The 126,326-nt window shown below is 40.6% G+C and overlaps 5 protein-coding genes across 13 annotated transcripts; 1 reads left to right on the top strand and 4 right to left on the bottom strand.

Moving 5' to 3' along the window:
- The first annotated feature begins 11,563 nt into the window (after positions 1–11,563).
- LOC147627972 (uncharacterized) lies at positions 11,564–12,488 on the top strand. Its single transcript, XM_086814935.1, has 3 exons — positions 11,564–11,723; positions 11,873–11,977; positions 12,085–12,488. Exons 2-3 carry the CDS (start codon positions 11,879–11,881, stop codon positions 12,328–12,330), a joined length of 345 nt encoding a protein of 114 aa, XP_086671061.1. The 5' UTR covers positions 11,564–11,723; positions 11,873–11,878; the 3' UTR covers positions 12,331–12,488.
- A 1,177-nt stretch (positions 12,489–13,665) lies between these two features.
- LOC147627971 (uncharacterized) lies at positions 13,666–16,426 on the bottom strand. Of its 2 annotated transcripts, XM_086814934.1 has the most exons (4): positions 16,307–16,426; positions 14,796–16,225; positions 14,380–14,692; positions 13,666–14,266 (listed from the first exon to the last, which is right to left on the bottom strand). In XM_086814934.1, exons 1-4 carry the CDS (start codon positions 16,373–16,375, stop codon positions 13,790–13,792), a joined length of 2,289 nt encoding a protein of 762 aa, XP_086671060.1. In that variant the 5' UTR covers positions 16,376–16,426; the 3' UTR covers positions 13,666–13,789. The 2 variants fall into 2 exon arrangements, with proteins under 2 accessions (XP_086671060.1, XP_086671059.1); XM_086814933.1 differs by having other exon boundaries at positions 14,796–16,410.
- Positions 16,427–16,595: 169 nt separating this feature from the next.
- MSH4 (MUTS-like protein 4) lies at positions 16,596–65,163 on the bottom strand. Of its 8 annotated transcripts, XR_015268355.1 has the most exons (25): positions 65,015–65,135; positions 64,620–64,856; positions 64,447–64,482; positions 64,258–64,370; positions 63,928–63,973; positions 63,711–63,757; positions 63,509–63,616; positions 50,220–50,295; positions 50,038–50,110; positions 49,766–49,911; positions 49,600–49,685; positions 49,146–49,285; positions 48,897–49,039; positions 48,276–48,326; positions 48,117–48,180; positions 47,885–48,028; positions 47,668–47,738; positions 47,429–47,487; positions 47,179–47,335; positions 18,269–18,321; positions 18,066–18,164; positions 17,768–17,882; positions 17,514–17,636; positions 16,888–16,999; positions 16,596–16,694 (listed from the first exon to the last, which is right to left on the bottom strand). XR_015268355.1 is itself a non-coding variant. In XM_086814927.1 (24 exons), exons 1-24 carry the CDS (start codon positions 65,093–65,095, stop codon positions 17,104–17,106), a joined length of 2,406 nt encoding a protein of 801 aa, XP_086671053.1. In that variant the 5' UTR covers positions 65,096–65,163; the 3' UTR covers positions 16,723–17,103. The 8 variants fall into 8 exon arrangements, 6 of the variants coding, with proteins under 6 accessions (XP_086671053.1, XP_086671052.1, XP_086671056.1 ...); XR_015268356.1 differs by lacking the exon at positions 16,596–16,694 and having other exon boundaries at positions 16,723–17,280; positions 18,091–18,164; positions 65,015–65,134; XM_086814927.1 differs by lacking the exon at positions 16,596–16,694 and having other exon boundaries at positions 16,723–17,280; positions 64,620–64,817; positions 65,015–65,163.
- A 52,535-nt stretch (positions 65,164–117,698) lies between these two features.
- Positions 117,699–120,441, bottom strand: LOC147627969 (uncharacterized). Its single transcript, XM_086814291.1, has 4 exons — positions 120,267–120,441; positions 120,034–120,167; positions 119,767–119,944; positions 117,699–117,761 (listed from the first exon to the last, which is right to left on the bottom strand). The coding sequence occupies exons 1-4, from the start codon at positions 120,387–120,389 to the stop codon at positions 117,699–117,701; spliced, it is 498 nt and encodes a 165-aa protein (XP_086670417.1). The 5' UTR covers positions 120,390–120,441.
- A 2,629-nt stretch (positions 120,442–123,070) lies between these two features.
- LOC147627968 (uncharacterized) lies at positions 123,071–123,589 on the bottom strand. Its single transcript, XM_086814290.1, has 2 exons — positions 123,461–123,589; positions 123,071–123,372 (listed from the first exon to the last, which is right to left on the bottom strand). Exons 1-2 carry the CDS (start codon positions 123,558–123,560, stop codon positions 123,071–123,073), a joined length of 402 nt encoding a protein of 133 aa, XP_086670416.1. The 5' UTR covers positions 123,561–123,589.
- Positions 123,590–126,326: the final 2,737 nt, after the last annotated feature.

The raw sequence follows: 126,326 nt of genomic DNA, 5'->3' as shown, positions 1-126,326 counted from the left end.
CATCCTTCTAGGGCTAACTTATCTTTTGTACATTGACACAATCTAATACACTTTGTGTTGTGTGCATTCTTGCTTCTTCTTCTCCAAGCTTTGTGTGCTTTCCTGCAACCCTAATTCCAACAATTGGTATCAGAGCAGGCATCGGCTCTCCCAGGGCTATGCCGTCAGGACCCTCCGACTCACATTCTCCGATTGAGGTGAGCTTTCACGAGCGCTTGCAGGTCCCTATACTCTGCAAATATGCCCATAGGACTTCGCGTTCTCAGAATTTGCATCTGAGGTTGTTTCGGGCTCCGTTTTTGCATTTCAAGTTCTGCACAGGTGTTTTCGTCATTTTCTGCAAAAATTTCGACAGTGCAATTTTCTGCAAAACAGGCATACGTATTCTATTGTGGACCATGCTACATAGCACGAGTTGTTTTCTGTTCAGTGTTTGCTTCATTACAGGTAGCTTTTGCATCAGTTTTAGTCAGTGGTGGCCATGGCTGATAACAGCAATGATGTATTTCGCATGTTATCTGCTGATGACAAATTGGATGGAGACAGCAACTACCCACTTTGGGTATACATAATGCAGCATGTTTTGGTTGCAAAAGGAGTGTGGAACATTGTGCAGGGTATGGATGTACGTCCAGGTTCTGTGGTGGATGTAGGATCTGTTGAGGATGTTGCAGGTTCTAGCAGCTCTACTGTTGCTGCTGTTTTACCCATTGCTGAACAAGCTCGTTGGGATGGTAAAGATGCGCAGGCTCATGCCTTGATTGCACTTTCTGTCAAACGTAACATGATCCCACATATTCATTCAGCTAAAACAGCAAAACAGGCTTGGGATATTCTAGCTGGTTTGTATGCAGGTCGTAACGAGGCAAAAATCGCTTACCTGCGTAAAGAGCTAGAATTGAAGATTATGCAAGAAGATGATGACATGAATGTTTTTCTTGCTGAGATTAAAGATCTCAAAGAACAGTTGATTTTTGCAGGTGAGATTATTCCTGATCATTCTCTTGTGCAGACTGTTCTTGATGCTTTACCTGCTGAGACATATCAGACTTTTGCTTCCACGTGGAGACTTCTTAATGAGGACAGACCTGATGCTGTCAAGTATGATACTTTAGTCAACAAGCTCTTGCAAGAAGGGCAGTCTAGGAAAAACAGGGCCAGGCAGCGTGCAGTTGATCAAGCATTTATTGTTGCCCAGCAGCAGCAGAGAAGAAGTGGTAAGGCAACCCCTTCCACTATTTCTTCTCCTATTAGTAGGTTTGCAACTTCTTCTCCTTCCACAGGTAGCAACAATAAGTCTGAGAAGGCTCTTGATAAAGGCAAGAAAAAGACCAAGTGCAACTATTGTAAGGCAAATGATCATGTCATTAAGAATTGCCCTAAGCTAAAGGCTAAAGAGGCAAAGAAGAAAGAGTCAAATGCAGCCACAATAGCGGATGCTTCTACAAATGTAGTTGTGCAGGATACAGAATGGGCGTTTAGCGTGTATTGCCAGTATGACCCATCTGTACATGATGCATGTTTGGCAGTTTCTGTTGACTCTAATGTATGGTATTTTGACAGTGGTGCTACAAAGCACATTACCTCGCATCGTGATATATTCACTTGTCTTGAGGCTGTCCCTAATGGGAATACTGTCACATGTGCCAATAATGCTTCTTACCCAGTGAAGGGCATTGGTAAAATTATGCTTACTGCTGCAAATGGCAGCGCTTTCACACTTTCAGATGCTTTGTATGTGCCAGGGATAAAGAAGAATCTATTGTCTGTCTCTGCGCTTGCTAGACTTGGACTTGTAGTCAAATTTGTGGATGACAGATGTACTGTTGACTTCTGGTGATACGATTATTGTATCTGGCACCTTGTTTCGTGGGGTGTATAGGCTCAATTCTTATGACAAGTATGTGGAAGATTCAGCAAATGCAGTTTCTGATGAAAAGGCAGTTTCAGATGCAAAACTATGGCATGCTCGTTTTGGTCATCTGAATTTTGCTAGTTTGCTGCGTTTGCAGAAATTTGATATGGTTGCTTCATTGCCCCCTCTTGAGGCACCATTGAAACATGTTTGTGAAGGCTGTATTTTGGGCAAAATGCAGCGTTCTGCATTTCCAAAGGATGGTTCTGTGTGGGCCAATCGCAAATTGCAACTTGTACATAGTGATGTATGTGGGCCTATGCAAACTCCGTCATTTAGTAAACACTTGTACTTCGTGACTTTCATTGATGATTACTCAAGGCATGCATGGGTATATCCACTGAAGGCAAAGTTCGAAGTGTTTTTGTGCTTCAAATAGTTTTTGCTTATGGTTGAAAATGTATCCAATTGTAATGTGGGCACCCTCCGTTCTGATCGAGGGGGGAGTACATGTCTAAAGAGTTTGATGCATTTCTGGCTAGTCGTGGGATAAAACACCAATGTACAGTGCCGTATACCCCTCAGCAAAATGGTGTTACTGAGAGAAAAAACAGGTCACTTATGGAGATGGCACGATGTATGGTCAAGAGCCAAGCTTTGCCACATGCATTTTGGCTTGAGGCTGTCAAGTGTGCTACATATGTACTCAACAGGTGTCCTACTAAGGCCTTGCAGTCTATTACTCCATACGAAGCTTGGCATGGCAGGAAGCCTTCTATTGGTCACTTACGTGTCTTTGGTTGCTTGGCCTATGCTTTAGTGCCTGTGCAACAACACAGAAAATTGGATGATAAGGCTGTCAAATGCATTTTTGTTGGTTACAGTGCTGAGAGCAAGGGTTACAGATTGTATCATCTGCAGTCAAAGCATATCTTGATTAGTCGAGATGTTGTTTTTGTGGAAGATGCTGTGCAGCCTTTGTTATCATGTACCAAAGAGACAGGTGTAAGCTCACGGGATGTATTTGATACGTTGTTGCCTCTCTTTACAGGTGGGAATTCAAATGTAAGTCCTAATGAGGTAAATTTTCAGCCTATGCAGATTTCAAACGACATCATAGATCAGCCTATTTCTGATGCAGATTTACAGGATGTAATTCATGAGGATAGGGCTGAAAATGAGCAGGCTAGAGGTATGCCTAAATGGCTGGTGCAAACCTTGCGTGATAGTAAGATTGATGCACCTATGACTAGTCGTACTCGTTCAGGTTTTCAGCATGCCTCTTATGCATCAGATTGTTATGCTTTGGCTGTGTCTAGTATGTGTGAAGAGGAAGAACCTCTTTCATTTGATGAGGCACAAAATTCAGAAAATTGGTTGGCTACAATGCAAAGTGAATATGATGCTATAATGAAGAATGGTACATGGTCTTTGTGTGATTTACCTATTGGTAAAAAGGCCATTGGATGTAAGTGGGTTTTTAAATTGAAACGAAAGCCAGATGGCAGTGTTGATCGCTATAAGGCTAGACTTGTTGCAAAGGGTTATGCTCAAGAAAAGGGCATTCATTTTGATGAGACCTTTGCTCCCACTTGTCGTATGACTACCATTCGTAGCATTTGTGCATTGGCAGCTCATAATGGTTGGAATGTACATCAGTTGGACATAAAGACTGCGTTCTTGAATGGAGATTTGCATGAGGAGGTGTATGTATCACAGCCTCGTGGTTTTGTTCAAAAAGGGAAGGAAAACAAAGTGTGCAGGTTGAAAAAGGCTTTATATGGTTTAAAGCAAGCTCCACGAGCTTGGTATGAAAAGATACATGCATATTTGACTGCACATGGTTTTCAGAATAGTCCAACAGAAAGCACTTTATATGTTAAATGTGTGGATGATGTACATCTAATCATTGCTCTCTATGTCGATGACATGCTGATCACAGGACCAAATGAAAGTCATATTGCTGATTTTAAGGCTGATTTGAATGCCTCTTGAGATGTCAGATTTGAGGCATTTGCATCATTATTTGGGGATACAATTTAAGCAGTGTGACAGAGGTATTGCTTTGTGTCAGACAAAGTATATTGAGACATTGTTGCGGAGATTTGGCCTTGAAGACTGCAAGCCTATTGCTACTCCATTGGAGACAGGTTTGAAGTTGAGTCTTCATGATGCTGGAGATCACCTTGATGTCACACTCTATCAGACAGCTGTTGGTTGCCTCATTTATGTATGCATTACGAGGCCGGACATTTAGTTTGCAGTCTCACAGGTGAGCAGGTTTATGCATAGCCTAGGGTCTCAGCATTGGTGGAAGGCAGTTAAACGCATCTTTCGGCACCATACATCTTGGGTTGTTTTATCCCAAGGGGGGATCACTGCCGCCAGATTTACATGCTTTTTCGGATTCAGATTGGGGGCTGGTTGCTATGACACAAGAGTGTCCACAAGTGGTTTTTGTTTCATGCTCGGTAGCTCATGCATATCTTGGTTGAGCAAGAAGCAACCTACTGTGGCCACTTCTAGTTGTGAAGCTGAGTACAAGGCAGCTTTCACAGCTACGGTTGAGTGTGTGGCTCAGACGGCTTATGGGGGCTGACTTGGGTGTTGGACAGGAGTTCTTCACTTACAGTCAGAGCGCATTGGCAGTTGCGAGAAACCCAGTTTTTCATGCTCGCACAAAGCACATTGAGGTGCATTATCACTATGTCAGGGAGAGACTCTCAGCAGGAGAGATCAGCTTGGCCTATGTGCCAACACAGGACAACCTCGTCGATCTTTTCACAAAGTTGCTTCCTCGTGAGAAGTTTGAAGCTTTCCGCAAAGCTTTGGGCTTGCTCCCCTTTGTGGACTGATCTACTTTGGGCATGACACTCCCCTATACATGAGTGCCAGTTCTCGTTCACACCATCACTCCTCCCAGGGGGGATTTGTTGCCATATATATATAGGCAGTGATGTGTGTGAACACACTCCCCTATACATGAGTGCCAGTTCTCGTTCACACCATCACTCCCAGTGGAGTGTGTGAACACACTCCCCTATACATGAGTGCCAGTTCTCGTTCTCACACCATCACTCCCAGGGGGGATTTGTTGCCATATATATAGGCAGTGATGTGTGTGAACACACTTAGGACCGCCGAGGTACTTTTTCCCTCTTTAGGAGGTTTTTTCCCCCGGCTTTTATATACGCCTATCCTTCTAGGACTAACTTATCTTTTTGTACATTGACACAATCTAATACACTTTGTGTTGTGTGCATTCTTGCTTCTTCTTCTCCAAGCTTTGTGTGCTTTCTTGCAACCCTAATTCCAACAGTTAAATGGACTAAGGTTCCAAAACTACGATATAATGAAAAACCAAGGGTGGAATTGTTAGGTGGTAAAAATCAAGAGTAGTAAGTGGTAATTTGTTTCTCAAAAGTTGGATATCGCATGCATATCTCTTATAGTCAACTTTAGTGTATGCAGGACCATGTAAATTGATAAGGTGTAGTCTAGCACACCCTAACATACACACTAATATAACTAATGCAACCACCACTTCAACTAGTTGAGAATCACCCAAACTCAACCATGAGAATCTAGTACACCATTATCTAGTTCAGCTCACAAATTAACTAGCTGAGCCCACAATGGGATGGAGACTAACTAGCCCCTTGGCACAGAGGACTAGTTGGGCATGAATAGGGGATAGTTGGCCTATACCCCCGCCCCCTCTCCCCACCCTGCAAGAAAAATTCATGGATTTTTTTAAAACTAAGAAATGATAATTATCATTACACAGCTCTAATTTAAGCTTTACACAGCTCTAATTTAAGCTTTACACAGCTCTAATTTAAGCTTTACACATGCTTAGTTCATAGTTTACCTTGAAAAAAGCAATTAGTTATCACTTTTAATAGGATTAGGGTGTTATAAAAAGTGCAGCTAGGTGCTAGATCTCTATCATTGCTACGGTACTTGATTGGTACAAGGGTACAATCATAGTTTATATGGTGTAACAATGACCAGTGGTCCATAGCAAGTCCACTATGGCCCTTCATCAACCCAAACTTGATCCAATGGATAAAAGGGAGTAGAGAAGAGTCAAAGAAGGGCATCAATCCCTAGAGAAACACTCGCCTACTTCTAGAGCTCCCAACCATCAAAGAATTCATCAAATTATATATATAAGGTAAGCCTTGAACTCATATTTCATATATTTATGTTTTAACTTGTTCAAAAATACATAGTTTGGCCATAAATTATGATTATCAAACCTATTCTTTGAATTGAATAAATTTCCTAGAGAGAGTAGTCCTTTTTCCTTAACTATTTAGTTCTCAGAGAATTAAAAAAATGAGTCATTTGTACATGCGAGCATTCAATGGACCATGGACTAAGAAACGGCCGCTGCATGAAAAGACTATGTCTGAGAGACCACCCCAGTTCTTTTCCCTTTTCGGACTGAAAAAAAGACGAGGCGATCACAAATAAATTATCCGGCTAACAAGACCGGTTTGCTCTTTCTAACCCGCTCGTCACACCGGGAGGATACGCGAGCCTGCTTATCCTCACCGTTTGATCTCCTTCAGACCAACCTGCGGCCCTGTTCGAAAAGCTATGCATCCAAAGATTCACAGTTAGGTTCACTGGTCGATTCCTCAGCCAGCATCTCATTCCCCTTGCTTATTAGTGCGGATACGAAGATGAATCTGGCTCTACACTCTTCATATACTTGATTCATATTCTAAATTAGAAGTTAGTTGGAACACAACCTTTTTCTTTATGCTAGTGAAATTGACCTTGGGGTAGAATTTCAAAATTTATCCTAAGCTAAAACCTTAATATAAAAGTATTTTATTGATAGGGTGTGCATATTATTGTGTAAACAATGTACTCCCTTAACCCTCCAAGCTAAAGGTTATTACCCTCAAAGTGCCCATAGCTAGATGAGTAGCCTAACCCTTGAATTAGAGAAGATATTGGTGAGTCATTTAATTTATTTGCATAGGATAGCTAACTTAGCATAGCTAGAGAGAGAAGATAGGAGAGTACCAATTAATTCTCAAACAAAAATACAATTAATCTAAGATATTTAGGAGTAGGAGGTATGTGTAAAAACAAATGCAAGTTAAGTTTAAATTGATATCTAAAGAAGATGAGCAATGTGCCGTGTATAATAAGGCTTATGACCTAACAAATAAAAGTGCACCTATAACACACTCAAAATAGGAATCCACGAGTAGAAAAAGGGCTACAATAGTAGTAAAGGTAGTAGTGGTGGTGGTGGTGGTAGTCCAAATAGCAATAGTATCACATCACAACAACCATCACTATAGAAGAGGTTAAGGTGGTAGAATTGGTCAAAGAGGAGTAGGATGGGCCTACTAAATACACTTGGTCATAGAATAACTAATTTTCCCTTGTATATCAAAGGCATCAGTAGTGAAAACTATAGGATACAAGATAATCCCAAGACCAACTTAGGTTGTAAACATGGTAAAAATAGATGTCTTACCCTAGAGATTATTTTAGGAGAAGCCCCAAGAGCTAATGGTGATGGTAAAGCAGATTGTGAGGGCCTATGGTTGAGAAGACAGATGAGAGAGTGCTGATTCAAAGACTAAGCTGAAGCTGATTCAAAGACTAAGCTGAAGCTGATTCAAAGACTAAGCTGAAGCTGAAAGAATGGGTGAAACAACAAAGGGTCCAAGAGCAAGTCACTAAGCTTGTGAAAGAAGAACAAGGAGTGATTTTGACAATGCAAAAAAGTCCATACCATCGTTGGAAAAAGAAAAATGGTTATCTCCTATAGTCACAGTTTTGAAGAAATAATGGGAAGCTCAAAATCTATATAGATATTATAGAAAACTCAATGCAACTACATCCATGCCCACTGCCATTTATAGATTCATTGTTGGATGTAGTAGCTGATACATGAAATGTACTCCTTTTAAGATGGATGCAATGGATATGATAAGGCATGGATGACTCCAAAACATCAAGAGAAAACAGTGTTGGTGATTGGCATTTATCTGAATATAATGACTTTTAGACTAAAGATTGGATTGAAAAATATGCCTGCAACATTTCAAAGGAGAATGGTTTAGGAACCTGATAAACATCACCTAAGACATGCCATGTGAGCATCTACCACATGACCCTTGCTGCTTAGGTACAACACGCCCCGTTCTAGGTAATGGGAGCACCCATTGTATTAAGGGTAGTATTCCAAACAAGAGGAGGAGAAGAGAATGCAAGCTACTTCCAAATCTTACCCAAGCTAAGGAAGCACACCTTCCTTATCTAGGCTCTGCTGATGCCACATTATACCATTTTAGTCAACTAATGACTGACACAACCTAGGCTACACCATTTTGGCTATCTAAGGAAGGACAATCAAGTAGCTTGATCAAATCCACATAATACCATTTTAGTTAACTAATGACTAACACTTAACCTAGGCTACACCATTTTGGTTATCTAAGGACAATCAAACAGCTTGATTAAATCCACGATGATATACACAATCAAAGTAGGTTTGTGATAAACAAAAGTTACATCAAGTTGACAAATCAAATACATTAGATTCACTATCTTAAACCGTGAGTGAGTATAGAGTGCAACGTTATATAATATAATAGCCAAAGAGAGACTACAAGACAACTCAAAAGTTTAGTGTGAACTCAAGGAGACTTTTCCATGCATAGTCCCTCATAGACTTTTTCTATGTTGTCTTCTATTGCACCACTGGAAAAACAATCTTATTGCCACCTCCATCTAATACTTTTTCTATGTCGTCTACTATGGCACCACTGAAAAACACTTTCATTGCCACCTCCCATCTAATATTTGCATGCACACCTTAGTTTAATTATTATTGAACATACCCACCGGATAAACTTGCCAATAGCATTATTCTAAATAAAACACATGAGTATGATGATGCATCCAAAAGAGAGAGCACCTTTCCCATAGATGGTTCATTATCCCACCTTTTATGTGATTACCCAATCACTAACTAACTAGTATAGCAGCTAATCCACACGTTGCCAAGTACATTTGACATTGAACACATTTGTAGAGTTGCTTCTGATTTCATGTTTTCTAAAAAGAAATGAAACACATTTAGTTTTGAGTCTACACCATAGACATACAAGATAGTTTATTGTCCATGACCTGTGCGCATGTTGATTTACAATCCTTGGTTGTTGCAAAAGAAACTATTTGAAAGTTGTGCTTTTATGTGCAAATCGTAGAGAAAATAGGACCTCCCGTCTCTTTATTATTACATGTAAGCCTAGTTTATTATTCAAATGTGCAATCGAGTAGTACTCTATGATTTTTTAGCTTGCAAGTTTGTGAAACATTCATTTTCCTAGGACCATTCTCTCGTCCTACCTTGTCTTTCTAGACTAAAATGTTTTTGTTACTCCTCAATTGTATTATATTTTGGGTTATAGCTAGTTCTTAGTTTTGGCCAATTTTGTAAATTTGTTACTCCTCGATTGTATTATATTTTGAGTTATATCTAGTTCTTAGATTTGGCCAATTTTGAGTTATACCTAGTTCTTAGTTTTGGCCAATTTTGTAAATTTGTCTCCATGCATCCTAGATAGTTTTAGCCCTTTTCTTTTTATTCTAGTAATCCGAAAACTCCTCCATGTAAATATGCACAAGTAGAAAACTAGATGGAATCATGTTTTTCACCACTTCACAATAACCGTGTAAGTGAAATATAAAAGGATTCAAACAAAAAGATGGCTCAAAGTTGATTTATATTTTTTAAAGAAACAAAAAATAAATGGGCTCAAGAAGCTACAATGCTTAAAATATGAAGCTACAATGCTTAAAATATGAGGTCAAAATTTGGTTTTACTGAAGTAAACATTTTCTTCAAATTTTGGAATACTTCATGGCATCCACTCGACTAGACATACTCCACATCCTTCTATGCTAAATATCTCATGAATCTACTATGCGATTTAATTTACCCTAGGAATATTGATAATTCCTTGATATTCCTTGGTACTTATAGCATTATCATCACTTCTACCTTGGCTAGATCGATTGTCGAGTCTTCTACTAACATTATGTGTCCTAGTAGGGATCCACTTTTGTTATGCGAATGCACACTTAGCTTGATTCAAACAAAGCCTTGCTTTCCTGCATTTCTCTAACAAACATAGCATTAGTAGCTAGTGTATGTGTTCTTATCTTCTTCTGAACATGCTAAAGTCATCCACAAACACTCTCATGAAAGTGGTGAATAAGGACTTGCGGCACTGGTCTCGCAGGCTACCAAGTAAGAGGGAAACTTGGTATAGGATCCAGATGTGCTAGAATTATTCACTTGAGGGGAGGTGTTGAAATATGCAAGTGAATGGGTGTGTGCGGGAACAAGCTCTTAGCTAGAGACTGTAAAAAGGGAGTCTGTAATAACTGAGTGGGTAGCAATGCAAAGGTGAGAAGAATCCATTGAATGAGAGAATTAAGGGTAGCAATGCAAAGGTGAGAAGAATCCATTGAATCAGAGAATTAAGGGTAGCATGAGTGAATATAGAGGTATGAAAAGATTCTAGGAAAAGGTGCCCCCAGATGTAAGGGAGGTGACACAAATCAAGGAGAAATCAGTGGGAGTAGATGCTTGGCACCTTGTGGATGTAAAAGCTATAAATCGAGGCATTAACCTAATGAAAAATTGCTGGTTTTTGAGTATTCATGCCTCATTAAGCTATTAGATTAATTGTACACTAATCTCATCTTAATCATCTTCTAATTACTTACTAATCATGTTGATCCTTGCATTTGATCCACCATAACTCATCACATTGCTACAAAATTAACAGGTTTTGAGTCAGTTGCCTAATCGTCTTAAGATTACTAAAATAGTATTTGAGCTTAGGTTAGGTGTTAGTCCTTTTATAACTAAAATGGTATCAAAGCCTAGATTAGGTGTGACTCCTTCGCTTTTGAGGGGTAGATGGAAGGTGGGAGGTGGCAATGGAAATGTTTCAATGGTGCAATAGAAGACAACATAGAAAAAGCGTATGGAGGGACTCTTCATAGAGAAGATTTTTTGAGTTCACACTTGGCTTTTGAGTTGTCTTATATTTTCCATTTGGCTACATTCTATTTATATTGTGCTTTATATGACATTGAACCTAATGCAATCGGTTTGGTAGCTTGAATTCATTTTGGTTTGTCAAGAGTACTTGGTGGCCGTAGGCAACTAGGTCTCCCCGGGCTATGTCTTAAGGGAGTAATGCAACCGCCTAGCAAAGTTAATGACAAAAGCGTTTTTGTGTTCGAGTCCAAAGACTACTTTGGCCTCCCCTAACCCCAACTCGAAGAACAAAAAAATAGTGTTTATCACCATGGATTTGAATAAGTTGTCTCACTCTCTTTAGATTAATAAAATGGTATCTGAGCCTAGGTTAGGTGTTAGTCCTTGGATAACTAAAAGCCTAGGTTTGGTGTTAGTTCTTGGATAACTAAAACTGTATAAAAGCCTAGGTTAGGTGTGACTCTTTCGCTTTTTAGGGGTGGAGGTGCATAACTATTAGGCTTATGGTTGGATTGGTGAGTTTGTCAAATGCTTCCCTTTCTAAGTGTACGTTTTCCATTTTGAGTGCGCACACACACACATGCATGATGGTTTGCGTGGTGTAAATAAATAATACTAAGGTTGACACGTGGTTCTTCTTCTTCTTCTTCTTTTTTCCATGTTGCGTTGATTTTTGTCTTCCTTTTTGGTCGCCAGCTTGTGGATGCTCTGGATGGTTTGTTGCAGAACGATTCTTCCTGGAAGGAGGTTTTGCATGGATACGTTTGTGTTTTTGCATGTGGGGGTCGTCGTGGTGTTCCTTTCTGGAAGCAGCATGTATGGAGACGTGTCTGGTTTTTCTTGTCATCCTGCTGATTTTCGTAGGTTTGCTGTGTCTTTTTCTTTCCTATTTTTCCTCAGGGACGAGAACTCTGCAACATGGATGCCTAAATTCTCGATGTAATTTTCTTGATTTTTTTTTTCAGGCACCGATGGTTTTGGAGTTTCCATTTCTGGTTTTTTGGCATTTTTTCGCCTTCTTCTTGACAAAGACTACCGCTGGAACACGCATGTGTGGATTTGTGGGCGAGGTCTCTTCTCTTTGCTCTGATGTTGTATGTTTTCATTTCTTGTGTAGATGTTTGTTCTCTTCGTTGGCCATGAAATGTAAAGAATTACAGTTGTGCAATTGATCCAGCATGCGCTGTCGGTATATGCTCCTTCTGTTTCTCCTGCACGCCATGCCTTGCTGGTGTTCCACGTTTTGGCCTCACCTATAAATATGATGCTGGTGGCTCCTAAACCATCAGCCCCGCGCGATATATCACCAATTCAGCACCTCCTCGTGTGCAAGCGTCCTTTTTCTGCAACCAAGAAGACCATACAGCCACTACTCTTCCTAGACAAGAGGCAGCAAATTATAATTCACTCCCTGGACGTATAGTGACTCCCAGTTCGTCGGCGGTGAAGAGGCATGCAAGATCTTAATAATATAATATTATTAATTGGGTCCCAAACGCTTTTTTACAATAATTAATTAGTGGACTGGGGCATTTGAAGGTAAACCTTCGTAATTGTAGCGTTAGGTTTCATAAGGTTAACTTTGTTCTGGATCGACTCCCATTGCGTTTACAAAAGCATATAGTGGAAGTTTTGGGTGGCTGAGGCCATTTGGCTTCGTGCGACTGAGAGAGAACAACAATCTACACGTGAGGAAGACGAATCACGAGAGGAAGACGAATCACGATCAGTATTTGAACAACCTAATTAAAAAACATTGCGAGAGAACACCCTTTGAACCTGACGATTCATGCGCAAGAGACGGAGAGTGATAGAGAGGAAGACAAATAGTGATCAATGCGCGAGAGACAGAGAGGGAGCTGAATCGTTAAAAAATTTGCTATTACATTGCTAAGGCTTGAACCTTAGTCTATTTCATTATATCCTCAATCTGGGAGCAGATTTACTAGATACCATCCGACACAAGATGGCAATACTCACTAGAGCTTAAGTAGGTTATATTAAGAGACATTCTTGGTGAATGATTAATGGTGATTCACTTTTTTAATTAACTTTTTTGGCCACTATGATCTTTGCACCCTGTTGAGCCAGCTGAACCAGGCCAAAAATTGGGCATTTCAGCAGTTTCACAAAACTGTAGACAAATCCTGCAATGGGAAGGGAATGGCAGAGCATGGGCAGGGGGTTCTCCTCGTCCATCTCTACCACTCCCCACCATAGTAGCGACACGTTTCAAAAAACGCGTTTCAAAAACGCGTAAAACGTTTTGGAAACGTTTCAAACCTTTCCCAGAAGTTTGAAACGCGTTTCAAGCTTTCCCATCTTGGCATGTGAAAAATCAATACCATATATGATATTTATATGCCAGAATATATGGGATCATTGATAGCGTTGATAAAATGATAATATGTTGAATATATGCATGCTTGTATGATGTATCAGGATTTAGTAATAAGTATGTACTATCATCTATGCATAATGGGCCCATGGCCCATGGGATAGCAAATGCCAAATATGCCAAGGCAGTCATCCATGTTCAAACTTCAAACTCAAAGTTTCAAACTTCAATCCTAGATAAAAACAATGCAAGAAAGAAATGAGCCATGGTGTATGCTGAATATGTACAAACTACAAAGTTCAAATGCCAAACTTTAACTTCAAAGGTTGCAGGCTGTAGGCTGCAGGTTTCAATCATGATTCATGAATCAACAATCATAGATAATACTAAATAGATAAATCACATGACACAGAGTCTCAATGGTAAATGCTCATCATAAGTAAGCTCAAGAGTCAATAGTAAATAGTCAAACACAATCCGTGTCACATGTGACACACAGTACATAGTACAAAATAAAGTAGAAAATAGAATCAGGAGTCAGGACTCAGGAGTCATCCTCCTCAGACGGAGACGACGACTCCTCCTCATGGTCATCTCCATCCTCTGATGTCTCTGACTCTGTGCCGGAAGAAGACTCTGCCTCAGCTCCATAAATCTCAGGTTCTGTAGCCGTAGCACTCGTAGAAGCTCCATCTCTAGATGCATGCACTCGTGTGATACGAGCTGGTGCCATCAACTCCTCGTAAAGCATAGCATAGATGTCACGCTCCTCCTGAGGAATATCCGGTACATCCTTCACCAACTCTATGTCAATCTTGTCGACATGCACTTGGCGCGGCTCGATTGGATTGCCTTGTTGCTCAATTAGACGGAGGTTGCAATGACAATAAACCAACCGTTCTAATTGAGCACTGCTCAATTTGTTCCTCTTCTTTGTGTGGAAGAGAGCCCATGTGCTCCAGTTCCTCTCACAAGGCCCAGAGCTGCAATCTTGTGAGAGGACTCGCAATGCAAGGCGTTTCTGTCATAGAAAGGACATAAAACTTTGTAAGTAGTCATGATAAAGCACTAACCTTCCATTGCATCATGATTCATGGCTATTATTGATGTAACATTTGAATACTAAACACTTGCCAGCAATGGAGTACCAATCCCATATTTCTCCCACCATGAGACTGGCTGTAGATGTGTCTCTCTTAGTAGTGCGGTGGGTACAAACACACGGCTCCCATTGCGATATTCCAAGAGCTCATCCTCCAATTTTCTCAAGAGATTAATATCACCTCCTGTCCACCTCTGGATGTACTGTTGCCACCCTTCTTCCAACTCCTCGTTGTTGAACTGCTCCGCATTACGCCATAGAGGATGCAGTATATGGGCAACCGAATGGATTGGTCTATGAAACCAATTCCATCTACGGTTCCAAACCTCCCTGATGTCCTGGACCCTATTCATAGACCAAGTCACGAATAACGATTCACCAACAACCAAAGCCAAATAAACCCGACAAGTACAAAACTGGAAAGACATGCATATTGCATATTACATACCTCTCTGCTGATAGAACGGTGCACCGATTCAGGGCTTCTCCAATACGGTCCATGAACTCGTAAAGGAGACCAAGAGTGCTGCCCTCCATGTCTGTGATGCGAAGGACACTGTAAAGAGGCTGAGTGGCCTTCACAAGTGCTTTGACATTATCCCACCAACTCTCTCGCATCACAGCACGCACAAATGCCACTGCCTTGGGCTGCTCTCGATCCTCCCATGCCATCCACTCTCGTGACACAACTGTGCGGAGTAGCCCTTGCTGGACTCTCACTAGCCTCTCAATCACAATGAACATGTACGCAAACCTGGTCTTTGAGGGCTTGAGCAACTCTAGATCACTATGGGCACGGTACATGTAGAGGACTTTTAGCCTCTTGGTAACAAACCTCACCATGCTCCGAGCTATAGCAAAGATCTCAGAAATCCAAGGGATTTTAGCAACATCCTCTATCATGAGGTCAAGACTATGTGCTGCACAAGGAGTCCACACTATCTCTGGGAACTCATCCTCTAGCATTCTGCCCATGGACACACAATTAGAGCCATTGTCAGTAATCACCTGCACCACATGCTGAGCACCAATCTCTAACATTGTCTGGCGTATGTGTTGCCATATAAAGGCTCCTGTTACCACCGTCCCTGGAACTGAAGCATCAATGGCACGCATAAACATTACGCCCTTGCAGGAGGACACCAAAATGTTATAAACATTCCTTTTCCGCATATCTGTCCAACCATCACATAATATGGTGCATCCATATTTATGCCATGTTGCCTTCAAAGGCTCCATCTCAAGCTGTACAAGATCTTTCTCATCTCTCAAGTGCTTCTTACGTAAGGAGTCATATTTGGGACCCTCCCACTCATACCCAATGCGGCTAATGGCTCTCATGGTCTTCTTCCATCTTGGAGTGCGCACAATGTGAAATGACAAAGCACACTGAATAAACAACCTTGTCAATTCACGGGTGGCCTCAGCAACTGCTGCTTTCTGAAAACGAGCTTTAATGCTTGCACTCTTCAAAGAAGGCCTAATGGGCAAGGAAGACCTGTGGGCACAAGGAGCAGAGGTAGAACCTACAGCCGTTTGACTCTGCATCTCTTGTTCATCACCCACTCTAGCTCTTTTGGTGACATCTTCCTCCTCTTCCTGCATGTCATCATGGCTGCTTCCAAATCCTTTCATGGCTGCTTCTTGCTCCCTCCTCCATTGTAGAAGAGAGGCTTTGATATCCTGGGGCACTTTATCACAAGCACCAATGCCTTTGCCTTTTAGACCTAAAAAATGAGCCTTTATCCTGTTTGCAGATCCACCTGAGACCTTATCACAATACTTGCACTTCCATTTTTCAGTGCCTGAACCCCCATACTTGCCCATGGGAATGACATGAGTCCACATTGAATCTCTAGCACGAGGCATTTCGGAAGCCTGGAAGGATGTTGCCCAAATTTCAAGTTTTGAAATTGGTGCAAAAATCAAGCAAAAATATGAAAACAGACAAGTACCAACCTTGCTAGCACGGTGCACAGGTCCCGAGGGGGCGGGTGGCGGAGAAATCACACGAACGAAGGCAAGCATGGGGAAGGACAGTCAACTTTCTCCTCTGTACTATGCACGGCGTGTTTTTTTTCTCTCTAGAAAGCGACTGAATCGACTGATATGACCCGTCTTAAATAACATTAAAAAATAAAAAGCCAAGTTTGAAACGCATTTCAAACTCCCAGACGTTTGAAACGTTTCAAACGGGTCTGCTAAAGTTTGAAACGCGTTTCATAGCAACTATGCTCCCCACCCATCGCAGGGAATCTGTAAAAGGGCCCAAGAGTCCAAGCGTTTTCCAAGTACCTGCATTGGGCACAACAATGAAGTGGATGGATCCCATCTCTCCTACAGCTACCTGGAAGCAGCTAAAAGGTGAGTCTTGCTTGAGCAAAACAAAAATTCCTTGAATAAATGGAGTACATTACAAGCACATCTACAGAGCACTGCTTAATGTAAAGTCACTTTACATGAATTTCAGGTTGCAAAACAAGATCTGTATGGAATCTAGTCATACAACCTTCTCAATCAATTCAAAGGAGCACAATTACCCCATAATCACATGCTCTCATGGGTTGCGTGCAGTGACCAGAAAAGCTACCCTTATCATCAAAACAATTGAGAAACCCAAAGAACCTTGAATCAGAGCAGTCAAAGCAAGACCTGTACAGGAATTATGTCATCTATGTTAGATCCTGTGGTATTCATTTCTTACTTGTGAAGTTGAATCCCAAATATTCAAAAATGACAGAGCAGCATCAACCAGTTTAGGTTGACTCTGGTAAAACTCCATCTGTATAACCATCCTTAAGGTTCTGCAGATAACTGCGAAGGTTCTCTTGACTTAGATTTGCATACTTCAAGCACAAAAGCCTCTGAGCAACATGGTACTCTTTGCGAAGTGGAAAGCTTGAAGAGTAGCCCTGATTTATTCTTGCAGCCTCCTGGTATAAAGACCGAAGGTGGTGCGAGACTTCCATAAGCAAACTTACTCTTGAAAGCACCAAGTCCAAAAACATACCCGAATCTATGCCCAGTATACATAACACACTTCCACTTCAACATAGTTAGTGTCAAGCAGGAGTTGAGCCCCTCTTACTTCACAGAATAACACATTGAAACACACCTTCAAAGAGGCTTTGCTTGATCCTTAAGATTTGTTCTCATGAAGGATTACCTTCTCTGTCAGCTTCTCTGTGATTCTTTTAGCTTGCTCAACAACTTCTGAAGGAAACCCAGCAACTTCCGAAAGCAGCAGCCCATAATGTGGAATGTTTGCATGGCCTTCCTTGAGGAAAAACTAGATTTCACACGTTGCCAGCTTTAGGAGGCATAACAAGATCTTAATGAACTAAGTGCCTGAACCCTGTGTTGAAGTTGAGTATTTGAGAAAAAAAAAATACTATTGAGTATTCAACTCTTGTATTTAACCTTGAAATCAAGCCGGTTATTTGTGATTTCGACATGAAAGTGGCAGACTTTCACATTGGGATAAAGACTGGGCAGTTCCACCAGCCTTTGCATGTGGGTTGCAAATATGGTGTAGCTGTACCAAAATCAAAATGATAAGATGTTTCCACACAGGAGGCTACACACAACCACACTGTTAAGAGTAGCTTCAGAAGAAAGCAGCATGTAAGCTGCTTGCACATGGAGGAGGTGAGGGAGCACTGTCTGAAGCCAACCTTAGATAAAACTTGAAAATTTAGATTGCAGAATTGCTACTTACGCCTTGAGAGACAACAAGTACTCACTGCAGCTCCAGGCAATCGCCAACCCATCCACTGATGATGTTGCTCGTCCAAGCTCATCAAGCAAAACTAAGCTTCTGCAAATATTATCAATTAAGACAACAAATGCTTGTTAGGGTCTGCCAAGTTATAAAGAAGGTTTTCAGGAACTTTCTACATGTCTGAATATAAAGCCTCTTACCTTGGTGTTACATTCTGCAGTAGAAAAGCTGTCTCTCTCATCTCCGTCATAAACTACAACCAGAAAAAACTCTTCATGCATTTTGAGGTTGGAAACTTTTCAAGTTTAAATTAGAATAATACTAAATGACACCTTAGAAAACTATGCACATCAACAGATCCTTGTCACGAATTTATAACAAAGGGAGCCTATTATACCCACATTGGCAGGTTTATCAAAGTGTAATGAGGGTATCCTACAAAAGAGTTAGCTAATTAGCAAAAAGCCCATGCATGTACTTGATACTACTTGTACTCATCTGGACTCATCCACTTGTGTCAATCTTCATTTGGTGATTGGGCATGGCAGTTGGCTCCCCACTCTAAGGACCCCATGGCAGCCACTCCACCTTAACAAAAGAGGCCACCCTCAACAGTTATTAATGCATTGTTATGAGCACACAAATATATATCCCAAGGTTCATGGTCACTAGCCACATAGGCGACCATGTCGTGGTGTGCTAGACAAAGCCTAAGGGGACCCATGGGATTTGACCGTTTCTCCCTCTTCTATCTATCACCTTGGATTAACATGGTGTGCGGTTAGGGTGTATAAATGGAGTGCGGGGGTGTGGAGCACTCAAGAAGCTTGTGCCATGCCTCACTATCTATGCTGAGAAAAGTAGGTGAATTGGTAAGTATTTGAACTCTTGAGCGGGGGGGTCTTGAGGTCAAATCCTACTTCGCCTTAGTTGATGGACACTGATGTCCTTCATTGCCTACGCGCGAACCATGGCCTCTCCTTGCTGTCAATGGGTGGAGCTTGGGGAGGAGCAACATCGTCGATTGATTGGCAGGATCTCTACCTAGGAAAACAAAGTTGGTATAATTTCAATTTTGGCTAAAAAGGCCTGCTTCTTATGTTAAGGTGTTGGAAAATCGGTTGTCCGGCACCTTTGCCATCACCTAGCACCATCGCCATTGCTTCACCACCGTTGACCCGCCTTAAAGAGAATGTGAAAGAGTGGACTTTCTTGCAAGAAAACACGCATGCGCGTGCACACACACACACACACACACACACACACGCGCGCGCGAGAGCGCAAAACACAAGAGAGAGGGATGGCTGAATTTTCTTCTCCTACTATTACATACAATGGTCGGTCCATAGTGTGAACCAGCTACATGAGTTGGCACTATAACTATACTGTATCTCTAGTACTCCAGAGTGGCTGTCACACAGCCTTTCATCCACTGGCGGCTTATCAACTATAATCTCACCAACCGTGCCAGTGGCATGACTGTGGATGTTGGGCGGGTCATTAGTGTCTGTAGCACTAGTTAAGTTCGACATCTCAACACTCCTCCTTGAGCTCAACTCCACAAACTGTACTCCAAAGAAACACACCCTATGCCATTAGTATGTGTTACCTTATGATGTCATTGTACTTTCAATTTTGCTACACCCAATATCATTTTGTTACGTGCTCTCTCTCTTACAAGCTAACACGACTCTGTACTTGCTTCTCTGTATGTGTGTGTGTGTGTGTGTGTGTGTGTGTGTGTGTTACGCTGCTCCCCTCTCTATGTCTACCTTGGTAGTCTTCAATACTTCCCGCCCCTTCATATCCAGATTGAGCTTCACATACAGAGGGGATCCTGGGGAGATTATCTCATCCTATGTCTACCTTGGTGTCACTTTCAGTGGCCCACGCTTCACCATGTTTCCCGTAGCACATGCCATAGTGACACGGGGATATACAGCCCTGGGCTTACTTTAGCGGCAGTGCTTCCAAGCACATTTCCAGGAGCCCAGTGTTGCCTAGGGCTCTTCTTGCTTGAGCTCTGCAGACACATGGACACTTCTTGAGAGAGCTTCCGTCCCAACCACCCCGACCCCTCCCTCGCCAGCCAATCATCACCAGTTTCTTCCGGACCCAGGAGGTGGACGACACCCATCTAGTGGATCCTATGGACCCACCTCGAGCTGCTCTGGACCCACTCACCCGAGAGGAGTTACCTCAGACCGGGTCTCTGCATTCTAGCATGCCCCGGCCCACCAGACGTCGACCATGATCCCCTCATCAACTCTAGATCTAGGACATGCTCCACCACCATCGAGCTACCTTTCCACCTGACGTAGCTGAGGGAGACTTCTCGGCCATACTCATTAGCCCCATGCTTGATATTTTGGAGAGTGGTATACCATCTATTGGGGACTACTACTCCTCTCATGTTCCATGTTCCTAGTATTCCATGATGAGTTTCCATGGACAGATTTGTATCACCACAGTAAGATAGCTATGTTTCCATTCCATGATGAGATATGCCATGGACATTATCATATCACTTTGGTCTCATAAGCCCATTGGGTCTTTAGTAGACGCTTAATATATCTTTCTTTCTTTCTACCCAACATTTGGTATCAGAGCTGAGGCTACAGCTATTGGAGTTCAAGGTACCCTTTAAGATATATTAGGCGTCTTTAGTAGACACTTAATACATCTTTCTTTCTTTCTACCCAACATTTGGTATCACAGCTAAGACTGTAGCTATTGGCGTTCAAGGTACCCTTCAACAATTCGTGGACAAACATCAAAACTGTGAACAACTCATTCCGTTGCAGATAGAGCTTCTCTTTGGGAAGCTCCACTAGAAGGACCCAACAGAGCTTTGTTAGGGCCCCACTAAGGGAGCCTAGCTCCATCTAGGAGCTTTCCCTAGTTAGGGCAGCCGCCGCCGTTGCCTCCGCCCACAGCTCCCATTTTTTGCCTACAAGAGAAGACTAGCTTTGTTCTCAATTAGAGAAGCCCAAATCAATTTTTTGATTCGGGCAACTCCACCTCTACCCTAGCCGCGCCCATCAGCCAGCTGAGCCGCCAGCTCCGCCCGCCTTCATCACCAGCGAGGACGGCAAGTGTTACCGTTGTAGAGGCCATTTTTAGAAGTCAAAATTTTTGACTATTTTTGCACGGGTGTATTCCTCGTTGTTTTCCGAGTCTCCCAACCAAAGAAATCCACAATGGGAGCCCATTTAGGTCATCAAAACCCTTCTACAAATTTCCAGCTTTTCCAAAAACAGAGCTGAATCGAGCCCTAGGTTGAATCCGGAATTCCTCGTGCTCTCTTTTTGTACAATCGGCATCGAGATTCGACATCATACGACATTCTAACTCATCAGAAGACAGAGCAAACTTCACGACTCACTGGCCAGTTGGCAGGCGTCCCTGCTCAATAAGTGACACGTCAAGCAGGCAAACACAAAAATACAAGTCATGCGAAAACAGTTTCAAACATGCAAAACATGAGTGCATGTGCAAATAGTATCATGGACACATCTCCCGTTCATGGAACAAGTACAAAATATCTGTCGGCACAAAAATGGCACGACGTAAAATATAAACCTAGTCTTCCTATGGAGTGACAGTCCCATAGGTAAGACAGTTCCAAGCGCGAGCCTCCCTATGGAGTGACAGTCCCATAGGTAAGACACGGAACGAATACTGGTTCTTCCATGGCGTGACAATCCCATGGGTCGAACACAGTCCAGGTCATACATGGGTGGCACAAGTCTGGCTCCCGTCCATGTCAGCAAAATACTGGCCTCTTCACATGAGACACCGGCCTGGCCTCAAGTGAACGAGACGCAAAAATTGGAGATGGACCAAATGGTCGGCCAATTGGTGACATCCCCCCGGGCTTCTAAAGAGTTGTCCTCAACTGAAAAGCCTCAAGATATGCCTGCAACAACTGTGGGTAATCAACAAAATAGTCCTCATTTACCCACTTGGCATCAATAGTAGGCAAATAATTTTTAAACTTCACAAGGTATCTCCTGGAAAGCTTCCCCACAAGTAGCTTTCGCTCCTTGTGAAAAACAATTTGTTCTGGCTGGAGGATCTCCTCAAGCTCATCAATCTCTGGCGGATCTTCTGTGAGACAGGCTCATCAGGATCTGGCCCCACATATTTCCGAAATAGACTCACATGAAAAGCATTGTGAATCTTCCAATGACTAGGTAAAGCAAGCCTGTAGGACATGTCACCAGCCTTGACATTTCCCAGTCTGAAAGGGGTCTGGTGGACTCCAGGATGTTTAAATATTTGGAAAGTACAAGCTTTGGGAATGGGGGATTATCCTAGAATACAAAGGACCACACTCCTAAAATTTAGGAGAGTTGCTATTTTTGGCCCGACTCCGATGGAAATTCTGTTCGCGTCATTACATCTGGAATTGAGCAGATACCAAGAGTTGGCAAAGTGCCTATGACAGAATGTCTACCAGTTGGGATATTTTTAGAGAGAAAGTTTATGGAAGGACACATCTCTTAGATTGGGACATGTGGCAAGGAGGTGGACCAAAGTGAGACAAGTGGCCTGACACTTGTTAGAAAGTGGATCAAAGTGAGACAAGTGGCCTCACACTTGTCACTTTAGCTATTGTGTGGCTCTCCACTTGTCATTGTAGCCTTCTCTTGCCATTTTAGCTCATGGGAGGCCCAAATCTATAAATTGGAGCCCTCTCTCTTCATTAATGGAGGCTCTCTTGCTGCACACTAGCCTCTACCACTGTTGAAGGTTTCTCTAATGATGGCTACTCTCTTTCTCTCTCTCTTGAAGGCTGCCCATGAAGAATACCGGCTGTTGGGGACTGTTTTGGAGGCTTCCATCGCGAAGAAATACTGAAGGCAAGGGTATTCAATCATTTATTATGATTTCTAGCCATTGTATGTGTTGTACCAGCATTTGTACTTACTGTACCTGCTGTACCAGCCACCGTACCGGCTATACCAGCCACTATACTTGCTGTACCAGCTTCTGTACTTGCTGTACCGGCTGTACCAACCACCGTACCGGCTGTACCAGCCATTGTACTTGCTGTACCAACCATTGTACCTGCTGTACCGGCTGAATGGAGAGTTGTACTTGCTGTACTAGCTCTATTGCATGAAGACCCGTGGTTTTTGGGAAAGAATCAGTACCCACACGGAGGTATATGGATTACATTGATGGCTCGGCATTTCTACAGCCTATGTTCCGGCTTGGTAGCCTTGTGTTGGGCTGTGTTATGGCTTTTGTATAGGGATAATCCGGCATCTCCCGTGGGGAGAGTAAGGCCCTCAAAGCTTGTACATGATATTATTCTCCTTGGGTAATAAAATACTCCAAGGGGGGGGTCGGCCCATTCCGGCCTCTATGCGGTGTCACACGTGCAAGCTCCATTTTCAGCATTTGTGGATGTTTTGTCCAGCTTTATGTTTTATGCAAAGTGATGATGGATATGTGTTAAGGCTGTGGCCATGTTTAAATGTTTTAATATGCATTGATGGTATCAACAAGTGTGTCAAAGGCCCTAGTCCCCCGGGCACCCCCGCCGCGAGTTTCATTGGTATCAGAGCATAGGCTTTCTTGGAAGCGAAGGCTTCCTTCTATCAATAAGGAAGAGAAAAGATCTCAAGTGGGGACCACACTTACCATCATTGCTGTTAAGCATGGCCAGCCGCTTCATAGCTTATGAAGCAAGAGCATGAGCAGTAGACAGCTTGTTGATCTAAGGATTTATGAATTCACAAAATTTATCTTGGAAGTATGGAGTTGGCCTTATGTGCACACGTTTAGCACTCTTTCCATATGGATATTGTGGATTATATTATCAAGCTTAGAGGCAAGCTATATGGAGATATATATCAGGATATCTTATGGATATGGTGACGAGATATTTCTTTTGGCTTCATGACCAACCTGACAAAGAAAAGCTAAGTATACTTTGAGTTTGCAAAGTTAGTGCTTTTGCTATGAAGTGTTTTTGATGTTCACTAACCCTTGTATAGCTATGCAAGGAGAAAGGTGTTGTTGTTTGCCTTGAGATGGTTTCAGGGAAACATTGTTTATGGCTCCCTTTAATGGGATGAATTCTTTTCATTGCTCCCTTTATTGGGATGGATTATATCCATGGAGATTTCTTTCTTGGACGAGATTTATATACATATTGGGCTTCACAAGCAATTTCTATGGACGAATCTGTCCGAGTTTATAGAGAAGAAATCTTTGGATATCTCATGGATATGATGCTTTTATGGATAAAGTCCACCTCTACTCCAAGGTGTGTGGTTAACACAGAGTATGTGGTAAGAGTTATGGTATACAAGGATTATGGTATACAGGTCTATGGATTCTTGGACTTTTTTTCTAGGGATTTGGATCCATCCTCAGGTTTATGGATTATTCCTTTTGGCTCCCTTTATTTGGACTTATGAAACTCATGATTCACATACCCTTTGTGGTGTTCTCTTGTCCTACGTGCTCTCTTGAAGATCGTTTCTACCATGTGAGGGTGGAACAATAGAGAGCAGATGGAAGGAAACATGGGCACTTCAAAGGGTAGTGACAAGCACAACATACCCTGTGTAGTGTTCTCTTGTCCTACGTGCCCTCTTGAAGATTGTTTCTACCATGTGAGGGTGGAACAATAGAGAGCAGATGGAAGGGAACATGGGCACTTCAAAGGGTAGTGACAAGCACAACATACCCTGTGTAGTGTTCTCTTGTCCTACGTGCTCTCTTGAAGATTGTTTCTACCATGTGTGGGTGGAACAATAGAGAGTAGATGGAAGGGAACATGGGCACTTGAGAGGGTAGTGTGAGTTGGTGGCCGAAATGCCTACAAACTATTGGTGGCCGAAATGCCTATAAACTATGTGTAGCAGAAATGCTTATGGAACACCAGGTTATCTATGCCTGCGGAGTGATTGTTTTATCTTGTTACTTGAGCCCACCTCTCATCCAAGGTGTGTGGTTTGAGTACCAACACGGAGTGCAAGTGGTAAAGTGGACATGACGGGACTTATGTCTATGCCAAGGGTCATGTGGACCGATGTCTTGTTGGCAGGAGACTTATTTTGTCTCGCCTATTTACTTGGGACATGGATTATGATATCTGGACTTATGGGACTGTTTTGTCTCGCCCATTTACTTGGGACATGGATTATGATATCTGGACTTATGGGACTGTTTTGTCTCGCCCATTTACTTGGGACATGATTATGATATCTGGACTTATGGGACTGTTTTTGTCTCGCCCATTTATCTTGGAACATGATTTTGATATTGGTATTATGGAGACTTATTAAGTCTCGCCCATTTCTTTGGGACATGGATTCTTCAGTTATATTGGATTTTTTGAGACTGTCTCGTCTCGCCCAATCGATGGGACATGATTATATCTTGAATATATGGCTTGAAGCTTAAAGTTGCGGACAACTTTTAAGAAGTTGGGGAGGATGTCACCAGCCTTGACATTTCCCAGTCTGAAAGGGGTCTAGTGGACTCCAGGATGTTTAAATATTTGGAAAGTACAAGCTTTGGGAATGGGAGATTATCCTAGAATACAAAGGACCACACTCCTAAAATTTAGGAGAGTTGCTATTTTTGGCCCGACTCCGATGGAAATTCTGTTCGCGTCATTACATCTGGAATTGAGCAGATACCAAGAGTTGGCAAAGTGCCTATGACAGAATGTCTACCAGTTGGGATATTTTTAGAGAGAAAGTTTATGGAAGGACCCATCTCTTAGATTGGGACATGTGGCAAGGAGGTGGACCAAAGTGAGACAAGTGGCCTGACACTTGTTAGAAAGTGGATCAAAGTGAGACAAGTGGCCTCACACTTGTCACTTTAGCTATTGTGTGGCTCTCCACTTGTCATTGTAGCCTTCTCTTGCCATTTTAGCTCATGGGAGGCCCAAATCTATAAATTGGAGCCCTCTCTCTTCATTAATGGAGGCTCTCTTGTTGCACACTAGCCTCTACCACCGTTGAAGGTTTCTCTAATGATGGCTACTCTCTTTCTCTCTCTCTTGAAGGCTGCCCATGAAGAATACCGACTGTTGGGGACTGTTTTGGAGGCTTCCATCGCGAAGAAATACTGAAGGCAAGGGTATTCAATCATTTATTATGATTTCTAGCCATTGTATGTGTTGTACCAGCATTTGTACTTGCTGTACCTGCTTTACCAGCCACCGTACCGGCTGTACCAACCACTGTACTTGCTGTACCAGCTTCTGTACTTGCTGTACCGGCTGTACCAGCCACCGTACCGGCTGCACCAGCCACCGTACCTGCTGTACCAGCCATTGTACTTGCTGTACCAGCCATTGTACCTGCTGTACCGACTGAATGGAGAGTTGTACTTGCTGTACTAGCTCTATTGCATGAAGACCCGTGGTTTTTGGGGAAGAATCAGTACCCACACGGAGGTATATGGATTACATTGATGGCTCGGCATTTCTACAGCCTATGTTCCGGCTTGGTAGCCTTGTGTTGGGCTGTGTTATGGCTTTTGTATAGGGATAATCCGGCATCTCCCGTGGGGAGAGTAAGGCCCTCAAAGCTTGTACATGATATTATTCTCCTTGGGTAATAAAATACTCCAAGGGGGGGGTCGGCCCATTCCGGCCTCTATGCGGTGTCACACGTGCAAGCTCCATTTTCAGCATTTGTGGATGTTTTGTCCAGCTTTATGTTTTATGCAAAGTGATGATGGATATGTGTTAAGGCTGTGGCCATGTTTAAATGTTTTAATATGCATTGATGGTATCAACAAGTGTGTCAAAGGCCCTAGTCCCCCGGGCACCCCCGCCGCGAGTTTCAGGATACTTCATTGATCTTCTGAATCACCTTGAAGGGTCCATAATAGCGAGGAGAAAGCTTAGGATATGATCCTTCTCGTCCTGGCCTCTTCTGAAGCCTGGCTTTCTCAAATTTTAGCAAAACCCAATCACCTTCTTTGACTTCCATGTCCCTTCTATGCTTGTCAGCAGCCATTTTATGCTTATCCTGAGATCTTGCAATGGCTGTCCGCACCTGACCAAAGGCTACATCCAAGTCACAAACATATTCATCAGCTGCAAAAATCTCATCCTTTGTACGAAGGATGGGTGGCAATACCACTCTGCCATAAATAATCTCAAACGGAGCCTTTCCTGTGGAAGCATGGATCGTATTGTTGTAGGCAAACTCAACAAGTGGAAGATACTTCTCCCATGCAGTCTTTTGATCTACCACGTAACATTTCAACAAATCCAACACGGCTGAATTTGCAGCTTCACTTTGGCCATCCGTTTGGGGATGATAAGTTGATGAAACTCACATACATTCTATCCCTCTCGATTTTCCCACTAACACTCTCACCCCCAAGATGAGATGCCGTCAAATAAAGCCCTCCAAAAGAGGCTTGTAGTCCTGGGATCTCTATCCCCAACAATGGATTTAGGCATACCATGATGCTTAAAAATATTAGCAAGAAAAAGCTTTACCATATGATCAGCTTTAATGGTTTTCTTGATGGGCAAGAAATGAGCTTGCTTGCTAAACCTGTCCACAATGGTCCAAATAGCATCATTCCCATGCTGGGATCTAGGCAAGTCCAAATACTTTCCCAAGGTTGCGAGGGAATAGGCAATGGCTGAAGCAAACTTGGAGGTTTTTGCCTATCAAATTTCACCTTTTGGCAAGTAATACATGCACGTACATAAGCCTCAATGTCTTTACGCATGCTTGGCCAAAAGAAATATCTCTGAATCATGCGAGTAGTAGGCATGATACCTCTATGACCAGCATAAGGTGGAGCATGACATTCGTCCATAACCTTTGGACGCAAATCCTTCACCACACATAGACAATTATCCTTCATAAGATAACCCTCGTTGATAACAAAAGAGGCATGTGAATGACCAGCCATCAAATCAGTCCATATATGGCAAAAATCAGCATCCAAATGATACAATTCTCGCATAGCAGATAAGTCACCATGAGAGGCCACTGAGACTGCAGCTACATAAGGCCTCCTGGATAGTGCATCGGCCACTACATTTTTCTTTCCTGGAGTATGCACAATCTGAAAATGAAACATGGAAAGAAAGTTTGCCATTCTCATCTGCTTCTCTGAAAGCTTTGTCTGAGATAGAAAGCATCTCAAGCTTTGATGATCTGTCTTGACTACAAATTCAGCCCCAAGAAGATAATGTTTCCATATCTTTAAGGCGTGAATTACAGCCAAGAGCTCTTTCTCATAGATATCCATATGAAGCTCAGCATCATGCAAACGACGACTCTCGTATGCAACTGCATGCCCTTCTTGATTTAGAACAGCTCCTATACAATCACCACAAGCATCACATTCAACTACGAATGACTTGTGCAAGTCAGAAACAATCAAAACTGGACCACATATGATAGCATGCTTGAGCTGCAAGAAAGCATCCTGTTCCTTTGAAGTCCATTTGAAAGCAGTTTTCTTCTTTGTGAGATCATGTAGAGGAGTGGCTATCATAGCAAAATGCCTTATGAAACGCATGTAATACGAACACAATCCCAGAAAACTACGTACTTGATGTACGTTTTGCAATTCGGGCCAATTCCGAATGGTCTCTATCTTTGCAGGATCCATTGTAACTCCATCCTTGGATACAATGTGTCCCAAATAATGAATCTCTGAAAGGAAAAACTCACTTTTCTTGGCATTAATGAAAAGTTTATGCCGCCGCAACTCTTCGAACACTGTGACCAAATGAGTTCTGTGTTCTTGCTCATTCTTGGAGAAAACCAAGATATCATCAAAGAATACTCCTGTAAATTTGCGATGGGGTCGGAATATCCTATCCATCATACGATTAAAAGTAGCAGGAGCATTGGTGAGACCAAAAGGCATTACCAAAAATTCATAGAATCCGAAGGCTATCCTGAATGCAGTTTTATGGACATCTTGTGGCACCACTCGTATCTCGTGATAACCACTCTTCAAATCAAGTCGGCTAAAGCAAGCCGAACCATCAAGCTTATCCAAGATGTCATCAATACGCGGAATTGGGAATCTGTTCTTGATGGTAAGCTTGTTTAAAGCTCTATAGTACACACACATACGGAATGATCTGTCCTTCTTTTGAACAAGCAGCACAGGAGAGCAGTAAGGTGAGGAACTGGACTAAACCAAACCTTTCTCTAAAAGCTCGTTTACCTGCTTCATGATCTCTTCTTGTTGTGCAGCACTCACTCGGTATGCGGGTTTGTTGGGTGGAGAACTACCTGGCACAAGATCTATGCGGTGATCTTCGGGCCTTTGGGGAGGTAATTCACCTGAGTCAGCAAAACAGTCGTTGAATGCATGAACAAAATTCAGCCTATCATTAGACATAGCATCCACATTTTGATGATTTGGCACAAGGCTATCACGCACAAAAACCAAGTACGCAGAAAGACTCTTTTTGATTGCTTTATTAATTTGGATATGTGATACAAGTGGGATGGAATCCCCTTCTTTGTCAGCATCAATAAAATGCATGCGGCCTTTATGCATAAAAGAAATCATATTAGACTTGTAGTCTTTGCGGGGCTCAAGCCTATGGTGCCACGGCTTGCCCAACAATACATCACATCCATTTAGTGGATATGGATGCGCAACTTCCCTATCAATGGGGTAACCTGCACCTCTTTACCAATAAATGCAGCTTCGGCTTTAATCTGAGGTCCCATGTTCTCAACCTCAATACCCAATGCAGCTGCCGTTTGCATAGAGATGAAGTTATCGGTTGCACAGTCATCAAACATGAATAAGGCGGGCTGATCCTTGATTTGCCCCCAAGCTTTGCAAACCATTCGCTCTTTTGCATCATGACTTGTATTTCCTTGCACATCAGGAACTGCATGTACATTAGCCTTGGTCTGCTTGTCCTCGTGCTTAGGTTTGCGGTCAGGGCACTGTCGAAACATGTGCTCTTTGCTACCACAAGAAAAGCATTTTCCATCCTTGGCATATTGCTCTCTTTGCTCCGGGGTTAAGCCGAATTTGTTCTTCCTTGGGCCCTGATCTTTAGATGTGTTATTTTCAGCTTTACCACCCTTGTAGGTCTCCCGGAAGTTCTTTTTAGGTGGCTGTCCACTCTTTTGCAGATTTGGGACAGCCTTGTCTTTCTCCTTTGAACCTCCTTGATCCTGTTTAATCTTAAGCACCAATTGCTCCGTAGCAAGAGCAGAAGTTGTGAGTTGTTGCAAAGTATGTTTCGGGTGCAATTCAATGCCCGAACGATATGCTGGTTGTAGTCCAGAGCGAAACTTCCTCTTTCTTTCATCCTCAGTGATTTGCATAAAGGGAGTTACTTCCAGCAACACTTTCCAGAACTTGTTAACATACTGTTGCACGCTTTCATTATCTCTTTGCTCCAACCTGTCCCACTTTTGAGTGAGAGTTTGCTCCACATTTGGTGGCAAAAACTGAGCATAGAATCGGTCCTTAAATTCCTTCCAAGTGCAAATGGGATCCTTGGTGATCTTTTCAGTGATCCACCAATGAGCAGCGGTTCCTTTCAAAAACATGCTAGCATGGCATACTTTAGACTTTTCAGTAAAGTCCTCATCGCTAAAAGCAATGTCGAACTGTGCCACAAATACTAACACTTTAGAAGCATCATGTTCTCCATGAAAGACATCAAACTTGACAGATTTGTCACCTGCTTTAAATTCCTTGAGCTTCCTGGCATGAGGCTCATGGTCCTCTCTTTTTCTTTTCCCCTTATTCAATGGGGCAGCCCTATCTGCATGGGCTCCATGGGCCATCATAGAAGTTTCATGAGGCACGGTGGCATGTGCTCCACAAACTTGAAACTCAGATGCATGTGACTTTTCTGCATATAGCAATGTCTCTCCATGAGACAACTCAAAAGGCAAAATTTTCCTAGCAGACCTGTCACCCCTACCATGGGATACATGTCTTGAATGCATGTGACTTTTATGCTCTCCATGAGCACTAGCATACATATATCTGTCAGGCTTTGTGCCTTGTGGAGAAGATGCATGTTGAGAGGTGACTGTCACCTCTTCCTTTTGCATAAAAGACTTCAGCCTTTGAGATGCGAGATCTTCATGCTTCAAACGAGGTGGATTTCTGAATTTCAGCTCTCCGTCGTCCCCCTCTTTGATATCACCTTTGCGGAGGAGGTAGGCAAGTGCCAACTCCCTTGGCTTCTTGCCCACTTCCCGTGCCATGGATTCAAAAGTTACATCTACCATTGCATCAGCTTTCCTAGCTTCAATGGCACTATGCACATGGGGATCTTCATGCAGAAATTTTAACTCTTGCTCTTGTGCCTGCAAAAGTTTTCTCATATGTTCCATTTCAGCCCTCATTGCATCAGGCTCTTGTTCAAGCATGACTGTCTTTCCTGGAGACAGTTGACCCTTTGATTCACTATCATTTACCCTTTCAAGGGGCTTGTGCCTTCCTCGCAGAGCATCAGACCCACGAGAGGCACTAGATGGACCCCTCGAATTTGGCACTTCCAAAGGGTTGCCTTGGCTGTCCATTTGTGTTAAGTGTGCTAGAAGCGGGGTGTCCAATACACAGGTTTGTTTCCCCACTAGGAAGAGGGAAACAACCGTACTCTGATACCAATGAAACCGATCCCGTCAAGTGGGAAAGACTCCGTTGGACACCCACACGCGTAATAGCACAACTTTAAAACCACAATTTGAAATGGACAACTTAATACAACTTGAAATTGAAATGAAATGAAATGGATAGATGGACACCAGCACTGGGGCCGGAACGGGCCGACCCCCCCCTCAATATATGATATATTTATTGGGAGTATTTAACGAATACAATGCTCCATGGGTTCCAAGAACCAGATGATGTCCATGTACATATGAATACAGTACCAAACAAATAGGCTCGAAGTCAAAATTCGATGTAGATGTTCGAAGCAGAACGACCACTGAGTGGTCCAGTCTCTACGGTCCTGTGCTTTCACTTGACTCCGCGGAGAGCGCTCAACTGGTGTTCCAGGACCACGCACAAACAGGCGCTCCCGTACTAACGCCTGGCTCTCCCGATCTCAGCACCTTTGGACCGAGGTTCTCCAATAGCTTGGACTACCCGGCACCGAACGGGTGTTGCCGTGGAGAGAGTCCCTTCTCAGATTTATCACAAAATACTTTACTTAAATCTGAAAATTCACTTACTTGTAGGTTGCAGATTGTAGACCAATACCCGAGGTATTCGTGTGTGTAGCTACTTGAGTGGAATACCAAGATGTAGCCACTTGAAGAAAGAAAACACCGCCTATGGAAAGGAGGTACAACCACCTGGCCGCCAAGCAAGTGCAACCACCTTGAAGACGGTACAGCCACCTGTATGGAGAAGAGAAAAGGTGTAGTAGCCGCCTTTGGATAGATTGAACAGTCCACTGTATATGGAGAAGTAGCCGCCAGTTTGCAGAGTTTGGCCGCCGGCCGCCTAGCTGTAAGAGCACCACCGCTGGAGATGAGCATACAGCCGCCTGCTGTGGTGGGCAGCGCAGCCTATTTGGCTGCCCGCATACACACACAGGCGCCTGCTATGGTGGGCAGCGCAGCCTGTTTTGGCTGCCTGTCTGGAGGCGCACAGCCACAGCCGCCTGGCTGCTGAAAGGAGAGGAGGTAACGTGGAGGAGCAGCCGACTCAGAACAGAAGCGTAGCCTGATTGTAGGAGTCGCATGCAGCCTGCGCTTGCTTGTAGTGCAGAGAGTACAGTCGCCTGCAGCGATGGAGGAGATAGCCCCACTTGAGAGCATGCGCCGGCTGTATGCAGTAGCACAGCCGCCTTTGAAATGGCTCAGCCGTCAGCAAGCGATGGAGCGCAGCAAAATGGAGAGTGATGGAGGCGCACCAAATCGTATGTTTCAAGGGTGGTCGCCGGCTGTTGATCTCCACGAAGGGTGATGGCTCCTTTTTAATAAAAATTAGAGTGGAGTTTAAACTATGGTGTTGGCTGGCTCCCCATGCTTGCATGTGGGTGGCCAGTGTGGGTAGGTGACCATGCACCCACCCCCACACACACACTTAAGTGGGGCTCCCCACCTTGGCCCCTAAGTGGGTGCCCACTTTTAAGTGAGTGTGAACATAAAACCTTATAAACCAAAGGGTTAGAAATATAAAATATTAAACCAACATGGGCAATACACTTACCACCTGTTCACATGCACCAAAACTCGTCAGAAGACGGAGCAAACTTCACGACTCACTGGCAGGCGTCCCTGCTCAGTAAGTGACACGTCAAGCATGCAAACACAAAAATACAAGTCATGCGAAAACAGTTTCAAACATGCAAAACATGAGTGCATGTGCAAATAGTATCATGGACATATCTCCTGTTCATGGAACAAGTACAAAATAGTGCATGAGTGCATGTGCAAATAGTATCATGGACATATCTCCTGTTCATGGAACAAGTACAAAATATCTGTCAGCACAAAAATGGCACGACGTAAAATATAAAACCTGGTCTTCCTATGGAGTGACAGTCCCATAGGTAAGACACAGTTCCAGGCGCGAGCCTCCCTACGGAGTGACAGTCCAATAGGTAAGACACGGCACGAATACTGGTTCTTCCATGGCGTGACAATCCCATGGGTCGAACACAGTCCAGGTCATACACGGGTGGCACCAGTCTGGCTCCCGTCCATGTCAACAAAATACTGGCCTCTTCACATGAGACACCGGCCTGGCCTCAAGTGAACGAGACGCAAAAACTGGAGATGGACCAAATGGTCAGCCAATTGGTGACATCAGCTTGCTCCTAGAGCATCTACTGGAGAAGTTGCAATTGCTTCAGTGATACAAGCATAGGCACAGGCACAGGCATAGGCACCTCCTACAGGTCAAAGACAATGGAACTCTAAAGATGCACAAGCACATACCCTCATTTCTCTCTCCATGAAGAGGGGTATCATACCACACATCCGTTCATGTGCCACTACTAAGTTAGCACGGTATGCCCTTGTAGCACTATTTCAGGTGCACAATGAGGCTCGTGTGGCCTACTTGAAAAAGCAATTGGACTTTTTGCATATGAATGAGGGTGACTCTATGGATGAGCAAGGGTGACAGTGAGAAGCCCAAGAAGAAGGGTAAATGTAATTACTTTTAGAAGCCAGGGCACTACATAAATGAATGCAGGAACAAGCTTGCAAAAGAGAAGGAGAAGAAAGACTTTGCCATCTCTATGGCCGATGCATCAGCACCAAGTGCTGACAAAAAGAATTCAACTAGCGATGCTCAAGATGAATGGGCATTCCAAGTACAATGCAGCTATAATCCCTCTTTACATGATGTATGCATGGCAACTACAGATGCTGATGTATGGTACTTTGATAGTGGTGCTAGCAAGCACATCACATCATGACGTCATCTCTTCTATTCCTTGGAGAATGCTCCAAAGGTGTAACCGCTCCTTACAGGAGGCCTACAAATCAGAAGAGAAAATACACATTTTCAGATCACTTAACTAATTCCAACAATGGACATTATTAACAACATTAAAACTGTAAATGACCAAGAACACCTAACACCAACATTGGGGACAAAAAGAACCCCGGCCCCCACCTCAATACATTTGTATTTCTTGGAGTATTTATATGTACAAGTGTCACGGGACAATAGGCCATATTTCTCCTCACATGGAGTGAATACAACTCAAACAATTGGGTACTTGTCGATGAAGTCTCGACAGTCGAAGAAATCCCAAGTCACAGGCACACTCCCACCTTCACTGGGTACACACCTGCCTTTCACTGGTGACTGGTCTTCCGGGACTGTGCACCAACAGGCACACCCGTACTAGCACAGGCAAAGGGGTACACCACGGAGGGAACATTGCCTGGTTCTCCCAGATAAGCTTTGCTCCTGGACTCCCTAGTGTTTCTAGCCTTCACTGGCTCTCAGAATTCTAAGGACGCGGTTAGCACTACCACTCAGGTAAAAACAAACCAAACTAGGAAAGTTTCCTGAGTATGGTTAGCATAAACATGCTTTGTTCCTGCTCTGCACAAAACTTAAAGAAATCTTTGAACTTAATTTAGAAAATTTTAGTTTTACACAAATAAGAAATACAAGACACCTGGTATAGCTTTGTAGCAGGAGTCAATGGAGATGCATTCCTTTTACCATGCAGTCAGGTCCACCCGGTACAGCCATGGGTGCAGCAGGTACAACACGGACAACAATAGGTACAATCCACGAGGTACAGTAGGTACAGGTTTGGTACAATAAGTACAGGTTCTGCAGGCAAGTACAGTAGGTACTGTTTAAGTACAACAGTTGGGTGCAGTTTGCAGACAGGTACAACAAAGATACAACAGGCGGGTGCAGTCTGCATGTAGATACAGCACAGGTATAGCAGGCGGGTGCACTCTACAGACAAGTACAGCACAGGCAGGTACAGCACACGTACAACAAGCAGATACAGCATAGGAGTCAGGTATAGCCCACGTTCACCAGGTACAGCAACAGGTTCAAGGGTGTTGGAGGCGGGTACCACACGGCTGTAAGACACGTACAGAACAAGAGCAGTCGGCTGTTTTTTTTGAATCCAGTCCACTTCTCCAATCCAATGGGCGCCCCCTTCCATCAGCCACCCACGTGTGTAGGGGGATTGTTTTCCCATGCAATACATGCTTTAATTATTATTCAAAGGTTAGCTCACGGGCACCCACACTAGAAAGTGTTCGGACCAAATTTTAAATGTGTGTGAACATCCAACCTTATAAACATTAAGGTTTACATGACGTTATGAATTTTACATTAGAAAAGACCAACGAGGGCAATACTTACCACCTGTTCACACGCCACAACAATGTGTCAGCAAGCAACACTCCCACAATACACTGGGGATGTAAAGCCCCTAACAGTTAAACCCTACAATTAAGCATAAACATGAAAACAAAAGAACATAGCATCAAGCTCACTGCCCAACCATAGAGCCATTTAGGCTCACCCCCGAGCAAGGGGGACAGTAGCATCCGAGACATGTCTCCACGTGCAAAGTCCCTGGAGTTCCATACCACCAGTACACACCCATCGGATGTAAGCACGGAGTAGTCTTAAGGCCTCGAGTCCAGGTCTGAGGAGCTCTCCCCAAAACTGACCCATAAAGTGACTTATATAGGCCCCTATATACTAGGAGCCAAATATAGCACATGTTTCATAAAAGCTACTAATCCCCCCACTTATGATGCCTAACCCTGAGCTATGGTTAATTCAACCCAAGGGTCTTAACCCTAGTTAGCCCTGGGACGTAACATACTTCCCCCCTTATGAACCATTGATGTCCTCAACAATGAATTCGGGGAATCGACTCTTCAAACTACACACCAACTCCCATGTAGCCTCGACCTCAGACCGTCTCTTCCACTTGATCAAGTACTCTGAATAAATGGTATTCCGAGACCGTTTTGTACGTTGATCCAGAACCAACTCAGGCACTAAGGGAATATACCTAGTCATATCTTCGAGGTTAGGGATCTCCTCCACTCGGACAATCTCATCACCTTCACCCAAACGTTCCTTCAAACAACTGATGTGAAAAACGGGGTGAATCTTGATTCCAGAAGGAGGTGCTAACCGATAAGCTACCTCGCTAATCTTCTTCGTGATCTGATAAGGACCACAAAATCGAGAAGACAGCTTGTAAACCTTACCAATTCTCATCGTTTTAGAGTCCTTTGGGACTTTAAGATACACCCACATGCTCTCTTGTAAGGCTCTAGGAGTTCGTCGTTGGTTGGCGTAAAACTGAGCGCGATCTTGAGCACTCTTTACGCTTTCCCTTGCAATTTTCAGCATGTCTTGCATATCTTGCAAGAAGTCCATTGCTGATTGCAATTTGACTCTCCTTAACCCAATGGGTATAGGTGATTTTGGTTGATAACCATACATAAGCATGAATGGGCTATAACCAGTAGCCGCATGCTTACTGCTATTATAAGCAAACTCAATCTGTGAGAGATACTTTTCCCACTCAGACTATCTCTTGGAGACATACGCCCTCAACATATCCTCCATAGTCTGGTTAGTCCTCTCTGTCTGACCATCTAACTCAGGACGATCCGAAGATGACATACTCAAGCGTGTTTCCAATTTGGAAAATACGGATTGCCAAAATTGTGCAGTGAATTTGGGATCCCTGTCACTCACAATCTCCTCAGGTAGTCCATAAAGCTTGTACAACTGCTCCACAAAGAGCTGAGCCAACTCGTGACTCTTCACAATTGACTTAGTAGGGATAAATCTTGCCATCTTCGTCAATCGGTCCACAATAACCCAGATTGAGTCATGGCCCCTATTAGTATGGGGTAATCCAACTACAAAATCCATTGAGATACTTTGCCATTTGTTCTCAGGAATTTGCAAAGGATGTAACAATCCACCAGCTCTAAGCCTTTCAACTTTGTTAAGCTGGCACTGGGAACACTTCCGCACATAATCCTCGACAAAGGGCTTCATGCATGGCCAGTAAAATGCCGGCCAACCAAGGCTAAGGTTCTATGTATGCCCGGGTACCCTGCACTAGGTGCATCATGGTACTCATGCAATATCAAAGTTTGGACGTCCAGATCACTGGGCACACAAACCTTGCCATCCTTAAACAGTAATCCATCTCTAATGGAATACTTTTCCAATATCTTTCTCTCAGCAGCACTCACCGGAGTGTCTGAAACACTCGGATCTCTTAGGCTGCTTCTGGCCTGGACCAATTGCCAGATTCGACCAAAATAGGAATCTTGTTGGCAATGCCCTTTGAGAGATAGATAAAAGTCAGTCATTATCTCAGCAAAAGAGATAGCATTAACCTCGGGGATCCTAGTAAGGGCATCAGCAACCCGATTGGTTGTTCCCCTACGGTAACGGATCTCAAAGTCAAACTCCTGCATGAGGTCAACCCATCTAGCCTTCCGACCCCTCAGGTCAGGCTGATCACAAATATACTTCAACGAATGGTGATCTGTCCAGACTACAAATTGAGACCCATACAAATAGTGTCTCCAGATCTTCAACGCATGGACAACTGCCAGAAGCTCCTTTTCCTGGGTAGGGTACCTCATCTAGGCATCTGAAAGCTTTTTACTTTCAAATGCTATGGGCTTCCCATCCTCGAATAGGGCAGCACCTATTGCATAATCACTAGCATCCATTTCAACCACAAAAGGTTTATTGGGATCCACAATCAGCAACATAGGCGCCGAAGTAACAAGCTCCTTCACTGCTCTAAAACACTGGTCCAACTTGTCACTCCAAACCACCAGAGGACTTAACTTGCCTTTCTTGCTTCTCACCCCCTTTAAGAGTTCAATCAAAGGGGCGGCAATCTTGGCATAAGCCTCGATGAACTTCCTGAAAAAGCCAGTGAATCCCAATAAAGATTTCACTTGCCTAATCGTCCTTGGAATAGGCCATTCAAGGACCTTCCGAATCTTTTCCGGATCAATCTCGGCATCATGCAATCGGCGACTTTCATAAGCAACTGCATGACCCTCCTGATTTAGGACAGCCCCTATACAATTCCCACATGCATCACATTCCACCGTGAATGGCTTTTGCAAATCGGGAACAATCAACACGGGTCCACAAATGATAGCATTTTGAGTTGCAAGAAGTCATCTTGCTCATTCGAAGTCCATTTGAAGGTAGCTTTCTTCTTTGTAAGATCATGCAATGGCGAGGCAATCTTGGCAAAATGCCTGATGAATCGCCTATAGTATGAACATAATCCAAGAAAGCTACGTACTTGATGTACATTTTGCAACTCTGGCCAATTTTGAATGGTTTCAATTTTAGCACAATTTAGAGCATAGGGGCGTTGTAGCCTCATGTTTCCTCAGTTCATTCCACAAGCGTGTACTTTTTGTACTTGCCCTTCTCAACCCTTTCAGAAAGATTTGAAAGAGGCAAACCAATCTTTGTATAATTCTATATAAATGTTAGGAAGAAGTTTACAAATCCTAAAAAGGATTTGATCCGGGTGACGGTCCTTAAAATTGGCCACTCATAGACTAACCTGATCTTCTCGTAATCAATGTGGAGATCGTTATGGTAATAGCATAGCTCTTGCTTAAAGAAATCACATTTGCTTTCTTTAGCTAATAGGACTTCTTGTTTGAGAATATCTAACACAATCCTCAAATGCTCAGGATGTAACCAAGGGTCCTAATTTACACAAGGATGTCATCTAAAAAGACTCACGAAAGATATTGTTCATCATCTGTTGGAAAGTAGCCGGTGCATTCACGAGTTCAAATGGTAAAACTAAGAACTCATAATGCTCATACCTAGTTCAAAAACCAATCTTAAACACATCTCCCTCAAATATCCTAATTTGATGGTAACTTGTCCTCATATCAACTTTGTGAAGTATCATTCTTTACAAAGCCGATCAATAAGGTCATCCATCCTCGGGAAAGGATATTTATTCTTAATAGTAAATTTGTTAAGACGCTTGTAATCCACACATCCTTTTTGTCTTATCCTTCTTGCCTACTAGGAGAACTCGTGCTCCTCATGGCAACTTGCAAGGCTTCACATGCCCCATTTGGACCGAATTCGTCTAGTAGCAACTTCATCCTTCTCAGATTGACTCAATCTGTGCCTAAACATTGGTTGTGTCCTAGTTATAAGCTCAATCTGATGATCTATACCCCTCTTTGAAGATAAACAATGTGGCTGTTTCTATGGAAACATGTCCAAGTATTCAGACATCATCTCTTGAAAGAGTTACCCTTCTGAATAAAAGGTAGACACCCTTCGAGCTTGCCAAATCCATGGCACGAGAGCTCGAATTAGCTTTTGTTGGTCTCCAATAATCAACCTCTCAGGAGGAATTGAATTACTCATTTCTCCCTTTCCCAGAGCTAAACTCATAGCTCTGGCAACTGATGTCCGCATAGCATCAATTCACAGTGTGGAAAACAACTAGCAAAGAACAAACTTTTTAAATCTAGAAATGCTTCATACTTATTCTTAAGCAAATATGCATAAATAATATTGTTAAATTGCACGTCCTTCTTAAGAACACAATAAAGAACATCACATTCATCATTGTGAAGCATTTTCACAGTTTCCAAAGCAGAAGAGGCCGCAACTTTGCAACTGTATCATCATAGATATGGCAAAGTGTAATGCATCCTCAAAGGATCTAATTGTTCCGCTGAACTTCATTTTGATACTCTCAGGGAAGTGATTGTAATAAGAATAGGTGGACATAATGATTAGGGAGGTCAGAGAACTTAGTAATAAATTCTCTAACCTCCTAGATGAATACCTTAAATGTCCTTCCACCCAACTTTCGTCCAATTGAATAGTCTGCAGTCGACGAACGTCCACAGGCTCATTAGGCTCTCTCACAAAAGTCTATAAACACAGTTTTTAAAACTTCCTAAGTTCTCGGAATAGTGGGTTTACTTTTAAGGCCTTGCCACCGAGTGAAGGCACGACCTCTAAGAAACATTTCTGTTGCTAGTGGGCTGATTTCCAGCCATAGGATGAGTGTCCAAATGCCCAACAGCAGGCAAGGATGTACCATACAAAGGAAGAAGAGTATCAAAGAGATCCTGTGAGCCTACATGTTGCTGTTTTTTGCACTCAAGCGAGGGCTGAGAAGGGTTCTCCACAAAAACCACATCTCTGCTCACCATAATCCGCTGTGAGGCAGGATGGTAGAGACGGTACCGTTTGTTCTCTAGACTGTAGCCTACAAAAATGCAGGTTAGTGCCTTATCTGTCATGTGCATCCCACACTTGGATGCCACATGGACATATCTGAACAAGAAGGTGCAGGTTTTGGAGTGGAAAATTGGTCACATGTGAGCCTAGTCCAGGAGGACGAGTCAGCCAAGGTTCCGCTCCATGCGTCCGAGGTCAGGTGTGCATTGTCCTGCACATGAAGCAATGCCAGTCTGTGCTGTGAGTCTCCCTCTAGAATGATGTCAATTCCTCTGTGTGTTTGGTTTGCGACCAGATGCCAGACATCTCTGTAGAGCATGTAGGTTTGCATGTAAAAATCATTTTCTTGAGAAAATGACTTGAGGAAGCTGCTAGTGTCAATCTCGTGTCCAAAGCCGCAAGGTATCGCTCATGTTCCACACGTCGCATGGCGTCGTCTTCACGTTGTCGAATCTCCATTGCACGCATCTGCAACTCAAGCATCAAACTCGGATGCGGTCGTGACCCTTTCGACGGTCGTGACCCTTCGAAAGGGTCCCTTTGTAGAGGATTTGGAATCTGGGAAACGGAAGGAGAGGGAGGAGGAGACGAAAAACGAGGAGCTGGAGAACGGGTGCGCTCTTCCAAAGCCAGTATCTGCACCTTCTGCTCTTCCAATTTGGTACCATGTTCTACGATCGCTCGCATCATCTTTTGGAACATCTCTGGTACACTCATGCCTGATGCCCTAGATGGACTGCCTGGTGCACTTCGGTCCCAAGGTTCTTGTTCTCTCTTGTCTCGTCGTAGCTCACCATAGCAGGAAAATGCACTACCTTTCCAGAGCGCAATCTGACCATCCACTATGTATGTGGGAGACTTCTGGAGGCTTCCAGAGGTTGAAAACCAACCGTCCTTCGAGGGACCGGAGTCACTCCGAAAGGGGTGGTCCACCGGAGTCTAGAGACCAACCACACAAGCGAGAGAAAATTTCTGGTCCTTTTTTCTTCTTTTTCTTGCTAAATCTTTACAATTGAAGTAGACTCTGATACCACAGTAACATGTGGAAGCTTCAGGGTAGATTGGTAACTTCAATGCTCAGAAATCAGCAATCGTTCATGGACGAGAATAACGCACAAAACTGAAAGTAGATGTGCAAAAAATAGAGAGGGAGAGAGGGAGAAGAGGACACAGTATTGGGTCCCGAATACCCTCTGTAGGGCCCCAACCACGAATGGTGTATTTGCTTCTATTAGGATGATGCAAATCAAAAAATAAAAGTCTGAAAACTTGACCTTCTTGGCTGAGGAAAATCCTCTGCCCTTGACCTTCATAATTCACCCCTTGTGTTTACTCCTCCTTGGCTATCCCGGCCCTTTGAGTAGTTTCAGCACTTGGTGAATAATCACATGACTGAAACGCAGCCCATGGCTGCGTATTTATACCCTCTCTATCCTTCAGTCGGCCAGCTTAACATAGGCGGCCAGCAGCTTATTCTCCACGACTAGGAAAAAATAGCACTTCATGCTAATAAACTCAAGTGTTTTCACACCTACCTATCATGTCCATCATGCGCATTTATGCTGGGCTGCTGGGCAGCCCTGCGCATGGACAAAGGCTGTTGGGCAGCCAGTGTGGGCTGTCCCACACCTGGCCGGCAACCAAACTAGGCTTGGGGCCAGTCGGCTGGCTGTCGAGGCCCCCCTAGGGCTGGCCGACAGCCCCTTCCAGCCCACATGGCTGGTGGGCACAGCCGGGGCCCTCTTGGCCCCCTAGGGGTCACTCTATGAATGCACGCCTAAGCCTTGGGGTAGCCCTATGGGCTGGCCCCAGGCTCATGCCCACACCATATTAGGTTTGGCAGCTTATGTTTGGGACGAGTTTGTTCTCAACCTTAAGCAACGGTTCCTATCGGCCCATTACCTTGAGCGACTTGAAGAGGAGTTTACGGGAGCGCGTCAAAACGCGCAACCAGTCCTTCAGTTTGCCAATAAAATTTCAAACTTATGTTTGCAGTTGGGCTTATCTGATAAGGACAAGAAAGGACAATTCCTTTATGGCCTTGACACACAAATCCAGTGGGAGGTGCATATGTTTAGGCTAGCCACTTTCGAAGACGCACTCACTTTCGCAAAGTGCTGAAATGAAGCACAGTGGTAGAAAGCCAAAGACTTCCCAGCTTGCTACTCCCAAGGCTAACACCACGGCGGAAAAAGGCCAAAACCAAACATGGTCTTCCCCAGGACAGAGCATGGGAGCCTCTGGCTCCAAGAACTCGACCAATGCGCCCAAGCTTACTCCAGACCAAAACGCTCAGGCAAGCAAGACTGGTGGCAAGTTGAGTGCTGAGGAGATCGCTCAGTACAAGAAGGAGGGTAGGTGTTTCTTTTGTCATACAAAAGGACACACTTCTCGGGAGTTTCCTAAGAAGACTACCACTCCACTGACCACCACCCCAGCCTCCACAGCTTCAGTGGTGAGCCCAGCTCCCACTCATACCCTAGTGGCTGTCCCTAGTTCTTCGGATCCCAATGCTTCGGTTGGAGCAATCATTAGCTGGGAGCTCGAAGATAAGCAGAAGGACGCCGATGAGCAGGAGGATGCGGTCACAAAACAGGCTGCTCGGCGTGCCCGTTTCGTCCTAACTTTGGTGGACAAGCAAGTTGAGGGTTTTAGCACAGGCATTGTCAAGTTTGAAGCTCTAGGTGCTAAATTAGAGTGCATAGAGTTTGTGCGTGATTTTATGGTTGCCCCTCTTGTAGGAGCAGACATAATCTTGGGCATTCAGTGGTTTCACAAGTTCCTTCCTGATGTCAAGCACACTTTCCAGATTAGTCGGAATGTGTCCAACGCCCGGTGACCATTAAGTGTGAGCCTGGAATTGCGAACGTTCTGCTCATAAGCCACTTGCAGGCTAAACAAGCAATCAGGAAAGGCGCACATTGTGCGATGATTTACATCCAGACTGCCTAGACGATGCTTCTAAGAAGTATTTGGCCCTCCATGAAAAGTTCCAAAAGATTTTTCTTAGGGAAAATCTCCCTTCCCAGCTCCCCCCGTCCAGACCGGAGGACCACAAGATCGACCTCCTCCCAGGCTCAGAACTCCCGAGCAAGTTTCCATATCGACTTTCCAGGCAATGGAATCAGAGTTGAACTGCCAACTCCAAGAATTATTGCAATCTGGCTTCATCCGTCCTAGTGTCGCCATTTGCAACACCGATCCTGTTTGTCAAGAAGAAGGATGGGTCTTCTCGATTGTGTGTCGATTATCGTGCACTCAATAAGTTGACTATCAAGAGTAGATTCTCAATGCCTCGAATGGACTATATTCTCGAGAGGTTGAATGAGGCTACGATGTTCTCAAAACTCGATTTGAAGAGTGGGTACCACCAGGTGAGGATTGTTGAGGGGGACATCTCGAAATGAGCACACTATGAATTTGTGGTCATGCCTTTTGGCTTGACGAACGCCCCAGTCACATTCAACCGCATGATGATGCAGGTATTCCCAAAATTGATTGGAAAGTGTGTGTTCGTATTTCTTGACGACATACTGGTATTTTCAGCTACTGTTAAGCAGCATGACATTGATGTGGAGAAAGTCTTGAAGTTGCTGGAAAGCAACAAGCTCTACGTCAATGAGAAGAAGTCGGAATTTTATTTATTCGAGGTTCATTACCTTGGATATATAATTAGTGCAAAAGGCATTTGACTTGATCCGGCCAAGGTGGCCGAGATTGTCAATTGGAAGTACCACAGACTGCTTATGACATCAGATCCTTTGTGGGTATATGCCAAGCATACTTCACCCACATAGACAAGTTTTCTAACATGTCGGTGGATCTCACCGATCTGCTAAAGGGTGTCGAGACTAAAAGACAACGGATTCGGAGCCAGAGATGTATTGGCACCACTACTAGTACACATAATTAACAGGGCTATTTGCGAAGGTTTCCCAGATAGTTGGTCGACACATACTATTGTACCTCTATTTAAGAGTGGTGACCCCATGATACCAGGGAACTACAGGACCATCATGATTGGCCATTGCTTGGCCAAGATATTCGGATCTATTTTGGATCGAGAGCTGAGTAGATGGGCTGAGACACATTAACTCAAAGCACCTGGGCAGGTAGGTTTTAGACGAGGTTTCACGACTTTGGATCACATATTTACCCTCGAGGCTCTCATTGAGGAGGGATAAGCACAGGGGAAGAGGATATATTGCTGCTTTGTGGATTTCCGCAAAGCCTTTGACACGGTGCCATGTGCCAAACTCATGAGGAGATTGCATGACATTGGTGTTCCCGAGGTGATGCAGTAGGGCATTTATGCATTATATGAGGCGGTGATAGGCAGAGTACGGACTCCCGGAGGCATGTCGGATACAGTGACTAGCACCATTGGGGTGAAGCAAGGATGCCCACTGTCACCCACCCTTTTTGGACTTCACATTGATGAGATATCCGACTACATTGACAGGATGGGGGGGGCAGGGGGCCAGTCTCGCAGGGGTTTGGATACCCATATTGCTATATGCCAATGACATCGTACTTATTGCAGACTCCCCTGAGGGTTTGCAACAACGTTTGGATGCTTTGCAGTCGTTTTGTGCAAATAGAGACCTCACAGTGAACCTTGGGAAGACTAAGATTATGGTTTTCAATACCGCACAGGCCTGGGTGACTAGATCCGACCATTAGTTCACTTTTAGAGGTGAATCAGTGGAGTACACCAGATCATATGTGTACCTAGGAGTCACATTCAGCAGACCACAGTTCTCTATGAGGCAGGCAGCAGATGCTAGATTGGCACGTGGATATGCAGCCCTGGGGGCACTAGAGAGACAATGTGCCTACATTCAATTTTAGGAGCCACGCACCAAACTCTGGTTGTTTGACACATTGGTCACACCTACACTCTTATATGGCTCACCCATATGGGGACCCAGCCTCTATATGATGGATGGCAGATACTAGAGAAACCACTGGTGACTATGATCGCACCCATGATTCAGAGCAAACCATCGGTACCTCATGAGATTGTCAGAGCAGAGATAGGAGCCACACTAGTGGTTACCGAAGCCCTGTTCCAGTCAGTGACATTTTTGCAGAGGATATGGGAGCTCCCCAGACAGAGATACCCACACCTAGCACTTATTTCTTCCAGGCAATTAGCCGCAGACGGCGATACACGATGTTGGTAAGCCCAGATGTGTACCTGGCTGAGATTACATGGCATGACGATTGATGCACTCCCTCCATTTGATTACAGCCTGGACTGCCCCTTCTTGGACCTTAGTCACTTTGAGCAGAATAGGGTGATCAAGATGGACATCATGAGGCTAGATGCAGAAGAAAGGACCTAGGCACGAAGATGGCCCACTATAGGGACCATTTTCTACATCTCTCCCCAGATGGCTTTGTGACACAGTCTACATACATGGACACCCATCTCTCACATGGCATTCGCAGTGCCATTGGCCAGATCAGGACTTCATCACATCAGCTGAGGGTAGAGACTGGCATATACAAGGGGATGAAGCCAAAGACCGCATTTGTCAGCTCTCTCACCAGGAAGTGGAGTCAGAGGAGCACTACATATGCCGATGTACTGTGTACTATGAGATACGAGGGAGATACTGGTGTCTCTTCCGAGAGGGTTTTGGACCATTACGACATGTGATGGAGTTCGAGGATCAGAGGTGTTTGGGGCCTTTCTTATTGGAGCTCAAACGCCATCGAGAGGCTCTCCTACAAGCCAGGACAGCACACTAGGACCCACCCCGCCAGCAAGCCATGACAAATTTTTTCAGGGCCAGGACCACCCCGGCAGTTACGACCAGGACCTCCACTACCCCCTCGGCGAGCCACACGTCCTTCAGGAGGAGTCACCCTTGACAGAGCCATAGCACTTTGTCGAGCGAGACGCCCACGCTTACCATGACCTCGTCCACGGCCGCTTCATCACCGGTGGATTAGAGCCATCATCACCCGCCACAGGAGACGACAGCTCCGCCACTTTAGTTTCTCTATCTTACAGCACCCCATGAGAGAGATACTGAGATGAGCAGATTACACCAGTCTTGTGCTAGTTGTAGATATTATACGCTTTTGTTGTACCTCAGTAGGAGTATTTTCCTTTCATACTGTTTAGGACTTTTTTAGTCCTTTTTGTCTTACTTTTGATGAGACACCAGCAGTTGTGTACTATGTTTTGGTCTCAAAAGCCACTTTGGCCTTTCACAGACGTTAATATCTCTCTCTCTCTCTCTCTCTCAGATGTTCTCTCAGTTTTGGTCTAATAGGCCACTATGGCCTCTTAGAGACGTTAATATATCATTTCATTTCATTTCTCTCTCTCACACACACATAGATATGTCATTCATCTTATAATCCTATGTTAGTTAACTGATGCACAAATCATTACCGTGCTGGAATTGGGTTCTAAACTATCCCCTGAACCTATTCGAGTGAATATGTGATCGACAACCCGAAAGGATGCAAAGCGGGCAGGAACAAAGCAACCAATGTGAGCCAAAATTGTTATTAACGCGACTTGACGAAGATAGGTGCTTTTCCCGCTCCTACGGTAAACAAAAAAGCCATGTATTAGCAATACCTCAAAGAAAATAATTTTTAACTGTCCACCATGTTAGAAAGCATGAGGGAGCTCTTACATATTTGGACCAGTCACAAGAACCATATTGGAAGCCTCTGAAAGAAATGTATTATTCGGCTGCACAATCAAGCTTCATGCCTTCACTATAATGACGACTCAACACTCAACAAGCAAACAGAAATGTATAATTTGGCTGCACAAACAAGTCCTTTTTTTTTTGTGATTCAAGGGCAGGGCTTAAGTTCCTTCTCAGCCCTTAGTCTATGCGGTAATATGCAGTAATCCTGACTCTTTTACCACAAATTGGTCCGAACGCAGAGCCTCCACTACAGGATGCCGTCCAGCTTCTATAGCTACAGGTCCATCATCTGTGTCAAGACAAGTAGTATCATCTGTTAACAGTACTCAATTATTGTACCTAGACACTCCTAAAAATCTATATTATTAAGATGCTTAGGTCATCTAATGCCTAAGTCGCTCAAAGAGGATGCCTTTGAGTTGTTTGGAAAGAAACCTGTGAACTCTGGTCGAGTATAGCTTCCAACTTCCTTGCTTGAGACCATGTATGCAAAGGAATTCACGATCATGTCAAGAAGAGAAATAGACTCTGATAACAGTGTAAGAAGTGCGACATCTTCCCTGATTCTATCAATGATACCTGTGGTGAAGCACATGTATCGGAACTCATCAACAAAAAAGAGAAACAAAAAAGAACTCATTTGATTGTGATAGCATATTTCACAAACCTTCTAGGCAAATTTCTGTTCTGTGGTAGCACTCTGCTGCAGCTTCTTTGTTCCTGATATTCAGCTGTTGTAGCAAAGTTCGTTTGCATGAACAAGTGAGCTTTTCTGTAAAGAAGCTGCATCACTTCTTAACCTTAAACTGACTCTACAATAACTCACAGAGATCAACTCTTGTGTTGAGCAATGAATATTTTTCCCTTGTTTGGTGACCTATACATGGAAAAAATTTACAGTTAGATACTTCTAATGGCCTATACACATACATCCATGCATGCATACATTATGTATACACATACATACACACACATATATATACATTATGTACACACATACACACATATATACATGCGTGTGTATGTATGCAGGCATGCATGTGCACACAATTGTGTGTGTACACATGTATGCCTGCTCACGAGCTATATACATGCATACATTATGTATACACACACACACACACACACACACACATATATATACATTATGTACACACACACATATACATACATTATGTACACACACACACACACATATATATACATTATGTACACACACACATATACATACATACACTTGTGTATGTATGCAGGCATGCGTGTATACACGAGTGTGTGTCGGCAGGAATCTGGGCCCTGGTGGGGTTGGGTGGTGGAGGGGTTGGGGGGGGGGGGGGGTGTTTCTGACCCATGCCTCCTTGTGGGCAGCAGAGTGCCATAGCTGCTCAGGCAATGGCCTGCTAACAGTTACATTTATCTTCTTGGATTGTTTCTTTAAGCAGTATACCTGAAGAAAAATCCGTGGCAGCCCCTGTTCATGGACATCTTTTTCTGGAAAAGTGATGTAGAAGCCTCTTTTGCTGTTAAAAGGCATCTTCAAATTTGACAACCCCATAGTGTCTCTATACTTCTTTGCCAGGGCATGTATAGCTGAGCATTCACAAGCATTCATACTTAACACTAAGGCTGTGGTTTTTAATCCAGATATATCTAACAAAGGTTTCCATTATCCCTTGCTACACCAAAGTTCATCAACCTTCGCTAGTTTCACAAAATGCCTTCCTCGCTATATCAAGAAAACCATCAATTCCTGACTTGACTGCAAAGCACTGCTGTGTCCGTGCAACAAATGGCGCTCTTGCATGCAGCACATCATCATCAATTACCTCCTCAATTCTGCAAGAAGAAAAACATCTTTGTTTAGATCAAATTATATCTTGTACAAAGTACCTAAGGATGTGATCCTATAGACCACCACTTGACTGCCACAAGACAGTTTAGACCTCAACAGCACTGATATGCTTTGTTTAGATTGTTCAAGTTTCTAGGATGCTCAAATGACACAACTCACTGGCCAAATCACAGCCCCTTACTAGAAAAAACAAACCAGGACCTCTCTTTGTGTTCAAGCATGAATTCCATGACTTCTTAAGCTATGCAAATTCTGTTATGAACAACAGTGGTGTGTCGGTTTAAATCAAGCTACGAACCTCTTCTGTAAGATAGCAAATTTTGGATGCTGGCACACCGACTCTCTGATGTCAGAAAGAAGTAGGCTCTTTCCTGGCTTGAGAACCTGAAAACCACAGCTGAAAACGTTGAAGCATCATACTTATGTGGAAAAAAGCTCTGATATTTTACTAACCTGAATAGTACCTCTGTAAGAGCAGGAAGAACCTCAACTGCTTCCTTGAGCAGAATAATACTAGCAACAAGAGCTTGACTCTTTTTTGTGCTGGATGAATCTGTTGAGTTTTCTACAGTTTTCTTTTGCCGGAAGCAAAAGTGACAGAGAATCCGATCTTCATTTTCCATAGCAATTAAAGGTCAGAATACATTGACAGCAAAAACACTAGTTGCTGGTAATTCTGACTGAAGGCCTCTCTTAAACATGTATCAACAACAGTTTGTTGACTTTTTGTGTTTACCGATGTCCTTTGGAAACTTCAGAAGAACTTTCGAGAGTCCAAAAAACAGCTTCTCATTGCTTGTCAGTTCCTCCTTTTGAAATCACGGCAAAGCACAAGACAGCAGTCAGGGAATGAGGATTGTGCAATTGATGAACGCCACAAGCACGTGACTATAGAACTTGCTTGATTCTACTCCTTACTAGGCAATTGAGGCGAATGTTTATAGTCACTGCATCTTTTAGTGGCTGAAGAAGATTAGCTCGCAGAAGCCTTGACCTGCAGGTTCATGTTATGATAAAACATGACAAAACAATTAACGTAAAGAAAAAGAAATTATCATGGCAACCTCCACATGCAACAGTCCAGGACACCAAAACTTAAGAGAATCTTCAACCCTGTTACCCTTGTTATTCAAATAAGACATGACAACATCCATGGCCCATTAATTAGTTAACTCATCCATGATCAACCCACCACTCTTGTATTTTGCACAAGAATTTTTCACTCTTATCAACAATAGGACTATACATCCACTCGATTCAAAAAGAGAGAACCATGCAAGGACATCTCAACTCATAGCCAGCCTTAAGCATGCACAGTAATACAGAGCATAATCATGCACTTGGCCATCCCCCAGTTTCATCATAGCCAACCTGTAAGCAGGATCACTTGCATATTCAAAAATACATACATGTACATGTATATGCATACACTGACATGCGGGCACATGCATGGCTATGGAAACAAAGACATATACTTTCAGAAGATTGGATTATATCCAACCTTATGAATTGAGAAAATAAATAGTTGCACTTATTTAACAACAAACAAATACGATCCTAGAGAACGGTAGAAAAAGTTTTGCAAAGAATACAAGGACACAAAGAAAAAATACAAATTTCTGAAAATTCTGAAGTTCAAAAAACAGAGTAACTAGTAAAAAGCCTTAAGCAAGTTATGATTTAAATCAAGAAAACTAATCTAGAAAATATAGAGAAGAGACGTAGAAAGAAAAAAAGAAAGATTTTATTACTATCTAGTAAAGACCCAATGAGTCAATGTGACCAAAAACTGTTACATAAGTTCCGTGTGAAAAATGAAGATCAAACAAAAGTACCAAAGCCCATGTACTATGCGGGCCTTAGATGTACAATGAGAAATGAGGCTGGTGTAACCAATCGTGCTCATCAGGTGTCATCCTCCTCTTCTAATGTACACATGGAGGTAATGTCCACCACCTAGGGTGGGGCCACTAAGATATATATATATATATATATATATATATAATTAAGTGTCTATTAAGGACCCAATGGCCTGTGAGACCAAAGTGATACAATAATGTCCATCTCATCATTGTTAGGAATCAAGGTCTTACATGTGTGAACCCACTCTTATGAGTGAGGTGGTATGTTTGTGTGTGAACCACCTCTTAGAGGGGTTATAATAATATCTAGATATTTGTGTGTTATGACATAAGCAATGATGTCACTGAGGCAACCTTTGTAACCTATAAAAATACATGTACTTCATTGAATCAAATACATAACAATCACATCATGGTACTCTCCCTGTGTGCCGCTCACACAGCCATAGCCATGAAGCTTTTCAAGCCTCCATACCATAGGACATTCAACATTTGGTATCATACCTCTAGGTTGATACTGACCCGAATTTCTTGTACTTGTTCGTACGGTCGGCGGCAGCAATCCGTACATATGTACTAGCAGATCCATACATGTTCGTATTGTAGTACAGCCGTACTATTGTGCAGCAACTCCTCCACTTGAGCCCATCACCACATCAACGCCGCCTTCGACAAGCAGCAACAGCAACAGATCCATGGGACAGTGTCAAAAGCCTTGCGGAAATCCACAAAGCAACAGTATATGTGATGCCCATGAGCTCTCCCCTCCTCAATGATGCCCCGTAGTGTGAAAATGTGATCCAGTGTGGAGTGTCCTCTCCGAAAACATGCCTGACCTAATGCTTCGAGTCTCTACTCCTCAAACCATCTGCTGAGCTCATGCTCCAAGATCAATCCATAAATCTTGGCCAATGTGTGACCAATCATAATAGTCCAGTAGTTGCCGGGATCCATGGGATCACCCGCCTTCAAAATGAGCACAATGGTATTCAAGGACCAACTATCACTAAAACCCTCGCATACTACCCGGTTAAACATATGAACCAAAAGTGGAGCCAACACATCCTTGGCATGGGAGAAATGCTCGGCAAGCAACTCATTATAATTCATGTGCTCTCCCATTCTGCATCCTATCAATGGCATCTCTAACCATACTCAACTGGAAGGAGGAGGAATGGGGGGGGGGGGGGCGGCGAGGCTTAGGTGGGTGAGGGTGAGGGTGAGGGTGAGGTGGCTGTCCGGGGACGTGGTAAAGGGAGGCCGCATAGGTATGCCAAGTGTCGGGCGAGGTAATCGGAGTAGCCTCCAAGCCTCCTTGCAGTCCCGTCCCAAAAACGGTTGGTATAGCTCTTGCTCAAGTGTGGCTAGATACGCACACTTCTTCGTGCCTACTGGTAAGTGTGGAGCTTAGAGCAATCTCCTACTGTAGGTGGGCACGGGTCTTTGAGAAAGAGAGAGAGAGTAGGTGGGCACGGGTCTTTGAGAGAGAGAGAGAGAGAGAGAGAGAGAGAGAGATTAAAAGACCCAATGGACCTATGGCACCAAAGTGATATGATCATATCCATGGCATATCTCATCATGGAACGGAAAATAAAATAGAAACAAAACAAAGCTATCTCACGGGTGATACAAAACTATTTATGGAATCTCATCATGGAATACCAGGAACATGAAACATGAGAAAGAAAGAGAGATATATTAACGTCTGCGAAAGGCCAAAGTGGCCTATGAGACCAAAACATAGTACACAGCTGATGGTGTCTCATCAAAAGCAAGACAAAAAGGACTAAAAACAGTCCTAAACAACTATGAAAGGAAAATACTCCTACTAAGGTACAAGTTACAACAAAAGTGTATAATATCCACAACTAGCATAAGACTGGTGTAATCTACTCATCTCAGTATCTCTCTCATGGGGTGCTGTAAGATAGAGAAACTAAAGTGGCGGGGCAGTCGTCTCTTGTGGCGGGTGATGATGGCTCTAATCCACCAGTGATGAAGCAGTCGTGGACGAGGTCTTGGTAAGCGTGGGTGTCTCGTTCGACAAAGTGCTATGGCTCTGTCAAGGGTGACTCCTCCTGAAGGACGTCTATGGGACGTCTCGCTCGCCGAGGGGGTAGTGGAGGTCCTGGTTGTATCTGCCGGGGTAATCCTGGTCCTGAAAAAATTGGTCATGGCTCGCTGGCGGGGTGGATCCTAGTGTGTTGTCCTGGCTTGTAGGAGAGCCTCTCGATGGCGTCTGAGATCCAATAAGAAAAGCCCCAAATACCTCTCATCCTCAAACTCCATCACATGTCGTAATGGTCCAAAACCCTCTTGGAAGAGACACCAATATCTCCCTTGTATCTCATAGTACACAGTACATTGGCTACGGACACAGAGAGAGAGAGTGAGAGAGAGAGAGAGAGAGAGAGAGAAAAGAAAGAAAGAAAAGATATATCATCACAAAGTAACCTACACCATGTGGCCGTGGTGTAGATGTGGTAGATGCACCCCCTGACCCTAAAACAGACCCCTCTGGTGGTGTCACAAATGCTGCAGGATCCACAGCCACAAGTGCCGGCCTTGCAACCCTCAGAGCCTCATGCCCGACAAAGCGCCCCCTGACCCTAAAACAGACCCCTCAGGTGGCGTCACAAATGCTGCAAGATCCACAGCCACACGTGCCGGCCTTGCAGCCCTCAAAGCCTCATGCTCAAGAAGCTCCCTTCTCTTCTCCGATGTGATTCCCGTGCAAAACTGAACCTCGTGCCCGGACTCATGCATAAGGTGGGCTCTCACTTTGTCTGACCCACTCGTCCGCCTATAGGGACAAAGCTTGCAAGACCACGGGCGTGAACCTCCTCCACTTCCAGGGCGGTTGGCATTAACCTCTTCCCACCATGACCAACCATCAGTTCTTCTAGCACCACCATGACGTGCGGAGCCGAAGGTTGCTTGTGAAGAAGATGCCATGAGAGAGAGTGAAAGTTGAGAGAGAGAGAGAGAGAGAGTGTGTGTGTGTGTGTGTGTGTGTGCGCTCTTAAGGCTTAAGGCTTAAAACTTAAAAGTTAAGAGGCTAGAGCCAAGAGAAAGCTTGCGGGTTGAGACTCCAGAGAGAGAGTGAGAGTGAGGGACTGGGAGAGAGAGACAGAGAGTGAGAGAGAGAGTGAGAGTGGCCCGTGGGAGAGGGAGTGGGAGAGAGAGAAATGAAATGAAATAATATATTAAAGTCTCTAAGAGGCCATAGTGGCCTATGAGACCAAAACTGAGAGTACATCTGAAGTTGGTGTCTCATCAAAGAGAACAACTAAATGAGACTAAAAAGTACAATAAACTGATTGTCCTACAGTTATAAGAACAGAACTATAAGACTCCTAGATGATACTGAGTAGAAAATACTGGAAAATACTGAAAAATGTATATCAGGTAGATCCATGTATGCTCATCAGTTGAAGTGTTGCCCTCTCCTTAGATCAAGTATCTCCGCCATGGGGCTGTCTAGAATGGAGAGGTCGTAGAAGTGCGGTAGGCGCCTCCGATGCCGAGAAATTATGGCTCTGATCTGGCAATGGTGAGGATGCCGTGGTCGGGATCCTGGTGGGCGTGGCCGACGAGCACGACATAAGATAACTGCTTATCAGTTGTGACTCCCTGGAAGCGTGGTCTGCCTTGATAGGTACATCATGGCTCGGCCTCCTGTCTGCCTAGAGGGTCTCTCTGTGTCTCCTAAACTCAAGTAGAAACAATCCCAGGCATCTCTGATCCTCAAACTCCATGACCCTGCGTAACGGCCCAAAACCCTCTCGAAAGAGGCAATGATATCTCCCTCGGATCTCATAATAGACTGTACATCGGCAAATATAGTGTTCCTCTGTCTCTTCCTCCTGGTAGCATAGCTGACAAATGTGGTCATCCACGATCTGATACACATATCGCCCTGTCTCAATCCGCAGCTGGTGTGATGAGGTCCGGACCTGTCCAATGGCACAACGTATCCCATGTGATAGGTGTACATCCATGTACGCCGGGCGGGTGATAAAATCATCCGGGGAGAGGTGTAGAAAATGGCTCTTGTAATGAGCCATTTTCGTGCCCAAAGGCTCAAGGGAGCTAGTCCATGTCCTCTCTGTGTCCACTCTGTTGATATCCATCCTGATCACGCGGTTTTGCTCTGAGCAGGTGAGATCCAAAAATGGACAATCTAGACTGTACTAAAAGGATGGTAGTGCCTCTATCCGCAAACCATGTAGGTCAAACCATGATCTCATCTGAGCGTACCAACAATGAGTATCTCCATCCTCTGCCAACTGTATGGATGAGGTCAATTCCAATCGGGAGTACCTCTGCTGAGGGAGCTCCCATAGCCGCTGTAAAAAGGTAACTACCTGGAATAGGGCCTCGGTTACTACTGGTGGGGCACCCAACTCAGCCCAAACAATCTCATGTGGTACCGATGATTTGCTCCGAATCATGCAGGCAATCATCATAATCAGTGGTCTCTCCATTTGCCTCCATCCCTCATCTGTCCCTCTCTGAGATCTGTGATGTATACTGGGCCCCCAAATTGGAGCTCCGTACAAGAGGGTCGGTGTGACAAGCGTATCAAATAGCCACAATTTGGTGCGTGGCTCCTGAAACTGTATGTGTGCACACTGCCTCTCAAGTGCCCCCAAGGATGCATGCCCTCGAGCTAATCTAGCTGTTGCTGCCTCGTTAAATGCAATCCTGTGAAAGTAACTCCCAAGTAGACATATGACCTGACGTACTCTACCAGCTCCCCTTAGAAAGTGAACTGAGGCTCTGATCTCGTCACCCATGCCTGTGTGGTGTTAAACACCATAACCTTGGTTTTCCCAAGGTTCACTGTCAGATCTCTATCCACAGAGAAAGCCTATAATGCATCCAGGTGTCTCTGTAATCCCTCCGGAGATCCTGAGATTAGAACAATATCATCAGCATATAAGAAGATGGGTATCAACACTCGTGCCAAGCATGCCCCTGGGCCTCCCAATCTGTCTACATAATCAGAGACCGCATCAATGTACAGTCCAAAGAGGGTGGGCGATAGCGGGCATCCCTACTTCACCCCTATCGTGTTGGTCACCCTATCAGATAGTCCGCCTGGAGCTCGGACTCTGCCTGTCACACAGATTCATACAAAGCATATATCCCCCACTGCATATCCTCGGGTACCTCAATGTCATGCAATCTATGCATAAGCCTAGCAGGTGGTACGGTATCGAAGGCTTTGTGGAAGTCCACAAAGCAGCAGTATATCCTTCTCTTGTGTGCCCTACCCTCTTCGATAAGTGCCTAAAGTGTCAGTATGTGATCCAAGGTAGTAAATCCTCTCTTGAAGCCAACCTGTCCATGTGCTCGATGACCATGCCTCTCTACCCATCGGCTCAGCTCCGACTCCAATATAGAGCCATATAATTTGGCCAAGTAATGACCAATCATGATCGTCCTGTAGTTGCCTGGTACCATGGGGTCCCCACTCTCCCACTCTTAAAGAGTGGTACAATGATATGCTCTGTCCAGCTTGTCGGGAACCCTCACAAATGGCACGATTAAACACGTGTACGATGAGCGGAGCCAAAGTGTCTCGTGCATATGAGAAGTGCTCTCCAACTAGCCCATCATGATCCTATGCCTTTCCATTCTGTAACCTGTCTATTGCATCTAGCACCATCCGCATAGTAAAAAAGGTGCTGCTAGCCGGTCTAGCTCCCAGTGGAGGGGGGGTGGGGGGCTGTCCTAGTGCATCATATAGCTCTCTAGCATAAGTATGCCATGCCTCAGGTGCAGTAATCGGAGTACCAAGCTGTCTCTCCTGAAACATCTTCCATGCCCTCTTGCTGTCCTTCCCCAGGAAGAGTTGGTAGATCTCCTCCTCTAGCTTAGCCAGATAGGCTCGTTTCTTCCTCCGCACAAGGCGCCGAAAGATCATCCTGGCCTGTCTATGCGTGTGAGACCCAATGGCAATCTCACACTGTAGCTGTGCTCGTGTCTCACGACACTCATCATCATACCAACTGTTCTGTGGGGCAGTGCTACGGGGGTGGTGGAAGGGATCATAGTGCAAGGAAATGCATATGAGGCGGATGCATGTAGAACACCTGCCAATCCTCTCGTGATCTCGTCCAAAGGGCTATGCGGGTCTAAAGCGAACAAGCCATCAGATACTGCATCCCGATAAACCCCAACTCTCACGTGTAAACTGATATCTCGGGTACCTAGGTAGCTGAGTGGCTGGCCCATCTCTCGGGGATCTACCTACTAGTGTGAAACTCAGGATGCATGATCGGCTGCTATGCCAATGGGCCTACTAGAAATCGTGAAACCCCGCACATCAGGTATCAATGAAGGAGATCCCATCAAGTAGTCCACTGTGCTCGCTCCCCCTTTAGAGTTCCAGTGTGTGAGAGCATCTGATCCTTGCCATCTCGATAGGCCATTGTATATGACCAACCCATGTGCACTCCCGAGTGTGAGAAAATGACTGCCATAATCTGTAATCTCCCCCTCATCCTGTGCTGATCTCTGCAACCCTACATCCTCTGCCGTGATCTCCCGGTACATAGCCTCTTGAGTATCATACAACTCTGTCTGCTCTGTGCCTGTACGTGCATTAAAGTCTCCCAATAGTAATATGTCTCCCATGCTGGCAAACCTCATGATATCATCATATAGTGGTGTATAGGGCGACTCTCCTAATGGTGCAAACCTAGAGTGGGCTGGGGGAAAGTAGCATACCGCCACATATAGCTCGCGGAGCCCCCCTCTGCATATTCGGACCCACATGTACCTCGCATCTACATCTCTATGTATCACATGTATTTTGTCACGAAGCTCCTCCCTGTAAAGTATTGCCACTCCTCCAGATCCTCTGGTACCTCCCACTGTCCGTGGCTGAGGGCGGAAAACTGATTCCCATCTATAACCCCGGACGTCAGGAAGCCTCTTGTTTGTGCACTGATGGGTCTCCGTATACATAGCCATATCACACTGTCTGAAAGTATCCTGCATCTGTTCTAAGGGCTCCGTTGCCTTGAATCGCAAGGTCTCATAGGCCGCGCACCGTCAAGCGGGCCTCCTCTCCGTAATGATGACTCGGCCATCTCTGTATACCGCCCATTTCCCCTCTTTTCTTGCCTCAAGCACACGTGGCATGTGTTCCTTCCAGTGTGCTATCTGTGCCGGTGTAAGGTCCTCATCCAAATAAATCTTTTTCCCCTTAAGGGCCATCCTTTTGGAGAGGAATGCCTTCTTCTCCTCCAAGTCACCAAACCTGATGATCAATATCTTCGCCCTGGTTTCATCTCTGCCTACTCGCCATGCTCCGGTAATGGGTACATCAGTGGCTCCAATTTTTGTTGCAAGAGCTTTTGCATCCTCTTGGGGATTTCCCTTATCTTCCCACCCAACTACACGTACATGTAAGGCACGTGCCCGTCTCTTGGCTTCCTCTTCCAATGTAGCATTCATCACCTCTACTTTATTGACTAGTGTATCCTTCTGTTTTTTTACTACTTCAATCCATGGATTGACTTCCTCAATTTGTTTCTTTGTGGCATTGGCAATTTCAGCCCATGAAGGCATTTCCTTCTCACCTTCAGCCACTTTTGCCTTACATGATTCCAAAGTGTTTTGCATTTCTGTGATGACTTTTTCGCGGTCAGCCACACATGTCTTCAAAGTGCCTTCGTACGATGCAACTGTTGTGCCAATCTCTCGGAGCATGTCATCCTTCCATTTCTCCATCCCTTTTTTCATTTCCGTGTGCATCAAGGCTTGGGCTAATTCCATCTCAACCCGTACTTGGGCTTGCATTTCTCCCTTCAATTGGACATATATCTCTTCCTTCAGCGTTTCGTATATCACTTTCCTTTGGGCATGCATCTGCTCGGTCCATTCCTTTTCAAGCTCCTATCGCATGGTGTTCATCTCTGTCCTTATGTGAAGCTGGAGCTCCTCATAAAGGGCCTCATCTCGTCGGGCCATCTTCGTAATCCTTCGTGAGCCAAGGGACATGATTCCTTCCCTCATTCGTCTGTGGTAGGCATTTAGTGCCTTCGTGGGGGTTTGAAAGGTTATCTCACCATCCTGTTCCCCCTCTAGGGGTTGAGACATGTTTTCCCCTACTAGTTGCTGCCTTGGGGGCCAATGCAAGGGTGGGTGGGAAAAGGGAGCAGAGGCAGAACTGACAACTGGCAATGCACCTTACTGTACCTTCTGCCCGACTGTACCTCCTGCACCTTACTATTTGCACCTGCGCAGCCTGCCAATAGTCCTCCAGCCATCTGCAGTTCTGCTCGACAGTATGCAGAAGAGAGAGAAAGGGAAGTACAGTCCCTTCTGCGCTTTTTGCAACTACCTGCAAACCCAGGCGCCTCGTGTACCTCCTGTAGCTTACTGTTTGCACCTGCGCAGCCTGCCAATAGTCCTCCGGCCGTCTACAGTTCTACCCGACAGTATGCAGAAGAGAGAGAAAGAGAAGTACAGTCCATTCTGCGCTTTCTGCAACTACCTGCAAACCCAGGCGCCTCCTGCTAACAGGCTGAAGCACCAAAAGTTCCACACTTGATGCTTGTTGGTTTCTCCGACTCTGTAACCTTGTTCAAATCAGGACCATTCAGCTCATATACCTGTATCGTCCCTCTTGTTCTAGCAGTTGATCCAACAAGCACAAACCTTGCACTGCTGGGACCCAGAGGGTGTCGTAGTGGTGAGAGACTTGCTAATGTGCGCTAGGACTCTGTTCCTCTCACTATGAGAGAGCTGGATGTGTGGTGCATGTATATCATACTGGAAAGGTGGCAGGTGATCTATGTCGAGACCCTGCTGAGTGAGCCACTGTATCATCTGTGAATACCATGATCTCCTATGTGCACTCTTTGTGAGTGGCTTGGACTCCTCAAAAGCTCTATGTGAGAGTCGATCTGATGGCATATCTCCGATCCTCTGTATGAAGCAGATCGTCTGGAAGAGGGCCTCTACTAGCATAGGAGGTGCAGCAAACTCCGTCTGGACAATGTCATGTGGGACGGAGGGTTTGTTGCGGATCATCCATGAGAGCATGAGAATCTGAGGCCTCTCTATCTGACACTATGTGGAGGTGGCGAGCCCAGGTGCCCATGCTGTTGCAGCATAAATCAAAGCAGGGGTGACTAGTGTGTCAAACAACCACCCCTTCGTGCGGGGCTCTTGGAAGTGTGCCTGGTGACATTGTCTCTCTAGCATGGCCAGAGCTGCATACCCTCGTGTGAGTCTATCCCTTGCTGCCTGTGCCATAGTAAATCTTCTTGGCGGAGTCGTAAATGTAATCCCCAGGTACACATATGAGTCTACCACCTCTACTTGTCCTCCTGCTAGTGTGAAGATGGCCTGTCTCGTCGAACCGGCCCTGAGGTGTGGAAAATCATGGCCTTGGTTTTCTCAAGGTTCACTGTAAGCCCCCTCTATGTGCAGAAGTCGTCGAGTGCATGGAGATGGTGCTGTAGTCCCATCCGCGACTCAGAGACCAGAATAATATCATCTGCATATAGCATAATGTGGACTGTGGTACCTAAGATGTCTACCCCGTCCCCACCACCGTGACCAATGAAGTCAACAACCTCATCGATGTATATAGCCCAAATAGTGTAGGAGAGAGTGGGCATCCTTGCTTCACACCTATGGTGCTAGTAATAACATCAGATAGCCCCCCGGGGCATCGTATGTGCCCGAGGACCTGCTCATATAAAGCATAGATGCCCCAAATGACTATAGGCGTTGGAAGAGTCTCTCTCGTGGCACCGTGTCAAATGCTTTGCGGAAATCCACAAAGCAGCAGTATAATCTCTTCTCCCGCGCCCTTGCCTGGTCAATCAGACATCTCAGAGTGAATATATGGTCAATAGTGGAGAAAGCTCGTCGGAATCCAAACTGCCCTGGTGCTCGCAGTCCCTCCTTCTCTGCATATGAGCTAAACTCTGCCTTGAGCACTGCGCCCGTAAGTTTGGCCAATGTATGACCAATCATGAAAGTCTTGTAGTTGCTGGGGTCGAGCATGTCTCCCGCTTTGTGGAGAGGCACGATGGTGTGCATAGTCCACTCAGCTAGTAGGCCCTCCACTAGTGCCCTATTAAAGAGGTGAGCAACAAAGGGTCCCAGTGTGTCAGTTGCTTAAATAAGATGCTCACTCTGTATACCTGTGTGGTCAGCCGATCTCCCATGCTGGAACCGGTGGATAGCTCTCTCTACCATCGAGGTGGTAAGGAAAGTAGAGGTGGTAGGGCAGGACTCCTGTGGCTATGGTATGGGCGGCTGCTAAGGGATATGGTAGAGGCTCTTTGCATGTGTGCCATGTGTGTGGATCCTCAATCGGGGTACGAGGGCGAGGCGCTCTCATCCTACGCCATGCAGTGGCTGCATCTCTGCTCATGAGTAAGTGGTATATATCCCAGTACTGTGCCTCCTCATATGCACATCTCTTATGGCGTGTGAGGGTCCTCATCTGTCGGCTCGCCTGTCTCTATGTAATGGTCCCCAGTGCTCTCTGGGCACGGAGGTGTCTATATAGCTCTGTGCACTCATCATCATACCACCGATTCTGGGGCATGCTCCCAGATCTATCTGTGCGTGCAATGTGTGTATTATGGGGGAAGCTGCGGGTGGCGGCCGTATGTAGTAGAGATGACAGCTAGGTGGTGAGTGTATCTAGAGATCCATCTGGAATAGCCCGTCATATACATGATGCTCATATATGTCACCCAAGTCATGGGTGAAGTAGAAAGTTGTATGCGATGCCTATGTGGGTGCTGGTGTGGAGCTTGCCAGTGACAGTAAGAGGTACGTGTGATCCGCACCAATAGGACAGGGGGGGATGGTGAAAGATGTCACTGCCTGTGTGGTCTCCATGGACCCCATGATGTAGTCCATTGTGCTACCCCCCCCCCCTGATCGTGGAAAGCATGTCAGTGCTCCTGAATCTTACCACTGTCTCATCCCGTTATAAATAACGAGATGGTGTCGCGCTCCCAGCTCAAGTAAGTGATGGCCATATCTGGTGTTATCCGGCCCCATGTCCTCTGACACCCTGCAAGCTCTCGTGTCCTCCACCTCTAGTGTGTGCATCACCTCGAGGTGCTCGAAATCATAAATGTCGCACTGTCGGCTCTGTGTCCGTGCATTGAAGTCCCCCATAAGGAGGACTTCCCCCAGGTTGGAGTAGTGTATGATCGCATCTGAAAGTGCTCCATATGGTCTCTCTCCCAATGGCCCTGTGTCCTCCTCCTCCCCTCTACTCTCCTCCTCTGCTGTCATGGCATATCTCGATCCTCGAGGAGAGAAGTAGCATAGAGCAATGTATAACACCCTGTCTGCTCAGAGCTGCAGTCTAATCCACATGTATCTAGCCTCCTGGTCACGTGCTACCACACTTGTAGGCGCTCCTATAGCTCTCGCTTGAAGAGTACCGCTATGCCCTCTGCCGTATGGTCTCCCTTATGTAAACTCCCACTGATAGCCCTCTACTTTGGGTAGCGGGCTCTGGTGCGTCTCTGTAATTAGTATGATGTCCCTTTCCTCCATGACCTCCTCCATCCTCCCAGGATGTGTCCAAAGTGCTCCATTGCAGTTCAAAACTGCTATGTGTATCTGTGAATCTGGATCCTCCATAGCCGATGTCCCATAGGCCGCCTGGCGCTAATCGGTGGCCTTGCCATCGATGATGACACAGCCATCGCGATAGAATGCTCTCTTGCCCTCTTTCCGGGCCTGTAGGACTCTCGGCATGCATGTTTTCCTGTGCTCTATCTGCATCCTTGTAAGGTCGTCATCCAAATAGATGGGGGGTCTCCCTATAATCCTCGTAGAATCACCCTCTTCCTCATGAAGGTGACCGTCTCCGTCTCTCCTGCAAACTATAGGATGAGGGCTCGCTTGCGTGTTGCATCTTTCTCGGCTCTCCATGCTTTGGTGAAGGCAAGAGGGTCCTCTTCCCTGTAGCCGAGCTTCATGCATAGAAGCTGTCCATCTTTCTCGGGAGTGGAGTCGGGTGTCTCGGCTATACCTGTGACTCGAATGTTGAGGCAGCGGGCATGCCTCATCTTCTCTTCCTCAATGGTGGTGTGAATGATTTGGTGTTCCTCCCTTTGAGTCTCCTCCCTCACTTCTTTACGGGTGATTAGGAGCACTATTTGAGGCACCACATCATGACCCAAAGTTTATGTGATGTCAAGATACAGTGTTGTCCGGCAGAAGGTGGAAGGCAATGATGAGCTCCCTAACATCAAGGTGAAGCCCTTGATGCATTCGATTCGAATGTATCAATCAAGAAAAGGTTTATTATATGCAGAAGCCTTGAGTGATGTGACATACCCGCCAACAGTTTTTGTGGCATTCAGCATTCGGAATAGACTACTGTATTTCTTATTGAGCAGTCCTGTCGCTGGTAAGAGGGACTCAATTACTTCCAGATTCTGCACACTGAAAGGTAAGGCCCTCAGGCAGGGAAAAGTTTCATACCGCCTTGCCTTCAAGAGTTGCCAAAAGTTAAATTACCCAGCCAAACTCTTTTTACCTTGTTGAATCAATGCTCATATGGTCCACCGACCCATTGAAAGTAACCTGTGAAGCAACCCTCGAAATTAATCGCAATCTCAATTCAAAAACTTTGTATTAAAAAACACTTGAGACTGACAAAGACTTGATTCACTGCTAATGATGTTGATAGATATGGAACAACTGTTTCTGCTTTTAGAATAAAAACAAGGCTGAATATTAATGGATGGTCTTGCCTGCAGAGAATGATGAATTACAATAATGCCCTTCTCATTCTCTACCCTGAAAAATATACTGGTATAAGGTAAAGCATAACATTGCTCTGAATTTTCAGCATTTCTTTGGGCTTATACACTGATGTCATCAAAAAAACTAATATTCATTGACATGTGCTTGTGTATGTGTGCATGCATCGCTTGTGTGTGTGTGCGTGCGTGCGTGCGTGCGCGCACATCGTGTGTGTGTGGGGGGGGGGGTTGTAATAATTTCCCTTTTTTTCTCATGGACTTGAAATTACAAGTTGCCAACATACAACAACTAGATGTTTCTCTTGAATGATAACAGACCACTTTATCACCGCTGATGCGGCTCCTAGGCAAAGATAATATTGTTTGTAGTAAGCATCAAGGCTGAGTGCTGAAGGCTCTTTGGCTGCAAGATTCTTGACCATCATAGCACCCTGTGAAACAAGAGATTATCTATGCCAGTAAAAGAATGATGTATACACTCTAGAAGTTCCAAAGCATTTCAATTACCTTCGTATCATCAAAACATCCCCGTGCCAAAACTACCTGTAAGTTCAAATGGCAAAGGCTTTATCAGTGTGGGTCAGCTAAAAGATCATAATAGGCTGCCTTGGCAACGAGTAATCAGAAGAAATAGAACAGTTTTGCAGCAGCTAAGTACACACTAAAACCCTAGAACTTACTTTTTTAGCCTGCCCGTGATTGAAAAGGCCAAATGCACCTGCCATCCCCTGTGGAGCTGTGCTGCTGGGAGGCACGATAATCTCGACAGGATCGAAGAAATGAAGCAAGGTTGAGGTGTTTGTGTATGAGCGACTTGTCTCTATGTACTGAGACAGGTGAAGAGATGCACTCCTCATGTCGAATGCAGCAAGACCTACCTGCAAGAGATGAACTGCACTTAAGTAGCGCACGTATGACTGCAGACAAAGCAAAGTCATCGATCACATGGCATGCTGTTTTGGAGAACGCAGAGCTTGGAGTATAGCCTGCGAGCTCTACAAACGAGAGAATGTGAAGAAAAGCCCTAACCCTGCGAGCTCTGCAAACGATAGATTGTCAAAAGAAAAACCCTCACCTCCTTAGCTCGATTTTCGATTATGGCAACGACGACGTGCGATTTGATGCTCAAGGACTCTTGCTGCTGATCCGCTGCCATTTTTCAGACTCGACACCAAGGCTCGAGCCATTACAAAATAAATTGTGGCATCGCCACTTGGGAGGCTCATCCTAGTCAGCTTCCACATCACCCTTTTAAATACTCGCTTAATCTTAATTAATAAATGGGAAAAGCCTCGCATTTATCCTCAAACTCTTAAACCAGACCTTAGATGGAGATACACTAAAATGCAAAGTTGATCTTGATAATATATGCATCTATCCCCACACTAGCAACCCTATCTGCCTAGGACAATCTAAATTCGAATGGGTGTAACTTCTTAGGAATGCATCAGATTGAGAAGTCAAGGGTTGTCCATTTATCAGTCCATATGCCCCAAGGTGCTAGCCTACCCCCTTAATTCAAAAGTTACACAACACGTGGAAATCGAAGATAAGGTCCTTATGCATAAGGATGTAATAGAGCCCCATCTTGAACATTGAATGAAATTAGTAGCACTATGAGCTAGAGAAGACTCAATTCCACAACCAACCCTCGTGTTAAGCAAGGGGACAACAACTACCAAAATCATAAACTTGGGACAAGGCTTTGTGACTTCATGAGGAGAGGCATCCTAATCGGGAAGCTGGTTGACAACTGTGCCTTATAAGCCTAAACATATAAATGTACACACATATAAGCCTGAACATATGGGTGTACACACATCACATGTTATGAGAATGAATTCATGGAATATTTTATATATTCCCATGTTGTGTTATCTATGGATTCTTAAAAGAATTAATGGAATATTTTATTCCCAGGTGTTTATATTATGGATTCTCCTAGACGATTTTAGGTTGGGACGCCTTTCTAAATCAAGGCAATCGTAGCGTACTTTACGCGTATGCAGATGAATCTGTATATGCGTGGAAGTATTGGTTGCATCGTCTTCTTGATATGAAGTATCGTATGATTGTTTAATCAATTAATTTATTAATTAATTGGCTTAGTTGATACAAGTACAAATCATTGGAATGGATAATGGAGGCAAGCTAGTGTTGGTCAGGAATATCTTGAGATGATCGATTTTGAATGTCGACAAACAATATTCGATTTTGTGACAACAAGCGTCATAATTTATTTGGGCACCATTCATATTTATTAGCAATGTGTATATTAATTGGGACATGTGAAAGCTCCCTTGTGTATATTTGAATTTTTAAGTTATGTTACTTTTATAAGATTCACGACTCTTCACACCTATTTTTAAAGAAGCCTAGCTTGCATGCTCAAGAAAGTTGTTTTTTTTTTCAGAAAGGAGACTTCTATTAAGTATGAAAAAATTTACAAAATGGAGATTTCACACCAAGAAAGGTGGAGATCTCAACCAATTAGGAGCCCTGTGCTGCCAATAGGGTCCCGAATGAGAGGACGTGAAAAAGATGCCAATGTCCCACTCTCTCATAAACTGGCCGCGTTCCTCTCCGCAGCCCTCGAAGATCCCTGGATTCTGGCCCAGGTAGCCATGATGGTGTGAATAATATCACTCCAAATCCTGCAAAGACACTGAGAAACAAGAACGGGAGTACCCTTAATAGCCTCGGTGCATCTAGCCTTCCAGATATTCCAGGCTGAGATGCTAGCAGTAATCTCCTAAGAACTGTCTAACCTCTGTGTCGGAGGGACAAAGTATGAAAGTGGCAAATCCTGAAGACAACACTGCCGAGCAACTCCTTGCCTAACCATAATGGCCAAGCTCCTGTCAATCCCCTCGAGTCTCAGCTGTGGCCCAGACTGTGTCAACCAAATGATAGAACCAAAAGAAATGATAGCATCCCTCTTAATCCTACCAAAGACTTGTGCAATCGCGCAGACCAAACCCTCTGTGCTTCCCTACATTCCCATAAACAATGGTAAACTGACTCCGAAACTCCTGCACATCTAGGGCATGCTGGGCAAGCACCAGTAATAACTGACCACTGATTGGTGGCCAGATCAGCATGAAGAGAAACCCAGATAAAGGAGAAAATCTGTGGCTTCCTATAAGAATGCCACAATCTCTGCCAAAAAACCCTCTGAATGTTAGTCGACGAAATGCCGTAAGATTCCTAATGGGGTCTAAGAGTAGGGACACTCTAAATGTGTCTGGCATTCTGCATCGTATAACTGAAAAAAGGCATGCTTTTCAAGGGGTTAGAAGCATCCTTCCACACCCACTCACCGGGGTCCCAATGCAAATGTCTGATAGGGCAGCCACCATACAACCAAAGGCTAACACTCTGTGATCATCCCTGGGGGGGTCAACAAAGACGTGCTTCCCTAACCTGCCAACAACTCTGACAGGACGAATCTGGGGGCCCTCAATAAGCTCCTGCACGTCACATCTCTCCAACTGCCATCCATCCTGTACAGAAAAAAAGACCGGTACATCATCCTCCCTAGGCAAGGGGAGACCCATAACCTGAAGAGGAACACCTGTTCCAGAAAAAACCCCAAACCAAGAATGATGACGGTCTTCCAAGAAAGATCCAGTAATCTAGTGGTTGGGAATGGTTGCGTCAATCTGTGCAATCCTCCAACTAGAGCCTCTTAAATGCTGTGTGAGATCCAATCTCTATACCTCGGTGAGGCTCTGAAACCTCTTCCAAGCTAACACTGTGGGGCAAAGTGTCTCCCAACCAGCCCAAAGAATATGCATAGCTGCCCCAAGAGGCCTACCATGCACATCTAAGATCAAATCATTCCACAAAATGGGTTGCCGGTTAACTTCCTCCGCTGAACGCGGGGGATGTGTACCAAAAAACTCCTCAGGCAGTCCCAGGCCCGTAGGAGGGACCTAACACCAGGGGGGATAAAGTGGAGCGGTGAACTGCATCCGAAGAAATAAAGCATGAGCTAAGAGTCCAGTCACCTCCGCGAACAAGGACACACTTCATGATCTGCTGCATGAGAAAGTCCTTCCACGGCTCAGAGCCTGGAAGAAAGCCCCTAACAACCAGCTTACACAGCAAAGCCTTACATTGCACCTCAGGGTCAATGATATTTAATCCCCCTTCTTGCTTAGGCCTGATAATGGTTTCCCAAGCAACTCTAGCCCTGGTGTGTGCATTTCCATCAAGCCTTGACCAAAGAAAGTTCCGAATAAGGCAACGAAGCTGTCCAATGCAGCCCTTATGAAAAATCCAGCACAAAGCGATAAACCAAGTCGTGGCTAGCAAAACTTGGTTAACCACCAAAGCTCTAGAGGCCAAGTCTCCTCCTACTCCAGTGATGAAGTTTGCTTTTAATGCTTAAGAGCACTGGAGCAAACTGTTGTGCAGGGGAGATGTCAACACCCACCTGACAACCAAGGTATCTAGCAGAGCATCCTCTCTCAATCCAAGTAAAACCATCTGTACCCCAATCTGCAAGAGGAGAATCACTGATCCAAAAACCAACTGACTTATGCCAATTGATAGTAGCTCCTGCTCTGCCAAACAAAAGGCCTCCACCAAGGCTGTACGGAAAGCACATAAACAAGCATGTGAAGCCTCAAGGAACAACGCCTTATCATCTACTAACTCAAAGTCCAATAACTCTTCCTCTGTACATAAAGGCAGCCTGAGACCCACAACACCAGGGGCAGCCCGAAGAAACCTGCTCGTAGCCTCAGCTACAATGAGGTACAGTAAAGGGGCGAGGGGACAGCCTTGCCTCACTGAACGGGAAATCTGAAAATGCTCACCACGCCCCCCACACAGGCTAAAACAGTGCTATGAGCCTCCCTGTATAGGCAAGACACACCTCTAATCCAATTTTGGGAAAACCCCATGTGTGCCATAGTGCCCTCCAAAAAATCCCAATCCACTCTGTCATAAGCTTTTTCAAAATCAAGCAAAAGAATGGCAAGAGGCTGCTGACTAGCCTTTGCCCACTCAACAGCTTCCTAGAAAGAAAAGATGTTATCAAATATACTCCTTCCTTGGAGGAACCCATTCTGGGTATCATGGATAGTCCTTTGGAGAATCGGCTGCAACCTTATACTTAAGGTTGCAGCTAAGATTTTATATGCAGATCCAAGGAGGGTGATGGGCCTCCATTGCTTGATGTCAATCTTGTCCCCACTCTTGGGGACAAGGTGAATCAACCCCTCCGTGAGGTATGGAGGCATCATACCCGACACCCACATTTCCTGAAGGGCAACAGCGATAGCATCTCCAATATGATCCCAAAAAAGAATAAAGAAGGCGGGAGAAAGACCATCATCCCCGGGGCATGAACCACTGGAAAGAGCATGCAGTGCGTGAAGGAATTCATCCTTCGAGAAAGGGGCATCCAGGGAAGAACACATAGCATCTGTAATGAGCCTGGGCATGCACTCCCAAACTTTCTGCCATGCCACATCTCTCTGAGGGGAGGGCGCCTCTGCAGAGTCAACAAAGACCGATAAAACTCTGAAGCAATATCCCTCACCTTATCAGGCTCAATCTGAACCTCACCCTGTGAATCCTGCAAGTACCTCACAGAGTTCCTGCTATGGGAAGGCCTGTGTGCTGAAAAAAAATTTTGTTGCATCTGCCACCCATCTGAGTCCAAAAGGCCTCGTTCGCATGAAAGGCGAACTCAGCCCTCCTGTCCATGGCCAACTGCAGCTCTGCTCTAAGTGTGGTCAAGAGGTCTGTAATCCAAGTCGCATGAGGATGCTTTTCATGTTCCCTCTGAAGAGCAACAATCCTACGCCTAATAGCTCTCTCCTTGTCTAGAGCCTCGTGCTTCTTAGACAAGGCAATGCTATGATAATGATGGTTGGTCCTCTCAAGAGCTAGCACAATATTATGACGAGGATCAGGATCGTCACAAGATCTCCATATCTCTCTGATCTCAAGGGAAATGTCAGCATCTAGATAAAAAGAGTCAGGGATACGGATACAGGGAGAGGCCGAGCGAGCCCCAGGCTCCCTGAGACACAAAACGACGAGGCAATGATCGGATTTGGTGGTGCCAGGCATAATAGCAATGGTGCCTCCTCTGTCCAAGGACCTATCCAAGGACCAATCATCCACATAAAACCTGTCCAAACGTGCAAAGATGCTCTCATCCCCGCTCCTGCGGTTATGCCAAGAGAAAGATAAGGAATTTGGCCTTCTCTGGAAGTCATCCTCAGTCCAGCAATCCCTGCCAAAAAAGGAAAGCGTGAACCTCTCCCTTCGCGTCCACCCTTCTTGTCAAGAGAAAGATAAGGAATTTGGCCTTCTCTGGAAGTCATCCTCAGTCCAGCAATCCCTGCCAAAAAAGGAAAGCATGAACCTCTCCCTTCGCGTCCACCCTCCCACTATCCAATGATCAACCTGGGGAATGACATTTGTAATGGTGTCCCAAAAGGCCACCCTTTCACCTCTCACATTAGGTGTCCCAAAAGGCCACCCTTTCACCTCTCACATTAGGTGCATAGATATTCAAGATTCCCAATTTCTGACCCTCATGCATGAGCAAGATCCACTGTGCTCTAGCAGGGATGATAACACCGTGCCCAATAACATGAGGTATAATAGATGCTGCCACCACTGAGATACAAACACCCCCTCTAGTCCTAACTGTCAAGGACCAGAAGGTGTGGCCAGAAAGCATCTTACCAGTTTTGCCACACTGAGATCTATCCAATTTGTATTCCTGCAACAAAAGCACATCCATAGACCCTCCAAGGCCCTGAACATTCCATGAGACGATTCTCATGGAAGAGAAGAGGGCAAGAAGACAATGGGCAGCCTGAGGATGCCTCTCATAATGCTGGAGGACGAGAATATCCACAGGGCAAAGTCCACTGACATGCCCTTGTCCAAGGCCCTGCACCATGCCTGCATATGTACGAGAAACCTATTCGCCCTGCGGGGCATCAAGGGAAATGGCATCATGCTGAAAATCCTGCAATACATGATCCCCACTGTGTTGAACATCATGCATATCACCCCCTCCAAGTAGAGAGGACTCCACAAAGTCTTCCTGATCTCAAATATCATCTCTCTGCAAAAGATGCATCAGCTGACACATCCCTCTGACCAGAAACATCATCTATCTGTACATGATCCGAGGAAGCCTTCCCATCAATCGCACCAGTGGGGCGGGCGTGAGAGACAGCACACCACACTTGGCGGACTGAAGGATGGAAAGGAACCAAGGGAGGTGGCGCCTAAGAGGCACGCTTACAAGGCCTCCTACAACCGCAAGCCCGAGGACAATCTCGAGCAAAGTGACCCTGCTGGTGACAAACCTGGCACTGATCGGGTTTACCTGCAATCTCCATACGTTGCTTCAAAGGGCCTTAAGGGTCCGGAAGCAAAACATAGTCCTCAAAGAGCTCAATGTCATGGGCAAGAACCATGACCCTGGGGACAGCATCCGCCGAGGCAGTGACCACCTGGGTAGAAGATGTCGGCAAGGCGTGAAGGGGGGGCACTTGAAGAACAAGCCCAAAGGCAAACCCGCCGATGGCCTCTAACATAGGCCAATATGCACGCGGAAGACCTGGAAATCTGAGAGTAATCATAAAATGGTTCTGGTCTTCCTCAACAGGGTCAAAGTAGTTGGAGTAAGGAAGAAAGAATATCTTCCTCGGGCCCAATGGCAAAGGGTTGCCCTTCAAAACCTCTAAGGCTGCGTCCTCAGAGTCAAAATCCACTTGGAAGAAACCTCTTCCAAGCAACCTGACATCTCGAAAGTGTAGAGCGAGGTCAGAGGGTAGAGCCGCCAGGACCCAATCCCGAGCCTGGAGACGAGACGAGTGAGATCCAAAGATTCTGGCAATGAGGGTCGTTTTGGAGTCTTTCTCTATTTCGGCGTAGAGGACCCGAGCTCGGCTTCGGAGAAAACAATGTTTCGCCCGGTCGAGGGAGAATGATTAGCCATGATGCTAATTGAAGAAAAAGGCCGACTTGAACCCGGATGAGGAGCAATCCGAACCAAGGGGAAGAGGAAGGCGTTGAGGCGGAGGAAAGGAAAGGAGGGTGGAAAAGGGAACAGCAAAAAAGAAAAGGGAAGCAAGGGGAAGAGGTGGACACAAAGACGAAGAGGCGCGGCGGAGGGGCAGCACAACAGCGCTGCACTGAGGGAAGAGGCGGAGGAAGGATGGGAGAAAACAATGTTTTGCCCGATCGAGGGAGAATGATTAGCCATGATGCTAATCGAAGAAAAAGGCCGACTTGAACCCGGATGAGGAGCAATCCGAACCAAGGGGAAGAGGAAGGCGATGAGGCGGAGGAAAGGAAAGGAGGGTGGAAAAGGGAACAGCAAAAAAGAAAAGGGAAGCAAGGGGAAGAGGTTGGACACAAAGGCGAAGAGGGGCGGTGGAGGGGCAGCACAACAGCGCTGTACAGAGGGAAGAGGCGGAGAGGGAAGAGGCGGAGGAAGGATGGGAGGCGATTAGGGGAGGGGAGGCGAAACGATCAACAGGAGGGCTAGGGCGGGCAAAGGCAAGGAGGGGAGGCGGAGGAGGAAAGGGGGCGAAGGAGGAAGAAAAGCGAATGGGCGCAGCGAAGGAGGAAGGAAACGAGGAAGAAGGAGGGGGCAGCGAAGAAGGAAGGAAGTGAAGGCAGAGAGAATCAGAGGTGGAAGGGAACAATTTAGGTAGCGATGGAGGAAGGAGGGGCGCATCGATGGAGGAAGGAAGCGATTCAGGGTTCGGGGAGCTCGCGGTCATCTGAAAAAAAAAACACCAAGAAAGTTGTTTTTGAAGCATGCTACTTTTGAAGAAAGCTATTCTTGAAGAAGTCAACATATTTGTAAAACACACTATTTTGAGCCCCAAAAGCAATCCCATGAAATATATTTAAGTACACCAAGAGGAAGCGTGGGTCCACTTTTGTGGGGGGGGGGGGAATTGGACACAATATTGTGTGTTAAGTATTTATTTGTTCCATTTATTCTCAATATTTTATTTATTACAATCACTATTATGAGTTCATGTCAACCTCCCACAACAGTTGTATAAGAGCCAAGAGTGATTGCAATTGATTGAAAGTGATGAAGAGCGAGTGGATAAAGAAGTGGAATAGGGTCAAAGGTAAAATTTTCAATACAAAGCATAGCAAGTCTAGGGTTTAAGAAAAGCATGTTTTGTCCAATGGGTAACAAAAACCCATAAATCTTTTACCCAAAAGTCCCTCCAAGGTGGAATACCACTTTTCCAATCTGAAATCTCAAAGTGGTTTTCCTGAATTCGAACCCTCTTCCCGATTGGCCACCGTGGATGCATTTCTCCCAACCCAAAGGCTTCAAAAACCACTCTCAGCATATTTTCTACCTTCAGTTCATCTTCCCCTTCTTCTCAACGGCACACAGTGAACTTATTCATCCTTAATTACTTTTTTAATTCCACCTGCGCTGCTCGTTACCCGCCATGAAGCTTTTTATAAGCTTTACTTAGTAAAGCTTTAATATTACAAGCTTATAAAAACCTTTCTTATAACTTCCAAATCCATCTAAGTTCTCATTTTAAAACAAATCCTCTGCTCATAGCCCAATTCAGCTTCTGCAAAAGTTTTTCGAGTGCTCATAAATTTTTAGAATCCCAAAAATTGTCTTTCTTCTTCCACGACCCATTTATTTACCCAAAAATACACATTTTAAGCCCAAAATTTCTTAAAATTTTCAAGAGTTTTCCCACGCACCTAAGGAAAATTTCAGCTACCTAACCTAATCAATTCAAACTTCTTCATCACAAACCCATGGATTCGGGGGTAAATTTAACCAATTTATCGATGACACTACTACCAATGTAGATACCAATGCCTAAGATGGTAGATTTACAAACTCACCACTTCAACCACCAACTTTTGAAGATCGCATTCAACTTCTTTAGAGGAATCGCTAAAAAATGATATAAGGGACCTTAGCCTAAGGGTCTAGATTTTCAGAAATTTCTGGATTATGGTCCAATTAAGGTTCCTATGGGCCAATAGGATTAATCCAAGTGTTAGGATGAGATAAATCCAAAGAATGAAAGAAAATACCCAAAAATGAGTAAATGCTCACATAAGATGAAGAGTTGACTGAGTACAAGGTTTATTAGTTAAAAATTAAGAGATATTACTAAAAAATTGAGATATTTTAGAGAAATGATGAATTTTTGACACCTTGGTAAGGTGGGGGAGACCTTTGAGGTAGGCGCCTCCTTCACATGTGTGGGAAGGTTTTTTAATTCAAAAAAATTATGATATTTTTATCTCTCCTCTCTCCTGAATCAAACTGGATCAAAATAGGAGCTAAACTGGTCTAAATCTTGTCCCAATTGAAGCTAAAAAATTCTAGAACTTAGTTGGACTCAATTAGTGACCTCCCTCACCTATAAATAGACCCTCATTCTTTTGTATTCTCATCTGTGAACTGTACCATGCCAGTATTACATTAAAATAATGATATTTTCTATTATCCCTTAAAAATCATCTACTTTTGGAGAACTTGGAGCTTCTCTCTCTCTTCAACAACTCTTGGAGCTTTCTTCTCAACATACTAAACCAATTGATTGGTTGGGAGCTTCCTTCTAAGATAAAGAAGCAAGCCAAATCTAGAGGTAAGAAATAATTTCATGGTTTTCATTTAATATTCTCAAAAGATTTCACTTCTCAACCCCTCTCAAGCTTGAGAAGTTTCAAATTAATTGTTTTCAATGCAAATCAAGCTTTCTATAAGAATTCTAATGATTAATCACAAAAAAGTTAATCTTTATGCCTAATGCTTTTTATGTATATCTCTCTCTCCCCAAAAGAATAGTCATTCCTATGGCTAATTCTTAAGCAAATGAATGCTTCTCATTGATAAATTCTTAATTCAAAACCAATCTCTAAGCTTGTTAAGCTAGAGGTTAAGAAAATGGCTTTTATGCTTTTATGTTAATAAAATTATGATAAATTTGTGATTTAATTCCATAAATTAGATTTAAGTTCAAAGATAATTCTTCTATCATAATTGTATTACAAAGTCTTATTCTTTCTAGATATATCAAAAATTATTAGTAATAGCAGTGAAGCTATGGCAAAATTTTTAGAAATTAATACATAGCTCATTTTTATGCATAATGTGAAAAGAGAACTTCCTACCATATTCTAGGATTGGACATCCTATGCTAAAAGAATGATTTTCATCAAATTCATGGGAAACTAATTTTTAGTATTTATGCATAATTAATTAATTAAAGAAAAGAAAAATTTTTGGTAATTTTATTTTTATGCAAAAAGAGGAATTCCCATGATAATGGAGATCCATGTAATTAAATGGAAAAAGAGAAATTTTGATATATTAAAATAATGAATCATTTAAATGGTAAAAGTGAAATTCTTGGCATATTTGAATTAATGGATATTTTTATTTAAATTTAAAGAGAAGTTTTAGATAAATTTATTTTATGCATGAGAAATTTTTAAATGATAAAAGAGGAATTCCCATGACATTTGGAATTCAATCATTTAAATGGTAAAAGTGGAATTCTTGACATATTTTGAGAACCTGCATAACTGAAATTCTCATGGAGGAATGTTCAGATGAAATTTTCGGTATGATGGACCATTATTGTGTTAAGGATATGAATGATATGTTTTGAATGAATTATTCTCTGATAATGAGTTCTGTGTGTTCTTCTTGTAGAAGGGATCTTTATCCCAGGATTCTATGTGGGTCGACCAAACTATAAGGAATGCCAGAATTTAGTTGGATCTAAAGTCGGAATTGAATTATAAATAAAGTGATCTTTTCACCTAAGCGTCATGGTTAATTTGGAAAAAAGGGACTTAACAAGAGTTTTCGTTATTGATAGGATCGTGGATCGAGGTTGTCGTGGTAGGAATATTAATCCCCAACTCGATGAGGAAGAGCTCGACCCGGATGTTCGTAAAACTCTTCATAGATCGTAGCCTGGACCTTTCAAGGATGAAGCCCATTTATTTACCCAAAAATACACATTTTAAGCCCAAAATTTCTTAAAATTTTCAAGAGTTTTTCCATGCATCTAAGGAAAATTTCAGCTACCTAACCTAATCAATTCAAACTTCTTCATCATAAACCCATGGATTTGGGGGTAAATTTCAACCAATTTATCGATGACACTACTACCAATGTAGATACCAATGCCTGAGATGGTAGATTTACAAACTCACCACTTCAACCACCAACTTTTGAAGATCGCATTCAACTTCTTTAGCAACTTCAAGAGATGAGCAATAAATGTAAGATTCCTCCCTCCAACTTTTGAGGTGTAAAGGTGTAAGAACCTCCCCTTTTGTTCTTGTAATTATTCCCCTCTTTGAAATAGGAGAAAGATCTTGTTTTACCCTGTTTTGGCTTGGAGAGAGAAAATATCTAGAGAGAGATAATCCAAAATTGAGATATCTTTGGATATAAAAATCCTCCTAGTGTCTAAAATGGTTTTCCCTAAAACAAAAGTTCAAAATGAACTTTCCAATGTGCATTAGGAATTGCTAAAAAATGATATAAGAGACCTTAGCCTAAGGGTCTAGATTTTCAGAAATTTCTGGATTATGCAATTAAGGTTCCTATGGGCCAATAGGATTAATCCAAGTGTTGGGATGAGATAAATCCAAAGAATGAAAGAAAATATCCAAAAATGAGTAAATGCTCACATAAGATGAAGAGTTGACTGAGTACAAGGTTTATTAGTTAAAAATTAAGAGATATTACTAAAAAATTGAGATATTTTAGAGAAATGATGAATTTTTGACACCTTGGTAAGGTGGGGGAGACCTTTGAGGTAGGCGCCTCCTTCACATGTGTGGAAAGGTTTTTTAATTCAAAAAAATTGTGATATTTTTATCTCTCCTCTCTCCTGAATCAAACTGGATTAAAATGGGAGCTAAACTGGTCCAAATCTTGTCCAAATTGAAGCTAAAAAATTCTAGAACTTAGTTGGACTCAGTTAGTGACCTCCCTCACCTATAAATAGACTCTCATTCTTTTGTATTCTCATCTGTGAACTGTACCATGCCAGTATTAAAATAATGATATTTTCTATTATCCCTTAAAAATCATCTACTTTTGGAGAACTTGGAGCTTCTCTCTCTCTTCAACAACTCTTGGAGCTTTCTTCTTAATATACTAAACCAATTGATTGGTTGGGAGCTTCTTTCTAAGATAAAGAAGCAAGCCAAATCTAGAGATAAGAAGTAATTTTATGGTTTTCATTTAAGATTCTCAAACGATTTCACTTCTCAACCCCTCTCAAGCTTGAGAAGTTTCAAATTAATTATTTTCAATGCAAATCAAGCTTTCTATAAGAATTCTAATGATTAATCACAAAAAAGTTAATCTTTATGCCTAATGCTTTTTATGTATATCTCTCTCTCCCCAAAAGAATAGTCATTCCTATGATTAATTCTTAAGCAAATGAATGCTTCTCATTGATAAATTCTTAATTCAAAATCAATCTCTAAGCTTGTTAAGCTAGAGGTTAAGAAAATAGCTTTTATGCTTTTATGTTGATAAAATTATGGTAAATTTGTGATTTAATTCCATAAATTGGATTTAAGTTCAAAGATAATTCTTCTATCATAATTGTATTACAAAGTCTTATTCTTTCTAGAAATATCGAAAATTATTAGTAATAGCAGCAGTGAAGCTATGGTAAAATTTTTAAAAATTAATACATAGCTCATTTTTATGCATAATGTGAAAAGAGAACTTCCTACCATATTCTAGGATTGGACATGCTATGCTAAAAGAATGATTTTCATCAAATTCATGGGAAACTAATTTTTAGTATTTATGCATAATTAATTAATTAAAAAAAAGAGAAATTTTTGGTAATTTTATTTTTATGCAAAAAGAGGAATTTCCATGATAATGGAGATCCATGTAATTAAATAGAAAAAGAGAAATTTTGATATATTAAAATAATGAATCATTTAAATGGTAAAAGTGAAGTTCTTGGCATATTTGAATTAATGGATATTTTTATTTAAATTTAAAGAGAAGTTTTAGATAAATTTATTTTATGCATGAGAAATTTTTAAATGATAAAAGAAGAATTCCCATGATATTTGAAATTCAATCATTTAAACGGTAAAAGTGGAATTCTTGACATATTTTGAGAACCTGCATAACTGAAATTCTCATGGAAGAATGTTCAGATGAAATTTTTGGTATGATGGACCATTATTGTGTTAAGGATATGAATGATATGTTTTGAATGAATTATTCTCTGATAATGAGTTCTGTGTGTTCTTCTTGTAGAAGGAATCTTTATCCCAGGATTCTACGTGGGTCGACCAAACTATAAGGAATGCCAGAATTTAGTTGGATCTAAAGTCGGAATTGAATTATAAATAAAGTGATCTTTTCACCTAAGCGTCATGGTTAATTTGGAAAAAAGGGACTTAACAAGAGTTTTCGTTATTGATAGGATCATGGATCGAGGTTGTCGTGATATTAATCCCCAACTCGATGAGGAAGAGCTCGACCCGGATGTTCGTCTAACTCTTTATAGATCGCAGCCTGGACCTTTCAAGGATGAAGCACATTTATTTACCCAAAAATACACATTTTAAGCCCAAAATTTCTTAAAATTTTCAAGAGTTTTTCCATGCACCTAAGGAAAATTTCAGCTACCTAGCCTAATCAATTCAAACTTCTTCATCACAAACCCATGGATTTGGGGGTAAATTTCAACCAATTTATCGATGACACTACTAACAATGTAGATACCAATGCCTGAGATGGTAGATTTACAAACTCACCACTTCAACCACCAACTTTTGAAGATCGCATTCAACTTCTTTAGCAACTTCAAGAGATGAGCAATAAATGTAAGATTCCTCCCTCCAACTTTTGAGGTGTAAAGATGTAAGAACCTCCCCTTTTGTTCTTGTAATTATTCCCCTCTGAAATAGGAGAAAGATCTTGTTTTACCCTATTTTGGCTTGGAGAGAGAAAATATCTAGAGAGAGATAATCCAAAATTGAGATATCTTTGGATATAAAAATCCTCCTAGTGTCTAAAATGGTTTCCCCTAAAACAGAAGTTCAAAATGAACTTTTCAATGTGCATTAGGAATTGCTAAAAAATGATATAAGGGACCTTAGCCTAAGGGTCTAGATTTTCAGAAATTTCTGGATTATGCAATTAAGGTTCCTATGGGCCAATAGGATTAATCCAAGTGTTGGGATGAGATAAATCCAAAGAATAAAAGAAAATACCCAAAAATGAGTAAATGCTCACATAAGATGAAGAGTTGACTGAGTACAAGGTTTATTAGTTAAAAATTAAGAGATATTACTAAAAAATTGAGATATTTTAGAGAAATGATGAATTTTTGACACCTTGGTAAGGTGGGGGAGACCTTTGAGGTAGGCGCCTCCTTCACATGTGTGGGAAGGTTTTTTAATTCAAAAAAATTATGATATTTTTATCTCTCCTCTCTCCTGAATCAAACTGAATCAAACTGGATTAAAATGGGAGCTAAACTGGTCCAAATCTTGTCCAAATTGAAGCTAAAAAATTCTAGAACTTAGTTGGACTCAGTTAGTGACCTCCCTCACCTATAAATAGACTCTCATTCTTTTGTATTCTCATCTGTGAACTGTACCATGCCGGTATTAAAATAATGATATATTCTATTATCCCTTAAAAATCATCTACTTTTGGAGAACTTGGAGCTTCTCTCTCTCTTTAACTTTCTTCTCAACATACTAAACCAATTGATTGGTTGGGAGCTTCCTTCTAAGATAAAGACGCAAGCCAAATCTAGAGGTAAGAAGTAATTTTATGGTTTTCATTTAATATTCTCAAAAGATTTCACTTCTCAAGCCCTCTCAAGCCCTCTCAACCCCTCTCATTTAATATTCTCAAAAGATTTCACTTCTCAACCCCTCTCAAGCTTGAGAAGTTTCAAATTAATTATTTTCAATGCAAATCAAGCTTTCTATAAGAATTCTAATGATTAATCACAAAAAAAGTTAATCTTTATGCCTAATGCTTTTTATGTATATCTCTCTCTCCCCAAAAGAATAGTAATTCTTATGATTAATTCTTAAGCAAATGAATGCTTCTCATTGATAAATTCTTAATTCAAAATCAATCTCTAAGCTTGTTAAGCTAGAGGTTAAGAAAGTAGCTTTTATGCTTTTATGTTAATAAAATTATGGTAAATTTGTGATTTAATTCCATAAATTAGATTTAAGTTCAAAGATAATTCTTCTATCATAATTGTATTACAAAGTCTTATTCTTTCTAGAAATATCGAAAATTATCAGTAATAGCAGCAGTGAAGCTATGGTAAAATTTTTAGAAATTAATACATAGCTCATTTTTATGCATAATGTGAAAAGAGAACTTCCTACCATATTCTAGGACTGGACATCCTATGCTAAAAGAATGATTTTCATCAAATTCATGGAAAACTAATTTTTAGTATTTATGCATAATTAATTAATTAAAGAAAAGAGAAATTTTTGGTAATTTTATTTTTATGCAAAAAGAGAAATTTCCATGATAATGGAGATCCATGTAATTAAATGGAAAAAGAGAAATTTTGATATATTAAAATAATGAATCATTTAAATGGTAAAAGTGAAATTCTTGGCATATTTGAATTAATGGATATTTTTATTTAAATTTAAAGAGAAGTTTTAGATAAATTTATTTTATGCATGAGAAATTTTTAAATGATAAAAGAGGAATTCCCATGACATTTGGAATTCAATCATTTAAACGGTAAAAGTGGAATTCTTGACATATTTTGAGAACCTGCATAACTGAAATTCTCGTGGAGGAATGTTCAGATGAAATTTTCAGTATGATGGACCATTATTGTGTTAAGGATATGAATGATATGTTCTGAATGAATTATTCTCTGATAATGAGTTCTATGTGTTCTTCTTGTAGAAGGGATCTTTATCTCAGGATTCTGCGTGGGTCGACCAAACTATAAGGAATGCCAGAATTCAATTGGATCTAAAGTCGGAATTGAATTATGAATAAAGTGATCTTTTCACCTAAGCGTCATGGTTAATTTGGGAAAAAGGGACTTAACAAGAATTTTCGTTATTGATAGGATCATGGATCGAGGTTGTCGTGGTAGGAATGTTAATCCCCAACTCGATGAGGAAGAGCTCGACCCGGATGTTCGTAAAACTCTTCATAGATCGCAGCCTGGACCTTTCAAGGATGAAGGGGAAAACATGGGCGAGGCTATGGAGAAGTGGATTGAAGCAATGGAACAATACTTTGATGTCACCGGGTACAATGAGAAGAGTAAAATGGCTCTTACAAGGCTGAAGATAGTAGAAACAGCTAGAGTGGCATGGAGAAACCACTACGAGTTATCTGGGATCGGAACACCCAGACATGGAATGATCTCAAGATTTACCTAAGGAAGAGATTCTGTCCTCCTGGCATTTTGGAAACCAAGATGAATGAATTCTTAGAGTTAACCCAGGGGAGCAGAACTATTGAAGTGTATCACCAAGCATTCGCTCTCCTCCTCAAGTACTCGCCACCGCTGGATAAAGACTGGCTAGGTTCATTTGGGGACTTAACAAACCTTTGAATATCCTAGTAAAGAATGCCAAGCTAGTTTCCATGGGCGAAGCAGTGTGGATGGCGAAGGATTTTGCCAAGGCCTTTAATGTCAAGGTCCCGCCGAAGCCAGCACCATCATCTTTCAAAAGAATTCTAGCTACGGAAGGTGATTCCAACTTCCCATCGACTAAGAGACAACAAGGTTAATCTCAGGATATGGAAAGTTCCAGAATGGAAGAAAGGTCCTTTTCCTGGAACTCAATCCCCCTGGAACTTAACTTCAGAAGTTTCACCCTTGAACAAAGAAGTGAAATGGTATAACTGTCAAGGATTTGGACATCGCGGTATGGATTGCCCAACTCCTTTTGGATCAAGGTTTTCGGGGCAAGGAAACCAGGGACCAAGATTCCAGACTCTACCTCCTTCCTTCCAGAGTAATCAGGTTCCTTTCCGCCAAAATTAGGGAGATCCCACCAGAGGTAGACCCTCTAACCAACCCTCAGTTTCAAACAAGCAATGCAAGACCTCCGCCTCAGAATAGGGGAAGTCAAAGAGAGATGTTCCCAAATTGTCTGTTACGATAGTTGAAGTAAATCCCGAATAACCCTTGTTCTATGGAAAAGAATCAACGGTTGTGCCTCTTGATGAGGAAAATAGCGTTGGACTCTATGTTCCAAGTGCAAGTCTTTTCCTTGATCTAACCATGTGACTTACGGGTTCGATCGGATCTGTTTGATTAGTTAAACTCTTGACTACGTTAGAATAAAAATATCCTGGAGGAATCGCTCGTGCTTTCTGGGCGAGGGAAGTTTTTTCGGGTTTGGTTTTGGAAGAACCGAGGGATTAGTCTCTTGTTCGGATATTTGTGGGCAAGGCCCCAAGTGAGAGGCTCTGCCCTGCGCAAGAAGTGCTACTTCCGCTCTGCTAGCACCCCCGAATTTGTTGCGCAGAGAGGGGGGCAGGGATCTTTCAATAAAAGTGCCTCACCCTCGAACAACAACTTGATGGTAATGAAGTTACTACTCCACAATCTGAAGACGCACGCATTGCTAAAATCATCAAGGCTACTTTCGATGCTCAACAAACAAAGAAGGACAGTAAGATTAGCTATGTACTTTTTCTTTTATTAAATTTAATGGCAAAAAGGATGCTCGTCTTGTACTTTCGTGGGTGGTTAAGTCAATTGGATGATTATTTTTTTGAGGGGACATTTTTAGAAAGGGATAAGATCAAATGCGCTACCAACCACATGGTTGACCGTGCATCATTATTTTTTTGAGGGGACCTTTTTAGAAAGGGATAAGATTAAATGCGCTACCAACCACATGGTTGACCGTGCATCATTATGGTGGAATGTTCTTCGTAAAAGCAGTGACAAACCAACTACTTGGGTGGAATTTTAACGTAAAGTGAAGTGAAGTCAAGCTTCTTGCCACCTCTGTTTCCTCTCAAAGCACATCGTGCATGGGATACTTTGACTATGCTTGATCGTGAGACGATATCACAATACACGGAGAAATTTTGGCAAACTCTACTTGAACTCTGTATGCTTAAAGAAGTACCTGAAGACACATTCCAACATGGTTTTATAAATTGGGAATCGAAGAGACTATTTAAGCCGAGGTAAACGTGTTCAAGCCTTCTACACTTGATGAAGATATTTCTTTAGTCCATCATGTGGAACGCAAAAGAGGTTTGCACAAAACCCCTTAACAATTTAATGCCTTTTCATGCAATAATCAATAAACCTCAAGTTTTAATAATTGTTATAGTATTCCTACTCGGCCACGTACTTTTAAGAATTTTAATGCAAATAGAAAGCCTACCTAGCAATACATGCACAAATCCCACTCAAAATGTAAAGTCTATTAATGATCAAAGCAATGTATCTCAACCCAAGCCTAGCATGATTTTATTTCTGACCGTGTTATTAAGAAGTTGTAATAAGAAACACACCCATCACTTTATAAGTTTAAATTTGCATTTGAAGGTATACTTTACAATGGCACTAAGGAGATTTAGGCAACTGGAGATTATCATTGGTCCTTATGAAGAGAAAATAGATTTCTTAATTGCACCATTACACACCAATGATATCATTCTAGTTATACTTTTTCGTCTCATCAGTTCAATCCTCAAATTGATTATGACACACATGATGTGGATCACACATCAAAATGAACCTTTAACTCTTCACATCCAACCACCAATGAACTTTTTCCACTACTATCACACACATAAGCTAAACGTGCTTTACTCAAATGAGGTAAAGCTTACATGATATATATCAATGAAATTGAAGCAACTAACCATAGTTTATCACCTAGTCAATATTTTTTTCTAGATCAATTCAAAGACTCCTTTTGTTGATGATCTACCCCTGGAATACCTACATCTTGTCTAGAAGACCACACAATTGAGATTATTCCTGGTAGTCAACCACCTCATAAGGCTCCTTATAGACAAAATCAAATTCAACAAAAAGAGATTCAGCCGACAAATAGAATAACTTTTAGGTCTCGGACTCATATGACCTAGCAATTCTCCTTTCGATGCCCCAGTACTTCTAGTTTAGATAACTCTTAAAAATAGATATCCTATTCCTCATGTTGATGACTTACTAGATAAATTTCATGGTGCACCTATATTTAGTAAGATAGATTTAAAATTCGGATATCATCAAGTCCGTATACATACATCTGACGTAATAAGACTAATTTTCATACTATATCCGGACATTATGAATTCCTTCTTATGCCTTTTGGTCTTACTAATACACTTGCCACATTTAGTCGAATGATGAATCGTATTTTCTTGAAACATCAACACTTTATCATTTTTTTCTTTGACAACATTCTTGTTTTTAGTCAAATTAAAGAAGAGCATAAATTAAAACACCAACACTTTATCATTTTTTTCTTTGACAACATTCTTGTTTTTAGTCAAATTAAAGAAGAGCATAAACAACATCTTGCCTTTGTCTTCAAACTTTTGAAAGAAAATCAATTATATGCTAATCTAGAGAAAAGTTCATTCTTTCAAAAGGAAATTGAATATTTAGGTCATATTATCTCAATTGAAGGATTTAGAGTCAATCCCAAAAGGGCCCACACTATTAAGACTTGGCCTATTCCAAAAGAATGTCACTGAGGTTCGTTCTTTTCTAGGTTTATACAATTATTACATAAAATTTGTTCACAAATTTTGTTTGATTGCACTACCTTTGACTATGCTTCTTCAAAAACATACTATTTTTCGTTGCGGAGAACACTAACAAAAATCATTTGACGTGCTTAAGCATATTCTTACACGTAGCCCCATAATTCAATTACCTAATTTTTATAGACCTTTCTTCCTTGTTGTCACCGATGCCAGTGGATCCGATATTGGTGCAGTCCTTATACAGGATGGTCATCCTCTTACATATGAAAGTCGTAAACTTTAAAAACCATCCAAAACTAAATATAGCACATTAGACAAAGAACTTCTTGTAGTTGTTCACGCACTTTGTATGTGAAAACATTGTTTAATGGGTTATGAACTCCTCATTAAAACATACCAGCAAAGTATACAACGTCTACTCACCCAACCATTGATATATTTGACCATCACATTAAATGGGCATCATTTATTCTAAGTTTTCATTTTCACACTCAATATCAACTATGAAAAAGAAAATGTTGTAGCTGATGCATTAAGTAGACGTCCTTCAAGGACAAACATTTGTGTTCTTGATATACATTCTTTTGATACTATGCATGACACTTATGAGAATGACTCTGACTTTCATCATGTATGGTTAAAACTGCAATCTAACAATTACTTGCTTACTAATAATTCATATCATAATGGATTTCTTTTCTTTGAAAAGCGTTTATGCATAACTCTTCCATTTAGAGAACTGTTCAAAAATAATCCCCCTTACATTGGTCATAGAGGAATCATTATTACTCTCAAAGCTGCATTAGATGATTTTTACTGGCCTAACGTAAAGAATGATGTTTCTAAGTTTGTTTTTGAATGTCTTATTTACCAACAAGTCAAGTGACATCATAGAAAACAGCATGGCTTACTAATGCCTTTGCCTATTCCTAAAGATCCTTAGAAATATCTATGGATTTCATTAACTGGCTTACCTATTACTTTTTGTATGATTTGCACTATTGTTGATAAATTTAGTAAGCAAGCATATTTTATTGCATGTAAAAAGACATTGAAAGCTTTGCAAGTGGCACATCTTTTAATTAAACATGTTTTCACACACCATGGTCTACCTAAAGTTATTGTGTCTGATCGTGACTCTAGGTTTTGTAATCATTTTTGGATTGCTTTATAATCTAGGATCTAAAATTGATTTCACATCTGCTTTCCATCCTGAAAGAAATGGCTAGACCAAAGCTACTAATATTATCATCGTAGATTTATTGAGGTCTTACACAATCTCCACACCAGAGCTAATTGGGACCAACATCTTCATTTACTACAATTTGCTTATAATAATACACCACACTCAGCTATAGAAAAAGTTCCCTTTAAAGTCGTGTATGGTAAGAAATTACCAACACTTACTTCTCTACTTTCACATATTGTTCCTGCCTGTTGCCCCGTTGATGATTTCACTAGAGATCTTACCCATATATTACAACAAAGTACGTGAAGCTATAGCTAAAACCAAACAAAATATACTACTCAACAAGAAATGCAAGCTGTTTTCTTTCAACCAAGGTGATCATGTATGGCTTTGTGTTAAAAAAAAGAAATGCAAGCTGTTTTCTTTCAACCAAGGTGATCATGTATGGCTTTGTGTTAAAAAAAGAAGACTCAAAGTTGTAGACAAACACCCCATAATTAAATTAGCTCCTAGATTTTACGGCCTATTCAAGGTTCCAACAAAAATCAATGACAATGCCTATTATCTAGATATTCCATTACATTGACATATTCATAACTCTTTTCACATTAATCTACTAAAACCATTTAGAGGCCCTCTTTATACCTATCTAGTATATGATAACCCTCTAATATTAGATGAAGATTCTAAAGTTATAGAACCAGAAATTATTTTGGACCGTGAGCAAACAACCACAAGGAAAGGAAATGTTTATCATCGATATTTAGTCAAGTATAAAGGACACCCCATAGAAGATTCTCAATGGCTACTTGATCATGCTCTCATCACCTATCCATCCTTGATTGTATCTTACAGGAATACTAGCCCATGATTATTATTAATGCTTTTGTGACAACTAAGGACAGTTGCTTGTCACCTCTAAGGCATGTTATGAGGATGAATTCATAGAATATTTATATATTCCCATGTTGTGTTATTTATGGATTCTTAAAAGAATTCATGGAATATTTTATTCCTAGGTGTTTACGCTATGGATTCTCCTAGACAGGTTTAGATTGGGATGCCTTTCTAAATTCAAGAAATCGTAGCTTACTTTACACGTACGCAAGTGACTCCAATATACGTGAGAGTATTGGTTGCATTGTCTTGTTGATATGAAGCATTGTATGATTATTTAATTAATTAGTTTATTAATTTATTAGCTTAGTTGATGCAAGTGAAGATCATTGAACCGGATAATGGAGGCGAGCTAGTATTGGTCAAGAATATCTTGAGATGACACATTTTGAATGTCAATGAATAATACTCGATTTTGTGACAACAAGTGCCATTAATTTATTTGGGTGCCATTTATATTTATTAGCAATGTGTATATATTATTTGGAAAATGTGAAACCTCCCTTGTGCATATTTGATTTTTAAAGATATGTACACTTTTATAAGGTTCAAGGCTCACACCTATTTTTAAAGAAGCCTAGCTTACATGCTCAAGAAAGCTATTTTTGAAGCAAGCTACTTTTAAAGAAACCTATTTTTGAAGAAGTCAACATATTTGTAAAACACACTATTTTGAGCCCCAAAAGCTATCCCATGAAATATATTTAAGTACACCAAGAGGGCTCACTTTTGCATGGGGGCAAATTGGACCCAAGATTGTGTCTTGAGTATTTATTTGTTCAATTTGTTCTTAATATTTTATTTATTGCAATCACTATTATGAGTTCATGTCAACCTCCCACAGCATCACATCATAGTGAAAAAGAAATATGGGATTAGAGAAAGCGATTTGTTGAATGATGGCTACATTTGGAGACTTAAATTTTTCACTATCAATTTTTTTGAATTAATAAGCGGTCTTATCCTCCCAACTCATGCATTGTAGATCTTGCAACTCCTTACCATACATATCGTATGCTATCTTTCCTAACCCCTTAGTTATGAGGTTATCATTGAGTGACTATGTTTAGTGACCTTGCTACTCTTGAGTCATTCTTGGGAACAACCATGGAAAGCAAAGTAACCTATGCTAATGATATGCCATGTCAAAGGAAGGAGAACTACTTTTTGTCACATGACCTTTGGTTCATTTATTGGGATTGTCATTGGTCGAGGAAAAAAATTTATACATAATCTTCCTATAAAATTTTCCTAATTCATCATTCTACCCAATTCCTTACTGAAGTCCCATTAATAATTTTCCTAAACTTCTTAATTTCCTTTTAAAAATTAATTTTCACACTTATTTTCATCATTTCCATCGTTCACATTCATTTACATCATTCCTATATCCACTCACACCATTCCTATATCCATTCACATCCATTCGCATCACTCCTATATCCGTTCACATCCATTCGCATCATTCCTATATCCATTCACATCCATTCGCATCATTCCTACATCCATTCACATCATTCCTATATCTATTCGCATTCACATCCATTCACATCCATTCGCATCATTCCTATATCCATTCACATCCATTCGTATCATTCTTACATCCATTCACATCATTCTTACATCCATTCACATCCATTCAATGATTCTATAAATTTGTGTATAACCTTTTTTATTTTTCTGACTATTGAATAATGCTCAAAATTCCACTTTTAGCATAAAAATATGATAGGAATTCCACTTTTTACTTTATTAAAATTATGCATTAAAATTATGCATAAAAATAAGATTTATATTTAAAAAAAATTACTTTCATTAATTTAAACCCAAAATGCTATTTTAGATCCAAAAAGAAAGCTTTTGAATTTATAAATACCAAGCTAGCACTAAACGTGTTGAGGTAATTTTATCACATTTCGAACATCTTTATAAAATGTGAAAAATTAATAGAACTTATACACTAATTATAATGATGAAATTAGGCAACCTTACTCATGAAAATTAATATATTTCTTTTGTAAAAAAATCCACTTACCTATACAATGAATAATGACATATTTGGCTCACTCATGCTCCTCCTTCTTTGCTATTCCCTTTTCACAGTACCCAATTTGGTTCCAATTAGTGATTAATCTCATTAATCAAGATGATTGTGCTCTCACAAAACCCATCCCTCTTCTTAGCATCTCCACATTTTTCTCACATAGATCCCCCCTGGCCCCACCCCAAATTAGTAAGAAAATGGTTTACACTTGATATTGCTAAGCCATAGGAACTCAACTCATGCAAAATGGTGGAGAGATCAAGGCCCTCTCGTATGGGAAGCAAATCATTTTTTTTCTTATGGAAATTCCCTTTTAAAAATTTTTAAAATGGCTTCACACCCCCTCGTACCTTCTTTGAGGTTTTTAAACCTTAATTAATTGTTTTTTCCACCAAATTTGCTCTCTTCACACACATTGGACTTGGGCAAACCAATTGTTCTAGAAATATTAATCTTTTTCTCGGAATTGCTTGGAAATTACATTAAAAGATAACTTTTTGCCAAAAAAATCAACTTTTTTTTACTACAAAATACCATGTTATCAAGAAGGTTCTTTATTATGTTCGGTACATGAAGCACATCAATAAAGCTCCTACATATTATTAGAGGATGATTTATTCTCAGCGTTCATCTTCTCACTGATCTTAGTAGGGCTACAAGGTCCTAAAAGTTTGGAAATTTTCTCGAGTTTAGATAAATGTTTGAAACTGATCATAGTCACTAATTTGTCATCATCAATAGTCATATAGAGCTGAGGGCATCTACAAGCCCTTTAATCTTAGTGATGAGTAATCATTGATACATAGCTTATTCATTTGAGCATTATGCAGCTTTTGCTTTAATTGCATCTCCCTAGCCTTGGTACTTGTGCTATACAACTAACCAAGGTATCCCATATCTTTAGGTGTCACACCATGTATATGACCAATCATAGAATTAGACACACTAATAGAGAGCTAATATATAACCTTGTTGGCCCTCTCAAGCCATGCCTTAAAGGCTTGTACCTACTGTGGAGCAGGATTTTCTTCTAGAATCTTGGACTCCTTCTATAATAAACTCCCAATATTCTTTTCCCATGAGGAAGTCTGTTATCTTGAACTTCCATGCTTGGAAGTTGTTCTTGCCTAGATTCTTGCTCACAATCTAGAATAGACTCTCAAACATTGTTACCTATAGGTAGCTTTCACTTGGACCAAATATGGTATTATATAGCCCAAATAAAACCTACACCAAATATGGAGGGTGCCCCAAGATACTCGACGCTGCCCCCTTCTACTGTCCTTGACTAGTAGGCTACAAAGATTTGCTTTTGAATCAAAGGGAAAGAGATGGAGCTAGCCTTATCCGTGTAGTGTTTCCTTTCTCATTTACCTCTTGAACTTGCTATGTGAACTGACGCTTTGATACAAGGAGAAGAATGTAGGGAGAGGGTAAGCTTGCACTCCTTGTTGCAAGCAAACTTCTTCACACACACACGAGTATTGTTATGGGCTACCACACCTCCAAGAGGGAACTCAATGTATTCACCTAAAGAAAGAGCAATAGAACACAATTGTTGTAGGGCACTTACCAATGCTTCAAACTTGGTCCCTTGAGGTCTCCAAGCTCACTTGTTAAGCTCCAAGCTCTACCTCCACGTTGTTACTGTAGAGTCGCTTGCACCATCGCATAAGGCAATCACTCTCTCTTACTCTCCCACACAAGCATGAAACATACAAGCATAGAAGAGGCACAAGTGCTAGAATGCTCTCTCTCAATCTCTCTCAAGACACAAAAGCTCTCAATAGCACAAAGGGGGATTGTGTCTATTCATTATGAGAAAATGCCTTATATACATTTGGCCCTTATTCACACTTGGACGCCCAAAACTTACTTAACTAAGGCCTTGGGTGTCCAATATGTAAGGTCCCCCTGTTCCCACCGAGCAACGGATTCGGGTACTAGCAGCGGAAGTAGCACTTCTCGCGCGGGACAGGGGTCCCACATTCGGGGCCTCGTCCACGGATATCCGGACAAGAGACTAATCCGTCGGTTTTTCCAAAACCGAACCCGGAAAAACTTCCTTTACCGGAAAGCACGGGCGATTCCACCAGGATAATTTTTTTCTCTAACGAAGACAAGATCATTTCTGATCAAGCTGATCCAATTGTATCTTCAAGATACTAGATCAGATCAAGGAAGAAACTTGCACTTGGATCATTGGGATCAACGCTTTTTTCCCCATTCAAGAGGCACAGCCGTTGATTCCTATCCATAGAACAATTACTGTCCGGGATTTACTTTATCCATCGTATTAACAAAAGTTGAGTCTCGATTTACGGATCCATCAGTCCAGCCTAACCCCATCCGATCCCATGGGTTAGCCAACCGCCCAACCACTGTAGTGATGGGATCCAATTTGGAATTTGGTTAGGTTTTGTCCCGGGTACCAAGGAAAAGAGTTCCAAGGCCCCCTAGCCGGAAGTTCATGCAAACATAAAATTAGGCACACCACTTACACACCCAATATGAAATTGCCTTATTCTTAGCATCAGCTAACTTTAAAACAATCCTTTAATGAAACCATAGTACCACTGATCACAGTCTTCCAAATTATCCGGTTGATTCTCAATTTTCCCATCATTCCTTCATCATCAGAGTATCTATGGCATCATTGGCAACTAGAACGCTCACCACCTGTCCACTCAGAGGCCGTTTCCATAGTTCCTAGCCCATAATACTCGGCAATATAATCATTTATCAAGATGGACTCTCGTTGAAGATCAGCAAGATCAACCAACAGATCCATATAAAAGAGCCATGGACTCATCCGTTGAGGACCAGCAAGGTCAGTCAACCAGATCCATGCCCGGTTTCACAAAACAACTCTTACTCCTTGTTCCAATATCTTCCTCGACGCACGCGTGGGTATCCTAGGCGACCCAGAGCCCGAGCACCGTATGGTCAGCACCCTCTAGGATCCTTCGCAGGTGACCTAGCGCTTCACTCATAGGCCGCTTCCTTGGTCCCTCATCCACCGTACCGGAAGCTCACCATTTTAATCGAACCGAGGCTGTGGTCAAGACCTCGGTCGACCTTGCTACGCGAGACGTCCTCCATTGACTCTCCGTCAGCAGTTGCAACTTTATCAGTTAGGTCTCCACGACCTTAATCACAAGACGGTCAAAATGCTTCCCCAGCATTCTTGACATAAAACAGCCATTTACAAACAGCATTTACAAACAGTTTACAAATACAGTTTCTATATTAACTCTCATTTTTCCACATTGTTCCTCATTAATCCACATTACTTATTCCACATTCCATTTATATGTGTACTCATCCAATCACCTCATTTTCCATCTCTTCACTTCAAATTCCTTCACATCACATATCATATATTCACATCCATATCCACATCCATACATCCACATCCATATCCACATTCACATCCATACATCCACATCTACATGCTTATCTCCATTTTCACATCTTCATTTATACATCCACATCCCATATCCACATTCATACATACACATCCATATCCACATCCATACATCCACATCCACATCCACATTCACATCCATACATCCACATCTACATGCTTACCTCCATTTTCACATCCTCATTTATACATCCACATCCCATATCCACATTCATACATACACATCCATACATCCACATCTACATCCACATACATACATACATCCACATCCACATTCACATTCACATACATCCACATCCACATTCCCATACATCCACATCTATACATCCACATTCCACATTCACATCTATACATCCACATCTACATTCGCATTCACATACATCCACATCCACATTCCACATTCACATCTATACATCCACATCTACATCCACATACATACATACATCCACATCCACATCCACATTCCACATTCACATCTATACATCCACATCTACATCCACATTCACATACATCCACATCCACATTCCCATTCACATCTATACATCCACATTCATTCACATCTATACATCCACATTTACATCCACATTCACATCTATGCATATATATCTTCATGCATATATCCATTTTCACATTCATACATCCACATCTACATGCTTACCTCCATTTTCACATCCTTATTTATACATCCACATCCCATATCCACATTCATACATACACATCCATACATCCACATCTACATCCACATACATACATACATCCACATCCACATACATACATACATCCACATCGACATTCACATTCACATACATCCACATCCACATTCCCATACATCCACATCTATACATCCACATTCCGCATTCACATCTATACATCCACATCTACATTCACATTCACATACATCCACATCTACATTCACATTCACATACATCCACATCCACATTCCACATTCACATCTATACATCCACATCTACATTCACATTCACATACATCCACATCCACATTCCACATTCACATCTATACATCCACATCTACATCCACATTCACATACATCCACATCCACATTCCCATTCACATCTATACATCCACATCCATTCACATCTATACATCGACATCTACATCCACATTCACATCTATGCATATATATCTTCATGCATATATCCATTTTCACGTTCATACATCCACACTCCCATCTCCACATCCACACATCCACATATATACATCCATTTCCACATTCCCATTTATATAACCCCATATACCTTCACATCTAATCTTTTACATCACATCCATTCTCGCCCTATCACAACCCATATACATCTTATCCTATCACATACACTTCTTACCTCATCCCCCCATACACATCTTAATTCATCTTATCACCTCCTAACTTATTTCATAAGCATCTTATCACCTCTTATCACACCTCTTATCACATCTCTTATCACCTCCTAACTTATTTCATAAGCATCTTATCACACCTCTTATCACATCCTATCACATCTCTTATCTATTTATAGAATACAAGAGAATTCTTACATTTGATATAAGATTTCTTTACACATTTATTTATGAATAAATTCTATTTAAGGAGATTAATACTTTCAAAGTAAAAATCAATCTTTTATGCATCTTCCTATGCATAAATTCATTTTTAATGAAAATGACACTTTTGAATTAAATTTTAATCTTTTATGTATTTTTCTATACATAAATTCAATTTAGATGAGAATGACACTTTTGAATTAAAAAATCAATCTTTTATGCATCTTCTTATGCATAAATTCAATTTGGTAGGAGTTACACTTTTAGAATAAAAAAATTTCTCTTATGCATCTAAGTTAAGCATAAAATCCATTTATGAGGAAAATCACACTTTTAGTATAAAAAGAATATCTTTTATGCATACCTATATACATGAAATTCAATTATGATAAAAGTCACACTTTTATAATAAAATAATCAACTTTTATGCATACCTCTATGCATGAAATCCAATATGATAAAAGTAACACTTTTGATATAAAAATTTTTCCATTATGCATACTTCTATGCATGAAATAAAAATGGTAAAAATAACACTTTTGATATAAAAATTTATCCATTATGCATACTTCTATGCATGAAATAAAAATGGTAAAAATAACACTTTTGATATAAAAATTTATCCATTATGCCTAATATTAAAATTCAATTTCTCCATGATTGTAATGAAATTCTTTCAATTAATCTAGGATGATAATTCCTAGAATATGGTAGGAAGTCCTCTTTTTATGCTTTGAATGAGATTATTTTATGCATAATTTTTATAAAAATTTTGCCATGGCTCCGCTGCTATGACTGATAAATCTCAATTTTTCTAAGGGATAATGCTTATCATTAAGGAAATAATTAAAATGATCTCTAATTGGATTATTAATCCATAATGGATTGAATCATCAATATTCATAAACTAAAAGCATAGAAAAAAGCCATTAATTTGGTCTTAATCTTGGGTTAAGGAAAAGCTTTATGAAAAGCTTGATTTGGATTGAGAACGGGTCATGAGTATGACCATTTCTTGAGTGAGAGAGAGAATTTACATAAGAATCATTAGAATTTAAACATAAATGAAAATTAACTTCAATAGCATTTATTAAATTATGTAACTCTTCACTACTATTCAAACTTCAATAGCATTTAAAAAAAAACCATACCAATTAAACTTCTCAAGCTTGAGAGGGGTTGAGAAGAGAGAAACATTGAGAAATTATAGAAAGATCAATATTCACTAATTACCTTACAACTTGCTTGATTCTTTGTTCACGGTAGAGGCCCCCAACCAATCAATTGGTTAAGTATGTTGATGGAGCCACTAATGGGGATTGAAGAAAGAGGGAAGCTCCAAAAACTAGTGAATTATTAAATGAATTCACAGTTCTTGGCTTAGGTGGAGTAGAGTAACGATGCATAAACACTATATATTTTTCAACAAGGGCGAGGCTTCTATTTATAGGAAAAATTGAGCTCCTAACCAAACAAACTGATTCTAGAATTTTCTAAATCAGTTTGGTCAATATTTGACCATTTTTAGGTCAGTTAAGCTAACTTTTTGGAACTAGACTTAAATGAGGAGAGAGGAGAGATGAAATATCTCAATTTTTATGAGTTTAAAACTCATTCAAGCATGTGAAATATGCACCTCCTTTAAAGAACTCCCCTTCCTTACATATGTCATATTTTTAATATTGCTCATAGTTTTTTTTTACTAATAAACCTTGTACATTTTCAACTCTTCATCTTATGTGAAATATGCACCTCCTTTAAAGAACTCCCCTTCCTTACATATGTCATACTTTTAATATTGCTCATAATTTTTTACTAATAAACCTTGTACATTTTCAACTCTTCATCTTATGTGAAATATGCACCTCCTTTAAAGAACTCCTCTTCCTTACATATGCTTTTAATATTGCTCATAATTTTTTACTAATAAACCTTGTACATTTTCAACTCTTCATCTTATGTGAAATATGCACCTCCTTTAAAGAACTCCTCTTCCTTACATATGTCATACTTTTAATATTGCTCATAATTTTTTACTAATAAACCTTGTACATTTTCAACTCTTCATCTTATGTGAGCATTTACTCATTTTTGGGTATCTTCTTTTTCAAATTGGATTTATCTCCTCCCTACACATGGATTGATGCTATTGGCCCATAGGAACCTTAATTGGACCATAATCCAAAAATTTCTGAAAATCTAGACCCTTAGACTAAGGTCCTTTATACACATTTCTAATTAATTCCAATTGCACATTGGAAAGTTCTTTTTTGAATTTCTGTTTCAGGGGAACTTATTTTAATAAGATGAGATAATTTTCTATCTAAAAATATTAAAAATCTGAATATTCTCTCTCTAGAATATTTTCTCTCTCTAGGTTAAAACAGTTAGAAACAAGTCTTTTATATTTCTGAAGAGGGATTGATTATAGAAGAAGATACTAGACATCAAAAAGGGGTTTGGGGGAGGAATCTTACATTCTACCCCACTTAAAAAACGCGAGATGTCCTCATCTCACAAACTGGGATAATTTCGCAAGATGCACGAGTTATGAGACTTAGAGAAAAATTTAAATCAGGATTAACCACCAAGAAAAAGTCTCAAAGAGGGCAAGATTCAAGATAAGAACAAGATTTAAACTTTATTCATTCTCGGAACTTATACAGTAAAGATAGAAGAACTCTTTACACTTCCATAAGCCCGTCCATCATATGATCACAAAAGCAGCACTCACAAGCTGCACAAGTATAGGGTAACTCATCTATGGGAATGATCCTGCTGGTTATTGCCGCACCTATCTCAGTGGTATGAGGTGATCTAACAAAAGGACCTCTGAGAGGCAAGCCAAAAACGGGGTAAAGGCATATCTTCTCATGAGGAAGAAAACACGCCAATAAGAAGACCCGCTCAGAAAACCCAGGATGCCTTGATCTCATGACGCAGTAGTATCGGGGACCCAAACCCAAGGCTTCAATAACCATGGCCAAGCGGACATTGTTGCGAAAGTGCTGCTGACCCCAGGGTGTTACCCTAGTTATGTCTTGATAGGTCCGCCATTTGGTCTGCGCTACAGAAGTTCCCAAGTGAGGGAAAAGTGAGCGCTCATACTGTTCTATAAAATCCTTCTTCACAGACTCACTTGCGTCTTGAAGGTGAGGAATCATTATGGATAAAACTAATTCTTGTTGCCAAGCCATGAAGGAGATTAGGAAGAAAGGAGATCGATGGGAGTAAGATTACTGTGAGCGACAAGTAAAAGTTACGACTTATATAAAGGAAGGAGCTAGCGTAACTTAGAAGCCAACGGTAGCTTGCCACTGAAGTTTTACCGTCTTTCCATGATTTGGGTTTGGCACAATTTTCTATAGAAGGCATTAAGAACTTTGAGATGAGGAGATAAAAGAAGTACGTAAGTTAAATCACCTACTTTCTTTGGTCCACAATATCTGGGAGATAACTTCTTATACTTCCCAAGAGATAAAGAACTTCTTTTGGGTCGTACTCGAGACCAAAACCTTGATATCCAAAACATCGATTCTCACTTCTGAACTCGTTGTTCTGAATCCTTAAAACAGGTGGGACTCTTGAGAAGTATTCAGGAAAAAGGTTCTTTCTTTTTTAAACAGAATCTTTCTTTTATTTTAGAGAGGGAATAATTATAAGATCAAAAAGGGAGATTCTTACTCCTGTATACCTCGAAGGCTGGGGGAGAATCTTACATTCTACCCCACTTAAAAAGTGCGAGATGTCCTCATCTCATAAAGTAGAGGACAACTCTTTTTCTTAAGATCCAATTTTATTCTGGGGTTCCTTATATTCTGGTCAACCCAACAGAATACTGGGATAAATATCCCTTAGAACTCATCATTAAATAACAATTCATTCAGATCATATCATTCATATCTTTAACATGATAAAGGTCCATTAGACCGAAAAATTTCTTTCTGAGCATTCCTCCACGGGAATTTCAGTCAAGTAAGTTCTCAATTTGTCATCCCTTAACTTGATCTAACGGTCAAGTGTTAACAGTAGCAATTTGACAGCACAATCCACTAATCTCATAGTGATTTGCTGAATCATTTTCATCATTTATCATTACAGGGACTCGTCCCAATCATCCACCTTGTGGTTTCGCTCAGCTTATTACATTTCAATCCATTTTCAGGAATCATCATTTTTCAATCAGAATCCAAATCAATTCATCCACCTTGTGGTTTCGCTCAGCTTATTACATTTCAATCCATTTTCAGGAATCATCATTTTTCAATCAGAATCCAAATCAATTCATCGGTTTCCAAACAGAACTAAAAATCATATCAACCACATTCGAAATCATCATCTGGATAGCATTAACGCTTATAATTTCAAGTCTTAGATTTACTCGTATATACTGTCAGTAAAGAGCTGCAGTTATACTCTCAGTATATACGGTAGTCACGGCCCTTGGAATTATAAGGTAAATACCATCATGTCTAGGCCTCAAGCAAGTCAGGGATTCTATATAATTGCGGTACTTCCATCTGAAGACCCAATTACCAATTTACGAATTTCAGTTTGAATATCAAATTGTATGAATTATATCACACAATTACAACCTTTTTTTGTGCTTCTTGATAAATTTTTGACATATTTGGTTTCTCAGTTGATCTTTATTAGCCAAATGCTCTGATACCAACTGTAAGGTCCCCCTGTTCCCACCGAGCAACGGATTTGGGTACTAGCAGCGGAAGTAGCACTTCTCGCGCGGGACAGGGGTCCCACATTCGGGGCCTCGTCCACGGATATCCGGACAAGAGACTAATCCGTCGGTTTTTCCAAAACCGAACCCGGAAAAACTTCCTTTACCGGAAAGCACGGGCGATTCCACCAGGATAATTTTTTTCTCTAACGAAGACAAGATCATTTCTGATCAAGCTGATCCAATTGTATCTTCAAGATACTAGATCAGATCAAGGAAGAAACTTGCACTTGGATCATTGGGATCAACGCTTTTTTCCCCATTCAAGAGGCACAGCCGTTGATTCCTATCCATAGAACAATTACTGTCCGGGATTTACTTTATCCATCGTATTAACAAAAGTTGAGTCTCGATTTACGGATCCATCAGTCCAGCCTAACCCCATCCGATCCCATGGGTTAGCCAACCGCCCAACCACTGTAGTGATGGGATCCAATTTGGAATTTGGTTAGGTTTTGTCCCGGGTACCAAGGAAAAGAGTTCCAAGGCCCCCTAGCCGGAAGTTCATGCAAACATAAAATTAGGCACACCACTTACACACCCAATATGAAATTGCCTTATTCTTAGCATCAGCTAACTTTAAAACAATCCTTTAATGAAACCATAGTACCACTGATCACAGTCTTCCAAATTATCCGGTTGATTCTCAATTTTCCCATCATTCCTTCATCATCAGAGTATCTATGGCATCATTGGCAACTAGAACGCTCACCACCTGTCCACTCAGAGGCCGTTTCCATAGTTCCTAGCCCATAATACTCGGCAATATAATCATTTATCAAGATGGACTCTCGTTGAAGATCAGCAAGATCAACCAACAGATCCATATAAAAGAGCCATGGACTCATCCGTTGAGGACCAGCAAGGTCAGTCAACCAGATCCATGCCCGGTTTCACAAAACAACTCTTACTCCTTGTTCCAATATCTTCCTCGACGCACGCGTGGGTATCCTAGGCGACCCAGAGCCCGAGCACCGTATGGTCAGCACCCTCTAGGATCCTTCGCAGGTGACCTAGCGCTTCACTCATAGGCCGCTTCCTTGGTCCCTCATCCACCGTACCGGAAGCTCACCATTTTAATCGAACCGAGGCTGTGGTCAAGACCTCGGTCGACCTTGCTACGCGAGACGTCCTCCATTGACTCTCCGTCAGCAGTTGCAACTTTATCAGTTAGGTCTCCACGACCTTAATCACAAGACGGTCAAAATGCTTCCCCAGCATTCTTGACATAAAACAGCCATTTACAAACAGCATTTACAAACAGTTTACAAATACAGTTTCTATATTAACTCTCATTTTTCCACATTGTTCCTCATTAATCCACATTACTTATTCCACATTCCATTTATATGTGTACTCATCCAATCACCTCATTTTCCATCTCTTCACTTCAAATTCCTTCACATCACATATCATATATTCACATCCATATCCACATCCATATCCACATTCACATCCATACATCCACATCTACATGCTTATCTCCATTTTCACATCTTCATTTATACATCCACATCCCATATCCACATTCATACATACACATCCATATCCACATCCATACATCCACATCCACATCCACATTCACATCCATACATCCACATCTACATGCTTACCTCCATTTTCACATCCTCATTTATACATCCACATCCCATATCCACATTCATACATACACATCCATACATCCACATCTACATCCACATACATACATACATCCACATCCACATTCACATTCACATACATCCACATCCACATTCCCATACATCCACATCTATACATCCACATTCCACATTCACATCTATACATCCACATCTACATTCGCATTCACGTACATCCACATCCACATTCCACATTCACATCTATACATCCACATCTACATCCACATACATACATACATCCACATCCACATTCCACATTCACATCTATACATCCACATCTACATCCACATTCACATACATCCACATCCACATTCCCATTCACATCTATACATCCACATCCATTCACATCTATACATCCACATTTACATCCACATTCACATCTATGCATATATATCTTCATGCATATATCCATTTTCACATTCATACATCCACATCTACATGCTTACCTCCATTTTCACATCCTCATTTATACATCCACATCCCATATCCACATTCATACATACACATCCATACATCCACATCTACATCCACATACATACATACATCCACATCCACATTCACATTCACATACATCCACATCCACATTCCCATACATCCACATCTATACATCCACATTCCGCATTCACATCTATACATCCACATCTACATTCACATTCACATACATCCACATCTACATTCACATTCCATACATCCACATCTACATTCACATTCACATACATCCACATCTACATTCACATTCACATACATCCACATCCACATTCCACATTCACATCTATACATCCACATCTACATTCACATTCACATACATCCACATCCACATTCACATACATCCACATCCACATTCCACATTCACATCTATACATCCACATCTACATCCACATTCACATACATCCACATCCACATTCCCATTCACATCTATACATCCACATCCATTCACATCTATACATCCACATCTACATCCACATTCACATCTATGCATATATATCTTCATGCATATATCCATTTTCACGTTCATACATCCACACTCCCATCTCCACATCCACACATCCACATATATACATCCATTTCCACATTCCCATTTATATAACCCCATATACCTTCACATCTAATCTTTTACATCACATCCATTCTCGCCCTATCACAACCCATATACATCTTATCCTATCACATACACTTCTTACCTCATCCCCCCATACACATCTTAATTCATCTTATCACCTCCTAACTTATTTCATAAGCATCTTATCACCTCTTATCACACCTCTTATCACATCTCTTATCACCTCCTAACTTATTTCATAAGCATATTATCACACCTCTTATCACATCCTATCACATATCTTATCTATTTATAGAATACAAGAGAATTCTTACATTTGATATAAGATTTCTTTACACATTTATTTATGAATAAATTCTATTTAAGGAGATTAATACTTTCAAAGTAAAAATCAATCTTTTATGCATCTTCCTATGCATAAATTCATTTTTAATGAAAATGACACTTTTGAATTAAATTTTAATCTTTTATGCATTTTTCTATACATAAATTCAATTTAGATGAGAATGACACTTTTGAATTAAAAAATCAATCTTTTATGCATCTTCTTATGCATAAATTCAATTTGGTAGGAGTTACACTTTTAGAATAAAAAAATTTCTCTTATGCATCTAAGTTAAGCATAAAATCCATTTATGAGGAAAATCACACTTTTAGAATAAAAAGAATATCTTTTATGCATACCTATATACATGAAATTCAATTATGATAAAAGTCACACTTTTATAATAAAATAATCAACTTTTATGCATACCTCTATGCATGAAATCCAATATGATAAAAGTAACACTTTTGATATAAAAATTTTTCCATTATGCATACTTCTATGCATGAAATAAAAATGGTAAAAATAACACTTTTGATATAAAAGTTTATCCATTATGCATACTTCTATGCATGAAATAAAAATGGTAAAAATAACACTTTTGATATAAAAATTTATCCATTATGCCTAATATTAAAATTCAATTTCTCCATGATTGTAATGAAATTCTTTCAATTAATCTAGGATGATAATTCCTAGAATATGGTAGGAAGTCCTCTTTTTATGCTTTGAATGAGATTATTTTATGCATAATTTTTATAAAAATTTTGCCATAGCTCCGCTGCTATGACTGATAAATCTCAATTTTTCTAAGGGATAATGCTTATCATTAAGGAAATAATTAAAATGATCTCTAATTGGATTATTAATCCATAATGGATTGAATCATCAATATTCATAAACTAAAAGCATAGAAAAAAGCCATTAATTTGGCCTTAATCTTGGGTTAAGGAAAAGCTTTATGAAAAGCTTGATTTGGATTGAGAACGGGTCATGAGTATGACCATTTCTTGAGTGAGAGAGAGAATTTACATAAGAATCATTAGAATTTAAACATAAATGAAAATTAACTTCAATAGCATTTATTAAATTATGTAACTCTTCACTACTATTCAAACTTCAATAGCATTTAAAAAAAAACCATACCAATTAAACTTCTCAAGCTTGAGAGGGGTTGAGAAGAGAGAAACATTGAGAAATTATAGAAAGATCAATATTCACTAATTACCTTACAACTTGCTTGATTCTTTGTTCACGGTAGAGGCCCCCAACCAATCAATTGGTTAAGTATGTTGATGGAGTCACTAATGGGGATTGAAGAAAGAGGGAAGCTCCAAAAACTAGTGAATTATTAAATGAATTCACAGTTCTTGGCTTAGGTGGAGTAGAGTAACGATGCATAAACACTATATATTTTTCAACAAGGGCGAGGCTTCTATTTATAGGAAAAATTGAGCTCCTAACCAAACAAACTGATTCTAGAATTTTCTAAATCAGTTTGGTCAATATTTGACCATTTTTAGGTCAGTTAAGCTAACTTTTTGGAACTAGACTTAAATGAGGAGAGAGGAGAGATGAAATATCTCAATTTTTATGAGTTTAAAACTCATTCAAGCATGTGAAATATGCACCTCCTTTAAAGAACTCCCCTTCCTTACATATGTCATATTTTTAATATTGCTCATAGTTTTTTTTACTAATAAACCTTGTACATTTTCAACTCTTCATCTTATGTGAAATATGCACCTCCTTTAAAGAACTCCCCTTCCTTACATATGTCATACTTTTAATATTGCTCATAATTTTTTACTAATAAACCTTGTACATTTTCAACTCTTCATCTTATGTGAAATATGCACCTCCTTTAAAGAACTCCTCTTCCTTACATATGCTTTTAATATTGCTCATAATTTTTTACTAATAAACCTTGTACATTTTCAACTCTTCATCTTATGTGAAATATGCACCTCCTTTAAAGAACTCCTCTTCCTTACATATGTCATACTTTTAATATTGCTCATAATTTTTTACTAATAAACCTTGTACATTTTCAACTCTTCATCTTATGTGAGCATTTACTCATTTTTGGGTATCTTCTTTTTCAAATTGGATTTATCTCCTCCCTACACATGGATTGATGCTATTGGCCCATAGGAACCTTAATTGGACCATAATCCAAAAATTTCTGAAAATCTAGACCCTTAGACTAAGGTCCTTTATACACATTTCTAATTAATTCCAATTGCACATTGGAAAGTTCTTTTTTGAATTTCTGTTTCAGGGGAACTTATTTTAATAAGATGAGATAATTTTCTATCTAAAAATATTAAAAATCTGAATATTCTCTCTCTAGAATATTTTCTCTCTCTAGGTTAAAACAGTTAGAAACAAGTCTTTTATATTTCTGAAGAGGGATTGATTATAGAAGAAGATACTAGACATCAAAAAGGGGTTTGGGGGAGGAATCTTACACAATATCTCATAATGTACAACTTTTATAGTGCCTTTACATGACACTTATTAATGTCCTCAATTGGAGGAGCATACTTGTTAATGCAAAATGGGATTAACATCCCCTCCTACCTGATGTAGGTTCTGTCCTCAAAACCTGTTATTACCGAGGTCGAAAGACTTGGTCACCAAACTCATGACGGTAAATGTTTCGATGTGATTGAAGCTTTTTGAGGGTCTGAATGCTGAGTGTGATCTCCAGAACCCTGTGTCCACCATGTCCTCGAATGTGACATGCATGTAGGCAGGACGACACCTTAGGCGATGAGAGTACAACATCATGCCTCTTTCAGATTCATGTTAAATTGTAGTTACTCAACTTCATACCCCCATCATATGGTTCCTTGGGTTGATTGATCAAGACCATGAGCAATTTTAAGAATCTTACAGTGGCCACTATTGCTGGGTACAGGTACGGCGCTATATCTGTTTCCAAGTCAACATCTGTTTTCTTTGTTCCTTTATGTCTGTAAATGTAGCTGGCATGAAGATCGGGAAGTTATAATAATAAACATGCGAATTTTGCTGCTTGGCCTCTTAAAATTCCAGAGGTGTCCATATCCTCTTTAGTGGCATGTACAAGGGATCAACTCGTTAAGTTGGTGGCGCACGCATATATACATGGTTGTATTCTGGAATTGTTAGGAATTCCTTTCTCCAGTCTAGTTGTATTCCAAAATCTTCCAACTTGGGGTGTGCATCATTTGTGATGATTGTTTCCTAGCCCCCTCTTGTGTGGGTGAGCTTTCCTCCACTTGCGGAAGCAATAACTGATTATAAATGTTACCACTCTGATTTCAAGCAGGTCAGCCAATTGTGGATTAGCTAATTTGGTCTGTCATGCCACGTTAGACCACAAGGTGCCCTCTCTAGTCAAAGGTAGTAGTTCTTCTAAATCTAGGCGAGGTGCTCGGAGAGGGTACGGTACACATAATGTTGCTTTGTTGGTGAGACATTGGAGTAGGCCTTTGGTAGAATCCTTTGAGTTGGATCAAATGGTGTTATTTGCATTAACACCTTGAACATTAGCTTTGGCTTTAGTAGTGGATTGCCAGCTCAAAGGATTCTCTGCACCAAACAATGACTCCAAAATAGTATCATTAGTAAAAGCTTTAATACTGTCTTGGGGGAGAGTACGTCGTACCTCCTAAGTTTTTCATGGGGGAGACTGGTCAGGTGCCGGTACCTCCTTGGGGACGAGAGGGTTAGTGGGAAATTCTATATGTTGAGAAGGGAGAGTAGAAAAAATGCAATCAGCTTGAGACTTGTTAGTAGGCGGTGCATTAGGATATGGATTAAGTAGTTCACTAGCTACATTAGAATACATTGGGTAAGTAGGGTTGGATGATGAAGCTGGTGTCTCTTCCTGACCATGGCTTGAGCTGGGGGTGGGTGGCTAGGCTTGTGGAGTTTCATAAAATCTTGGAGCTCAGTGATGTCCTCAGAACTTATGCTAGGCTTGTGGAGTTTCATAAAATCTTGGAGCTCAGTGATGTCCTCAGAACTTATGCTAGGATATTCGATATGTGATTTATCAAAAGTGGAGGACATTGGTTAACATGGATTCTAAATGTTTGTAGATATTATGGTATAGTTTAAGAGTACCAAAATGGGTGATATAAAGAAGACTAACATAACTTCAAGTATTAGTGTGAGTATTGTAGACTTCTAGCCACCCATGGCTTATAATCCATTGATAACTTTATGCTATCACCTTGTAGTTGGTCGGTGTTTCAAGAATATTATATGGAACAAACAAGTCTAATTTTTTGACACTGTTATAAAATATTTTAGAGTTTTGGAGTACCCGACACCAAATATGAAGGTTTAGCACAATAAGGTGCAATGCATAAAAGTAAATATCCTGTGGATTAGTTAATACTACATCCCCCCCGTAAAATTCCCATAATGATCGTGGGATCAGCATCACGCTCAGTATTTTGCTTAATGAGGGTTAGTTCTCCTAGGCTTAGGTCCTTAGAGATAGATTTATATCATATTGAAGCAATGAGAGGGTTAGTGTAGACAAAAAAAGAGTAAGAGTTTGAGGAGGGGCCCAAGGAGTTACTAACAAACCGAGGCTCACTCAAGGAGTAGGCACATTTCATCTGTAGGCTCTTGTCTTTGACTTCGGTCCTGTATGGCCAGTTGTCATTCCAATTCTTGTGTACGGGAGTCATTGGTGATGAGGAGGTTTGATATGGCTATTTCTCAGACCATCCATGAAGCATCGAACTCCTTGAAGTGCCTTGTTGCTTACTCTTGTGCACGTCTCGTGGTAGACTCCCTTTTCTTGAGCTTCTGTGATTCTTAGAAGTCTTTCGGCAGAGCCAATCTGTGATGACTGTCTTGTAAACTGTTGGGTGACTTGCACCATTGCCTCTTGGTGTGCAATCACCATTCTTTGCATCTCAGCTTGATGGGTGCTAATGGTATCATTAAGGGCTCTCACCTTCTCTGCATGTGCCTTGTTTGTTTGTTCTTTCTTGTTGTTGCAAGTGGGTAGCTCTGCTTTCTACTTCCTTCAGACTTAAGGATATCATCTGGATATGGCTTTGTAGCTCCTCTTCTTTGGATAGGACGTATGCTGGAGCTCATGTACCTACTGGGCATGAATGGCTGCTAGCTCATGGTGGTTGTGGGTAACTTCCTTCTAAAGTTGCTCTTTAACCCGCTCCAATTGCGCTTTTAGATCCATATTCTCTTTATTTCTTTGGATAATAGTTTGGTTGAGAACCAAATTATTATTTCCAGCGCTTTGGTACCTGGTCTCTTTCTCCTTCTTTGCCATTAAACTCTTCAATATCACATCTCTATGTGTAGCCTCCGTCGCTATTAGGTGTTCTTGTAAGGTCTATACTTGGATGTTGGACTATTGTACTTGCTTCTAGAGTGTGGCATTACAATCATGAAGCATATATGTTGTGAGGAGATGGCACCACCATACTCGTTGCTCCTGCTCCCACAGTGATGCACTTGTGCTTGCTGCCCCTTTCAGTCTTGCATGATGCGACAGATTCAGTAGCTAATCCAAGCCTTCCACAATTTCCTGCAAGAATTTTTCATAGTCTAGATTATGTAGGAATGACAGCTCTGGTATCCTTTCTTCGTCCTCGAGACACCTTCGGACTGGGGTGTATCTTCATCTTTTGGTCTTTTGCTTGTATCCAATGGTGCTGCTGGAACTTGCACCGGGAGCAAGGTTGGTTCTTCAAGCTCTTGGGGTTCTTCAGCTCTGGCACTACTTCTGCTCCAGTCTCTGGCTCCATTCCTATAGGTGTGTCTGTCGTCATAGTAGAATTCTTGAGCGAAGACAGGTTTTTGAATATTAGCTGAGCTAGGCTTTGAGGAGGAGTCATCTACTGTGTTTCTTCTTGTGTGGCCTCATTGACAGTGGCTTCTTGCTGTTTAAGTACTTCTTGGTAGGATTTGATCTCTTGCGCAAGCTTAGCCTCAATCCTTTGTGTTTCCTCAGCCACATATGGAATGACGCCACTCATGTTCCTTTCCGTCTTCTTTTTTCTTCCTCTCTTGATCTCCTTCATTATTGCCTTTGTTTCCATGAGGACAGCTTGCCCTTCTTGCATCTTTGTAGTAGTCGGTGCTGGTTGCTCTGGGAGGAGTGCCAAATATCCATCCCTAGGGAAGGAATGGATGGACTTATCCCTAGGGAAGGAATGGATGGACTTATCCTACGCATCTTCCTCAAACATTCTTGACATTGTATTCCCTTGGGATCCCCCTTCCATCTCTTCTGGAATTGGAGTGGGTACGTCCAATTCTTTCCCTTGTTGGCTCATTTCTTGGATACATTGTATCCCTGACCCGGTTAGCCCTTAGCTTTTGGCTTCATGAAGTTGTTGACATGCTTCTACTAAGGCCCTAGCGTCTTTGAGCTTCCTTATCTCTTCTTCGACATTTGGGTATTCCTCGACTCCTTTAGGGGTTGATGGTTTGTAGATGCTCCACACACTTCCCAAAGACATTGAAGTCATCTACAAACACACACATGAACTACATTAGATAGTCATAGAAAATTTCTTGTACCATGCATTGGAATGTTGCGGGTGCATTATGGAGTCCGAAGGTTATGACGTTTGACATGAATGCCTACTCCATACTGTTTGTAGTAAGATTCCTCCCTCCAGCTTTTGAGGTGTGTAGGTGTAAGAACCTCCACTTTTTCTCTTATAATTATTCCCCTCTCATAAATAAAAGAAAGATCCTATTTTACCCTGTTTTGGCCTAGAGAGAGAAAATGTCTAGAGGGAGGTAATTTAAAATTGAGATATTTTTGGATATAAAAATCCTCCTAGTGTCTAAAATGGTTTCCCCTGAAACAAAAACTCAAAAAGAACTTTCCAATATGCAATTAGAATTAATCAAAAATAGGTATAAAGGACCTTAGACTAAGGGTCTAGATTTTTAAATTTTTTTGAATTATGCTCCAATTAAGGTTCTTATGGACCAATAAGATTAATCCAAATGTAGGGAGGAGATAAATTGAAAAATAAAAGAAAATCTCCCAGAAATGAGTAAATACTCACATAAGATGAAGAGTTGACTAAGGACAAGGTTTATTAGTTAAAAAAGAAGAGATATTTAGAGGAAATGATGCATTTTTGACATCTCAGTGTGGGGAATTTCCCTCATGAAGGAGGCGCCTATTTCACATGTGTGGAGGAGTATTAAACTCATAAATAATGAGATATTTTCATCTCTCCTCTCTCCTATTTCAACTTGATTCAAAAAGTAACATTAGGAATTTTTTGAGGTCATTTTGGGGCCCTGTAAGGAAGTTTGACCGAAATATTCCCTCCAAAAAGGGGCACCGGATAAAATTTTTGCAAACGAACTCCAAATTTGTCGGACCTCACATATCTAGATTCTACTCTTCAAAAGCTATCCATTGATATATAACACGATAGGGTTCGGAGAAGGGACAAGATAGATACCTAGAAGATTCCTTTTTGCCTGGAAAAGATTCACGTAAACGAACTCCAAATTTGTCGGACCTCACATATCTAGATTCTACTCTTCAAAAGCTATCCATTGATATATAACACGATAGGGTTCGGAGAAGGGACAAGATAGATACCTAGAAGATTCCTTTTTGCCTGGGAAAGATTCACGTAACGTGAATCTTTCCCAGGCAAAAAGGAATCTTCTAGGTATCTATCTTGTCCCTTCTCCGAACCCTAGTAACAAGATAGATACCTAGAAGATTCCTTTTTGCCTGGGAAAGATTCATGTAACGTGAATCTTTCCCAGGCAAAAAGGAATCTTCTAGGTATCTATCTTGTCCCTTCTCCGAACCCTATCGTGTTATATATCAATGGATAGCTTTTGAAGAGTAGAATCTAGATATGTGAGGTCCGACAAATTTGGAGTTCGTTTGCAAAAATTTTATCCGGTGCCCCTTTTTGGAGGGAATATTTCGGTCAAACTTCCTTACAGGGCCCCAAAACGACCTCAAAAAATTCCTAATGGCTAAATTGACCCAAAAATGGTCAAAAATTGACCAAATTGATCTGGAAAATTCTAGAATCAATTTGCTTGGTTAGAGGGTCATTTTTTCCTATAAATAAAAGCCTCTTGCTTTGTAAAAGGTTAATAGTGTTTATGCAATGTTACTCTACTCCTCCCCAGAGCCAAAAACATTGAATTCACTTGATAATTCAATTGTTTTTGACTAAATCCTCTACAAAGAATTGGTGGCCACTCTTGATTCAAACAAGAGTAGAACCCTGAATCCCTCAAGCCAAAGGAAAGCTCACAAAACTCCTTGTAAGTTAAAAATTCTACTTTTTTAAAAAAATTCTAATCTATGGTTTTCTGATTCTTGCTTTTTTAATAAGAATATGGATGTTATGCCTTGATGAAAAGGCCACCCCCTTCTCTTCATTAAGAATTCAGCCTTTCTTATCCTAAAATAAGTAGAAATAAATTGATTAAACTCTTCTTATTGTTACAGTGAAAATTGAGTAGATTAGAATGCTTTACTTCAACTTGGGATAAATTTAAAGTGATATTAGAATGTAAAAATTGAGAAATGGTCAGCCATACAAAGGAGGTTAAGGTGAAATTTTCTTAAATTTTGTGAAAATAAAGTTTATCTTTATGCTATTCTAAAAGAGTAATCCCCAGAATTTGTGCATTCTAAAAGAGTAATCCCCAGAATTTGTGCATTCTAAAAGAATTTTTTTAATTACAAAAGTGTTATTCCCATTAAAATTGATTTTATGCATAGAAAGATGCATAAAAGATTTCTTTTTATTTCACAAGTGTTATTCTCATTAAAAATAATTTTATGCATAGAAAGATGCATAAAAGATTTATTTTTATTTCAAAAGTGTTATTCACATTAAAATTGAATTTATGCATAGAAAGATGCATAAAGGATTTATTTTTAATTCAAAAATGTTGCTTTCATTAAAATTTAATTTATGCACAGAAAGATGCATAAAAGATTTATTTTTATTTCAAAAGTGTTACTTTCATTAAAATTGAATTTATGCACAGAAAGATGACTAAAAGATTTATTTTTATTTTAAAAGTGTTATTCTCATTAAAATTAAATTTATGCATAGAAAGATGCATAAAAGATTTATTTTTATTTCAAAAGTTTTGCTTTCATTAAAATTGAATTTATGCATAGAAAGATGCATAAAAGATTTATTTTTATTTCAAAAGTGTTGCTTTTATTAAAATTGAATTTATGCATAGAAAGATGCATAAAAGATTTACTTTTATTTCAAAAGTGTTATTCTCATTAAAATTGAATTTATGCATAAAAGATTTATTTTTATTCCAAAAGTGTTATTTTCATTAAAATTAAATTTATGCATAGAAAGATGCACAAAAGATTTATTTTTATTTCAAAAGTGTTGCTTTCATTAAAATTAAATTTTTGCATAAAAGATTTATTTTTATTTCAAAAGTGTTGCTTTCATTAAAATTGAATTTATGCATGGAAAGATGCATAAAAGATTTATTTTTATTTCAAAAGTGTTATTCTCATTAAAATTGAATTTATGCATAGAAAGATGCATAAAAGATTTATTTTTATTTCAAGAGTGTTGCTTTCATTAAAAATTGAATTTATGCATAAATAGATGCATAAAAGGATTTTTATAAAAGTGTTATTCCCACTGAAGTTGATTTTTATGCATAAATAGATGCGTAAAGAATCTTTATATCAAAAATTAGAATTTCTCTTAAATTCTATGTTTAAATTCTATGAATAGATGTAATGAGATGTGATGAGAATTAGATAAGTGTGAATGAATGGATGGGTGGTTGTGATGTGAATAGATGTAACGAGAAGTGCTGTGAATCAGATAGATGTGAATGGATGGTTGGATGCGATGTGAATAGAGGTGATGAGATGTGAAGTGAATAGATGTGATGTGAATCAGATAGATGTGAATGGATGGATGGATGTGATGTGAATAGAAGTGATGACATATGAGGTGAATAGATGTAACGAGATGTGATGAGATTCAGATAAGTGTGAATGAATGGATGGGTGGATGTGATGTGAATAGAGGTAATGAGATGTGAGATGCATAGATGTGATAAGAATGGATGTGAATGAATGGATGAGATGTGATGTCATGTGAATCAGGATGTAAATGAATGATATGGGATATGAGTGGCTGATATGTGATGAAAATGGATGTAAGTGTATAAGTGAAGAATGGATGTGAATGTATATGTGAAAGAATTGATGTGAATGAGTATGTGAAAGAATGGATATAGATGTGTATGTGAAGAAAGAATGTGATGTGATGGAAAGAGATGTGATGTATCATAAAATATATGTGGATGTGAATGTGATGGATATGAATGAATATGAATGTGATGGATATGAATGAATGTGAATATGAATGTGATGGATGTGTATGTGAAGAAAGAATGTGATGTGATGGAAAGAGATGTGATGTATCATAAAATATATGTGAATATGAATGTGATGAATATGAATGAATGTGAATGTGATGGATATGAATGAATGTGAATATGATGGATATGAATGAAAATGATGTGATGGGATGTGAATGGGGATAGATGTGAATGGGGATAGATGTGAATGAATGAGATGTGAGGTAAAATGAATGAGATGTGATGTGAGTGAATGTGATGTGGTTTGAGTGGATGAGATGTGAGTGAATGTGATGTGGTCTGAGTGGATGAGATGTGAGTGAATGTGATGTGGTCTGAATGGATGAGATGTGATGTGGATATGGGTAGATGCGAGTGGATGAGATCTGATGAGATGTGAGTGGATGAGATCTGATGTGATGAGATGTGGATATGGATGAGATGCGAGTGGATGAGATCTGATGAGGATAAATTGAGGAAAGATGTGATGATATGAAAATGATGTGATTGGATGAGAATAGGAATACTTATGAAATGGTTGTGGAATTAAATAATGTGAATTTATGTGGAACAATGTGGATTTATGTGGAACAATGTGGAAAGACGAGAGTTCGTTATAGAAACTGTATTTATGACCTGTTTTTAAATGATTGTTTTATGTCAAGAATACTGGGGAAGCATTTTGATCGTCTTGTGAATGAGGTCGTGGAGACTTAATCTGAATTTATGATCAATTATCCTATGGGTGATTTGATTTTTAGAAGACCACGCTCCCCCTGCGGGATAGAACTAGGTCTTACCTATGAATCGTATCCTTGAATCTCTACATGGTTAAGGTGTCGATGAGTAGGAAATTTTCTCCAAGATAAGACTTAGTGGACTATCTTAAGTGTTTCCCCTTTTTTTGGAAGGGGGGAACCTTACATGGACACTCCATACAGTTTACATATGGCCACTCCTACTGTTTACAGTTTACATATGGCCACTCCTACTGTTTATACTTCATACTGTTTACATTGTATATACTGTTTACATTGTATATACTGTTTACATTGGACACTCCGTACTATTTACATTGTATATACTGTTTACATTGTTTATACTTCATACTGTTTACATTGTATATACTTCATACTGTTTACATTGTTTATACTTCATACTGTTTACATTGTATATACTTCATACTGTTTACATTGTTTATACTTCATACTGTTTACATTATTGTATATACTTCGTACTGTTTACATTATTGTATATACTTCGTACTGTTTACATTATTGTATATACTTCGTACTGTTTACATTATTGTATATACTTCGTACTGTTTACATTGTATATACTTCGTACTATTTACATTGTATATACTTCATACTGTTTCATACTGTTTACATTGTATATATACTTCATACTGTTTACATTGTATATATACTTCATAATTGTATGTACTTCATACTGTTTACATTGTATGTACTTCATACTGTTTACATTGTATGTACTTCATACTGTTTTGTATATACTTCATACTGTTTTATATATACTTCATACTGTTAACATTGTATGTACTTCATACTATTTACATTGTATATACTTCATACTGTTTTGTATATACTTCATACTGTTTACATTATTGTATATACTTCATACTGTTTACATTGTATATACTTCATAGTGTTTACATTGTATATATTGTTTACATTGTATATACTGTTTACATTGTTTATACTTTATACTGTTTACATTGTATATACTGTTTACATTGTTTATACATTGTTTATACTTCATACTGTTTACATTGTTTATACTGTTTACATTGTATATACTGTTTACATTGTATATACTGTTTATACTTCATAGTGTTTACATTGTATATACTGTTTACATTGTATATACTGTTTACATTGTTTATACTATTTACATTGTTTATACTTCATACTGTTTACATTGTATATACTGTTTACATTGTATATACTGTTTACATTGTTTATACTGTTTACATTGTATATACTGTTTACATTGTACTGTTTACATTGTTTATACTTCATACTGTTTACATTGTTCATACTTCATACTGTTTACATTTGTATATACTCTTTACATTGTTTATACTTCATACTGTTTACATTTTATATAAACTGTTTACATTGTTTACACTTCATACTGTTTACATTGTATATAAACTGTTAACATTGTTTATACTTCATACTGTTTACATTGTATATACTGTTTACATTGTTTATATTTCATACTGTTTACATTGTATATACTGTTTACATTGTTTATATTTCATACTGTTTACATTGTTTATACTTCATACTGTTTACATTGTATATACTGTTTACATTGTTTATATTTCATATTGTTTACATTGTTTATACTTCATACTGTTTACATTGTTTATACTTCATACTGTTTACATTGTTTATACTTCATATTGTTTACATTGTTTATACTGTTTATACTGTTTACATTGTTTATACTGTTTATACTGTTTACATTGTTTATACTGTTTATACTGTTTACATTGTTTATACTAAATACTGTGTTTATAATTCATACTGTTTACATTGTTTATACTTCATACTGTTTACATTGTTTATACTTCATACTGTTTACATTGTATACATTGTTTATACTTCATACATTGTATACATTGTTTATACTCCATACTGTTTACATTGTTTATACTTCATACTGTTTACATTGTATACATTGTATACATTGTTTATACTTCATACTGTTTACATTGTTTATACTTCATACTGTTTACATTGTATACATTGTATACATTGTATATATTGTTTATACTTTATACTGTTTACATTGTTTATACTTCATATTGCTTACATTGTATATATTGTATACATTGTTTATACTTTATACTGTTTACATTGTATACATTATATACATTGTTTATACTTCATACTGTTTACATTGTTTACATTGTATACATTGTTTATATTTCATACTGTTTACATTGTTTATACTTCATAAATACTGTTTACATTATTGTATACATTGTATACATTGTTTATACTTCATACTATTTACATTGTTTATACTTCATAATTGTATACATTGTATACATTGTTTATACTTCATACTGTTTACATTGTTTACATTGTATACATTGTTTATACTTCATACTGTTTACATTGTTTACATTGTATACATTGTTTATACTTCATACTGTTTACATTGATTATACTTCATACTGTTTACATTGTTTATACTTCATACTGTTTACATTGTATATATATATACTGTTTACATTGTTTATACTTCATACTCTTTACATTGTTTATACTTCATACTGTTTACATTGTATATACTGTTTACATTGTTTATACTTCATATACTGTTTACATTGTATATACTTCATACTGTTTACATTGTATAGTTTACATTGTATATACTTCATACTGTTTACATTGTTTATACTTCATATTGTATATACTTCATACTCTTTATATTGTTTATACTTCATACTGTTTACATTGTATATACTTCATACTGTTTACATTGTATATACTGTTTACATTGTTTATACTTCATACTGTTTACATTGTTTATACTTCATACTGTTTACATTATATATACTTCATACTGTTTACATTGTATATACTGTTTACATTGTTTATACTTCATACTGTTTACATTGTATATACTTCATACTGTTTACATTATTATATATACTTCATACTGTTTACATCGTATATACTTCATACTGTTTCATAATGTTTACATTGTATATATACTTCATACTGTTTACATTGTATATATACTTCATAGTGTTTACTTGTATATATACTTCATACTGTTTACATTGTATATACTTCATACTGTTTCATAATGCTTACATTGTATATATACTTCATACTGTTTACATTGTATATATACTTCATAGTGTTTACATTGTATATATACTTCATACTGTTTACATTGTATATACTTCATACTGTTTTGTATATACTTCATACTGTTTACTTTGTATATACTTCATACTGTTTACATTGTATATACTTCAAACTGTTTACATTGTATATACTTCAAAGTTCATACTGTTTACATTATATATACTTCATACTGTTTACATTGTATATACTTCATACTATTTACATATACTATTTACATTGTATATACTTCATACTGTTTACATTGTATATACTTCATACTGTTTACATTGTATATACTGTTTACATTGTATATACTATTTACATTGTTTATACATTGTTTATACTTCATACTGTTTACATTGTATATACTGTTTACATTGTTTATACTGTTTACATTGTTTATACCTAATACTGTTTACATTGTTTATACATTGTTTATACCTAATACTGTTTACATTGTATATACTGTTTACATTGTTTATACTGTTTACATTGTTTATACTGTTTACATTGTATATACTGTTTACATTGTTTATACTTCATACTGTTTACATTGTATATACTGTTTACATTGTTTATACTTCATACTGTTTACATTGTATATACTGTTTACGTTGTTTATACTTTATACTGTTTACATTATACTGTTTACATTGTATATACTGTTTACATTGTTTATACTTCATACTGTTTACATTTGTATATACTATTTACATTGTATATACTGTTTACATTGTTTACATTGTATATACTGTTTACATTGTTTATACTTCATACTGTTTACATTGTATATAAACTGTTTACATTGTTTATACTTCATACTGTTTACATTATTGTATATACTTCCTACTGTTTACATTGTATATACTTCATAGTATTGACATTGTATATACTTCATATTGTTTCATACTGTTTACATTGTATATATACTTCATACTATTTACATTGTATATATACTTCATACTGTTTACATTGTATATACTTCATACTGTTTACATTGTATCTATACTTTATACTGTTTACATTGTATATACTTCATACTGTTTACATTGTATCTATACTTTATATTGTTTACATTGTATATACTTCATATACTGTTTTGTATATACTTCATACTGTTTACATTGTATATACTTCATACTGTTTACATTGTATATACTGTTTACATTGTATATACTTCATACTGTTTACATTGTATATACTATTTACATTGTATATACTGCATACTGTTTACATTGTATATACTTCATACTGTTTACATATACTATTTACATTGTATATACTTCATACTGTTTACATATACTATTTACATTGTATATACTTCATATTGTTTACATTGTATATACTTCATACTGTTTACATTGTATATACTGTTTACATTGTTTATACTTCATACTGTTTACATTGTATATACTGTTTACATTGTTTATACATTGTTTATACTTCATACTGTTTACATTGTATATACTGTTTACATTGTATATATTGTTTACATTATATATACTGTTTACATTGTTTATACTTCATATTGTTTACATTGTATATAAACTGTTTACATTGTTTATACTTCATACTGTTTACATTGTTTATACTTCATACTGTTTACATTGTATATATTGTTTACATTGTTTATACTTCATATTGTTTACATTGTTTATACTTCATACTATTTACATTATATATACTGTTTACATTGTTTATACTGTTTACATTGTTTATACTTCATACTCTTTACATTGTATATACTGTTTACATCCAAGCCCGCCTCGACAGAATTAGAGATGGCCAGCAGCAGAAAGGCCATCGTCGGGGGAGATTTGACTCTCAAGCTCTTTGGGTTCAAGGTGGTAAAGGGTGGCGATGCACCAGGTTCAGCAAGGGATCGTCAACAGCAACAGCATACTGTGTTTATACTTCATACTGTTTACATTGTTTATACTTCATACTGTTTACATTGTTTATACTTCATACTCTTTACATTGTATACGTTGTTTATACTTCATACATTGTATACATTGTTTATATTCCATACTGTTTACATTGTATACATTGTATACATTGTATACATCATATACATTGTTTATACTTCATTTTGTATACATTGTATACATTGTTTATACTTCATACTATTTACATTGTTTATACTTCATACTGTTTACATTGTATACATTGTATACATTGTTTATACTTCATACTATTTACATTGTTTATACTTCATACTGTTTACATTGTATACATTGTATACATTGTATACATTGTATACACATTGTTTACATTGTATACATTGTATACATTGTTTATACTTCATACTGTTTACATTGTTTATACTTCATACTGTTTACATTGTATACATTGTATACATTGTTTCTACTTCATACTATTTACATTGTTTACATTGTATACATTGTTTATACTTCATACTGTTTACATTGTTTATACTTCATATACTGTTTACATTGTATGCATTGTATACATTGTTTATACTTCATACTGTTTACATTGTTTACATTGTTTATACTTCATACTATTTACATTGTTTATACTTCATACTGTTTACATTGTTTACATTGTATACATTTCATACTGTTTACATTGTATACATTTCATACTGTTTACATTGTTTATACTTTATATTGTTTACATTGTTTATACTTCATACTGTTTACATTGTTTATACTTCATACTGTTTACATTGTATACATTGTATATACTTTATACTGTTTACATTGTATATACTTCATTTCATACTGTTTACATTGTTTATACTTCATACTATTTACATTGTATACATTGTATATACTTCATACTGTTTACATTATACTGTTTACATTGTATATACTTCATACTCTTTACATTGTATATACTCCACACTGTTTACATTGTATATACTATTGTATATACTCCACACTATTTACTTCATACTGTTTACATTGTATATACTTCATATTGTTTACATTGTATATACTCCACACTATTTACTTCATACTGTTTACATTGTATATACTTCAAACTGTTTACATTGTACATACTGTTTACATTGTACATACTGTTTACATTGTATATACTTCATACTGTTTACATTGTTTACATTGTATATACTCCACACTATTTACTTCATACTGTTTACATTGTTTACATTGTATATACTTCATACTGTTTACATTGGGGTGCGTCTATTTAGCGAGCCAAGAGCAGTGAGCACAGAGCAGTGAGTAGAAATAAAGTCCTTGTGAAAGTGAGCAAGTAGGGGCATGGTATGATGTTAAGCAAGCATGGAATGTTAAAGAGAAGAGTGAAACCATAGTGCAACTCTATAATGAACAGAACAAAGAAGACTAAAAAAGTTTAAAAATGACTATTGCAAATAAAGCATTTTCAAATGAATGGTGCGGATATAAAAAATCACTACAAAACTCATACTACTTGGCTCGCTAAAAAGACGTTGAATTGGTCATTGAGCTACTACTAGAAACAAACTATTGAAACCACAGCGACCAGAGAGCATAGAAATCAAGCCATTAAGATGCACACCAATTTTAATAGCCATACCACTGACACAACAATATAATACTCTTTAGAAACCATAACCATAGGATTTAAAAATTGTCCAACAATCAGCTACATGCTATTGTAAAAAACCTTCAGAAGCATAACATCCATCAAAACATTACTTCCAATAGTCCCAAAAAAATGATTGTCTCAATTAAAAAAAAGACTATCTCTAATGGCATTCTGATGTAGACATGTGATCCTCATAACTGCAAGAGACACAAAGAAAAGAAAATAAGCTTTATCAATACAAAATTATTCTCTACTAACATATTTATCTTTTCAACATGCATACCTTTGCTGAGTATGGTTCTAACAGGTGATCATAGATCCACTCATCCTTGTCTAATATTATGACATTGCGATCCATAAATGCTGCCACTAGCCCAAGAGTTCTAGTGCCAGCAAACAAATCCAAAATCGTGTCCCCAGGACGACTGAAGATGGAGACGATGTATTTGCTAAGCCGCTGACCTCTCTGACAACCGCCCCGCCATGGTCTACCCTTTCTCTTCACCAGATCCTCCGATGGCACTCTTGAAAACGCACACAAACCATTAACCATATGCCATAAAGATCACCGAAAATCATTTTAAATTCTATCTTGATTTGAATGCATACATACATGTCAAAGATAAGATCTTGCCCTACATCAAGATCATCACCTAGTGCCAAATCCCTTAGTTGATCCCCATGCATCACAAAGCTTGTAGCAAGAGATGTTGAGCGAACAAAAATAGCCAATATTAGACAAGTGACCTACAAGCAAAGACACATTGGTTGTTCATGCATTTTCACCTTAAATGGGACAAAGAAGATTTGCACAAATGACAGCCCCAAAGAGAACAACACCAATACCTGGGTAGTAATCATTTGCCCCATCTTCTTCCCAATAGGTGGAGTACACCTCACAACCTGTCTATGATAAATGCCAAACCCAACGCTTTGTGCAACCTGCTCAATGGTCACTCCTTCTTCCATAGTGTAAAGGCATGTAAAGAAGCCTCGATCCGAGAGACAAGAATCAACAACTTTAAAAGTAGAGTCATGTTGAAATATACAAGTGAATAGGGTGTGTGCGGGAACAAGCTCTTGGATAGAGGCTGTAAAAGAGGAGATGTAATTGTGAAAGAACCTGTGAAAAGATTAGAAGAATCTATTGGGAGAGAATAATGGGTAGCATGAGGGAATTTAGGAGTGTGGAGATATTCTGGGAGATAATCAGGGAAAAGAGAAGAGGTGGAGAGAATCAGGCAAAAGGTGGAGATATTCTGGGAGTGAATCATGGAGAAATCAATGGGATTTGATGCTTGATGTAAACTCTATAAATTGAGGCATAACCCTAATGAGAATTTGTTGGTTTTTGAGTATCCATGCCTACATTAATCTATGTGCTAATTATTCACTAATTACGTCTTAATCACTTTTGCTAATCACTTTGTTAATTATGTTGATTCTAGTGTTTGATCCACCATAGCTCATCATTTTGCTCAAATTTCAACATGGTATCAGAGCCATGCCTAGAATCAATCAGATTTATGAGCCCATTAGTGAATTAATTAGGATTAGTAGGTAATTAAAAAATCATATTTTAGTGAGTTTTTCATCTTCCCCTTCACCCCCAGCCAGTGGAGGACATCTAGCACCTTGCACACATAGAGTTAGGGCATAAGATTTTAGCACTAGCTAGCTAACATCTATGGCTTCAAGCCTATGTAAAAAACGCAGCAAACCGCCGTCAGTATGCGCCGATTTTTGCTGATTGTTGTTGCTGGGCGCCATTTTTCTGAAGCATTTTGAGGATTTCTCCTTGTGCAAGTCAAATTGATTCAATTCCTCCTAGCCCAAGGTGTAATCAAGCATGCTCTACAGCTGGTGAAGACAGAATTGAGTTTCATCAAGTCTACAGTGAGATCCAAGCTCTTCATCAAATCTACAGGTGACTTTGGTAAAACAGAGATTATGCTTTCATTATTTGGTCAAATCTTGTGTTTCTTGGCTTAATCCTCTACTAGACTCATTGCTATTGATGCCTTTGAAAGCATTTGAGCTCATTTGAAGTGGAAGGCACCAGATCTGGACTCCCCACATACTCTATTTTCTATACACAAAACAGAGCATTAATTTACTAATCAGTGTGCTAATCACTGTATTTTGATGCAATTGAGGGTTCAAATTAACCATTAGGTATCTGATACAGATCCCTATAACTTCAGATTGCAAATCGGAGTTGGTTTGATACTCCAACCATCCCATACAAATTGGTTACCCTTGATTTAATGTAATTTCTGGTAAAATTGTGCTGATAAATTTGTGAAAATCATCATTTTGCATTCAACCCTTGGTTAATGCCTGTAAATCTCACTCAAATTCAAGATTATTCACAAGCCAGAGTTGCATTTGGAATGTGCATGAGAATGAATGCTATACGCATTATGTATTTGGCACATTGCATCAGTGTAAAAATGGGAACAGACACTGCCCTTTGCCAGAATAAGGCAAGAGGTAAGACCTCCCGCATAAATTTGGGTTTGCATTGCATAATGATACAAGATAAACATAAAAAGCCCAAAGGAACTGTCAGCAAAACATTGAAACATGTTGCTCACATGGAGCAAAATGACATGACGGACGAGCTCATGGCCCCAGCCATGAAAGAAGAAGAATATCTCTTCCCAAGAAGAGGATCCACACCAAGAAGAAAAGCTGAAGGAAGACATGGACACGAGAAGAGAAGCTGTCCCAAGAAGACTGAAAGAAGAGACAGACGCGTGGAGAGATGCTGCCACGACAAGAAGACTGAAGACAAGAGAAGATGTGAGGCTCCAAAGAGTGAGGAGCCATGTGAAAATCTCTGAGAGAGAGAGAGAGAGAGAGAGAGAGACCCCACAACCTAATGTAACCTGCCCCAACAAAGTTAAACCACCTCTGAGCCACCGATGATGTAGGCCACGTGGTAGATGTATGTGTGAGCACTTTAGTCAAGGTCGCGGGCACTTATAGTAGCCTTGGACACATAGAGAGAGAGAGTGTCAAGGACTATGGAGTTTAGGGACTTGAGGCACTGGTCGCGGACTGTCAAGTAAGAAAGAAACTTGATACAGGGTCCAGGTGTGCTGAGATAACTTGATACAGGGTCCAGGTGTGCTGAGATAACTTGAGGGGAGGAGTAGACACTGGTCGCGGACTACCAAGTAAAGGGAGGCAAACCTGGTATAGGGTCTAGGTGTACTAGGAGTATTCACTTGAGGGGAGGTGTTGAAATATACAAGTGAATAGGGTGTGTGCGGGAACAAGCTCTTGGATAGAGGCTGTAAAAGAGGAGATGTAATTGTGAAAGAACCTGTGAAAAGGTTAGAAGAATCTACTGGGAGAGAATAATGGGTAGCATGAGGGAATTTAGGAGTGTGGAGATATTCTAGGAGATAATCAGGGAAAAGAGAAGAGGTGGAGAGAATCAGGCAAAAGGTGGAGATATTGTGGGAGTGAATCATGGAGAAATCAAATGGATTTGATGCTTGATGTAAACTCTATAAATTGAGGCATAACCCTAATGAGAATTTGCTGGTTTTTGAGTATCCATGCCTACATTAATCTATGTGCTAATTATTCACTAATTACGTCTTAATCACTTGCTAATCACTTTGTTAATTATGTTGATTCTAGTGTTTGATCCACCATAGCTCATCATTTTGCTCAAATTTCAACAAGTCATACATGCCATCCCCAATCTTATTCCAATATGGAACCTTGTTTGCAACACAACCTCCAATGATGATATTTGAGGGGAAGTCTGCAAATATCAACTCCACACAGTAATCGGACCCTCTACTCTTGACATTCCCTATTGTGCAAATAACATTCATGGCATCAAGCACTTGCTTTCCCAATGAGGATGCATCCTCCATGTTCACAAAAGTAGCTGCAAGGTCCTCAATATTGACATTGAAGGCATAAATGGTTCCTATAGACAGGTTTTTGACATTTAACACACATAGTCTTAAGTCAAAACAATCGGATCACGATAGAGATGAGGTAGGAAGCTCACATACCTGGAGCTTGCAATGTCTTGGTTATGATGTCAGTTGGTTGTATCCCGCCTGCACTACTATTGGATGTCTGTTGTTGACTCTGCTCCCTATTTGCTTCCATTGCTCGATTCACCTCCAATGCACGATTCACTATTTCCCTCCCTAAATTCACTGGCAATGACTTACGAAAAGAAGGCGATGCAATCGATGTTGCATGTTATGTGGATGTGGCCTCATTATGATCAATTTGCTGGCTACGAAGCTCCAATATAGACTTATGTTGGCGATACAGATCAAGCTCCTCCTCAGGCACATGGTTTCTTTCAAGGTCCAACCACCACGGGAAAAAACGAGACTCTATGCTTGACATGGCCTGTTCAATGACAAACATGGGTAAACACAACTCACCCTCAATATGAACATGTTTCTCAATCATGGATTCAAAATGACAAATTCAATCACTTACTCTTCCAAGCTTCAAATCACCATACATATAAGATTGATTGTCAACACAAAGCCACACACTAGCGAGAGGGGGTAAAATATCCAATTGGTGCTCCTCAATTTCAAAAAGCAACCATCTGCAAGCCAAAGCCCAAATGATAAAACAACACACAAAAAGAAGCATGCATATTTTTTAACAAGGAATATCTGGGTTATGTTGTAGGAAAACCTATAAACGACTCGCCGTGCAGCACTTTGTAGGCCTGGTTGATGGTCAATATCATGGCTAAATTTTATGCCTCCTTCGTGCACTTTGAAAGCCCTTTTGAAGTACTTTCTTCTGCTTAGAACAACAAAAGAGGTGAATCGGCTCTCACCTGGCAACCTGACTCGATCGGCATTTTTAATATCATTTTGGATTCTCAAACCCAGCTCCGTGATCTGAAGCCAGTAGGAGTACATGTGCAGCCATTCCCTAACCTTTGTCTTATCATTTGGCATACCCTCAAGTGATCGCACTGCAGCCTGAGAATTGTCCAATAGCTTGACAATGTGAGCCTTATCTGTGTCTCTGATGCAAGCAGAACCTATCATATTGAGCTTTTCCTCTGTGGCCACATGATTGGTTGACGCGTGTCATGGGAGGGAGAGCACCGCACACCAAAAGGCCTCACCGTTGGAGGGATCAGCAATCCTTGCATATTTTGATGTTTTTCCTCTGTAGAGAACTTCTACCTTTCGAGTCACATTCTCCCTAGCAGAGTTGGCAAGTGGTCCATTTGATGCCTCATCAATTTTTTGCTCCATCTCGTCCTTGAACAAGAGCCAAGTCATAATCTGGATTGGCAAATGAAGCCAACTGGGCCTTCCTCTGGCAGATGCACTCTGCATCTCTCTCTCAACCCACAGCTTGTCCTCATTATCCAAATGTGCCATGAGAGTTGTTAGTTCGGACTCTCCCAATCTTCTTAGTTGAAATAGACGATCACCAAATGTGGTTGGCACAAATGCATAATCATGCGTCCTATAAAACAAAGAAAAAATATGTTAATATTCTTGAGTACAAATAACTTACTTGACATAGAAGGAGACTCTGATAACAAATTAACTTACTTGTTCAACCTGGACAATGAAAACAAAAGCTCACCCACATCCCTCCGCTCGAACACATAAAATTTACAGAGAACACAACAATGCATGGACAAATCCCCTTGAAACCCTGTAATAAAACACAAAATTAGGAAGGACAAAGAAGCATAAGAAACTATAACATCCCAATGAGAACTCACCTGTAGAAATGCAGTCCATCCAAGCATTGTATCGATTATTACCATCAAGAATATGCACCATTTTTCGGCTCAAGTACGGACCCCAATCGGGGTCAACCAATCGGGGTCAAGTGCAAGAGTTTCCTCAAATTGTTGATTCACAGTCCTCCAATGCTCATCCCAAGATTCCTCCCTCTCTTGTGTCAATGGTGTCTCCTCCCCTTCCAAGTCCATAATTGATACTGTGAAAGCTCCCATGCTCTCAATGTACCCACCTAGTTTTTTGAAGCTTCGAGTAAGAGACTTATCTGTTGAGGGAGAAACCTTTTGGATTGCCTCCATCTGGATCATCCTACAGAGAGGAACACGTGGAGGTGGAGACCTAAATTTGACTCCTATCCTATCTAAAAAGGCTTGTGGAGTAGATGTCTCAAGAATCTTTCCAAAAATATCAACCTTATTTTTTTTCTGCTTGCTTCCTTCAGTTTGGGTTGTGACAACTGTTTCTTCTTGATCCTCTAGTGGATGTGTGTTCTCTTCCCCCTCTATCTCTCTCCTAGTATCCTCAGTATTCTCACCTTCATCCTCATTATCACCACCTTGAGTATTCTCACCCTCATTTTGATCACCTTTATTTTCCTCAATTGCCCCCACTACATTTTGTCCATCCTCCTCATTTCTTTCATCACTATGTAGATGCTGCCTATCCATATCCACCTCCAGGTTAGTGTCATCTTTGATATGTACCGCATGCTCCGTAGTAGTAGGGTTTGAGGAGGCGGCTTGCTCCAAAGTGCTGGAAAAATCAGCTTGCCTCCTTGTGTGTCTCGATGAGCTCTCACTTGGGCCAACATGCACACTCTTTTTCTGCTTAGCAAGAGGTAACTCATCCATTTTTGCACAACAAGAACCTTTCAAGCAAGATGCTCTAGTGAAATGACTCGAACTCATTTGAAAACCAGACAGCCATGCAAAAATACAAGAACAAATCTTCAAATAGTATTCTACTCGTATTGTATAATTAATTGATTATTTTAACAGCAAATTCAGTAATACGACACAAACTTAAAGAAAAGGTGGCACATTCACTAAAGAGATTAAATTCAGTACTGCAACACAATCATCAAACAAAGGTGGCACATTCACTATCCAACAAAACGGCCAACTCATTAACG

Source organism: Cibotium barometz, chromosome 20 (assembly GCF_041138505.1).
Source record: "Cibotium barometz isolate CiBa-2024 chromosome 20, ASM4113850v1, whole genome shotgun sequence".
NCBI classification, from domain to species: domain Eukaryota; kingdom Viridiplantae; phylum Streptophyta; class Polypodiopsida; order Cyatheales; family Cibotiaceae; genus Cibotium; species Cibotium barometz.
This window is presented reverse-complemented; position numbering and strand designations above follow the sequence as displayed.

What these genes read in the sequence shown, in the direction of transcription:
- LOC147627968 (XM_086814290.1), bottom strand. Translation starts at nt 123,560, where the DNA reads ATGGAAGCAAATAGGGAGCAGAGTCAACAACAGACATCCAATAGTAGT. An exon ending in CAAGACATTGCAAGCTCCAG is followed by an intron (nt 123,373 to 123,460) that starts GTATGTGAGCTT and finishes ACCTGTCTATAG; the next exon opens with GAACCATTTATGCCTTCAAT.
- LOC147627972 (XM_086814935.1), top strand. Translation starts at nt 11,879, where the DNA reads ATGGTTTTGGAGTTTCCATTTCTGGTTTTTTGGCATTTTTTCGCCTTC. An exon ending in TGTGTGGATTTGTGGGCGAG is followed by an intron (nt 11,978 to 12,084) that starts GTCTCTTCTCTT and finishes CAATTGATCCAG; the next exon opens with CATGCGCTGTCGGTATATGC.
- LOC147627971 (XM_086814933.1), bottom strand. Translation starts at nt 16,375, where the DNA reads ATGCTTGCCTTCGTTCGTGTGATTTCTCCGCCACCCGCCCCCTCGGGA. An exon ending in ACCGTTCTATCAGCAGAGAG is followed by an intron (nt 14,693 to 14,795) that starts GTATGTAATATG and finishes GTCTATGAATAG; the next exon opens with GGTCCAGGACATCAGGGAGG. An exon ending in GGATTGGTACTCCATTGCTG is followed by an intron (nt 14,267 to 14,379) that starts GCAAGTGTTTAG and finishes TTTCTATGACAG; the next exon opens with AAACGCCTTGCATTGCGAGT.
- LOC147627969 (XM_086814291.1), bottom strand. Translation starts at nt 120,389, where the DNA reads ATGGAAGAAGGAGTGACCATTGAGCAGGTTGCACAAAGCGTTGGGTTT. An exon ending in CAAGATCTTATCTTTGACAT is followed by an intron (nt 119,945 to 120,033) that starts GTATGTATGCAT and finishes TGCGTTTTCAAG; the next exon opens with AGTGCCATCGGAGGATCTGG. An exon ending in CAGCATTTATGGATCGCAAT is followed by an intron (nt 117,762 to 119,766) that starts GTCATAATATTA and finishes GTATAAACACAG; the next exon opens with TATGCTGTTGCTGTTGACGA.
- MSH4 (XM_086814926.1), bottom strand. Translation starts at nt 65,095, where the DNA reads ATGGCAGCGGATCAGCAGCAAGAGTCCTTGAGCATCAAATCGCACGTC. An exon ending in GATGTTTTGATGATACGAAG is followed by an intron (nt 64,371 to 64,446) that starts GTAATTGAAATG and finishes CTTGTTTCACAG; the next exon opens with GGTGCTATGATGGTCAAGAA. An exon ending in ATTTTGTGAAACTAGCGAAG is followed by an intron (nt 49,040 to 49,145) that starts GTTGATGAACTT and finishes GTGAATGCTCAG; the next exon opens with CTATACATGCCCTGGCAAAG.